Below are 135,326 nucleotides of genomic sequence, written 5' to 3' on the forward strand. Positions count from 1 at the left end.
CAGCCTGCATCAGTCCATGGCAGATGGTGGGGCTGTGTTTCCACCCCTGGGGCAGTCGGTTCCAGGTGTACTGCACGCCTCTCCAGGTGAAAGCAAACTGGGGCCTGCACTCTGCTGCCAGAGGAATGGAGAAAAATGCATTGGCAATGTCAATGGTGGCGTACCACTTTGCTGCCTTGGACTCCAGCTCGTACTGGAGTTCCAGCATGTCCGGCACGGCAGCGGTCAGCGGTGGAGTCACTTCATTCAATGCATGATAGTCCACAGTCAATCTCCATTCTCCGTCAGACTTGCGCAGAGGCCAGAGGGGGCTGTTGAAGGGTGAGTGGGTTTTGCTGACCACCCCTTGGCCCTCCAGCTCACGGATCATCTTGTGGATGGGGATCACGGCATCTCGATTTGTCCTGTACTGCCGGTGGTGCACTGTGGAGGTGGCAATTGGCACTTGCTGCTCCTTCACCTTCAGGAGGCCCACTACAGATGGGTTCTCTGACAGTCCAAGCAAGGTGTTCAATTGCTTAATGTTTTCTGCCACTACAGCAGCTATTCCAAAAGCCCACCTGAGTCCCTTTGGGTCTTTGTAATAGCCATTCCTCAGGAAGTCTATGCCTAGAATACACGGTGCCTCTGGGCCAGTCACAATTGGATGCTTCTGCCACTCCTTCCCAGTCAGGCTCACCTCAGCCTCCAGCAAAGTCAATTCCTGTGATCCCCCTGTCACCCCAGCAATAGAAACAGGCTCTTCCCCCACATGTTCTGATGGTATTAGGGTGACCTGTGAACCAGTGTCAACTAATGCCCTATGTTTTTGTGGCTCTGATGTGCCAGGCCATTGGATCCACACCGTCCAAAAGACGCGGTTTTCCCGTGCCTCTCCCTGGCTAGAGGCAGGGCCCCTCTAGCACTGGTTATTATTTCCTTCCTGGGCATACATGTTGGAGATTCCCTCAAGGGGATCTGACAAATCATCCTCCCTTTTGTAATACCCTGCATCTTGGTTATGGGAAGTTGAGGCTACCTTCACTTCAGTGGAGCTCCCTTGGTTAGTGTTTCCCTCCCTGAGTTGACGCACCTGCGCTGCCAGGGCAGAAGTGAGTTTCCCATCCCACCTCCTCATGTCTTCCCCGTGGTCACGCAGAAAGAACCACAGGTCAGCTCGTGGGGTGTATCCTCTCTTCCTAGCTGGGGGACGTTGGGCTCTAACTCTGGGATCTGTGACTCGCACTGGTGCTGCATTGACCTTCTTCATCTCCTCCCTCATCTCTCTCATCTCCTCTTTGAGTTCCCTAATCACAGCAGAGACTTGAGCCTGCACACTTGTACCCATAAGGTCCCAGACCCGCAGTAACCACGTTGTAAAAGCCTCACGGCCCCTTCGCACAATGTCTTTACACAGATTACGGAGACTCTCGTATGACAGGGACTCTGTGATGATCTCAACCTCTGGCTCCCCTGCTGGTTGTGAGGGCCCTGCTTTCTGATCCTTATTATTCAGGTGCTTTGTTTTCACCTTAGACTTTCTAGTTTCCACGGGGGCAGCTACTGCTGGCTGTGAGTGCCCTTGCAGTTCAGCTGGAGCTTGGAGAGATGTAACATTTGTGGGTTCCACTGCTGCACCATCAGGTTCTCCCTCTTTAAGGCAGGGGGAGAATTTCTAAAGAGCTGGGGAAAGGTACTCCTTCAGCATTTGGCCCATCTCCTTCACTAGAAACCCCACCCACTCTGGATGGTTCCTTTCTGAGGTGAGCTCTGGGGCAGAATCAGGCTCAGGGGCAACATCCTTAGTCTCTAGGGCAGAATCCTTAGTCTCTAGGGCAGAATCCTTAGTCTCTGGGGGAGAATCCTTAGTCTCTGGGGCAGAGTCCTTACTCTCTGGGGCAGAGCCAGGCTCTAGGGCAGGGCCAGGCTCTGGGGCAGAATCCCTATTTCTTGGGGGATGTATCAGGGTTGTCATCCAAGTCAATCTCCCCTCATCTCGGAATGTTAAATAGAACAGGTGTACAAGGCCTATTAGCAATGTCAGCCACTGTATGATATCATTTCCACTTAGAAGAGATTTGAACCCCTCAAAAGCTGGTGGAGCAGACCCAAAAAACTGTGTAAGGGGTTGGGACAAAATTTTTCCTGGTGTCATATCCTCACAGTATGTACCATTATTAAAGTAACCCCAAAAACATACAGTTAGAGTGTGATAGCCCTGAATCCATGTGCCCACCTTCCAGAGGAAGTTAAAAATCCAGGAATTTCTCACGTTATCAGCCCACAAAAGGAACTGGATAATAGTTACAGCAGCCTGAGTTATAGGACCCATGTTCAAGTAAGGGATTGCAAATGGGAGAGATAAAGCTGCGGCTACATGGAGCCCAAACCACGGTAAGCTGGACAACATGATGCCACCTAACACAAAACTGAGGTAACTCAAGAGCTGTTATTCCTTTTTCACCCTTTTCTCTCAATGCCCTCGGGCCCCACGTTGGGTGGCCAAAATCTGTCCTGGTTTGAAAGACAGGTGTTTGCTAAAGAAAGCAGAAGCTTCCCTTTGGACTGAAAAAAAAATGTGATTCTTCCGATTATTATAATTTTGGAATTAAGAGAGCTCTCAGGCAAAGATATGGGGGTAGGAATAACAGTTCTTTACTAGTATAACTAACACGACAAACAAGAACAGCAGCTATGAAATTACCCACAAACAGAACAGTAACTCAGTCCCAGTGTTTTTTGGCTGCAGGCACCTTTTCCCTGAGCTGCAGTTCCCGGTGCTGGGGGCAGGCAGGTCCCACAGAGCTGCAGGAGGGCTGGGGGTGATGGCAGAGCTGTCCCAGGGGGAGAGAGAGAGATGGAGAGAGCCCTCCACTCACGGTGTGGGTCCCAGTGCTCAGCAGAGTGCTGGATGGTGGTAGTTCACAGCGAGAAGGCAGCAGGGCAGGGTGCGATAGTGGTTTCCCAACGCTGGGATGGCAGGGATGGGACAGAGGCGGCGATCGTCCTTCTTGTCCGAACTCCGCGGGGGAAAAATGGGCCGGGGCCCAGGCTTCCTCTTCCTCTTCTGGCTGTTTGAATCTCGCGGGGGTTCCCCCCTTCCCTCCCCTCCCCTCCCCCTTGTCACCAGGGCCCAGTCAACAGGTATCTTAGCATGACAATGGGGAAAATTCCACAGAGGGAAAAGGGAGAGAACCAACCCCCAACAATTGCCAATCCTAATGCTAAAATCAATTTGCCCTCAGGTACTTTAAATTTCATTTTTCCCTCTCTGAACTCAATTGCTGTTCTAAATTTTCAAGGAGATCCCTGCCTAATAGGGACTTAGGTGAATTTGGTAGATAGAGAAATGGATGTATTCCCATCCTTTTCCCAATTTTGTATTCTAACTGTTTTAAGAAAAAGGCATTCTCTGATTGGCCTGTGGATCCCATTACCTGAATATGTTTTTCACTTTTAGGCATTAAAGCTTCATTTAAAACCAAAAATATGACCCCTGTATCTATTAAGAATTCAACTTCTTTGTCATTCCCTAGCTGTATCTTAAGCATCGGGTCTGTTAGGGAGATATCTGCTGATCCCCATCACTCACTGTTATCTACTGCTGCAACAACATTTTCCTGTGTAGTGTTTGGTAAATCTGGGCACTGGCATTTCCAGTGCCAGTGCTTTCTTAGAGTAAACAAACTGATTTGGCCCTAACCTCCCTTGGGATTGATTTCAGCCTACTCTACTGTTTCCACCTTTACCTCTGCCTCTGCCTCATCCCCATCCCTGACCATGTTCTCCTCTTTGATGTCGCTCTAAAGCTGTCACTTGTTCCTGTGAGTTTTTCCTTCTCTTGCTTGTCTCAGTTATTATATACTCTCCATGTTTCTTCCATGATTGCTTCTAATGTTTTATTATATAGCTCTTTTAATCTCTGTGTTTTCTGTCTGATGTCTGGGCTGGACTGTCCTAGCATCAAGGAGACTAACTACTGCTTTCCCATTTCTAAAATCATGATCAAGGGTTATAAACTTTCACATTGCTGCTCAGAGCCTATCTACAAAGTTGATAGGAGGCTCTTGCTGTTCCTGTTTAAAATTATTAATTAATGCCAAATCTACTGCTTTCAGAATGGCAACCTCTAATCCAAATTTTACTAACTCCCTGTATCTGGTTAGTGAGGCATATTTGCCTGGATTGTTTGGATCGCACATAGGATTACTCAGAAGGGAGTAGCATGTCCACAATATCCTGTAGGGCTTCACTAGCAATTTGTCCCTGCACATGTGCTTTAGCTTTTTTTAATCACTAATTCTTGATCAGTTTCTGCTAATTCTGTCAGCATTAAATTGATATCACCCCAGTCTGAGTGCTAGTTCTTGACTATGAAATAATTTTGCCACTTTACTGGGGTCCTCCGCAAAATTTTAAAGGTCTTCTCTCTGATGATTCAAATCACTAGTGGAAAAAGGTAGCTTTGCTCTTATGCATCTACACTGGCATCTGATATAGCATCTGCATTTTCAGTAGGGTCTGTAATGGTATCTTGATCTGCAATGGTGCCTCTATAGTGATATCCTCCTCTGCAATGGAGTCTTCCGTGGTGTGTTGGTTTGGCACAACTTGGTTTATGATAGCAGCGGGGAGCCACAGGGGTAGCTTCTGTGAGAAGCTGCGAGAATCTTCCACCATGTCTCTTGGGGGTTGGTTCTTTCCCTTTTCCCTCTGTGGAATTTTCCCCATTGTCATGCTAAGATACCTGTTGACTGGGCCCTGGTGGCAAGGGGGAGGGGAGGGGAGAGAAGAGGGAAACCCTGCGAGATTCAAACAGCCAGAAGAGGAAACGGAAGGCTCTGGCTTGGCCCATTTCCCCCGCGGAGTTCGGACGAGAAGGACGATCGCCGCCTCTGTCCCATCCCTGCCATCCCAGCGCTGGGAGCCACCTCACTGCTGTGGGACCCTGCCCTGCTGCCTTCTCGCTGTAACCTGCCACCATCCAGCACTCTGCTGAGCACTGGGACCCACACTGTGAGCGGAGGGCTCTCTCCATCTCTCTCTCTCCCCCTGGGACAGCTCTGCCATCACCCCCAGCCCTCCTGCGGCTCTGTGGGACCTGCCCGCCCCCAGCACCGGGAACTGCAGCTCAGGGAAAAGGTGCCTGCAGCCAAAAAACACTGGGACTGAGTTACTGTTCTGTTTGTGGGTAATTTCATAGCTGTTGTTGTTCTTGTTTGTCTTGTTAGATATACTAGTAAAGAACTGTTATTCCTATCCCCATATCTTTGCCTGAGAGCTCCCTTAATTTCAAAATCATAATAATCTGTAGGAAGGAAGGATCACATTTTTCAGTTCAAAGGGGGGCTTCTGCTTTCCTTAGCAAACACCTGTCTTTCAAACCAGGACAATGTCTAACAGAGCCAATCTCTGACGGTTCTGAAGATGGACATGCTGCTGGCCCAACTCGAGAGGTTGGCAACGCCTCTGTGGTGACGTATTCGAGAAGAAAATCAAAACAGCATGCATACTGTTTTTTATTCTGGGGTGGCGAGGTGCCGCCACCGTGGGCCATTCCTGGAGCAGTGTGCAGCAATACACTGCAGCCACAGTCATCTCAGTGTGATCAGTGGAGAGCCTTGCCCATCTGGCCACGCCTAGCCAACTGTGCTGCAGGCAAAAAGGTCAGGAGCAGCAGCAGCAGCTTCCCCTTCCCAGTATGAATGGGAGGAGAGGCATTCAGAGGCATTCAGTGCTATGGCAGCAGGGCCACACGGCCAGCATCAAAAGTGTGATGAGCAATTCCCTGACGTGGAACCTAGACGAGATCAACTTCTTGGCACTGTGGGATCCTGCAGGAATCTTTGAATTAGTGGAACTTGTTGACAATGGTACCTACAAGCAGCAGTTTTTCTTCTAGTTAGAGAAGAGGAGGAAGTGAAGACTCATGAGGGAAAACAACACGGCAGCGCCAAGGTCAGTGGTAAAGAAAGAGGAGGAGGAGGTGCTTCAAGTGACATAGCCAAGATTCCTCTATAAGCCGTAGTGAGTCCTATGGTCAAACAAACTGTCCCTTGTAATGCATGAAGTCCACGGGGGATGAAGAGATCCATTCGCAGCCTGTGGGAAAAGTGCTCACACCAGAGTGGGTGGATGTCAGAAAAACCTGTGATCTAGTGGGAGACCTGAACAGAGAGAGAGGGTCCCTGATTCCAGAGATAGAGAGAGAGGGCCATTGCTTCCAAACTAGAGCAGCCTATCCTTAAAAGACTGCACTCTGTAGATGAGTGACTTGTGCCACAACAGTTTTGGGATGACTGTTTGCCCGTGGGAGGGACCTCATGGCATAGCAGAGCAAAGACTTCTCTCCCTGAAGGAACAGAAAAGGACCTTGAGTGATGAACTGACCAAAACCCCCATGTCATGTCTCCCTGCATTGTTGGTGGGAAGGACAGAGGAGCTGGGGAGGGGGAAAAGGTGCTTTAAGCACATATTATTATCATCCCTTGACTCTGCTAATAATAAATTCATTTTATACCTTTAAATTTTAATTTGTTTTGCCCTCAGAGTATTTCTTTCTCCCAATCCTTAACTCATGAGTCTGTCATTCATCTTTTTCCTTCTCCTTTGCCCAATTGTAGCAGGAGAGGGTAAACTAATTACTCTTGTGGGTATCCTGTGTTTGGCGAGTGTCAAACCATGACATATGGCAACTTAACCTTTATTACTACCTGCAGCTGCAATGTTATCTGCAGTGAGCTTTTTGACATAACAAATGCTACATATAGGATCCATATGCAGATAGCATTGCAGATCCTGTCACGTGTTGATATCATTGCACAATTCTGTGGAGACAGCAACATTATTACAGATGTACACCTATAGCACACCAGGGCTCAGCACTGCTCAGACCAAATATACACAATACCACACCATGCATGGTGCATGCTCCCCTCCACACCCACATGTTCTCCTCCTCTTTAGTGCATGAGAGACATCAGCCAGTAGGGGACACTGCTGCGGGGGAAGGATGCAAAAGCACTCGCTGCCCAGGGAGATGCTAAGGGCACAAAGCACCTCAGCCTGGGCAGAAGGCTTCAGGGCTTTATACAGTCCACCAGGACTGTGTGGGGCTTCAGCCAGACTTTTCTTCTGGTAGCTGGCAGGAGGAGACACCATGGATCACAGTGGAGAGGAGAGACCCAGCAATGCTCCTCCAGCCTGCAGCAGCTCCAGCTGAAATGATCACTAGAAGACACTCACAATCCATACTGCATTTGTTGAACATGGCCCAAAAAATCCACTCATTGCCTCTGACATTCAAGCAGCTTCAACATGGGCCTGACTACAGCCTTCCCTTACTCTCTTGCAGAAGAGAATAAGAAACCACCAACAACTGCAGTGGAGCCAGTGCTTGTATCTCCAGACCCCACTGGAGAACACATTCTGCACTTGCTTTTTGTAGTGACACCACTGCTTTAGCCATGGGAGAATTGATGTGAGCCAGGCAATATATAAAACAGAAAAAACAGGGGCAAGTCAGGCTTATCTGTTTCTGTTATCTTTCTGTTACTAAATCCCCTAACATTGCCAGGATAAATAAAACACTCTAACACTGCCTTTTCAGTGTTAGCAAGAAAGGAGTTACTTTATCCTTAGTCCAGAGGTGTGTGTATGTCCTACAAAATTCCATCATCCATACAGACATTGATACAAAACTTTTTCACTTATTTATACTTTGTTAACAACCAAAGAAATTAATGTTCATTGGTTCTAAGTTACAAAACTCTCATAATTAGTATTTTATCTCCTATTGGCTGTTGAATTCTTGCTTCTTATGCTAATTAGTCCATATTTTTAGTCTTTTTAGTATCTTTTTCCTCCAGTAGGGACTTTCCAACATATATACTGAGTCTTTGTTAGTCCTTTATCTTCCGGTTTCAGCAAAAGGTCATTGTAGTCCATAAATTCTGCATTCTAGATGTCCAGCTTCAACAATGTATCTCTCCCCCAGGCTTTTTTTCATTGAAACATATCAGAGTTAGTTTAGCAAAACCTAAAGTTTCAGTAATTTTCCCAAGCTGTATTCCCATAAAAGGAGCATATGACAACTTTACTAAATACTGGCTAAAAGTGATTTAAGACTAATACACTAGTTATAAATAACATACTGATTACAATAATTTTTAGAATAATTAGAAGTTAATTAAAATTGTAAATTTAAAAATTAGAAAGGTTATACAATTTCCAACAATTGGGTCTAGGAAATGGCATAGCCAAAAGGTGGCATAGCCATCAGATGTATCTGACTGTAAAAATGAAAGGTAAAAAGAAGCAAAAAGGCCTGGGCAATCAGAGGTTCAAGTTAAAATGGCACCTCCTGTCTCAGTCCCCAAAGGCCCTGACCATGTTTTCTTTGTTTGGACAAGGAAGAATAAAAAAAAAAATTAAAAGAGGGCAAAGAATATTATTAGGTTAATATTATTAATATTAATTATAATTGATATTAATATTAATTATTATTATTATATTCCAGGATTAAGTAACTCATGTCTTTCAGACAGACACAGATGACATTGCAATTACTGTTGTAAATGTAGGTATCACTTCAGACTCCATTTCTTCTGCAGATACCATTATAGATTAAGATTCCATGGAAGAGAGAAATGCTTCTGCAGATGATTACCCCAATGCAGTTACCATTACACAAACCATTTGTAACTTGTATCTAAGCTCCATCTTCCAGCAACCAGGCATGTTGTGTGACCATCTGCAAAGGCTGAAAACATTCCTCCTACCTGACTTCCACAGTAGAATGGTGGACACTCCTTTGAGAGCAAAGGCTGCAACTCCAATGCACCATCTATCCTGGCTACTGCCAGTGCCTCCATCGAGACAGAGCTGCCAAATGGAGAAGCTGCAGTGTGGATCTCTCATTGCAGGAAGTGAATAGATCTTTTGCTAGTCTATGGACAGGCAGCAGACCTACCTGCAAAAAGTGTGCCCAGGTGGAGGACCACCTGTGGAAAATGGTTGAGAAAGGTTAGAGGCAGTGAGAAGGCTGCACAGTGTCAGGAAGGCTGAGAAAGAGTTCTTTCCCAGGAAGGAGAGAGTCTTCTGGTTGCAAGCGCAGTTTGCAGTAGGCCCACAGCCAAAGCCAAACAGCAAGAGACTCCTCTCGTGACACACAGAATGGAAGAGGACCAAGAGAACACACACAGAAGGGAGTAGGGCCGGTGTGGAAGAATGGAAACTTGGAATGGCAAAGACCTGCAGGAAGAACAGTCTTCCCCCAAAGCCACAGGTGCTCTTGCAGAACCTTTCCAGAAGACAGAGGGACCCTTGCATCTTGCACCTTTCACTGATCTGCCGGAAAGACTCAGCAGGAAAGGCATTGAAGATGAGTAAGGCAGGCCCATCTACTCCCCATATAAAAACCAGTAAGGCAACATAATCTGCTCCCCATATAGCAATCAGCACAATTAAGAAGAGGGTAACAGTAGGAGGAGACTCTCTTCTGAGAGGTATGGAGGCACTATTTACTGCTGCACTCTCTAGATTATGCTGCTTACCATGGACTCGTATCAGAGATGTCACTGAGAGACTACCATGCCTTGCACATTCCACCATTACCTGTTGATGTAGTTTCATGTGGGTGTGAGTGATACAGTCAAGAGCAGTCTGAGCAGCATCAAGAAGGATTACAGAGCCCTGGGAGCAGCAGTAACTGCTGACTCTGGAGCACACAGGTAGTTTTTTCATCAATATTCCCAATCAAAGGGAAGGTGTTTGAAAGGGACAGTCAAATCTGGGGAATCAAAAAATGGTTACAGGACTGGTACCACAGCCAGGGGTTTGGCTACTTGCTTTGAACATACATCAGACTTGCTTTGAACAACCTGGTCTATTGGGGGCAGATGGAGTCCATCTGTCAGAAAAGGCAAAAAGCATCTTCACTCACAGGGTTGCCAAGCTGGAGAAGAGGGCTTTGAACTACAGTTGCTGGGGGAGAAGAGCCTCAGTCCATCCCATTTCTATCACAGACAGCAAGCAATGTTCTGAGCCTCGGCATTCAGGTCCAGATGGGCCTGCATCCAGATACAAGGGCTTCTCTAGCATCGTGGGCATAGAGTCATTTTATTACCACCTCAGCCCCTTCTCAGAAGCTGTGGTCAATGCTTCTGCCCATTTCCTCTCCAGAAGCCAATGGAATTATTTTCCACAAGCACTCCTGCAAATCCTAAGGGGGAAACAGAGTTGAGCAGCAGAATAAGCAGGATCCAGTGCAGACTTCAGTGTGCTATGACCATTTGCTGCTAGGGCAATGCCTGCTGATCCTTGTTGACATTTTGCAAGGAGAGATGATGATGTGGCACTGCAGCCAAAGCAAGGGCTGTGCGAAAAGGACAGGAGATGGGTTTGGCTGCTCAGGAAACCACAGCTCCTGTCCCACAGCTGTGGGTGCTGATAGAGGGCTGGGCAGCCCCTTGCTAGCATTGTCCCAGAGCACTGTCTGGTCCATGAGCAGGAGGAGGTAGAGCAGCAGGGAGCAAATGCTGGAAGATCTGCAGGTGAGTTATAGTGTTCACAGGGGCCTGGTTGCTCATGGAAGACACATCTGTGCACAGGAAGCTCCTTTCACATGATTCATGCTCCTACCCTCCAAATCCAGCAGAGGGCTCAGCTGGTGTTGGGTAGCAGCATATTGAGGGAGTTTCTTCCAGCACACGATTTGTCTGGGTTGAGCTGGGTATGGGTACTCTGAAACACAAACACTGCAGGGGCACAGCTTTTACAGTGGTGAAGGCAGCAGTGCTGCCCCAGTGGAGACGGCATTGCTGTGAAGAGGCAAATTAGTCAGGTTCTCCCCACTATGGAAGAGAACCAGGAGAGCAAAAGGGGCAAAATGTCATCTGCTGACCTCCGAGGACAAGATGGCAGTAGGTATGGGATTCATCCCTCCCTTCCACCATCCCAGGGAGGAGCTGCAGAGCTCAGAGGGTGCCAGAGGGTCTGGCAGAGGATGCCAGTTTTGCTGCAAATGGTGCTTGCGCAGGAAGAAAAGCAATGTGTAGGTGCATGCTTGCTTGCACCCACACCCCTCCGTTCTCCCCCTCCAGGCCATGCAGGTCCTTGCCCTGACCCTGGTCACTCTCCTGGTCCTGCTGCCCCCAGCCCAGCCCTGCCCTTCAGAGATGAACAAGGTCAAGGATCTCCTGGAGGTGAACTGCACTGGGCTGGCTCTCAGCGCAGTGCCCTCAGACCTGCCTGCGGACACAGGCATCCTGCTGCTCAGCAACAATCGCCTGGAGTCCCTCTCCACTGCTGCCTTTCTGCCCCTCACCCAGCTTCAGGACATCGACCTGGCCAACAATGGGCTGGTGGCTCTGCACACGGGGGCCAGGCTGCCATTCCTGAAGGAGCTGACCCTCTCCCACAATGCCCTGGTGGCCCTACCTGTCCTGGAGGGCCTCCCCGCACTCACCCACCTGGCTGTGGCCCACAACAGCCTGGACACACTGGCCCCAGGAGCTTTCCGCACAGTGCCGCAGCTGCAGAACCTGGACTTGCGAGGCAACAAGATGCAGCAGCTGCCCCAGGAGGCCTTTGCAGGGCTGAGGGCACTCAGGGAGTTGGATCTCTCAGATAACTGCCTGAAGGCACTACCCAAGGAGTTGCTGCAGGACCTGCAAAAGTTGGAGACTCTCTGGCTCTCAGGAAACCAGCTGCAGACCCTGCCCACTGACTTTTTCCCAAAGGGGCACCTCTTCATGTATGTTTTCCTCACTGAGAACCCATGGCATTGCAACTGTGACCTGCACTACCTCCAGACCTGGATCCAGAAGAATGCTGACATTGTTTATTGGCCAGAGAGGGGCCTGGAGGAAACAAAGGTGGAGGTTGCACCTGAGAAGGTTGTGTGCCACAGCCCTGCTGAGCATAGGCAGAAGCCCATCATTCACTTCAAGCTTAACTGCAGCATCATGGAGGATGCAGATGAGGAAGGAGGGAATGAATACAATTATGAGGAAGAAACAACAACAGAGAAAGCTACCATGACCACCTTCCCCCTACATCCATTCATCCCCAAAGAGCACACTACCACGCCCTTTGCTGTTACCTCATCTTGCCTTCCTACCTTCACTACCACAAGATCTCCCCTCACCCGACCTTCCTTCAGTACCCCTCGTACCTCCACCCTTTCCCCAAGCACTTTGTTTGTGATGCTGGCAAGCATCAGAGCTCTCAGCACCATCACTCCTGTACCAGCCAGTCCCACCATGACACCCACACAGACCCCCAGCACTGCCACTGTTCTCACTGCTGCTACCACCATCACCCTGCACAGACCTGCCACCCCTGACAATGCCACCTCTCTGCCAATGACTATGAGCAGCAGCTCTTCTAGCACCAGTGGCCATCCACAAACCATCCTTGCTGCCAGCACTATCCGTGGCAGTCTCATGGGGTCCGCTGGCACATTTCCCACCAGTTCCATGGCACTGCCTTCTACTGCCATGCTAGAGGCCTCTTCCATTGTCAGATCTCCATCTCTTCCTCTGATGTTGGCTGACACCATGCTTTCCACTCATGCTGCAGCACTACCACCTCCCCTGGACACCACACACTTCACCCAGCCTGCATATTCTCCACTACCTGCTCCTCTTCCCCTCTGCCCATGCTCCATCTCAGGACGGGCTGTACCTGTGCTGCGTTTTCAGGCCAGTGGGGAGGGTCCACAGTGGGGACAGTGGGTGCTGAGGCACTGCTGCCTGTTGCACTGGGTGCTCTACCTGGCTTCCTCAGCTCTGCTAATCCTGACCATGCTGGCTCTAGCAGGTTGGCTGCCATGGATGTGTCTGGTGGGACAACCTTCCAGGCACCAGTCTCTGCAGACCCAAGAGGTGTGGTATCCACTGCTGGAATGGAGGGAGTCAACAGGAAACCCTATGATGCAACTCAGCAGCTTCAAAATCCCCCTCCAGCGACCCACATTCTGTACAATCAAGGAAGTGGAGTTGTGCCCTGAAGTTACCTACTGCACAATTAAAGATCTGGGGATACAGCACAGTCCTCCTGCAAGTTACTCCTTCTGCACCACAAAGGAGTTGTGGGTTCACCACAGTCCTCTGCACACATCAGTCAAGCCTTTCTCCAGGAAGCTGATGGTCACAGACTTTGGCTTCCTGAGGACCCCATCTGCTTACAGCCTGGACAGGGGTGTCAAGGCCATTGGTGATGTCAGAGTGAAATATATGGGTAACACCATGTGAATGTTTCTGTACACTCAGAGAAAGAGATCAAGAGTTGTGGCTCTGCTTTTTATGCTTTGTTTTACAAGGGAAAGATCTAATTCCCTAGGGGGAAGTCATTCAGCTCCTTCCTCTAGTATTCTCAAGCAGCCTGAGGTTTCCAGAGCTAAAATAATTGCTTGGGTGCTTGGCGGAAGGAAGATAAAGTCCTAAACTGGTGAGAGATAGTTTGGGACTGCCACTACCTAGTTTTGGGGTGAATGAGGGCAAGCAGAACTTGTGCTCTGTTGCAACTGCTTCTGTTCAAATTATGCACACAAAGATGTGATACACTTTCCACTCAGTGCCAGGCTCTTAATCACATAATAAATATTCTGTGCCTGAACTTAAAAGGGGTGCTGGTTTGATTTCATTGGACCTACCACAATCCTGGCAGGGCACAGCGAATGAGAAATTTGTCTTCAGTATTTGTAATAGTGAAGGCAGGGAAGAAAAGACCATGGAATCCCAGAATCCTAGAATATCCTGAGTTGGCAGTGATCCCTAAGGATCAAGTCTAATTCCTGGCCCTGCACAGACACCACAACAATCCCACCTTGTGCCTGAGAGCATTGTCTAAATGCTCCTGGAGCTCTGGCAGTCTTGGATCTGTGACCATTCACTGAGGACATTGTTCAGTGCCCGACCACCCTCTGAGGGAAGAACTTTTTCCTAATATTGATCTATTGGGATGCCCCCATGACACAACTCCAGCTGTCCCTGGGTTCCTGACCCAGGCCCCAGAGAGCAGAGATCAGAGCTGGCCCTCTGCCTCCTCTCAGGGGAGGTCCCCACCATGAGGTCTCCCCTCGATGCCCTCCAGACTGAATACATCAAGTGTCCTCAACTGCTATTCATACTCTTCTTCTCTAGACTCTTCCCCATCTCTGTGGCCTCCTTTGGATACTCTTTAACAGCTTTAGATCCTTCTTGTATTCTGGCATTCAAAACAGCACACTTATACTCGTTTCTGACTTTGGCCCCAAATATGTGATTCTTCCCTGTGCTACTGAATCACACAGGAGAAGCATCCCATTGGCAGGTAATAAGGAAAGTGCAACTGTTGATGCCTCTGCATGATCCATTATGGGATGGTCGGATATGGAGGAGTAGCATGGGAGGCTATGAAGGGCAATGGATGTAAGGGATACACTAGGACAAAGCACACTGGAGCTGGCCAAACTTTGTGACCACCTGTCTAGATGTCACTCAAACATTTTGGGAGGTATGAGAAGGAAGCAGTAGTCATCACTGGTGAGGGTCGAATAGCTCACCCCAGAACTGGTGCATAAATGCAGCAGCTGGATCCTGTGAATCACTTTTCCAGCCTGAAATACAGTTCCAGTTCTAATTGCCCCAAATGTCAAACTGTTTGTGAGTCAGAGTGGCCTTCTGCCAGCTTAACTACTAGGTCCACAGGTGGGAATGTGTGCCTGTGCTTGGTCAACATGAGCATGTCTGCTGGTGAAGGTCTGGTGTGCAAGTGTGTCCATGGACTGACACTGCATTTGTAGGAGGCACTTGTCTGTTTGTTGGTGTTGTCCTCTAACCACACCATCCTCTCTATCCCTGTTTCCTGGGACAATGAGGCCAGTACCTCCGGTGCTGGCACAGTCTGAAGGCCCCAACAGTGGGGCACGGACATCTGGGAAGCAGAGTGGTGGAAAAAGATCTTTGTATCTTGGTGGACTGAAAGGTGAAGAAGGTCCAGCAGTGCACCTGGCAGCAAAGGGAGGACAACAAAAACATGTACTGGGTTAACAGAGATGGGGACAGCAGGCCAAGGAAAGTGATTATCTCCTTCTCCCAGATCTCTTTAGACTACAGTTTTTTGCTGCCTCCCACACATCTGAAGCCACCCAGTTCCCCCCCCACAGGCACTACTGGTACCCCAGTATTTCTCAGAATCCCATTACCTTTGCCTCTCCTTGCAACTCCTCTCTGGAATTCACACAACAAGCACTCCAGGTCACTCCAGGAATCCAAGACCTCTCAAGAGCACCTAGAAACCCCAAAGTCCCCAGGATTCCCTATTCTACCCCACCATCAACCTCCATAAATACTGGCACCCCCAGGACTCTATTCCCTTAGGATCCCCTATGCACCCCAAGATCCCTCTCAGTCCTGAGACAAACACATACACCCTTGTGCCCAGTGAACACAGGTACACAAAGCCCCAGTGCCCAGCACCACCCACCCAGAACACGCAGGTCATTGGTCTCCTGCTCTCCTCCTCTTCCTTGTGAGAAGCAACTGGATGTCTGGGTTCCCCACCAGAAACAAGACCCAGACACACAGTTCAGGAAGCACTTTTATTCTACCCAGGTGTGGAGGGAAACTGGGGGTTTCCAAGCTCCCAGTGAAGGGTTCAGACAAGGGGACTGAGTATTCCTGGAGGCACAGGACTACACTGTGGGGAATCTTTATGTTCCACAGGTTCACAACAGTCTAGGTCATGTATCCTGAGAGTGAAGAGTTGCTGGAAACCACAGAAGGAACCCACTCTGGGGGAGGGATCTGGACACTTTAGTCCCGTAGAGGTATCTATGGATGCTACCTGGGTATCCCAGCATGGGGTGCAGAGAGTATACCCTAAGCTTTATTGGGAGTGTCTGTTGATCTCAAGGGGTTCTTAAGGGAGCTGGGGGCACGCAAGGCAGGGGGCACAGTGAGAACACAGGCTTGTAGGTCAGTATAGGCATGTGGCAATGAGCCTCGGGTGATCCAGCGCCGGGTACCCGGCTGATAGGCATGGATCAAGTGCGTGTCCTGGCAGGTGTCATGACTGTACCCTCCCAGTACAAGCAGTTCCCCTCCCAGCACAGCTGCACCCCCAACTACATGTGCACGGGGGAGGGGGCTGAGGAGAACCCATATGTTCTGCTTGGGGCTGTAAACCTCAAAGGTCAGCTGGTCCCTGTAGCCAGTCTGCCCAGCCCGCTGACACAGGCCCCCAGCTACATAGAGCTGCCCACCTGCCTCCTCCATGATGTGGCCAGCTCGCTGGCCATTCATGGGGGCCAGGAAAGTGACAGGTGCACCTGGGACATAGCGGAGCAAGGATGCCTGACACTGGTATGCTTCATCACACCCACCCGACACGTAGAGCTCACCATCCAGGGCACACGCCGCATGCCCACACAGAGCCATTGGCAGGGGCTGGCACCGCCTAGGCAAGGAGAGAGGGAGAGGTGAAGGACAGGTTAAGCAGGACTGTCCTGCAGTGACTGACTACCTAGAGATTCCCTGGTGAGCCATGGCTTCATTGACCACTCAGCAGGCAACACTTGCCAACACCCAACAAGCCCCAGTGGACAGCATCAGCTGACACTGAATGAATGCCCCAGGGGCGTCACCATTCAGCACTTTGTAATTGCCACACCATTGGTCAACCACAGTGGGGTCCCTCAATGGGCAACATTGGCCATCACCCCATGAGTATTCTGCCTATGAGAGGAATCAAACTACTTTTCTCATTGGTGAACACACTACTGGCCAAAAACTCATTTGCCACCCAGGCAACACTGGTCAACACCCAGTCCCCCAGGGACATGGTTGTTCAATACCCAGTAGACCTCTCTCAAATACTACTGTAGGTCCATCCTCCACTGGAGGCTTAGTGACCTCAGCACTCAGTGGGCACCATAGCCAAAACAAGGAGCTCTGAGAGAAAAGGGAAACTAGGCAGCTGCCAGAGCAACCTCACCTCCAGGTGTCATTGGCCAGGTCATAGCACTCCACAGTATCTGTGCAGTAGAGCTCCCCTGAGCTGCCCCCCAGGGCATAGATGAAATCACCAAGTGCCACAGCAGCAAAGTAGCTCCGTCCACATGTCATACTGGCCAGACGCTCCCAGGAATCATCCATAGGCTGGTACCTGGGTTTGAGAGGTAAAGGATCAAGAGACTACCTGTTACCTACAACACCATGAGCTGATGTTGGCACCACTGAGGGCAGCAACCCACCTACAACTTGCCAGTCCCATAATGTCTTGAGGTCACATGGTCACCTTACATGGGAATATCCCCTCCTTATGGACAATATCAAACCCATAATGTCCTGGGGCATCTCCAGATAGAAGCCTCCTGCTCCTACTCCCAAAGAGCCTGTAACACCCTGGAGTGGGAGGGCACCTCTGAGTCCTACACCCAACCTTCCCTGAATGTCTTGGGGCCACTTGACCAGCTGCAATGCCACAATGTCTTGGATCCATAGGGCAGGTCTAGCTCTACCAATACCTCCCACAATGCCCTGGTACCACATGACAACTCTAAGTCCTCTGTAGCTCTCACCTGTAGACACTGGCTAGGGTGTCATGGACCCCGTAGTAGTGCTTTCCACCCAGGATGTAGAGGTTGTTGCCCACCACAGTTACAGCATGACGGAAACGTGGGCCATCAGGAAAGTGTCCCAGTGCCCGCCACTCAACCTGCTTCACTAGCCCCACAGCACTGAGGTAGCGGTCTGCAAACCAGAGGTGTCTGCTGGGCTTCCGGGCAGCCAGGTTGTCCTTTACTTTGTCTCCACCACAAACTACCAACACCTCTTGCAAGGAACGTACCCGACACGGCAGCTGGGCCATGGGGGTGAAACTTGCTATCATGAGCTCACGGAGGATCTTTGGGTCAGCTACCCCTACAGTCACAGATGGGACCTTCTTCAGCTCCAGGCTGGACATGAGGGCAAAGCGAACAGATGACAGGATCTCTTTGGCTAGATCTTCCTGGCCATCTCCATTGGCCATAAGCCACCGTGATGCTGCTTCCAAGGCTTCCAGTTCGTGGAGGACATTGAGACCATCAGAGCGGAGGAGGCGGATGAGAAGGTGTGCAGGAAGATCCAGGAAAGCCGGTGTAACCACCACACAGGGGAAGGTGGCCAAGATGTAGTTCTCTGCTACATGGACCACCTCATCCAACCCATAGGCCACAGCAAAGGCCAGCACGTCAGGGACAGTTTCTGGGGTCAGGCCATGGGTGAAAACATCCAGGCAGAGAGTGAGAAGGCCCCAGGCCTGGTAGCGCAGGGAGGTCTCAGCTGCCTCCAAGACCACGGGCCATGGCCCTGCTACAGCTCCTGTATAGGCAAAGGAGAGGAGGAGACGCAGCTCGGCTGGGGACAGCCCTGTGACCAGAGGATCGGCAGGGTCATGGGTGGCCTCCCGCATGGGGCAGGTGAAAAGGGCCCGGAAGAAGTCACAGGAGCAGCTCAGGGCCAGTCGTTGAACTAGGAGGAAGGAGGAATAAAGGTGGGAGGCAGCAGGGGACCCTTGCACTGTGCAGCTGCCAGAACCCAGGTATCCTGGCCCTGTGCCCATCAAAGCCCCAGCTCTGCCAAAGGGAGCAGCCAGGCAGGCACTTCTAGAACCTGATCCCCACCTGGAGCTGCAGTCTTATCATCCCCACCAGAGGACTTGGCTGTCCCAGAGTGCCCTGTCCCACTCCTCAGCCCCTCATAGGAGACCCCCACTTCCTGCCCACCTGGGATGACCTCGTTCCCTGCCTGGAGCTGGAGGTCACAGCCCACACCATTGGCATGGAGCTGCTCCATAGCTCTTAGCGTCTCCCACTGCTCCTCCAGGGGCTTAGGACCTTCTTCCTGGTGGTCAATCTCCAGACGCAGGGTGCAGGCAGCCACCAGCCGGGGGGCACCCAGGGCCCGGGCAGTCTCCTCCACCTCTTTTGCCCGGCCATGGGGCACAATTCCCCCATAGGCAAAAGTAAGCACAGCCCGCCAGCCCCATAGTGTGGTCCCAGGTGGCAGGGGGACATGGGGTGGAGGATCTTGGCGGAGTTGTCTGGTCCTGCCCTCCAGGAAGCGGCGGAAGAAGGAGCTGATGGAGGCCAGGACCACAGCATGGGCCATGTCACCCTCTGGGCCCACGGCCACATCCACCAGCTGTCCTGTGGTGCGGAGGTGCTCAGCCATGGCCAGGAAGTGTCCAGCATGAGCCCCATCCCACAGGTTCCACTGGTCTGGGGCTGGCCCCTCTGCAACCCACATCTTGCCTGTGGAAATACGTGAAGCAGGGTGTCAGGGTGCTGTCTCCAAAACTGGCACCTCTTGCCCATGGCTGGAGTATTGGCTGGGGACATGGGGTCTTGCTACTGGTACTGCCACATAGCAAAGCCACTAGGTCCACCACCAAAGCTTCTACCCCACAGCCAGGGTCACCAGGCTCTGCTACTGCTCCATTACTGAATTTGATGCTTCTTGGCAAAACTACAGCTCCATAGGTGAGAACAACAGCCCATTTCACTGACCCATAGCTAAGCCTGATCTCACCTGTCTCATGTCTGAACACTTAGCATGAAGCTACTGACCCACAGCCAACAATGCTACCCCACAGTCAGTGCCCCACAGTGGCTCAGGCCACTGCCACCACTCAGTCCTACAGGACCTTCAGTGCTATAGCACACACAACCACACCCTTCCTCAGCCATTGCCCCATAGCTGAAACTACTGATGGTCCAAGAGCAACCAAGCAGCAGGTCCCCAGCAAAGCACCTGTCACACCTGCTCAGTGTGTGGCAGTGCCTGCTGTACACTGCCTGTTGTGTGTCATGCTGTCACACACTGTGATGCATTATCTTGCTAGTTGTCTGCTATGTTGCATATCATACTCCCCTGCACCTCGTACTGTCAAGGTGTGCTGACCCTCATGACGTTTCCACCCCCTGCCCCCACTTGTTGCTCGCTGCTTGTGCAGTGTCGCTTGTCCTTGCTCAGGCCATGCACTTTGCAGCCCCAGTGAAGTGCTCGCTGTATGCCATGCCCTTGCATTACTGTGTGGCCTGTTGTGCTGTGCCGTGTACTTGTCCCCCTTACCGCCTGCTGCTGCTCTGCAGAACTCCTGTGACCCCCTAGGAATGTGCCTGGGTAATTATAGACCAGACAGAACACGTGGCCCCAGCCAGGAGCTGAGAGAGGCTCAGGCAGAGGGAGGTGCAAGGCCCCAGAGTCCCCAGGCTGGGACAGTGGATTCTATGAGGACAGGCAGCAGCGCCAGCTGAAGATGACAGGAGCTTCTGTAAGCCCATGCTACCCTAGGCAGATCCTGCCAGGGATCCCTGGCCCTTCAGGCCCCTCTCTAAACCTTGTTCTTCTCCAGAGCCCAAGGTGAAGCAGAGCCCCTTCCCAAACCCTCGGGTAGGAGACACAGTCACCTGCACCCCCACTCCCATTAGGGGGTGATAGGTCTACCACCACCTGCTGTGCTACTAAGCGGCAGCCCAGCCTGACTCCTAAACAGCTGGGGGTCTCAGCTACAGAAGCACATGGAGACACCAGCCCCTTGGCCCACCCTCAAGTGTCCCCAGGACCACCCCACAAACACCCAGGATCCCACCAGCCCACATAGTGCACATACAAGAGCAACAGAGCCTGCCATGGCTGTGTCCAGGTACCACCGTCCCTCCCTCTGCTGTCCTCTGGTGCCCCAGTCTCCTCATCTTGTCCCCTCTCCTCACACCCCACATTTCCCTGTCCCATGCACCAGCACTCAGCAAGCCCACATTCCCTATCTCTGTAACTCATGCACCCATCTGCTAATGTCCCATCTCTACCACACTGTTCCCACATGTCCAGTTGAATTGTGTCTCCAAAGATGTTTTCACATCCTCTCTAAGTCTGTTTTTCAGCACTTACCTGTGTGAGAATTTTTTTCTGACTAGTTAAAATTTCCCTATATTGTTATTTCCCATCTTTCACTTGCACACCTGAGCCTGCACTTTCTGTAGTCACTAAGTTGTGTAAAAGTGCTATTAGATCAAATCTTGACCTTTTCTCCAGGCAAAATGATCCAATTTTCACCTCTCTTTGTGCATCCTGTGACTCCATGCTCTCCCACCTCCTTCGTGGACTTACAGGACACACTTGTTTGTTCATAGAAAATTCAAGCAGACTATAAACAACCTGCTCCAGTTCTCAGCTGGCATTCAGGGGTCCCTTCCAGCCTCAGGTATTCCTCAATTTCAACCCTGAAGTGCTTAGCTCTAGACTTCCTGAAATGCTTTTTGGAGAAAAACCCCAGGCTCCCAAACACCTTGTGAGCAATGCATGACTTCTTCCCTACCCCACCCTCCCCATCTTCAGCTCAAAGCCAAGCACTTCCTCAGAAGCTTTGGCTCCAGACCCTCACTGTGCAGTGTAATCCCACTCTTTGTCAAGAAGCCCCACAGGGCCCACTCAACTGCAAGAACCTCACTGAAGCTACAGCGCAGTGCTCCCACTTGCACACACAACACCAAGACATGGAGGCAAAGTAATTTGTGCACAAAAATCGCAGCCAGACCAGAAGATGCTGCTTCCCCTTCAGCAGCTCCAGCTTTCTGCAACTCAGCCCAAATTCCAGAAAACAGCCGCGTGACGCCACAATGTTGTGACAACTGCTGATTGGACCAAACCTTTATTACACAACATCCTAAGTACATGCAATTTGGAAATTTGGAAGCCAGCTCAGAGGGGGGAAAGGTGACATTTACAGCTTGGGAGGTCCCATCAGCCTCCAGCCCTCCTTGTTACCGATCTTCATGAGAGCTGCAGTGATTCCGAACCCCAGACATGCTGTGGTGCCAGTGAGGTAACTGTGAGCTGAAGAAAACACATCAAACCAGAAAAGACCCATTAAGGCACAAGTCCTTCGCAACAGATCTTGATAGACTGCCATTTTTCATAAGTCCTTTGACCATCAGCAACATTATCCGGCCAGAGGAATTGGAAAAGTGGCCTTTTTATAAAATTGAGTTTTCATGCTTATGGCTTGCAATTTGAAATACCAATTTTAGTAATCCACTGCCTCATCCCATTAAGTGGGCAATCTTATACGGTTCATTTGAATAACAAAAATAACAATCAGTCCTTTGAACTGTCATCAGCTCAGTAACTAGGACAAGTAAAGATTAATTCTACTTCACCACAATTACAACTTAAATAAATCCTACACTTTTTTAGGTTTGAGAATGAATGTCTACAGAAAACAGAGCTATGTCAGTATCTGCAGGAGCTGATTAAGCCTTACAAGCTGTGGAAGCAACAGCAGCAGGACCACAGCTTGTCCCTCAGACTATGTGAAGAATGCACAAGGCAGATATTAGATTGATTGTAATTGCTGTCTAAAATAAATCACATTTACTGCCAAGGAAACATGGATTTCCACAAGTATATTTTCCCTATCGTGCAATTTTAAGGTATAACTGGTAGCTCTTACCAGCAGTACTGAGTCAGCTCTCCTTTTATTCTGTATACTACTCCATGTTCCCTCTGGTGTCCCCCCTCCTGCAGCCTATTTACTTCAGCATGCCCATACAATGTCAATGAAACTGGCATGAATAGAGGCTCAAATGAATTGTTACTAAAAAAGCCTGACATCAATATTCTTTAATATTTTTCCCCAACAGAAAAGTTTCTAATACCAGCAAGGGCACAATTCAAAGCAGGCATTGTCCACAGTTACCTCTCACTCCCAAGACAGTTCCTGCTGCACAGCCACCTATGAAATAGTTCAAAGGATCCTCTGGTTCTTCCCGAACTTGGGCACTGAGACAGGTACTTAAGCCAAACACAGCTCCCAGTGTGGCTATAAATAATAAGTAAAAAAAAAACCAACAAAATCCTCAAGGATCAGAGAATTCACACTGAACACAATTTAAATATTCGCAGTGACTACAATGGCAACCGAAGCAAGATCCATTTCCCAGGGACATCCTATCCCAGCTGCTACAGTGAGACTCAGCATTCACCCAGTCCCATCCAGCTTCCCTGGGTTTTTCCTCCTGCACCACACAGAACCTGCTCAGCTGTGAGCTGGAGCCTCAGAGCGCCCCACACCCACTGCTGCAAAGAGCACTGCATCCTGCCGGGGTATCGCCCCACAGCCCTTCCCGATAGGGCGATGGGGGACCCCTGACAGCTGGGGGTGCTGGAGGGGAGCAGTGCTGTGTGTGCAACCACCTCCCCAGCTCTGCCTGGACTCTGCACTGTAACTCAGCCCTCAAGTGCCTGTGAAGTGACCTCAAAGCACCAGGCAGAACAACCCCAAGGGCTCTTCTCCCTCTGTCACTGCTAGTCCTGGCACCTTCCTCCTCTGGCTACCAGGAGTTCACAATGATTACTGGATAGTAGAAAAATGAATTGAGTTTGTAAATTATTCTTGTTTGTAAACTGACTTTGAAATTGAATTAAGACTTTGAAATAAAAAACTTTAAGTACAAGCATCCTGTTCACTGAATTACACACTTCATTCCATCAGACCCTACACTGATACAATCACAAACTCTGGCAAAGAACTGTACCAAGAAAAGCTGGGTTTGTATCTAATACAAACTCTTGATCATGAAATGTGAAACTGTCTACCAGGCACCATCTTCAGATTTCAATTAATCCTTCCTAGGAACAATAAAAATGTCCAGGATAAAAATTTTCAAGCCCTATATAAAACCAGCAGCTCCCATTACAAACCTATTCAGAAAATGAATTATGCTGATGCCAAAATCAACTGAAAAGAGCACTGAAGAAACCCCCAGACCTAGGACTGCATTTCAACTTTCCTGCACTCCCTGGAGCAAGGCATCTGTAGGTAAAATGCACAGTTTGAGGCCATGAGGTGTGGCCCTTGAATGGCAGACAGGACAAATCCTTCCTCAGGTATGAAACTGGTAAGAGGGCCCAATATGCCTGTTTAGGATTAAGCGATTTATTGAAATCATAGTTTAATGATCCAGTCCTTTCATAACAATCTCAGCTCATTAGAGGATATACCAGATTCTGCTTTAGAGTTGAACTATTCAAAAATGCAAACCTGGACTGACTGTGGCCCAGTTCAGAACACCAGCACTTGGGGAGAGGTAGAGGTGGCACAAGCCATTTAATTAGACTGAAAAAGCAAAAGTCTGCTAATAGAAAAACTGCACTTGACAAGAAATAGAGGGAGCTTCAATCATGCAGCCCCTTCAGCTTCCCTGCTCCTCTCTTCAGCATCCACTTTCTCTTCCAAAGACAATTCAATACAACTACATGGTTTCTCCTTGTCTATACAACACAATGGGAAAAACCCCACGTTTATTTTCCTTCTGCCACCAAAACCATTGCACTGTTCTTTAGCAAATGCAGTTTATTAAATACAATGCCTAAATATAAGTAAATATAAGTAAAAACCTAAATTTGTTTACATATGTTGCTGCCCTCGAACTGAGTATTCTACAAATACAAAAAGAAACCCCTATGTACCTGTTACTCCAGACTGCAAAAAGTATGCTACCTGACCTGCAAATCAAGGATATGTCTTTCCATTTCAGTGTTCTAGCTCTTGGCTAACAACGACCCAGGGCCGGTGGAGAGAACCACCGAAACCGTGCAGGGGCAGAGGTAAGGACAAAAGCGAGGGCGCAGCCACAGCGGGCAGAGGCGAGGCCAGCGCTCCTGCGGGGTGCGGGAGTCCCACCCTACAGTTACACTGCCAAGGGGCCCAGCCCTTACCCATCGTGACACTGTCCGCCGCCGCCGTCTGCAACGCGGCCAGAGCCGAGCCGGGCCGCAGCAGGATGATGCGGTACGCCGCCCCGACCAGGCCTGCAACACAGCACTGCTCGTTATTGCCCGGGCCCGGGCCCCACTCCGCCGCCCCCCTGTCTGACCCCTTCCCCCGGTGCCCACCCGCGGCCGCGCCCACGCGCGTGGCGAGCCAGGTGCGCTGCGGACACTGCTCGCCCTCAGGGCCGTCCCAATAGCCCGCCATGGCGACAAGGGCACAACCGAGGTATCGCGAGAGGACGGCGCGGCCCCGCCTCACGAAGGGGCGAGCCCAGGAATTGCTCCCCAGGCACGCGCGTGGCCAGCGCGGCGGCCCCGCCCCCGCGCCGCCTGCGGGGAGCCGGGACCCGCGATGCGGGACCGCGCCGGCTCCGCACCCGCCGCTGCCCGAGCCCACCCGCCCCGTCGCTGTCCTACGGGATTTCTGCCTCCTGGTCCCAGCTGCCCAACCGCGGCTTTCAGGCTTTTTACCTAAACTCGGAGCTCTGACCCTGCCCTTTATCTTTGCTGGCTGCTTGCGGGGCGGGGAGAGCGGTGTGGTTTTGTTTTGTTCTGGAGGTTTTGCATTTTTATGGGGGAAGGCGTAGTTTCTTTGTTTGGGGACCGGCTTTGTGGTTTTTTTTGTATTTTTTTTTGTGGAAGCATCTACAACTCTCAATAGCGCTTTGAAATATTTTTAATGAATTTTCAAAGATTGTTTTAATTTTTCTGTGTCTAGACTGCTGTATGGCCCTGTTTCCTTCTGAAATAATAAAGATGCTTTGACACAGGCTATAAGGATGCTGTATACATTGATTTTTCTAGTTGTTAATAGTACTCTAATAAAAAGACAGCTCTCTACTGTGCCTTCTCAGTGCTGCATGGAAAATCACACTCTGAAAAGCCGATGTCCATAAAGGAGACAGATGAGTCCTGCAACTTTATTCAAATAAAGGGAGAGAGTCCACTGGGACACACGCCCCCACCGGGTTTTCTCTCTCTCGGTTTCAGAGGGCTCACTCTCCTTTTATCCTAAACTCCTGGCCGCACATTGCCCTCTTCCTTTCCCCATTGGCTGAGGCACTAGGAAGGTACAGCCTTCCCGAACCACCTACCACCTATTCCCCTTTGAACCTGGCGTTTTACCCCGACGTTCAGAAGTTCAGCTTTGTGCAGAGTCCCTCACTTGCCTGTTTCAGGAGTCAGGTTGTCTGGGCCCAGTAACAAACCTGCTGCTTGAAGTTAGAGGAGACATTATGACCCATTTCAAAGACGTTAACACCCATACCTTCACCTATGGAATTGGTTTGTAAAGACACCAGCACATTCTATCAGTCCTTCCTCTTACTGCTCAGTTTGACTTAACAAACCCTAGGTTATTACTAACGTTTTTAAACAACCTGGCACGGTATACAGATTAACATTTGAAACACCCCCATCCAACTTTTCAACATCTGGCTGCTGAACCAGGTGCAGCAAGCAAATACAGAGAAACAGAATACAGTAAGTACAGAGAATAAAGTAGACAATGACTGTTCATATAAGCCCCACTGATCATTAGAGGTCCTTCTAGATGAACCATGGCTACTGAAAGCTGAAGTCTCCCATCCTTTTCCTCCTGCTGAGAAGTCCAAATCTCCAGAGCTCTAGTGACCTTGCCCCGAGTGTGATGGGTCCACCTGTGCTCCGCTGTCCTGGCTGCTGTCTCTGTAGTCCTGGTTGGATGTTTTGAACACCAAAGTCCAAAGGCAGCGTCTGTGCTAAATGGGCTTCCTGTCAAAGAGATTTCATGAGACACAGAATCCTGACCACACACTGGTTTAAATACACATCTTCACCTCCCCACTAAATTGAAAATTAATTCAAAGGGTGAAAGGAATGAGATGTCTTTACAAATAAACTGTGGCCCTGCTGGTAGATAAATCCAAGTACTGAGAGGAAAGAAGCACCTCAGCAAACTGTACCCAGTACCCTTGGAAAGGAGTATAGCCCCAGGTCACTCCCCCACCTTGCAATATCCTCTGTAGTCTGGCTATTAACTTTACCCAGGCTCCCCTCAGTAGTTCATTTTGCTAAAACAGAAAGACCCAAGACAATTCATCTTGAGTAAGGCTTCTGCCAATCCTGGAGACCCACACTGACTCTCCTAATGGAGTTGTTTTAACATTTGCAGGGGTCAAAGCTCCTGGCATCTACAGTTTACTGCTTTTGTAAATCAATTCTCCCTTCCTTCTTCTACTCCATCACCTTTAATTATCTCCAACTCCTCTGGTGGAAAAGACAGCACAACTGCCCCCCCTCCCCCAGCAGCTGAGTCATAGGGAGTAAAGGGAGATTCCAATTCCTTTTCCGGGCCTGAGAGAGCTAAAGCTAGGGCATTGGCCAACCTTTCTTTTAATTTTCTTGCAATACTCTATTAATTCTAATAGTCACAGCCCGCCTTCAGCCCTGGGTAACAGCTCCTCCAAGTTTCCCTGGACCCCCTCTGGGCCAATACACTGAAAACCTTCAGAATATGCCACAAACATTCAACCTTTCTGTCAATCACCTGTGCCTTCCTTTCAGACACTCCAAGCCCCCCTCCAGCCAGAAAACCACAGTGGCTTCCCCTACCATCTCCTCCCATTCTCCCAGTAGAAGTAAGTATTTCATATACTGCAATAACCTAATTCCTAGGGATGGAGTAAATTTGCTTACTATCTTGCCCAAATAATCTTGTTCCCACTTGAAGGCAAAATACTGTTTATTATGCTCTGTAAGTGGGCATCCCCAGAAAGCATATTTTAAATCAAGTCCTGAACAGTAGCAGTACCAGGAGAGAACCTGGCTCAAGATGGTATAAGGATCTGGGACGGCAGAATGCCTGGGTTTCATTATTTATTCTTAGGTCCTGCACCATAACTGGCAGGATAGGAGTATTACAGGGTGTTATACATGGCTCTGTATACCTGGCATACCTAGCATCTATCACTGTATGGGAGTGTTATACATGACTTCAAAAGATCTGCCTTTAACAGGCACTGAGCAACAGGCTGCAACCCCTTCCTTCCTTCCCTTGGAAAGAGGGTATTGCTTTTTAGATACCAGCTGTCCAGATTACCGCTAGAGTGATCTGAGGATAGGGAGAGACTCTATATCCAGATTTCCACATTCCACTGGGACTATGCACACTTCTAGGTTCACTTTAGTATAAGCTTTATCAGCACAACAGCACTAGCCTCTCTGTCACTTCTCAGGTCAGTAACTTGCATTCCCCAGCTCAGTCATCAAATTCCCTCCTGGCAAACACAGTTACAACTAGGGACAAACAGAAACTCCTGTATTTCAAACCCATCTCCCACATTCAGCAACAGCAACTAAATAAAACGTACCTGCTCATCTTTCCCACTTATCAAAAGAAGACTCGGACAACTGTCCCCACTTTGGCATAAAATTCAAAGCGGACAGAGAGGCTCCCATGTCACTAGGAAACTTATTCATCCAGTAAGGGCTCCAGTATGGAATCCCCCAGTGCAATAGGAGATCCTGTCCTGACACCCTTAACAAACCATTTCTAATGTTCTCTTTTTTTTTTTTTTTTTTTTACAAAAGACACATTTATTCCATATCAACCACTGTCCTGGTGGCCACCCCCTTCCCTTTAGTCCTGGGTCTCCCTTCACACTTTTTCCCATTGGGGTTTGCAAAAATTGTGACACTATCCGTGCCCGTACCTTTCTTTACCTTTTCCTCATCCCTTCTTTCATATCTTTTATATACCTGATGTGCCTTTTTAATCAATTCCTGCAAGAGCCCACTCTGCCACCTCTCTAGCCCATGCTCCTGCTGCCTATGGGCTCTCAGCCTCCCACAGTCTCTGAACTCTCTGCAAAATCACGCATCTCCCTGGCGATCCAAACAAAATCCCTTTTTGTATCAAGCCAAACTTTGGTGATACACTGTCTCTTACACCAAAGCCTGGTCCTTGTCCTGCCAGTGTCCAGACACCCCTGCAGCACACCTGTCCAGGCCTGGAGGCTGCTCTGCCAGCACCACAAGCTCTGTAAAGCACCAGGTACTGGCACAGCTCAGCTGATGGGCAAATGGAGGTTGGGGGGAACAGCAGCCTGGCTGCCCCACAGCCTTGGCTCAGTCCCACACCTTCTCCACAGGCTCCCAGCCCAAGCTGCTGGTCCTGCACTCTTGCTCCCAGCCTGGGCACTCCATAGAGAAACCCCCCTTAAGTCGTGAGTAGTAAGCAGGCAAATGCAAATCCTTCACCGTGGCTCCATAATGACCTGGCTCCATAATGACCGGGGGGTGTAGGAACAATACCTCTATGTTTTCCCTGTCCTCGAAGCAAGGAATACAAAAGACTTGAAGCTGGCCCTGTATTAGACTGCAGATTTTGGAGATAAGGTAGAGAACCTATCGTCCTCACTGTCTCTTTTCTTATCATATTTTTCTGTTTTCCTTAACCATATTCCTTCACACTCTTCTTCAACCAATCATATTTCAAACCAACACCATCCCTGTTGCCAAGATCCTTCCCTGGTTCTCCTTATTGCCTCCTCCTGGCATCCATGTCCTTATTTGCCTCTGGGAGAATATGCAAACCATCCCAACCTTATTCCAAAGGAACCTCTGGAGGTATTTTGAGCTCATCAGCCCTAGAGTTGAGACCCTTCCACAACTTTCCTTTACTGCCCCTTCTGGGCATCCTGCCACATTTTACTCCTTGAAGCTCTCAGTGTACTCACTGGTGAGATTTCCAGTGGTCCTTTCCTGTGGAGTATTTATGGACCTCCCCAGTCCCTCTGTGGGTCTCAGGTACCCAACCAATTGCCCGATGCCAGCCAGGGCTGAAGGGAGCTGGTGATCTAAAACTGAGTGATGCACACCTCCAGCTCCTTTTTCCGCATGCCAGACCTGGACATTAGAAGGAACCTGGACATGTTCCCATTTTGTATGAAACATCATGCTATGAAAAGCCAATGTCCATAAAGGAGACACAGGAGTCCTTCAACTTTATTTGAATAAAGGCAGAGAGTCCACTGGGGCATGCACCCACAGCATTTTCTTCAGGTTTCAGAGGGCACACTCTCCTTTTATCCTACACTCCTGGCCGCACATTGCCCTCTTCCTTTCCCCATTGGCTGAGGCACTAGGAAGGTACAGCCTTCCCCAACCACCTACCACCTATTCCCCTTTGAACCTGGTGTTTTACCCCGACGTTCAGAAGTTCAGCTTTGTGCAGAGTCCCTCACTTGCCTGTTTCAGGAGTCAGGTTGTCTGGGCTCAGTAACAAACCTGCTGCTTGAAGTTAGAAGAGACATTATGACCCATCTCAAAGACATACCTTCACCCATGGAATTGTTTGTAAAGACACTAGAATGCATCTTCCATATCAGTGACATCCCTTCAAGCAAAGCTCTTTCAGCTGTTTTCTTGACTCTTGAAATAACTCCAAGATCTGAGTCAAGTCTATAAGTGTATTGTGGTTAGCTCAAGCTTTGTCACCTCCCTACCTCTTTTCCCTGTATGCGAGGAGCATTATTAAATACTTGATTTCTGCATTTTCCAGGATGCTGAGTCCCCCACAGTACCTCTTCTCTGCAATAGGACCCCAAAGCAGCTGGAGTTGGATGCTACTGCTTCATTATCCAAAGGAATTTTTTGTAGCACTGTATCCCCCGTAAAGTCAGGGGTTCACGAGCCCTAGCAGCAGGGAAAGGAGAAGGGGCATGGCCAGGGTTTGGCAGTTGCACTGGGCTGTATCACACCAGAGACGTACTGTGGTGTGCCCAAAATGCAACAGGAAATTTGCCTCCATTCTAGAGCTGTCAGCGCCAGGAGCTGGTGTGAGTTGCATTCACAACAGAGGGCCTTCTATTGTCCTTTGGTTTGGGCACATAGTCCTCTGCGTGCCAGAGCTTGCTGTTCTTGCACACAGAACCAATGCCACCATCAGGCACTCCCTGGTGCTTTAATACAGGAAGCATTTTTTAGAACAGCTTTTTAGAAGGAGCTTTGCCCCTTCTCCAAAGCTCTTCCTAAGCACATCGGATGAATAGCTGTGTGACCCTTCCAGGCAGCAGGACAGAGTAAACACTCACGTGCAGGGCAGCGTACGCTGCAAATGCTCTCTCCCCAATATAAACATACAGAAGCCACTGAATTTTGCACAGGGCAACACTCTACCATTAAGCAACACCATTACTCTACACAATTAACAAATAGCTTTCTGGGATCCAAGCATTTGTAGAAAGTCTTCTAAGGCTGTATCCCATGTAGTACTCATAATGCTTCTTCCACTGACAAGAGAGGTGGGACAGAGAATTCACATCTCTTCTGCTCTGCAGCAGGTACAACACCTCCAGATGCAAGACTAAGCACCCTGGTGTGTACAGCTTTCAACTTGCCTCATGGATAGATTGCACTTAACCTTGCCACACTGCTGGTAGGGTTTATTTAGCAGATACATATCCTTGGGCTGCAGACCCTCCCCAGGCAGTCAACGTGGTTCAGAGAGCTGCTGCAATAGGAGGGAACAGTTACCTTACTATAAACAGGCAACTTCCAGGGAAAGCAACACTTAATTAATGTAACATTACACTTAAAACAGTAATTTGGTTCCAGATATTTTTACTGCTGATAAACAAAACTGCTGCTACAGAATACTAGTACCCTTAAACAGGGGGAGGGGCTTGCCATCATATTACAAGCTGCAGATAACTGGCATTCCTTCTATCTCCAAAACCTTTTCAGAAATGGCAGAACCATCCAACAGCAAACTGCATTCAAGACATTTCCCCATCCTTCCCTCTTGGGAGCATTTTTGTAGGGCCTTATCCAATAGATCTCCTGTCCGCAGCAGAAGTTGTGCTCTGAATTCTCTGGAACAGCAATTTATCATGTCTGCTAAATGGACTACAGACAGCAAGATGCTTTTCAGAGGACAGTGTACAGTCAGCACATGGATGCTCAGGTACATGTTACCAGCAGTAGACACCCTGCAGTGGGGGCTCAATGACACCTCCTGCTCTCTGGAACAGGAGGAGGAAATCAAACATCACCATTTGGCTTTCCAGTTTCATTAGAAGCTGAAGGTAAGCTACCAGAATTTGATCAGGAGTGATTCATTTAAAATAACCCCACATTTAATTCACAGATATCCCTGGAAAAGGCATTCACTGTCCACCCATGTAAACAGAATTACCAGTGCTCCCAGTGACAAATTCAGCTTTTGTATCTTTACAAAAGGAAGAGTTTTGGAAAGAAGTCCTTGAAAGGAGGTAGCCAAAAGGGAGCTCTGAATACTATCTTCAAATGAGACTTCTACTTACAGAAATTATCTGTAAGTATTTCTTAATGAGATACCTGTACTTTCACCTAGCAGAAAAGAATAAAGACTGACTTTGTCTGATTTAGCAATTCTCTCTCGCACCTGTGTTGGTCTGTCCTGATTTCACAGGAGGGAAAAAAAACCCCAAATCTTCTCAAAAAATTAAAACATCTTTATAACATCCTGTCTGAAAATCTGTTACCCACATGATGGACCAGAGTTCAATTTAAGCCAGCCAGTGCACAGAAAGACCACGTAACACCGGGAGAAAAAGTGCACAGTGAAAAGTCAGTTTAATGAAATCTCGTATGACAAATTATGGCAATTATAACGAGAATTCCTAAAACCAGGGAATATTATGGGAAAGATGGTAAATTTTGAAATATGTAACATGTTTCTAGAAAGTAAATAAACCATTTTCTACACTCACTGTGAGAACAAGAGACCAGTTGAACTGCAGAATGGGACATATTAAGAACAGTCATTTGAGGGCAGTAATACCCAAGCAATGGCATCAACTGATACTTCAGGGAACAGAGAAGACCATTACAAAGTTGGAGGGTTTTTACTCCTGCAGGCTTCTAACAATCTGGTCACCTCCCACCCTAGTTCTAGGGCAGGATGGCTGAAGACGCATTTATTTTGATAATTTCTTGCCCTGTCTTCTCTAAAGCAATGTATCATGCCCTGGGAACTGACTACAGAAAGATGTTGTGTTACAACATTCTCTTACCTTAATGTTTGCATTTCTAGTGGGTGTCTTTTTTTTTTTTTTTTATTTGACGGATAAGAGGCTAACTTCTGGTTTCAGTGACATCACCATTCTAGCAACATTTTCATAGAAACATAGAGCATGTTGAGTTGGAAGGGACCCATCAGGATCATCAAGTCCAGCTCCTGGCCCTACACAGGGCACACCAACAATCCCACCCTATGACTGAGAGCACTGTCCAAATGCTTCTTGAACTCAGGCTTGGTGCCATGACCACTGCCCTGAGAAGCCTGTTCCAGTTCTAAAGTCACCCTCTGGGTGAACAACTTCCTGATACCCAAGGTAAACCTCCCCTGACTCAGCTTCACGCTGTTTCCTCAAGCTCTGTCATTGGTCACAGAGTGTAGAGACTGATACTTGCCCCTCACGAGGAAGCTGAAGACTGCATTGAGGTCTCCCCTCAGTCTCTCTCTCCAGGCTGAACAAACCAAGTGCCCGCAGCAGCTCCTCATACAACTTCCCCTTAGACCCTTCCCCATCCTTGTGGCCCTTTGGACACTCTCTATTAGCTTAAGGCCTTTGTTATGCTGTGGTGCCCAAAACTGTCCCCAGAACTCAAGGTGAGGCTTCTGCAGTGCAGAGCAGAGATAATCTCCTCCCTTGCCTGGCTGTGCCTGATATTTCCCCAGGACATATCTGGCCCTCCTGGTTGCCACAGTACACTGTTGAGTCATCTGCAAGCACTTTCGACTTTACTATACTCTTCAGTATATTTTTTGCCACTTGGAAACCTGAAAGGCTGTGCCTGTGTTGGGTCAGCAGCCACACAGGCTATACACAGGAATTATCAACACCACACAAAAGTTCACAGGAGGCCTCAGGGGAAAGATGGAGCAGAAGTGAGATCAAGGGGAAGATTACTGCAAGGCAGCAAAGCTGGTCACCATTACCCTCCTCTCGAACAGCCACTGCTCAGTACAGGAAACACAATGCAGGGCTCAAGGTGTTTTGTTTGCCTGCTTGTTAACACAGGTTTTAATGTAATTCCCATGTACATTTTGATATGACAGTCTTACATACAGCTTTTGAGACACATGGGCATCATCTGTTTTTGCCTGTCACTGGCTTAATAAGGCTTAAAGCAGAAAGCTAAATTAGGGTTTTGCTTTGGCCTAACTGTATCTTGCTGGGCAGGGCCTGAACTCAATCCGTTGTCAATTCTGTTGGGATGCACAGCAACACAATTCTGCCTTCACTATAAACATTTATGCAAAGCTTCTGGCCAAAAATAAAATCTCTATCAGTAAATAGTTGCCAAATTTTTTAAAAAGCTGTAGGTGATGTACTACCGAACCCCAAAGCAAGCATGCTTATTCAATTTTTCTGAATCCTCATGCACCATCAATTCATTTTAGGTAAAACACTTCAAAGTAAGCTCAACATGGACCCCAAAGAGCCTGGGACCAGGAAATAAAGCCTATTTTCCCAGAAGTGGGCCATGATGGCCAAGACACTTTATTAATTTTCCTTATGAACAAGCTGCTGACAATAAACAGCTTTATGGTGCAAAGGTATTTGAAAAGAATAGTTTAAATCTGAGTATCTCAACAATGTAAAATGATTCCAGATCCAAAAATACAGATCACTTACTTGGAAGTCCCCAGAACCTTGTGATGCAGAAACAATCATGTGGTGGGTACTAAGGAACATGCCATGTTCCTGTTGAAGCATGGCAAGAGTAGGGGGTGCAGCAACAGGTCTGTTCATTGGTAAAAACCCCCATAACTCTAAGGAGGGAAAAAGAAAACCAAAATTCAAGAAGGCATGAGCAGACAATCCAGAGAATCAAGATGCAGTGGCACAGCTTATCATCAGCCCTTTTCAATTGCCAGAAAAGTAATCACAGGTGTTCTTTCAACTGGATATCAGGAAAAGTAAAAGCACCCTCTGTCCCAACAGCATCAGCCTTCAGTGAGGTCTTCAGTGATGGTTAACAGAAAACAGTGGTAGACATGTTCTCAACTGCCAGTGAAAAGTGTGTTTAGTTAAAATAGAGGTAATAAGGACTGTTTTGCTATTTGAATACTCAATTTTGAAGTTAACCTGGGTTTCTGTTTTCAATTAATGCTACATCAAATGCTTCTTCCCTTTTCATTTTCTTTTAGGTGGTGCATTTTAGATCCTTATCCTACAAAGGAGCAAGCATGCAAGTCAGAAATTATCTATCAGCAAACTACTTATAAAGGAGATGGAAAAATTTGGGGAATTTATAGTGAAAGTAACTTGGTGACTACCAAATTCCAACCTTGCTAGAATAGAACTTACCATATATTTCAATAAGAAAATAAAACTCAGTTTTCACACAAAAGGCTAAAATTATTAAAAAACACCCAAATTAAAAAAAAGTGAGTTATGGTTGCAGTAGGAGTACTTCAGAATTACACACAGAAAAACACATTGTTGCTTTTATTTGTGGTGGAACAGAATACAATAACCTTCAGCCCAAACTAGTCAAGGCTGGCAGTATTATCTTCTTCATGCTGCAAGACTTTAGGAAACAGAACAGGGACAGGAAGGGTTAGAAGTCAAATTTTCTATTTAAGGCCATTAATTCAGCAGGATTTTAAAAAATGTCCTCAACTTTAAGCATGAAGAGTTGCACTGACTTCAGTAAGATTATTCACATACAGTTAAGTCAGGCAGGTGCGTAAATGGCTTGTTGAATCAAGCCATTAAATGAGAGCTGCTTTATTATACAGATTTATTTTAATGGCTGGCAGAGCTCATTATATGAGCCCATTTTATTCTTCCAAGGGCTAACAGCTGCTTTGTCATTAACTTTTTTGAAGGTTTAACCTGTATGCCTCCTGCAGAAACAAAGTTTTCTAAGAAATTATATGCAACATCTATTATATATAGTGGCTTAACTCTCCCTTAAATAGCAACAGAAAAGAACAGTACAAAACAATAGTTTCACTTTTTCAACACACAAGAACATCTTATTGAAAAATGAAAATAAAAGAAGTCTCACCACAATATAAATCCCCCAAAAATAATAATGAAATGGGAAGAAAAAAGGAGTTAGCAAAACGTCCTTCAGACTTTAAAGTCTCTTATTATCATGTTAAAAAAGCTTTTCTGGTGAACCACAATGTTTTGTTTCTTTCTGTTTAAAACCACTAGACAGCAAACAATAGCATCCACATCCATAATCTATGTTGGGATTAAAAATTAAAAGGTAAAAACATAACCTGCCCCATCTGCAGTCCAAAAAAAAAAAAAAAACCCCAAAAAACAAAAACTAACAAAAAAAACCAAACCAAAACAAAAAAAAAAAAAAAAAACAAAAAAAAAAACAAACAAAAAAACCCCACAAAACAAAAATAGCCACAAAGGAACCCAAAAGGGCAGCCAGTGAGCATAGGAGCTGGTGAGGACTGGGTTTCCCTGCATAAAGGAGAACAGGGGTTATAAAAGCAGAATTTGAGCTGGAACCGTGTCAGAAAGTTCTATCTTGGAGACCTGCAAGACATGAACTACTGAAGAAACAGTCAAAAGGTTCCAATGAAAAGCTGTGACAAGCTGTAATGTGCCATTTTAATTACAAGGAAGAGGAGAAATGGTTGGGGGTGGTTGCATTTTGTGTTTTTGTTGTTTTGGGGTTGGATTTTTATTTTTTTTTTGCTCATCAATATGATGAGCTTTTAATGTCCCAAACCACATTCAGGTAGTTTCCAAGTCTGCTTTTTTTTTGTGTGGAATCTACTGATCCAGACCAAAAACCCAAACAAACAGAATAGAGATGCACAGTCTTAAGTCCTGGAGCTTTCAACACTGCCTGAAATAATCGCTGGCCTGGGGTATCCGGAGATGCCTGCAAGATGGTGTTCATAGCAGCCTTGCAAGCAGATCAGCTAACATCTGCTATGTGCTACCAACGTTCTGCCCATCACCTTCATCATTAGGACCTGAAACAATAAAAGTAGTTCTTGGTCATAAGAAAGATCTTGTGTTTCTTGCCTTACAGTAAGAGACCCATCCCAAGCATCCTACAGAAGTCTCATATCCAGGTGTTCAATGAGAGATGAGAACTACAGAATTCCTCCTCCCCTGCCCTGCATATGCCTTCTCCAGACTAAGACCTGTCTACTGTAGAATTTTATGTTCTTGACTAATTGGTTCAGGAATCCCAGCAGCATCCCTAGAAATCCCTAAAAACCCAGTTTCCAACCTCTTCAATCTTCCCACTGCTTTTGTTCATATTCATTCCTCCTTTTTTGCCTTTCTGTGAACCAGGATGGAGGTCTGTCAAAGGCTGGATGTTCTCAGCCTCAAGAAAGCAAAGCACAGATGGCTTCCAAGTTGAGAGCACAAAAGGAAGCCTTCCTTAAACTGAAGACTAGTTTTTTTTTCATAAATTATGGCCTCCTCATGCACAAAATCCATTACACTCCTTCCATGCCCCTTTGTAAACCTGCTTTCCAAACAGCTTTCCACTGAAAGGTCAGTCTGGATGCTGTCTACTGATCTCAGGTTGTTGGAGGTTGGTTTTTTCTTTTTTTTCCCCCCCTCTCTATCTGGAATTTTTTCCCATTGGCATGCCAAGATGGCTAGTGACAAAGGGAGGGGAAGACTTCCTGTCCCTTTCTTGGAGTTTCTCTTGCAGGGCCGGGGTAAGGGGGGGGAGGCAGAAGAGGGAGAATACCCTGAAGAACAGAGGGCAGGTAAAGGAGAGTGTGGGCAGCTGCTCGCTCTCCCCCTCATTTGGCTCAGTAAAGGATGGTCACTGGAAAACCTCACTGCTGCCTTTCCTCGGCTGTGGGACCCCACACTCCCCTGCTCAGACACCCTCCTGCTTCAGCCTGCCACCTCAAAGCATCTTACTGGAACACCAGGACTGACACTGGTCCCAAAGATCCATGAGCAGAGCCTCTCCTCCATCCTTCCCATCCAGGACACAGCCTCCATCACCCCCAGCACCCCTGCAGCCACACGGGATCACCGCATCTCCCCCTGCTCACCGGGAGCTGGCCAGTGCTGCCTGCCAGCTGGGATGGGACCTGCACCACAGGGGAAAGGTGTCCACAATCAAAAGAACTGTTACTGGGTTCCTGTTCTGTTTGGTGTTAATTTCATAGTTGTTGTTGTTTTGTTTGCCTTGATATATATATATATATATACATACATATATGTATGTATCAGTAAAGAACTGTTATTCCTATCCCCACATATTTGCCTGAGACACCCTTAATTCCAAAATTATAATAATTTTGAGGGAGGGGGGTCTACATTCTCCATTTCAAAGAGAGGTTCCTGCCTTTCTTATCAAACACCTGTCTTTCAAACCAGGACACAGGTTTTAGGTGCAACTCCTGGCCATGATGAAAGCAAAAATGAAACTCAGAACTACCCTTAGAAAGCCTGTAAATGATAAAAAGCACAGATAACCTCTGCTAAACTGTGGCATGTAACTCAGAGGCAGCAGAGGGGCCTTTTACCAGTTCGGAGAAGAATCATGAAGTAGTTGCATTCAAAAAGAAAGTCTGTGCAATAGTCCTACTCCATAGACATATGTGAAGAGCACAGTTCTGCCTTAAGAAATGACACAGGAAGATGCATGGGAAACAGGAAACACAACACTGTCTTCCTTACCACTTCCAACTGATCCTGAAGGTGCAATGACATCATCATCATCACTGTCTTCCTCATTTGACTGCGTTACCTCTGGCTCAGGTGCTACATTCTTGATTTCTTGCTCTTGTTCCACTCTACTGCGCAAGGCCAAGATCCGATGGTGTAATGCAGCATACAACTGCCCTGTATCTTTAGAGCTTGCCTGCATTTTTTAATATTCAGAAAGAAGAAAAAGGTACATAGAATTATAACACAAAATACTGCTGACATAATACATGCCAGTCATGCCATATTTCACAATATACTTTTCGGTTTTCTCATAAAGTGTTTTTCAAACCGGTTACAATGGGCTGTGGTACACACAGCAGGACATTAGGTATACAGAACTCTGGTGGTGAGAGTATATTCCTCTGCTTAGTTCCAACTTTCTCTGGCTAACATACCCAGTACTTCTTGATCTCACATAGCCTTCTTCACACAGGAATCACACAGCTTTCCTGAAACCTCCCAAAAGCTCATATTAAAAAGACCTTCAATTAAAATCTTGCATGCTTTTGCCAGCCTGTCAATAATTCAACTTCACACATTAGTTAATTGTAATCAAGCCAATTGTTTTATGAGGCACTTGCATAAAATTTCAATATGAGATATAATGAGAAAACTCAATGGACAGGCAGGCAATTGTTCATTTTTTTTTTTAAACAGTCTCTGTTTCAGAGGGAAGCATTTTTGACAACTTGTCGAAATCTTTCGTAAAAAATAGTTTCCATCCGTCCCATCTGACACTTGAATCTGTCATCTCTGTGCCTGCAAAATTCCCCTGCAATGAGCTGTAATAAAGAAATAATTCCAAACAAGATACTTTTTATCAATACTAAAATCAAGAGTGAATAACCTGATGACAGATTAACTCAAAACTTTCAAATCTAGTATGGAGAAAATATTATCCAATAATTTCACTTTTCTTTATCAATGCATATTTGGTACCATTAAGTTCCATTCTGGGACTCCAGATCTCAGCCCCACAAACCTAATGTCACAGGGAATGCTGACCATTTGTTGATGCTCTCAATTTCTGATCCCTAGAAACACTAATTCTTTTGCAACATCTTGTGTAGCATCAGCATAAATCAAAATAACATGTTCAGACCTCTCCAAATCTGTAAGTGCTTTAGCAGGCATTAGAGAATGACCTTTCTTCCTTGCTGACTGTATGATCAGATCCCGAGTGTTTTAGTAATTCTGATCGGGACTGCCGTTCCCCATTTAGCAAGCACAGAAATCACTTTCACTGTCCTTTACTGCTTTAATACACATCAAAATACTAAACAAAATAATATTCAATAGAAAATAAAAGTTAAAATGTGTATCCTTTAAGTACTAATATGATGTTCTTGACAGTTTTAGTGTTTCCTTTTCAGCAGGCACCTATCATCCTCCTTCACTGCAGACAGTGACAGTTTTCCTGTGCTGAAAGTTCCAGTAGATCTAATTTGGTTAAACTACTGCATAAGATCCATGAAATAATGACCATTTTTCCTGTATCAGAAAACAATCTGCATTAAACACTATAAACTATAGTTAGAGTCTCAGTATGTGTGGAACAGATCCCATGACTCCATAGGCAATGCTTTGGATAACCTGGCTTCCCAGGGCAGCCTTTGATGCGGTGTTGGTTCACAACTAGCAAGACTTGTTAGACAAGCAAATCTGCCAAGTGCCTTGTCTTTGGGGCAGGGCTGATGTTAAGACAGTGCAGGGTGCAAAGAAAAATGATAATGCTACCTCAACTACAGTTGAAGTAAGTATTTATTAAAATGGTTAAGACATAAACAAAAATAGTACTCACTGATATAAGAAAAACTTTAACTCCTTGGTCCTCTGTATCCATGGCAGTGATCCGGATACTCTTCTCACTGGCTTTATCGATCTGCATCTGAGCCCAGAGCTTGGTATTTAAGATTAACCTGAGACTCCCCTGAGTCCTCATCACTAAAGCCAAGTTACAAGATCAATTAGGTGGAAAACAGACACATAAGGAAGCTCAAAATAGTCAAGACAGTTTTTATTGTATAAAGGTTTCTGTCCTCCTACAAATAAGCCCCTCTTTGGTTTTTGTCACAACTGTAAATGAGAAGAATATAGGTTTGTGCTGGTTTTGGCTAGAGTAGAGTTACCTTTCTTCCCAGTCACTGGTATGGAGCTGTGTTTTAGGTTTGTGCTGAACATATGGTTGATAATAGACATGTTTTTGTTATTGCAGAACAGTGCTTGCACAGAGCCAAGGCCTTTTCTGCTTTTTATAATACTACACTGACAAGGAGTATGCGGGAGGTTAGGGGCAGGCACAGCTGGGACAGGTGACCCAAGAGTTTCTAGACTATATAACACCATGCTCAGGATATAAAGCAGGGGGAAGAAGAGAAAGGGAGGATATCTGGAGTGATGGTGTTTGTCCTCCCAAGTCACCATTATGTGTGATGGGACCCTGCTGTACTGGAGATGGGTGAACACCTGCTTGCCCATGGGAAACAATTAATTCATTTCTTGTTTTGCTTTGTTTGCATGCACTGTTTCTGCTTTCTTTACTGACCTGTCTTTTATCTTAACCCATGAGTTTTTTAACTTTCATATACTTCCAATTCTCTCCCTGATCCTGCTGGAGGGGGAGTGCAAAATGCTACAAGGGGCATGGCTGCTGGCTGGGCCTAAACTGTAACAAGGCTATTAAAGATTATGAGCAATGTCTAAAGCTATTTAGTCTGAAGCCTTATATGTTAATACATTAAAATTCAGTAGTTGTATTTGAGCAGATAACCTTAGGCTAATGCACATTCCTGCCAGCCTGAACAATCATGCACTATTCAAACAGACTTCCCCCACTACAAGCAACCCGTCCAATATAGCCAGAGTTGAAAGATCTTACCATAAATTTCTAGGCAAATATTCTAGTTACTAAACATGGTTTGCTTTTATGATGGGAAAAACTGGAACATCTGCCACAATAGAAGGGTATGAAGATACTCTCTTTGGAGGCAATATTCACTAACTGAAGCAAAAGAAAAGGTCCAAACTGCTTCTGCATTACTGGAGCTAAGACAAACTAAAGTGAATGTTGCTATGTGTCAAGAAAGAGCCTTGTGAAAATAGCATGACTGTCATTCAGTATCTCATTTCTCTTGGTTCCCCTTACCCAGTCGAGACTGTAATGTTCCATCATCTGTTGAGGCCATATCATTGAGTCTCAGGAGTCCTCGACCTCTTTCCACCCAAGACTGAGAGTTTTTATCAAATACAAACAGCTTGCACTGAATCTGTAACAGAAAACATCTCTATTGCATAGTGGCTGATTGAAGTAATCATGAAGTAATCTCAGTCACCTACATTTGGTTAAACAAATATACAGATTTCACACTGGAATTTTTAATTGTTTATAGCTGTGTAAACCAAAACAGTCATCCTTTATTTTGCAATAAATTTCTCAAAATATGCTGTCTGTTTTCATCAGGTTTTATTAAAAGAAGCTATATATTCTTAAAGAATAAGAAGGCTTAAAATCAAAACAAGTAATTTTCAGGTAAGGTATTAATTTTCACAAAATAAACCTAAGGTCATAAGAGATTGCTTTATATCAGTCAATTCTTTTAAAAGCCTTAGGTACACATTGCACCAGTGAAGGTGGTACTTGTTGCTGGGAAGACCCAGCAAATTCAATGAAAGCAAAGCAAAATTCTTCCCGTAAGGAAGCAAAGGATGAACAAAGACACTAGCTCATTACCAAGTCATTATCAAAGCCTGAACCACACAAAGTCTTTAATAAATGAAGTATTTTTACTGCCTCCCTGCAGGATTCATAGGTTATAAAACTCAAAAGGTGTATGTATTTTTTTCAACAGTAGGAATACTCCTTCTTGACCTACAAGCTCCCTTTTTCTTCCACGCCAAACATATTTACTCTATATCGCTCTCTCTAATCCAACTTCTTTGTTACTGCTGAGGTTTTATACCCCAAACCAACACCCCCTCAAGTTCCTCACAGATGAGCATGCACTAAGTGGAAAAGATACTTCCATTTACATTCCCCCATTTACCATCTTCTTCACCCCAAAACATCTAGCTCTATGTGTTTATGCAATATTAACATAGTTCTGCCAGTACAAAATCTCATTTGGAAGTTAATGCATTATATCTCACAAGAAAAATAATAATTAAAGTTAGGCAAGAGATCCATTAAATTACAGCATATTCAGGCAAGTCAGTCCTCTATTAAGTATACAACTGCCAAAAGTTGTGGTTTTCCTAAGTGAAACAGGATTCTTATCTCTTCAGTGTCTTGATCAATTATGTGAAGCCTCCAGACATTTCTGAACTACAGAGAAAGAGAGACGTACCAGAAGACCCATTTAAAGACCATTTATGTCTGGTAAAAACAAGTCCAAGAATATAAACATTACAGAGCTTCATTTTGTAAGGTAATACAAGTGTAACTGATAGGCATTAGATACAGACAGTGTAAAACTGTTTGTGCCAGAATAGAGCATGCTGTCTGTAAGAATAAAGAAAGCTATTCCTGAAAATAACACAGTTCAAACTCTGAGAAACAAAGTACCTCAAGGAAAAAAGACACACTATCACTGAAAGATAAAGAGATGGAAAAAAAATAAACGTACCACTTAATTTTAAATTAAAACCCTTTTTCTTAAGGATATACTGGATTTTGTAAGTATATTTAAGTTAATGAATAACCACAATGTTAAATATATCATTATTAAAATCAGGAGTTTAAGTCATGACTAAATATCCTTCTACAAAATTACTAATTCAATTAAGTAGCTCAAACAAATTCCTGAGTGATATAGTGATATAGTTTCTATTTTGCAAGAAACTAGACTGTTGGCATAAACAGTCCATTCCAAGTTTTAGAAAATCTTCAGTAGTACAATGATTAAAGAACTTAAAAATATTTAATTAATTTAAATTTTCTTCAAATAATTGTTTCTTAGAAAACAGAAGCTTCTGTGTGATGGATTCAGGAAAGTATGCTTAAGATACACCTGAATGACTCATACAGAAAAATTCATTCAGAAAGAGGAAATTGAAAAACTATGGACAACAAGCTAATAAATAAGGATCTGATATAAAGTTTGCATTTTAACACAAGAAAATACATTAGAGATATAGAAGAAGGCTGAGTTAGGGAATCAGATGGTGTGCATTCACTAGACATCCATATGAAATCCCACAAACTCAAAGCTCCTCTACTCTGTTTCTTACCTGTAACACGTTACTTTCAGCTTCTTCCCCAGTAATCACTTCTACCTTCGCTAATAAACACTTCCTTGCTGTTGCTTTAGTATAGGCTGCTGCAGACTCTGCCAGTGATTCTGAAATATTATTAGCTGAACAACATTGTGAGAGTCTGAGAATGATTAGCATAAAATTTTAAAACATGTACAAAGGTCTCACACAAGCACACCAGAATTTTGAGACTTTTGAAAAGTACAGAAGACAGACCTTAATAGAACATGTAAAAAATGATTGAAATTTAAAGCAGAAATGAACGCTTGTCTTTTAATACTTGCTTTACATGCATACAGGACAAAAGAGAAGTTCTCAAGAAGTTTTTTTCCCTACACACAATAGTTCAAAACCTTTGCATGGACACCTGCTTATCTGTAGATTCTCCAGCAGTACTTATACTCTTGCCAGCCATACAGCTGTGCCTACACATGGACAATTTATTTTTGTGCCTACACAAGTGCAATTTATTTTCCACTTTCATTTGGGCTTGAAAGCAGTTTACTGAAGAAAACCCAAGTTCCCAGAATTTCAGTATTATCTTGACAATTTGAAGTCACAGAATCCAGCAAACAATTCTAAGTTCAAACAACATGTGGAGCACCCACTCAATGCAATACACGTTTGACTCAGAAATTGTAATTTGAAATATAACAGAATTGTTAAAAAAATGTTTGGCACATTTCTTCTATGTTCTCTACCAAGTCCTACAACTAGCTCTGTTAATTCCTTCTAATTTTATTCTGTTGAAGATAATCCCACTACCACAGAATGACAATGAAAAAAACAGTGCAGCCTATACATGCTTAATATTAGAGGATCTACACCATCCAGAAATTTCCACACCCAGCCTGTATCTTTGGTTTACAGGAGACAGTAAAGGCAACATAATAATCCTATGTTTTTGAAAAGTAACAGGATATTGAAAAATACAACCATTTAAAAAATTATTAACTACCATTCCTAATACAATACTTTTTTTTTCACCTTTTTCTGGCGTGGCCTCCTGAGAAGATGATTCAGACCCAGACTCTGTAGCAGCATTCTCCTTATTACTCTCTGTACTACCTTCATTTGATTTTGGTGGACTCTATCACAAAAATAAGAGGAGGTAAACAGAAGAGAGAAATACATGCTAATTCTGCAGAACAGGGCTAGTAACCAAGTACTGAGGGCACCTCCAGTATTTATACACTGTAGGGCCAAAAAAAAAAGAATCTCATGGATAATAGTTTCACAGTTAAAGCTATCCTACTACCTCAGCAAGGAACTGAATGGAGTGTGAACTAAAAACCAGTTCAAATTTTCTTCCCTTAAACTGATATCAAATTCCAATCCTTATTCTGAGGCTTTTTTACTTGCTTTATTCAACACAGCAAGTCAATTTCATCTACAGCTACTCATGGCATAACTGACTCAACTCCTGCTTCATTAGGTCTCAGCATTAAATGTTTCCATTTTGTTCCAGCACAGGGATAAAAACAACAGCAGGAAACAGTGAAGTACTAGGATGCGTTCCTTAGGTTGGTACATCATAAACAGCATTTCCAGAATCACACCTCAGTCCTGAGGCATCTGCTCTACTGCTAGGCTTGAAATCCTATCCAGGGGGGACTCACACAACTGCACTGCTCTCAATTTTGAGGCTAAATATAAAATTCCCTCTAATACTTATACTCCAATAGCCACTTAAAGCAACAAGCTGTGCCATAAAATGCACAAGACTCAACATGCACTACAGAGAGAGCACTGAATCTCCTCACACTGAGAGAGTTTGGCAGGGAAATCCTGGAGAGTATGGCTGGACAGACAGCTCATAATGAACTTCCCCTGCTGCAAAGTAAGTTACCTTCAAGGGAAACCACTGAATAAAAAACCCCATACTCAAGTGACAAGCATAATTAAAGGCTCTCAAAGTTCCAGAGTGAGAATCCGTAACAAATTGATCACAAAATTACAACATATATGCAGTGGATACTTACTAGGACTCGCTCACTCATGTTCTGTCCAAAAACAAACTTGTTGCCAGATGCATCTGCACTGTTTCTAGAGTTCTCTACACTGAATAAAAAACCCAATAAATAAGACAAGTTTTACATGATGGAAAATAATACCTCTAATTTTCTACTAATAAAATTTCTCAAAGTGAGTGATTGTCACTGGCTTTAAAAAAGTAAGCACTGGTAGACACAAACATAGGTAAAAATTAATTCAATTTAACATGAAAGAACATTCTAGCTTTACAGAATAAGAATTTTCTCAGAATGCCAACAAATTATTTTGCCTCTGTAAAAATCTTCCCCTTCAGATAACTAATAACATACAAAGGAATGCTGAATGCTAAGTGAGGGCTTACTGTCTAATCATGTAACATACTTTTTTTTAAACAGTATTCTACATGCACAGACTTGAACAACTACACATTTTTCATCAATTCCCTCAGAAAGGGCAAGAACTGAAAACAAAAGCACTTCCAGTATCGTAACTGAAGCAAAGGTAGCAGGGACAAGTAATGCCTTCTATCAGACTAGCTGCTATACCACAGCCTCTTGAAGAAGTTTCACAATCAAATCTCAGCTTTTACTTCCTCCTTTCATTAGTACTTTTATTAACAGATTTTAAATCCTATTTAGAAAGGACAAGAGTTTTATTCTTTTACAGACTCCAAAGACTTAACAAGTCACTGTTTCTGTCCCTTTCCATCAGGCATACCTTTCTAAGAAACCAGCTTGCTCACAAAATGAACATACAAAAGGCAGACTGTTCTGAATCAAGCCTATGTGCATTCCACCAAGTTTGGAAAATAAGGACTCACATCTACGTGATTAAAGTGAAACCAAACAAACTTTTAAACTGTACATGTAGAATTTCTACTTCTGATTAAGGAGATTCCTAGAACAAAGGAGATCCTCAGTGGAAGACAGCTTTACCTACCAAGGGAATTAAATACCACAGTTTTGAGCTCGAAATGTTGAGAGGGAATGCAATGCGGCCTACCAGTATCTGCCACACCACCCACCACATTTACACTTTTAAAAGAATTGACAGTGCTACACAAAGGAAGGAGCTTTCTTTTACAAGTTGATTACCATAATGCTTTGCCATCTCAGCTGAAAACCAGAGCCAACTCCCCTTAGACACTATTTTTTGTAAGACAAGTGCAAAACCAGGTTTCTGGCAATTGATCCACCATGAATAAATCCTCCCAAAGTAAAGACTCAAATGAGATGACAGTAGATGTCATATGAGTTGAAAAATATGAAAAAAATATTCCAGTACTTGAAGGCCACATATTAGTAGTTACTGTCTGCCAAATCTGATTGAACAAATCTGACTCTGTCTATTGGAAAGACATTGATCTGGCATCAGGAGAGCAAAGGTGTTCTCTACGTCTCCAGTGCTGAGAAGTTCAGCATCAGAAGTTTATCGATTGCAAAACTGCCTACGGCCTCCTGCATGAACACCAACATGGTGAATCTTAAAAATGCCAAATGTAAGGACAAAGAAAGCATGTATTGGTGCTTCTCCTACAATTATTTCATTGCCTCAATCTGAATTTCAGCTTATTCCAGGAGCAGAGACTCTGCTTCATCACTCTTGGTGGGAATTCCCCTCACACTTATCCAGTTATTACTAGAATTCACAGCTCTGTATCTCCTGTTTTCTCACTCTGTACGCTACTTCATTTTTTGATCACTACTAAGCTACCATTTTCAGAGCTGTATCACTACCTTAGACTCAAGTGAAGGTTGTCAGCTCAGAGCTCATCACCACAGAAGATAGAATTCGCAGTTTTCTCCTGGCTGCCTCACTTTACCTATGCATCACATATCTTCTGACACTGTCACCTCATCAGAAGTTCTCTCAAAAAACCTCCCACAGTTAGGCTCCTACTTATTCATACAGGCCTCTGTGAAAAGCTTGATATCATGAAAAAATTTTAACTATTCTTCCTTTTATCCATATCACATACAAAACCTACTGAACAACACAAATCAATAGAGATCTTCATGAGATTGTACAAGTAGTTCAAATTCAGTCCATCAGTGTTTCTAATCATTCATGAGAAGACTTCTCATGTCACGCTTGTTGGTTTTCTGAAGAGGTTTCAGTGAGGATGTGGTCAAATAAATAGTATCAAATGCATCTCCCTTGATGAGATAATTGAGGATTCCCCCAGACCTGAAGACTGCCATCTCATTCTTGAGAAGTCTGGATCCCCACTGACCCAGTCTAAGCCCTGCATCCAGTAAAGAGCAGAAACATAAAAAATTTTCAATAATGAGTAAGGAAAACTCTTCTATCGGTTTCTCTGTAGTCTCACCTGGAACTGATGTACTGCAGAAAATAGTTTGTTGCAGAAGGTATATCTGCTGTCAGAAGGCCAGCATTTTGCACATCAGCAGTTTCATCACTTTCATCTCCTAGCTAGACAAAGAACAAATATTTATCAATAATTTTAATCAAGTATATATAGTATATACATCAATAACTTGAATCAAGTATATATAAATTTTAATAACTGACCACAAATTTTTCAACTCATTCTTCCTAAAGACAACGTTTCATCCACAAATGCTTTCTACAATAAAACAAGGTAAGTCTGTGTCCCAATATCACACTTTCTTTTATTACACTAGGAAACCTGAGCAAACCTGTTTTCAACAGGAAGTACTAACAGTCCAACTCAGTTATTCTATGTGCAAGTTGGAGCCCAGGCTTAGCCTATTTTTCCATCTTTCTGTGAAGTCTTGGTTTCATGGGAGCATTTTAGGACCACGTTTCAACTTCATTCTAACCCAAAAGATAAGAGAAAATGCTACATTCTATTGAGCTTTAGCCATTACTCATTATTGCAGTAGATGTACTTGTTCTTGAAAAAGCTTCTCATGCTATTTAACAGAATTCATTTATTAAATGTCCAGAAAACTAGTTTTATTAAACAGTCAACTCCATTGAGGTCATAGCTTTTAATTTTACATGCATACATGTAAACGGTTTTAACCCTTTCATACAGTAGCTTCACAGTACTTCATAAACTCTTGACTAAGAGAACAAATGTGTGTTTACCTTAACTCTATCTCTTAAATTTTGCCCAAAAACAAATGCTTGCTGCGCATTTAGTTCAGCCTTCTCACAGCTGTCATCATCTGATGTATTGTTGGACTCCTTTTTCTGACATTCTGCTGCCTAAAGAAATGGAAAAATGTAGCCTAAGAAGTTGAGTTTCTTTAAATAAAAAGACTTTATGACAAGGTGTGTCACACACTCATTTACATTGACAAACCATTAACACTTCCAGATCTACAGAGCATGTTTTGCATTTAAATGTCTCCCGTTGTTAAGTGTTTTTCTTAGCAAATCACAGAACAGTTAAGCTTCAGAGGAAATTCTAACAATCACTTGTGTCCAAACCGTGTTCAAAGCAGCATCAACTTCAAACTTATATTAGGCTGCCCAAGATCTCATATCAAGTTTCAAAAAATCCACAGGAGAGTTTTACCTTTTAGTAGTCTGGTTCAATGTTCAACTACACTAAGTATGATAGCCATGTCCTAAAACCTGTCTGGAATCCCCTTTACTCCACCCCTGCAGCTTCTCATCTGTTTGACAAACGGTTCCTAATTCCATTCTAATCTTACCTCCACCTACCACGTGAGAGCTGAGGGGAACAATCCAATTTTCCTGCCCTAGTCCAAGCAGAACATACTCAGCTCTTTCATTCTCTCATCACACATCTTGTGCTCTAGCCACTAGTCCCCTTTTTAAGTGTCTTTCATGTACTGTCAAGCCCCAAATTATACTGCATTCCTGATACCATCCACCAGTGGCACAAAAAGAGAAAGACCACTTTCCTGCTTTCCACAAGTGGCTTCATTACTTCTCCCTGCACATGCTGTGGTAGCATTTCTCCTGATTATTCCTGTTCTAAGTTCTTGTTCCACTACAACTGAGAGCCTTGCACTTACAGACCCCCAAAGTAGTGTTGGAAAGCAATTGCAACCTGCATGGGAATCACTCCCTCCTGCTTCTGTCCTAACTTCCTACCGCATCACTTTTGACACTGACAGGAAGACCCAACACACTATATGCACACACAAAGCCTCAGACGTGACCCACATACAGCAGTTGCCCCTCAGCAAAGCACACTTCCATCAGCATCAACAGCACCATAAGCAGAAAAAAAGCCCCAAAATCACAGGAAGTCTGAGCATGTTATGAAGAAAACCATACAGTTACTATGGGAAGAATATTAGGGGATACCACCTGCTCCACTGGCGAGGACACTCTGGGGGAAGATGCTTGTCTAGGGAACCCATTACTAGCCTTTATGGCTAGCCAATAGTGGTAGTTTTCCCTTTTCAATCTCTCTTCCTCCAAAAAAAAAGTAACTGTCACCCTTAGAAGCAATACAATCAGCTACAGATCTGCTAATAAATTCTGTATGCGAGAACCTGTCTCAACACTTTTCATGTAGTATCAGGATCTCCAAGACTTGTCTGCACAGCTGCTTTCTAGCCAGACCCTCTTCAGTCCTTATGACACACAGGTTCTCTCACTTCAGGTACAGAATTTGCATTTGCTGACCATCAGGTATTTTTCCAACCTGCTGAGATCCTGCTGAACAGCCCCTACCTTCCAACATATTGACCATTTTCCCTTCCCACAGTGCAGTAGTATCCACAAACTTAACAAGATTTATTCCACCCTGCCAGGCTGTTTGTGTATATGTTGAACAGTCCTAAGAAATGCCTCTAGTGACTGACACTTGTCAGACTTCCAACCACTGGCTGCTGCCCTCAAAGCTCACTGCTTCAGCCAATTTTTCACTCACTTTAAATTCCACCCAAACAGTACACCTCTCTCCATAGTGGCTATGACAACGATACTTCAGACCATACAAAGATCTTGCCTGAAGTCAAAATCAACAAGTTCTCTGCAAAGCAAATAATCTTAGATTATAAAAAACCCATCAGGTTGGTCTCTGTTTTATCTGCCCTGGCTGTTCTCAATTCCTTTAAGGTGCCTCATATCCTAGGTCTCCTTCACCACAAAGAGGGAGGAAGGAGCTGAGCAATTTCTACTTTCCTGAAACCTCTTTCTTGCCATTCACGGAAATGTGTGCCATGCTTTCTTCCCCAGTAATTGGGATCCACAACTCTCTGAGGACAGGTAGTGGTCTCACACTAGCACCCCTCAGCTCCCTGTCCTGAGTTCATTTTCTTCCCAGTACAACACTGTATTTTGGATCCAGGATGAGAATAATCTTAATCACACACTAATACTTTGGTTGTGGCTCTGTTGTGCTTACCCCAAGTCAAGGACTTCTCAGTCTTTCATGCTGTGCTAGGAAGGAGCTGCACAAGAAGCTGGAGGGAAGCACAGCCAGGACAGCTGTAAACTGTCCAGAGGGATACTCTGCACCACAAAACATCCTGCCCAGTGTGTAAACTGGGGGAGCTGCTGGTGAGGGGCTGACCGTTGCTGGGACACAGGTTGGACACAGATCAGCAGGTGCTGAGCACCTATACTGGGCATCACTTCTTTTCCTTATGTTTTGTTTATCTGTACCTCTCTCCTTTTCATTAAAATTGTTATTATTATACTTTACTCTGTTTCAACACTTAAATAACTGTTCTTATTTCAATCCACTAGCTTTACTTTATCCTGATTCTTCTCCCCATCCCACCTGAGTGGAGGGAGTGAACAAGTGGCATCATGGTACTTAGTTGCCCACTTGGGTTAAACCATGACTCTCCCTCCACACCCATGGGTACATCCTGTTCGTCCCATGGACCTGCATATGTTCAACTGCTTAAAACAGTCCTTAAGCAAATTTATTGTAATAATTCACTCCCTCAAACTTCCCCTCAAAAAAGAGGCTTGGCAGACCTGACAGCACACCTCTTCAGTAGAAAACAAGAGAAAGGCATTGAGTGCCTCAGACATTTTTTCATTTTTTTCATCACTAGGCTCCCTTCAACATTTTGCCGAAGACCTACAATTTTCCTTCATTTTACCTTTGCTGCCAATACCAGTGGAAGCCTTGCTTGCAGCTTTTAATTCCCTGTCAATTCCAACTCCAAACAAATTTAGGCTTTCCCAGTTCTCCCACACATCCAGGCAATGCTTCTATATACTTCTCAGGTGTCTTGAAAGCTCGGGTGGCTTTCATGAGTTATATGCACACTTTCTGGATTTCAGGAGCTCCCACTCCATATGTGCTGGCCTCCTGCCACATTGACACAATTTCATGCACTTTGGGATAAATTATTCATTCTCTAAGATGGTTGTCCATGGAGGCAATTAGCTCTCATGAACTCTACTGTCCTTCAAAATGCTACCAACCAGCTCAATGAACAACCTGAAGCCTTCTCTCCTGAAGTCTGAATCTTTATTCTGCTGCTTATTAGGTGACTCAGGATCTCAATCTCATCGATGTTGCAATGACAGCTACTTCTCAACCTTTGCATTTCTAGCCAGTTCTTTGCTGTGAATAGCAGGTACAGCTAAATACCTCCCACGTCAACTTACCCAGCATATACAAATACTCCCATCAACTTATTTCTAAAATCTCCAGGAGCATTCTGTAGGACTTCTACCAGGACAGGTTGTCATTTTATCATGTGTCCAAGTACTAAAGTACTCCTTCAGAAAGAAGGCTTGTATTAGTGAAGCTTCTAGTTCTTCAAGGGTGATAGTTGCTTTCTCTACTTATTCAGTCCAAGTCTGGTGAAGGCTCACTTTAATCTTCCTCTTGTTGGCTTCCCCTCTGATCTTAACCTATAAACCCTTGACCAATTCAGTGCCTTGTCAAAACAAAGCCTCTGCCTTTGAACAGCTTCTTTTAGCACAGTGGAACCTGTGGGAATTGCAAGTACAGAGAGCTCCCAGAGTTCCTGTGCATACAGGCTCAGATATAGAGATGGATACAATGTTTAACCTAAGACCTAGGAGAAGGCTTGGAGAACCAGAACACTGAAAGTGAAGCAGATATAAAACAAGAATGTAAGTTTGCAATTTAAGTAGAAATATGTTTTAAGCAAACAGAGATATGTATTATGTAAGCAAAGCAATATGTTAAGTAAGAGCGTAAAAAAATGAAAGTTCAGCAATAGAACCTGCTATAAAGTCAATTAGAAGCTTAAGATGTATCAACGTAGGTTTGTGAAGTGTTACATGATTGGTTAAAGCATTGCAGCAAAGCCGCAAAAAGGATTTATTATGGTTGGTGTAAAAAGATGCTATCAAGTTTCATAGAAGTATGTGATTGGCTAAAAAACTAATACAAGATTAGTTGTAACTTAGATTGTAACTTAATTGTAACTAAGAATTAGATGGCTTCTGATATTATGGCATTAAACATAACACATTTAATGTCTCACCCTTTTTTGAGACTCACACCATGAGGCAATAAATCATCCTTTATAAAGTCTCTCAGTTGCCCTGTCTCTTGTGATTTTGACCTCCCAGTAAATGATGCTTCACGGTGCAAGGAGCGATCAATCTTATTGAGCAATTGGGAAACTCCAGATGCCTAATTTAGAGGCTTCAGGAATGAAGCAGAAAATCCACAGATTTAATGGCACCTGAAACAAAGGAGGAACAGACTCTATTGGGTGTTGAAAGGAAACAGAAAACAGCCTGCTGGTCATCCCTGACTTGAGTCCATCTAGAAAAGACCTGTGATGAGATTACAGGTGAGCTTTGAGGAACATGGGGCAAGAAATGTCCAGGGAACAGAGAGACATTTATATTCATTTCAAAGCTCTGATAAGAACTAATTCTTGTGCCATGCCTAAGCAATATTAAAAGACCTTTAATGCTGGGTACAGAAAAATTTTGCAGACACAGACCTTACGTCTGCTTTTACCATGTCTCTTTGGGACTCCATTTCAGTAAGACTCTATGATGCAACTACCCATAGGGAGTTTATGGCTGTTAAACTGCTGCCCATAAGTCCTATACTTGTTGACATTTTCAGTAAACAACCTAGTCTGCCTGCCATGCATCCTTTAGCTTCTCTCCCCAATCAGTCTCAGTCTTCTGGATTCTGCTGTTCCTGTAGCTGCCGCCTTTACTGCATCTCTGTTACTTTTAGATGCCTCAAAAACAGCTAATGAAGAGGAAAGTGAAAAGAAAATTGAAAACTATAAATCTTTATGGGTATTCAACAGCAAGACAGTGATTCTACTTCTGAAGAGGAGACAGATTTAAAACTAGAGAACGAGTTGTTTTTCTCCTGATCCCAGAGACCCCCAGCTCCTGTAAAATTAAAAGAGTCTCCAAAATACACCTTAAAGTTGGCAGATTGGGCTGATATCAAGCATAAAGCCATCAAAGAAGGTGACCTTGAATTAGCACATGAGCAACTTTATATTTGCCAGTAAGGTGCAGGAGACAGAATGCAAACCCCAGATGGGACCCTGGGTCACATGATGAAAACAAAGACTTAAGAAAAGCTATTAAAGACATTGGTCTGGGCTTGCCTTAAACAATTGCTGAAAAGTGTTTATAATAATTGATTTAACATCTTTTGATTGCCGTTGTTTCATCCATGACTTTAATGGATTCACAGTGCGTTTTGTAAGACTTAAAATGGCAAAGACTTCTTGAAAAATTAATAGAAAAATATGCAGGAGGTCCCAATGCAGCTCTTACAGTTGTACATTTAGCTGGGGACCCTCCACATGACAGAGCTGAAGATCAGGCAGCTGATTTACCCAGAGCAGTGCTCGATGATATTAAAGATGCAGCACGTAAAGCTCTCTTGCAAGTTCAGCCAGCTGGGAGCCCTTAAGGAGTTTATACTCAAATAAGGCAAGGGGTATCAGTGCCTTTTACAACTTTTATAGATTGCCTAACACAAGTGATAGATCAGCGTGACAATGCCATGGCACATCTGCACGTACTCTGTATTCTTGCGTTTGCAGATGCTAATGATGAGTGTAAATGGATTATCCAAGCCTTGCCGCACTTACAGCCAGATCCGCCTCAAATGACAGAAGCCTGCAGTAAAATCTATAAGCCACAGCATATTGCTACATTACAAACAGATACCTTTGGAGGGAGACTTGAGAGAGCTTTTGCTGCACAAGCAGAAGATACTGACCAAAGACTAGTTAAACCCCTCTCTGCCCTACATTTAATACCTCAGCGGAATAGTGCTCTGGCACTGATGCAAGCTGAAACCATTAAAGGATTATGTTACCGGTATGGAAAGCCTGAACACTTAAAAAAAAAACAACTGTCCAGAGCCTGCAGAAAGCTGTTGTCGAGAAACTCAAAAATGAGTGTGTAGCACCACTGTGTGACAACACAGATAGCAACAACTCAGCAACCCAAGAATTTTCCAATGTTAACAGAATGCCAGACAGAAATATCCTCAAGCAATGACCTTACATTACATGGACAACTTGTTAATTGCAGCACAACACAAAAAGAGATGGAGGAAACTCATGACTGTGTTATTACAGTTCAGACTGTTGGACTATAAATTTCTACATCAAAAATACAAGCAACCTCACCATGGAAGTATTTGGGATGGCTAATATTAAAACAGTCCATTAAGCCACAAAAAATACAACTTCATACTAGTGTTACCACTTTACAAGATATACAGCAACTTTTGCGAGAAGTCAATTGGATTAGACCTGTTTTGGGAATTACTAATGATGAACTTGCACCACTTTTTGATTTCTGAAGAGGATACTGCAATATTAAAGCTCCTAGAACTTTTACAGCTGAAGCTGAAAATGCTCTTGCAAAAAATCACTGAAGCTCTTCAACAAAGACAAGCACACAGAGGTATTTTTTCCAAATATTTTTTTATGGATATTAGGAGAACAATTGCAGCTATAGTCTCATTTTTCAATGGGACATTTCTGAAAAAGACCCTTTGCAGATAACAGAGTGGATTTTTTTGCCTTACAGGTCCCCAAAGACAAATTTTACAACATTAGAAATGATTATTCAGATCATAATTAGAGCTAGAGCAAGACTGCTAACTATAGCAGGCCAAGAGTTCGCAGTGCTTTATTTTCCCTTGAAAAAAATATTTTGATTAGGCTTTACAAAATTCAGAAGACTTACAAATTGCATTGCTAGATTATTCAGGAGTTTGTTCTATCCATTTTCCGAGTAATTACAGATTCTGCTTATGTTGCTAATATTGTTAAAAGAATAGAATAATCAGTTTTAAAAGTTGTTGGTAACTATAATCTGTATCGTTATCTTTCATGTCTTTACAGAATTGTACAACAGAGAACTAACAAGTATTTTGTCTCCCATATTAGAGCACATTCCTCCCTTCCAGGATTCTTGGCAGAAAAACTCAAGAGCAGAAAAACTGACAATGACTGTTACAAGTACTTTGCCTAACATTTCTGATGAGCTAAATTAAGTCATGTCTTTTTTTATCAAAATACACAAGCACTTATGTGAATGCTTCGCAACTCCAAGGATCAAGCAAAAGCAATTATAAATGCCTGCCCTGATTGTCAACTTGTGCAACCTCCTATGTCCACAGGAGTTGTCAACCCATGAGGGTTGCAAAGTCTGCAATTATGGCAAACGGATATTACCAAATATCCATCTTTTGGGAAATTTAAAAATATCTGTGTACCAGTAGACACTTTTTCAGGTGCAGTTTTTGCCTCCTTTCACACAGGAGAAACAGCTCATCATGCCTGTCAACATTTTTTTACAAGCATTTGCTTCGTTAGGAGTACCTCAGGAAATCAAACCAGACAATGGTCCTGCATATATATCTGAAAAATTAGCCACTTTTTTAATGTATTTGGATGTTTGTCACACTTCTGGTATTCCCTAGTCTCCCATGAGTCAAGTTATTATTGAAAGAACACATCACACTCTGAAATCTCTACTAGATAAACAGAGAAGGGGACTAAACCTGGCAAATCCCCAGATGCAGTTAAATAAAGCTTCATATGTTTTTAATTTTTTAACAGTTCCTTTGCAGAGCCAAATACGCCAGTTTTAAGGCGTTTTTCTAATAGAACAAAGGCAAAGTTGAAAGAAAATCCTTTAGCTTTGATTAGAAACCCAGAAACAGGACAAATTGAGGGTCTGTTTTCTCTAATAACCTGGGTAAAGGGCATGCTTGTGTTTCCACAGGAACAGTACCTAAGTAGATTCCAGCAAAGAATGTGAAGCCATATCATGTGCAAAAACATGCCGACAACTCCACGAGCAGAGAAATAAGCACACAGATGTGAGAAACACAGAGACTGCAGTTAATGACTGACATCAGTCAAAAATTCTATCTGCAAAAATTGTGAACCTTGGGTTTTATGTCAATGTAAAAAGTGTGGGGATCACTGGTATCGTGGAGCTTATTTAGCAAAACCCTGGTGTATATCATGTTATATTTTTGAGTCACAATCAAGGTAGTCACTGAATTTTTGGTTGTAGTGGGTCACAAAGAAAGAAACAGCCCCTGTATCTCCACTTTTAGAGAGGAACACAGAAAAGAATTTTTGAAAGAATCAGGAAATATTAAAATTTGAAAAGTTGAATGCAAATGAAATTACTTAGTGCCTTATCTTTGGTCTGCACCAGAGCAAGTATGGGAATAAATAAAAAAGGAATGTGCTAGAAGATTTGCTAGAGATAAGAGAGAAGCATGAAACTAAATCAAATATTAGGCTTACACTTTTTTATTGTTGTGCTTGCTTTGAACAGTGCGACCTGGCCCATTAATCAGCCCCAAACAAATGTTTGCATGACTTTAGCAAATGCATCAGGCTTGGACACTATGCGTTTAGCCACCACAACTCCAGAAAATCCCTTCTCCACTTGTTTAGTGGGACTGCCTGCGGACGCATGGCCAATAAAAGATAAGATCATTGATGCTTTAGGAAGTAAAAGTGCTAGCTGTATGCAGGATTGGGATCACACCACTGTAGATGCCTAGATTTAAGTGGACAGAAGACCTTCCCCAGGCATCCTCAGAAGACAGACAGATCTCCTTGGCTCAGTAAAAATGGATTTTTCTATTAAATTCATCTATACAGGGAAAGAGTCATTGCTGATCAAAAATGTTCCTTCCCATCACCAAGCGTATAGAAACCAGAATTCTTGGTGTAACTATACTTCCCCAATATTTGCATGGTCTGTTGACACACCTTTACAGTTGTCACAAGGGATGCTTTTATTTGTGGCAATAGAGCTTGTCCTGCCATTTTATCACACATCATAGGTGGTCCATGTAGCTTAGGGAGGCTTACTTTGCTAACAGAGTATAAAAATAATCACTGAAAATAGAGGCAGAGGAAAAAGGTTTGTTCATCAGTATGAACCAGAACATAAAGCAGACTTTGAACCTTGGGGTTTTTGATAAAGACTTTCAATATCTGTACTTTTACCTCAACTTGCCTCTGCAGTAGCATTAAAGCAATCGGATAGATGGGGTTGTTGGCTAAATAAGCAAACCAATGCTACTTCTTTTGCATTGAATTGTCTGTTAGCTGATGTCAAAGATGTGAGACACGCAACTTTCCAAAACAGAGCTGCAATTGATTTTCTCTTATTAGCACATGAACACAGGTGTGAAGACTGTAATGGAATGTGTTGTATGAATATACCTGATAATTTGGAATCCATCCAGAAAAGCATACATCAGTTAAAAGGAGTGTCCAAAATGAAGGCTAACAATGGATCTTTGTTAGATTACTTGTTTAATGGATGGAATTTCACACCTTGGTTTAACGAACTTCTAAAATTGGGTCTATATATATTGCTTGTCATAACAGCTGTATTGATAATGGTGCCTTGTCTGCTTCAATGTACGCAGCAAATGATTGACAAAGCTATCAAAGGAGTATTCCTGGTTCAAGAGAAAGGGGGAGATGTGGGAATTGCAAGTACAGAGAGCTCCCAGGGCCTGGTGCATACAGGCTCAGATATAGAGATGGATACAATGCTTGACCTAAGACCTTGGAGAAGGCTTGGAGGACCAGAACACTGAAAGTGAAGCAGACATAAAACAAAAATGTGAATTTGTAATTTAAGTAGAAGTATGTTTTAAGCAAACAGAGATATGTATTACGTAAGCAAAGCAATATGTTAAGAGCATAAAAAAATGTAAAGTTCAGCAATAGAACCTGCTATAAAGTCTGCTATAAACACCTTTAATGTCTTACCCTTCTATGAGGCTGACGCCATGAGGCAATAAACCATCCTTTAAAAAGTCTCTCAGTTGCCCTGTCTCTCATGATTTTGATCTCCCAATAGGAACTCATCCCTGTCTTTCCTGCTTTATTTCCTAAAAAGCCCTTAGGTATCTAATTCAGTACCCCAGTTGCCCAAGTGAACGTCCTGTAACCATGATCCCAATGAGGTTACAGAACCATCACTGAACAAAGATATACAATCCCTTCTGTTAATGTGTCATGCAGGGTGTTGTTGCCTCCATGTGCCAGCCATAGCACTTCCTGCACATTATCACAGAGGTCAAAAAAAAGCAGTAGAAAAACAACACTAGGTCCAAGGTTCACAAATCCCATTTTATGTCTAAGGGACAACCTAGCTGTAACCTTTGCAGTACCTAGCTGTATCATTTGCCTTCAGATTCTAATTCTGGCATTTCAAAGGCATTGTTTTTCTGCTTGCAATTAGAATTGGGCCAACATTGATTGCTGGAAGAAGTAATTCACCACTGAATGATACATAGGGTAAAGAAGCATTCTTTTGGACACAAGGAAAAATCATTAGCCTAGGATTTCCTTAACATGTTCTCTTCCTTCTGGATAAGGATCAGCATCTCCCTGCTACTAGAAAGGCTGAGGGTTGTCAAATTCCCTTGCATACCTGATGACTTTCAGCCACCAGACTCTCCTACCAGTTGAGGAAGGTTGGATCAAAAGCTGCAGCTTGTACCCATCTGAGAAAAATGTTGCTTAGGGCTCCTATAGTTTCTTAGGGATTTTAAAGACAGAGACAAGAGAGGTAGAAATTGCCACAGAGCTGCTCAGGGTATGACAACCATTAGACTGAGAACATTCCCACTCTGCTGTCTTGTATAAGCATAAGACAAACACATCAACAAAAAATCTTTTGAGAGTAAAGTAAGACCATAACTCACATCGGCTCTAAAAAAGGCAGACCATGCCCATGTAATACTACAAATAACATACTTGCTCTCACAAGGAAGCTCTTTCTCTGTGGTACATCAAATCTATGCCACACATCTGCACATACAATTACCCATATGAAACAATTACAGAAATAATCTTTCACTCTCACCAAGCCATCTAATATTTTCAAGAGAGTCCAGCATTTCACACAACTATTGCAAATCAAATAACTTCTAGCTGGGCTAGAAAGCTTCAAGGAGACAAAAGTGACTATGAATGGCAGAAGAATAAAATATCTCACCACAACCCTTGGTAAAATTGCAAATGTTCAGTTATGAAGCTTTATACCATTTATACTGAGCTTCCAGAAATCCTTAGCAACCAGATACAAGAGATTTCCTCCACCAGAAAACTTTCTCCAAGGTCAGTTGATTAAAGAAAACTTAAGAGTTAACATTTGGATGTTAAAAGCAGATAAAGGGTGTCCCTAATGACACACACAGCTGGGTTACAAGATACACAGTTTTCATACTGGTACACACATTCAATTTATTTATCAATACTTAGTTGTGGCAGTAGCTTTTCACTGAACCTTGAAAAGCCATTCACACTGCAAGTGTTTCTGTTTGCATCTTCAGGATTAAGACTTGAATTTCAAGTGAACTGTTCCATACTCTTGTCTTATCAACATCATTTCTAGGCTCAATATGGCAACAAAAAGCAAACAACTGCTTAATGAAGCTACAAAAAAAACTCAACCAAACTCAAAATCCCCAAACATCTTCCTCAGACTATCAGTCAAGACCTTCAGATGCTAATGGGTTAGTTCAGAATCCGCAGGGAAGGAAAGGACTGGACACACTACCAAGAACTGGAAGTAAATATTTCATTGCTTTTCTTTCATGATAGCCAATAAACAATTTCCGATGCACTTATTCTTTTGCTCTAGACGAAGCTTTTCAGCCCCTCATTACCTGCACGGTCCACTTCCTGTAGGCAATTCTTTTGCTGCTACAAGCTTTTTACTCTGTTCAGAGACTATTTACATCTGTCACCTTGAGTCTCCTCCTTGTCACTCACCTTGTCTTCAGAGTCTGAACTTTTCAGTGTTGCATCACTTGGTGATTCTGATGTGGCTGCAGAACCTGAAGGGATATTTACTCCATTGGTGCCACTGCTGAGAACTGCAACAAAGAAAAAAAATACACAAACTCTCTAAATATTTCAACTGTCATAAAAGTTTTCTTATGCAAATTGCATGTTGTTTTCTTGTTTAAGTCCATTAAACATTGCAATGTAAACTAAAAAGTTCCCCAGTATTTTGCAAGAGACAAGAGGACCACAATTCAGCAATTCTTAGCAGAATCAAAATTCCGAATGCAGAAAACCAAGCCAGCAAATTAATCTATAAAAATATTGTAAGGACTTCAATATGTATAGCTACAAGCAACCATCCTGCTCCAATCTAATACTGTTCACAGCCAGCAGGGCTTGTCTTCAGACTGATATACCTGCTCATATACTGAACTCCCACTGAAAATTTTTACCCCAATACTAAGTCCTCTGCAAAGTCCAATCTGTGTCAGGAGGCACATCAAGAAATCAAGCTAGAAATGTTTGGTTCTTTGCTAGATTCTGCATTACCTGGAGTTACTCCTGTTTCTGTTCAACTAAACTTCCACATAACAAATGGCATCAGACTGAGGAAATATGGGGTTTGGGAGACAGGGACACTTTAAACAGGTTTTGCATGAATTTCCACGCTTTAGTCATGCCTATTTCCATCAGTTATATCAAATTCCATAATTCCGTAACACAATAAACATTATATGAATTACCAAACTTAAGAATTAAATTTCTATGTTCAGAATTAAAACTGAACTTCAAAGTCACAACTCCAAAATGGTCCCCAAGTCCAGAGGTACCTCTCACTGACTTAGGTACTTTACTGTTGATCAATTGCTAGTAATTGCTTGTTACACCATGGTCTCTGTTATTTGAGATTGATTGCTATACCACACTCTTAACAGTCTTTTATTCCAAAACTCAAGGATGGACTACTACAAAGTTAGAGGCCTTGCAACATCAGACAGTCATCCTACACCAGACCTGAAGGTTCCACTACTTTATTCCTCATGTAATACAGATACACTTACCATTTAAAATGTTTCTTTTCTTAAAGGAGAACACTAGAAAAACCAAGGTAGGTGTTCAGTAAAACCAAACAGTTGGGGGTTGGTTCTCTCCCTTTTCCCTCTGTGGAATTTTCTCCATTGTCATGCTAAGATACCTCTTGACTGGGCCCTGGTGACAAGGTGGGGGGGGGGGGGAATGAGAGGGAAGAGGAAAACCCCACGAGATTCAAACAGCCAGAAGAGGAAGCGGAAGGCCAGGCCTTGGCCCATTTCCCCCGCAGAGTTCGGACAAGAAGGATGATCGCCGCGTCTGCTCCTCTGCCCCATCCCAGCATCAGGGATCATCCTCACTGCTGTTGGACCCTGCCCTGCTGCCTTCTCGCTGTGAACTACCACCATCCAGCACTCTGCTGAGCACTGGGACCCACACCGTGAGTGGAGGGCTCTCTCCATCTCTCTCTCTCCCCCTGGGACAGCGCTGCCATCACCCCCAGCCCTCCTGCAGCTCTGTGGGACCTGCCTGCCCCCAGCACCGGGAACTGCAGCTCAGGGAAAAGGTGCCTGCAGCCAAAAAACACTGGGACTGAGTTACTGTTCTGTTTGTGGCTAATTTCATAGCTGCTGTTGTTCTTGTTTGTCGTGTTAGATATACTAGTAAAGAACTGTTATTCCTACCCCCATATCTTTGCCTGAGAGCTCTCTTAATTCCAAAATTATAATAATCGGAAGAATCACATTTTTTTTTCAGTCCAAAGGGAAGCTTCTGCTTTCTTTAGCAAACACCTGTCTTTCAAACCAGGACAGATTTTGGCCACCCAACGTGGGGCCCAAGGGCATTGAGAGAAAAGGGTGAAAAAGGAATAACAGCTCTTGAGTTACCTCAGTTTTGTGTTAGGTGGCATCATGTTGTCCAGCTTACCGTGGTTTGGGCTCCATGTGGCCACAGCTTTATCTCTCCCATTTGCAATCCCTTACTTGAACATGGGTCCTATAACTCAGGCTGCTGTAACTATTATCCAGTTCATTTTGTGAGCTGATAACGTGAGAAATTCCTGGATTTTTAACTTCCTCTGGAAGGTGGGCACATGGATTCAGGGCTATCACACTCTAACTGTATGTTTTTGGGGTTACTTTAATAATGGTACATACTGTGAGGATATGACACCAGGAAAAATTTTGTCCCAACCCCTTACACAGTTTTTTGGGTCTGCTCCACCAGCTTTTGAGAGGTTCAAATCTCTTCTAAGCAGTAATGATATCATACAGTGGCTGACATTGCTAATAGGCCTTGTAAACCTGTTCTATTTAACATTCCGAGATGAGGGGAGATTGACTTGGATGACAACCCTGATACATCCCCCAAGAAATAGGGATTCTGCCCCAGAGCCTGGTTTTGCCCCAGAGACTAAGGATTCTGCCCCAGAGCCTGACCCTGCCCCTGCCCCAGAGACTAAGGATTCTGCCCTAGAGACTAAGGATTCTGCCCCAGAGCCTGACCCTGCCCCAGAGCTCACCTCAGAAAGGAACCATCCAGAGTGGGTGGGGTTTCTAGTGAAGGAGATGGGCCAAATGCTGAAGGAGTACCTTTCCCCAGCTCTTGAGAAACTCTCCCTCTGCCTTAAAGTGGGAGAACCTGATGGTGCAGCAGTGGAACCCACAAATGTTACATCTCTCCAGGCTCCAGCTGAACTGCAAGGGCACTCACAGCCAGCAGTAGTTGCTCCCGTGGAAACTAGAAAGTCTAAGGTGAAAACAAAGCACCTGGATAATAAGGATCAGAAAGCAGGGCCCTCACAACCAGCACGGGAGCCAGAGGTTGAGATCGTCACAGAGTCCCTGTCATACGAGAGTCTCCGTAATCTGTGTAAAGACGTTGTGCGAAGGGGCCGTGAGGCTTTTACAACGTGGTTACTGCGGGTCTGGGACCTTATGGGTACAGGTGTGCAGCTGGATGGTACTGAGGCAAGGAATTTGGGACCCCTGACCCAGGACTCAGGTGTGGCTCACATATTCGTAAGGGAACCAGGCCCCCTTTCCCTCTGGGAGTGGCTTTTAATGAGTGTAAGAGAGAGATTTGTCCATAGAGAGAGAATGCAGGAGCACCACCATAGAACGCGCTGGAAGACCGCTGAGGAGGGGATCCAACAGCTGCGAGAAGTGGCAGTACTGGAGATACTCTTTGGGAGGGGTGGACAACATGACAATGACCCCGACAAGGTCAGGTGCACAGGGCAGATGTTGTGGAATCTGGCACACCTGGGGCCATCTCAATACACCACATTCATTGCAGCCATTAATGCTGACACCAACCACGAGACAGTGGGTTCTGTTGCCAATAGGCTCAGGAATTTTGAGAGTATAATGAATGGCCCAATGCAGGCTCAGGTCTCTGCCGTGATTAGGGAACTCAGAGAGGAGTTCAAGGAGGAGATAAGAGGGGTGAGGGAGGAGATGAGGAAGGTCAATGCAGCACCAGTGCGAGTCACAGATGCCAGAGTTAGAGCCCAACGACCCCCAGCTAAGGAGAGAGGATACACCCCACGAGCTGACCTGTGGTTCTTTCTGCATGACCATGGGGAAGACATGAGGAGGTGGGATGGGAAACCCACTTCTGCCCTGGCAGATTGACTACATCACACTGCCTCAGACACGCCAAGGCAAGCGCTACGTGCTGACCATGGTGGAAGCCACCACTGGATGGTTGGAGACCTACCCTGTGCCTCATGCCACTGCCCGCAACACCATCCTGGGCCTGGAAAAACAAGTCCTTTGGAGACATGGTACCCCTGAGAGAATTGAGTCAGACAATGGGACTCATTTCAAGAACAGCCTCATAAGCACCTGGGCCAGAGAACACGGCATCGAGTGGGTGTACCACATTCCTTATCTCGCACCAGCGGCTGGGAAAGTGGAACGGTGCAATGGGCTGCTTAAAACCACCTTGAAGGCACTGGGTGGGGGGACTTTCAAGAACTGGGAGATGAATCTACCAAAGGCCACATGGTTAGTGAACACCTGAGGTTCCACTAATCGAGCAGGCCCTGCCCAGTCTGAGCCCTTGAGAACACCAGATGGGGACAAGGTTCCAGTGGTGCACATGAGAGGTATGCTAGGAAAAACTGTTTGGGTGAACTCTGCCTCCAGCAAAGACAATCCAATTCGTGGGGTGGTTTTTGCTCAAGGGCCAGGTTGTACCTGGAGGGTGATGCAAAGGGATGGAAAGACCCGATGCATACCCCAAGGAGACCTTGTTTTACGGTGAACTACCTACAATACTGTGCCTGTATCTGTAACTGTAAGGATGTCTATAATTTGAAGATTTTAATTTGATTTAGCATGATGGTAGGGGAAAATTCAGGGTGGATAATGTTGGGGGTTGGTTCTCTCCCTTTTCCCTCTGTGGAATTTTCCCTATTGTCATGCTAAGATACCTGCTGACTGGGCCCTGGTGACAAGGGGGAGGGGAAGGGAGGGAAGGGGGGAACCCCCATGAGATTCAAACAGCCAGAAGAGGAAGCGGAAGGCTGGGCCTTGGCCCATTTCCCCCGCAGAGTTCAGACGAGAAGGACGATCGCCTCCTCTCCCCCCTGCCATCCCAGCGTCAGGAAACCACTATCGGACCCTGCCCTGCTGCCTTCTCGCTGTGAACTACCACCATCCAGCACTCTGCTGAGCACTGGGACCCACACCGTGAGTGGAGGGCTCTCTCCATCTCTCTCTCCATCTCTCTCTCCCCCTGGGACAGCGCTGCCATCACCCCCAGCCCTCCTGCAGCTCTGCGGGACCTGCCCGCCCCCAGCACCGGGAACTGCAGCTCAGGGAAAAGGTGCCTGCAGCCATAAAGGACTGGGACTGAGTTACTGTTCTGTTTGTGGGCAATTTCATAGCTGTTGTTGTTCTTGTTTGTCTTGTTAGATATACTAGTAAAGAACTGTTATTCCTACCCCCATATCTTTGCCTGAGAGCTCTCTTAATTCCAAAATTATAATAATCGGAAGAATCACATTTTTTTTTTTCAGTCCAAAGGGAAGCTTCTGCTTTCCTTAGCAAACACCTGTCTTTCAAACCAGGACACAAACCATCACACTAAATGAATTCAAATTTCTTGTTCGCTTTCCACTGTGTTTAGAATACAAAAGCAATATTTACCCATCTGTGAGAAAGATTTTGGCTGTGGTGCCTGTAATACTGCTGGACGGAGAACACTTCGCTGCTGTTCCTTCGGTTTCTGGCTAGGGAGACCTGCAAGTGCAAAGTTTTGTCAACAAGTATAAAGCTTTAAAGTTGGAAAATTCAACTTCATCTAATCTTCTCTAACTACCTCCAACAGAACACACAATGAAAAAACAGACACTAGAAAAGCTTCTAGTCATTTTTTTTCCATCCCTCCTTACTCAGCCTCAAAAGAGTGTTAGTCGAAATAGGAAGACTATTTCCTAGCCCAAAAAGACACTTAAAAATATATTGTCCATCTTATCCAGGAAAGCATAGAACAAAAGTTTACTACTGACCCAGAAATAAAAGTGCCAATATGTAAGCAAAATGAACAGTACACTAGTAATCCTATTTATACACTGATATTTTATCCAACTACACATTCAAAGTCTTTTTTTCTCCTTCTAACAAAGTAACTTCCAGATTTATTAATAAAAACTTTTTTACCCATACAACCAAACATATTGGTAGTGTAATAGTTGTGTTATGCCATTTAACAACCTTTTGGCTTTTTGAATTAACCTGGCCTCTTTGGTTGCTATAGTAAGTTGCAGAGCATTACAACTCTAGTTCTGCTAAGATTCAAAAAGCTAATTGATCTTTAACAAACTAATAAAAAAACAAACATTGTAACATCAACTGTAGAAGGTTATGGCAAGCCCAGAAGGTTCAGTTTTCTTCACTGAAAAAAGTCAAGATGAACTCTTGATCCAAAAAAAATACTGCAACAGAACTCACTCATAGCAACTAGCTCCATTTCAGGTTACATATATTCAAAGGGCATGACATCAGATTATAAAGCTGTCCTAAGTTGTAAAGTTCAAAAGCTCAAAACAGCTTGTTCCTTTCTTAAATTTACCACTCTTCCTGCAAGTGAAATGAAGTTTCCATATAGTTATGTACTAACAACTTTCATTCCCTAAATACTTTTGGGTTTGAGTTTTTTCCGCCCTCAAATTCCTAAGAAGCTGTAGTACTAATATCTTTCTGATAGTGGCTGGGTCTACATCAGCAAACTGGAAACTCAGTCATAGCCAACCTGTGGTGCAGAACAGACATGATCAAGGACCTGCCACCCACATTGCCACCAAAAGCCAGGGAGAGAAGAAGTGGGCACTCTGACACTTCCAACTGCCCTGACCTGATTGCAGACTGAACAATCAGTAATAGCTGGGACTTGCTCAAGGCACTCCTGGAACACCCTTTTTCTTACAGTTTACTACCAAAGGAATCCAATGCACTGTCTGTAGGATTGCTCCAAGCACTAGCAAAAGCTTGCTAAGGAGCAACAGCTGGGAGATGCACTTCAGACATGCACAGCTGATCCAATGCAAAAACAGACACATCCATACACTTTACACAGTGGATATGGGCACAACCACCCTAGAGAAGACAAGATTTTTTTCTGTAGACACATAGATATTGACACCTTCTATTTACAATAGCTGATTGATGAAACTACTAACTAAATAAAATGCTTGAGCTGGTTTCTTTGTACTGTTGCAGTAACCAATGAACTCACCTGCACTAGGTGCCTGACCATGGATAAGTATTGGTGGCTTCAGCCGGAATCCACTGCTCTTTTCCTCTGAAAGTGAAATACAAAATTACAAGGACAAAGCTGTAACATATAAAAAATATCCATTCAGTCAAAAATTCCTCATGTTTTCCCCATTGTAACGACCCACAAGTTCTTTAAAAATGCAAAGTTATTAGATAACCAAAGAACAGACTCTTCTTCTGAAACAAATATCAATTTCCAGTGATCATCACAGCAAATATATATCACATACAAACTCATGATGCCACAAGGAAAAAGTTCAATTTTTTTTTTAAGAAACAGGAAAAATACTATTTTCACCAGAGAAATGGGGTTCTTTCTGTGAAGGACTGAATATAGATAATAAAGGCTTAAGTGAGAATCAAACTATAGAAAGAACAATCAAAATTATGACTGAACATGACAGCTGCCAACAACTACCTAACTGCTAATTATCATAAATTAAGTTAAACTTAATTGCTTAATGTTAGTTTCTTGCAATAAAAAGTTTTTACTCATGCTTTTGTAATATGAAGGTAAAAGAAATTCCTTTGCTCACACTCACTACAGTTATGGTTTTTAAATTAAGTACCAAAATAAAAAAAAAATACAAATCTACAGCTATTAAAAATCAAGCTCTTAAGAACTTACAATGAGTAATTCTACTTTTTTTGTTTTAGGGGCTTGATATCTGTACTCAGAATAAGACAATTCAGCATCTTACAGCCTCACCATGCTTGGTTATGAGCATACAATACTGATGTGCACACAGCAATACCAACACAACCAAACCAGAACTAACAAAATCAGTATTTCTGTCAACACCAGTCTCACAGGTCATAGCTGAACACAATCATGACCATACCTTATGCTTGTTTTGCTTTCCAATACAAAAGAACAGTTTTCCAAAATAGATAAATGAGAATTTCCCAAAGGTTTTACTGTGAGGCTAGCAAAAGAAGGTCAGACTACAGTATTCTACCATCACTTCCAACACATTTACTTTTGATACTATTTTAATTACCTCCAGCAAGGGTGAAGTCAAACAATGAAGTAAGCAAGAGAACAGATCTAAGATCAGAACCATCATCACTTTTATTCTCACAGATAGGGTCTTACTTCTGAAGTATCAGAGTACTTTGCATCACAACGAATTAACAACAGTTCAAGAAAAAAGGAGAAAAATGAGGAAGCTCACCTGGCTCTGAATCAGAATTGCCTGTAGAGGGTTCACAGAAGCTTGATGGCATAAAGACATTGTTCTTTGTTACTACAGTCATGGAAAAAAAGAAAAAAAAAAGGGAAGTTCTGTATATTGTTCTTTATTATAAACCTGTTCCCATACTTCAAACTGAAAGTTACTTTTCTAGTAATTTGTTTTATTCTGGTTTTATTTTTTCTAAACTAAAATAGTATTACAGCTGAAGTAGCAAACAAGCCATTGTCCATAAAATCCTCTCAGTGTCTCCTGAAACAGAGAAAAAACAAATTTCATTTTTTTTCTGAATCCTGTATAAATACAGGATTCCCAATCTGAATTGTATCTGAATTAGGAATTAGAAATGGTGTTAGAATATATAATAGCATTGCAAAACGTATAATGCCATTTCAAAAGGCCCCTGCAGAGAGAGCAGAAAGGTGTGTAATGCCTGCTAGAGAGTAAGAGTGAAAGTCTGGGCTCTGATGGACCACAATGTCTGCACCAAGAGGCAACTTAGGTGTGAAGTACCCTTCAAAGAAAACGAAACTCCTACAGAAACAGAGGACAACATATCAGAGTACTGTCAGATGTCATCATCTCAGCAGCACAATAGTCAACAAAATGGAAAAAAATGTTTGAAAAAACAAGCAAAGGACAGCGTTTCTTTTCCACCCTTTGCTGGGACCTGAGGAAGCAAGCAATAGGGAGCTTGGTTGATACCCTCTCCAGCAGTTCTAGTTATATAAAAATCACAATCCATTTTATGAAATAGGACAATCAGAGAAAGAGACAGATTTCACCAACAGATCTTTTTGCATGAAGAAGCATAACAGTATTTATTGGCTCTTACAGCTTTTATAAGGCTGTAGAAAAAGCTTAAGTATGTTGAAAAGAGAGATTACGTTCATCTCTGAACACCACTGTATTAAGATGTGGCATTTGTCTTTAAGAATTAAGTCTTAAATATTTTTTCATATTTCCTTTAATTCCACCTTCTCTCTTTTTATTATTGTCTGCCTTAAGCTTAAACATGACAGTTTTCACGTAAGAAAAATTTCCCTATTCTTGAGAGAAACATAATCCCACAAGAAAAAAAGCAAGGCAGGAAAGTAAAAGACTTTCTGGAAACCAAAGCCATTGAAAAATGTCAACAATATTCAAAGAGATCTTTATGGAAGTTGCAATTCAAATCCAAGTTGTCACTGACAACACACATCAGAACAGAACAAAGGCATCAGGGAATAAATTACCACATCCTCTCAAAATGCATTATCCAAGCAGAGGCTTGAGAAAGGATTCGGACTCCTAGAACATCCAGTATTTAACCATGAAAGAGTTTAATCAATGGTTTTCCTCCACTTCTTAACAGATGTTAGCAGAGAGATTCTAATCTTATAAAACAAAGACATTGTGGAATAGAAGTGTTAGAGATTATAGGGAACCTGGGTACACACATACTGTTATTCTAACAAAAAATCTACAAAACCCCGTATTCATTATTTTTGTGCATTCCTTTACCAAGAGTGGTTGGCAAGCAGACAGCAGCAACGCTGGTCACTCAATTCACATGACGGCATCTGAAGACCCACTGAGCTGCACACCAGAAAACTGGGATCTGAAAGAGAAGGGCTTCTTCCCCTGACTAGCACTGGTGCATGAATTTAGAATGCTGTGCCCATAAAGTATCAGCAACTACATTTTGGATTCCATACTAGATTATTTCTTTAAAATTAAAAACAGAACAACTAGGCTTTCACCTTTTAGTCACATCTCCAGAATGTGCTGCATATGAGAGGAATTTCTTTTTACTGTTCTCTCCCTCAAGGTTTTTCATCTTCTTTATTTCAACTTAAGATGGTAGAATAAGTAGCAGTCTTGAAATCTGCCTCAGATACTGACATATCTTAACTAAAATAACCACTGACCAAAGCTAAAACCTTCATATGATCTGTGAGGAGAGACAGCACAAATCAAGACTGTTACAGGTAAGTGAACAAATCTCCAACATGACCATTCCTGTGCAAGTGAACTGCATGAATTTATCCCAGTGATTTCACTGCCCTGACTGTGCACACACAGGCTGTGGTCATTCTCTCCTGTGTACATCAGGTGCTTAAGAAATGCACTGAATCATCCCCGTTTTAAAAGGAATGGGAGAAAAGGACTAAAATGAGAGCTGACACTTGAAAAAAATTTCCCTGACAGCAGAGTAAATAAGAAAAAAGTAGCACTTGAAATCTGGAAAGAAGCAACCTGACCACAACAAATGAGGAAGGTTTCTGGTTAATTCTGTAATTTAACAGCACAAGAGTAAAAGCTAAAACCACAAACACACATAAAATTACAGATAGAAAACGTTTTAAAAAACTATCAAGCCCTTTGGGCTTCACCAAATTTGCCAACGTGCTTGCTGTAGTCTTAACTCAAAGCACAGCAGACAGTAAAAAGACTGCTTACATGACTAGAAGGAAAACCATCCCTCATATATAATACTGTAGCAACATTTACCTGACTGAGGAGGGAACTGAGTCAAAGATGAAGTTCTCTCACGTTTTACAGGTGGACAGTAGCTTCCATCCTCCCGATCAGATTCTGTATTCAAAAAAAATTATTAGAGAAAATGTGAAACATCCAAACAAGAGACACACCCATGGCTTTTGATTTTACAATAAAATTTCTTACCATCTCCATCTTCTGGACTTGTTCCATCAGCAGACCTCTGAAATCAGATTACACTGATCAAACAAAGATCACATACTGAACATTTCAGTCTCTTCAGTTTGATGTAGACATTTTAAGCATAACCTAGGAGATTTTTTTTTCTTTATTGTCAATGATACACACTCAGTGCAAATAATCCTCTGTTACTTATATGTGGGCATATGAGTTTCACACAGATACTATCAAATACAATTAATACAAAATAGTTCATTTACAAGTAAGATTCCTGAAAGTTCAGAGCCCAAGCACTATAATCTTTAGGGACGGTATAACAATTAATACAATTGTATTTTCTATATACTGAAAATTTGAAAAGGACAGTTTCAAAAATTGATTTCATTTTTAAAATATAAAGTTTTAAGCTCAACATAAACACACCCATTATTTGGGAGTTCATTCCAAAGCACTTTACCTAGTTACTTTAAGTGACATTAGTTCTTTCAACAAAATTATAGCATTGAAGGAATGGCTTTCAAGGCATACTCTATAAACCAGTAAAACAATATTTTTATTGGATTAACAAGGATAGTCCCCTAACATCTTCCACAGTACCAAGAACAAAACAGGAAGCATCATATATCAGAGATATTCAAAAAGTCTTTGAACAAAGGCTTTGCATATTTTCTGAGGATTTCTATGGCTCTTTCCTACTATTTCTCTGCCAGTTCTTCAACTGCCCTTGCTCCTTTAAAAAATAACCCCATGACAGACTCCTTTCACTATGGAAGGTGATCAGGGCTGCATCAGTATCTTCATCTTATTACAAAACATCTTAGAATCATCAAATTGCTTAGGTTAGCAAGAAACTTTAAGATCAAAAAGTCTAAGATCCCTCAGAACTGCTATGCCCAACGCTAAAACATGTCCGCAAGTGTCACAACCACGCATCTCACAAATCTCTGCAGGGATGATGGCTCCACCACTGCCATGGGCAGCCTGTTCCAGGGCTGCACAAGCCTTTTGTGGAACACGCTTTTCATAATATCCAATCTAAATGTTCAACTTGAGGCGCAACTTGAGGCCATTTCCTCTTGTCCTAGACCTCGTTACCTGGAAGAACAGACCAACCCCCACCTTGGCTACACCATCTTTTCAGATAGCTCTGACATATTGGACCATCTACCTAGTCCAAGATTACTATCCTTTCATCCTACTCCTCCCCCAGGACATGCGGAAAGACACCTCCCCTTCACTCAGTCTCCCTTCAGACTGGCTGATAAATGGAGGAATGGCAGCTCATGCCCAGAGCCCACTGACACCCCAAAACTCCTTCCTTACCATGATTCGGCCCACTTGGGCACTGTGGGCATGCAGACACACAGAAGGACTGCTCACATCTGCATAGGACTGACATCTGAGGCACACCTTGGGTGTAAGGATCCCAGAGAGTACAAAACTTTCTATTTAGCACCGCATACATTTAGACCCCAGATAATACTGGACTACCAGTACTCCATCAAACGCTAATAAAAACCCACTTACACTGAACTTTGTCTATGAAATTACCTTTAAGGGCCTTTCTGTTTTGTTTTATGTTCACAGAAAAGTATAGCTACTTCACTAGCACCCTAGTTGAGTACTTTTGAAACCTTTAGCATTGGGAATAAGAAGCTACTAACAGTTCTGGAACACAACTCCCTGCATTCACACACACCTATCAGCCCAGCCACATTAATTCTGCATTTGATGATCCATGGCTCTTCCCACACAATTAGCCAAGTAGTCCATGGTACTACCGGGTCTTATTACTCACTGCCCTTGCCAATACACAATACTTTCCCAAAAGATGAGGCTAAAATGGAAAATCATGATACCATGTATTTCAGCAACCAGCATCTGAACTCAGAAAAGATTTCGTTTTGCACTTAAAGTGTTGTCACATATATAAGCAACTTTTTCCACTTTTATCAAAAATCCTAAAAGCAAAAAGAAAATACCTGGTAAAAACTTGCATGAGTGGAACTGCAGATCTCTACATGTAAAAATCCTTAAAAATAAACAAGTGATTTCCACCTGAATGCCAAAAACTTAAAATGTTATTAACATATGCTTCATTCTCAATGCTCAAGTAACACATACAAAGTCAAACCTATATAGCACAAGCTTCAAAACATCCTATCACTGTAATTTCATAACTGACAAGCACAACTAAGTACCATCGCCATGTTCAGTGGGCAACAGGTATCAATATCCAAAACCAACTCTGCACCCTACTGAAGGCAAAGCAGAACAGAGAATCTGCTCAGAGTTACCTCCATGCTTCCTGGCCCATGAGTTCTGGGAGATTTAAGCTATGTACCTTTGGACAAAGAGATGTCAGGTAGATTCCATGGGGGTGGGGGTACACAGATCTACTGTATTAACATAAGCTTTACTTTCCTATGAAGCCACAGGTAAAGCAAGTTACTACTGCAGCCAGAATTGCATACCAGTGCTGCTTCTACCCAGAGGAAGCTAGGTAGATGAGACAAAAAACACAGGTATATATGCATGGCAAGCCTGACAGACTGGAAAAACAGCAAGTTACATTTAATGACAATGAACTGCAGTCCAGCCTCTCCATTTATGCTTCTCCTCAACCTACTCAGTCTGTACTTTACAGCAACACCTGCTGTACACAGGTACCCCACACAACAGAAACAAAAGGCAGGACAATCTCATCCTGAAGAAACCACTAAGCTGATTAAATTTATCTCCATTCAGTTGTTTGGACTTAGACACTGATGAGACACAAACTGGTAACAGCAAAATCCAACCTAGAATTTTCTCATTTAAGAGCAGAAGCTACTTTTCACATATTCCCTCTGACCTCGGCTTCCAGAAATCCAGCCAGAGAATAGTTACATTTATGCATAAATAGAGGCTCCTACAATTATGACACATTTCTGTATAAGGAAATTAGCTGCATAAAGGCTATCAACTGCTTCTTAAAAGTCTAAGTCACAGTAATTAACTAAATACAAACATTAATTCCTCACACAATTTTTGCATCAAGCTAAGAGAAGAACTTCCAAACGTCAACAAATTTGTCAGTTTTTGCTTATTCACACTAATAAGCAGGAAGAGGGACAGGAAGGGAGAATGTGGGTAAGGCAGAAAAGGTCAATAAAATTCAGGGAAAGCTCTAGGAGTATACTTTAGTGTTTATCTTTGAAAACACATTTTAAGATGCAAAAAGTCATATATAAAGGACTTCAGAGCATAATAATATAAGTCTTCAGTCGAGACACTCTGCACATACACAGGCATTATTGAACTGCCATGATTTTAAAAGCTGTTCCAGAACCTCTCAGCAGTCTTGCTGGAACAGCCACATGTTGTGGGAAGCTGGTGTGCATCAGCAAAAAGTTAGGACATAACCATCAGCTCTGCAAGGGGCTGTACCTATGGCCACACTAAATTCAAGTCATATCAAAAATAACTGTCAATATGTGTACAAACAGGTAGTATCTTTTTCTGTCTTAACTCATCCATCTTCCCAGACCCTAGGAAGACAGCATGAAAACTGCCACTTCAACAAACCAGTTCAAGTACTCTTAAAATGCATGAACATTGTCTAGATTTCAAGATAAGGGATGGTTTTACTGTAAGACACTGGAATAATTTGAAGAGTGCTTGCCAGTGCATGCCGGTTATATGCCCATACTGAGTACCATACAGTTTGGTATATTTCATTGAATAGAATCAGGAAGAACACTGAAACAGCTATTCTGTACAGCCACTAATTTCTGCATATGATCCCTAACAGAATTTGTGAGTTTTAAATTTCTTTCAGAACTGGGTTAATTGGGGTAAGATTTTCTGCTCTCTAAGAACAGAACTAAGATAACCACTTGGTGCTGTGCTCCTGAAAGTCTGGTTAATACCATTCTCTTGGACAGTTCTAGTATCACTGCAATTTCAAATGACAGAAAACTGAGACAAAAGTCTGTGATTATGTTTGATAGGAAAGATGTGTGACTACCTCTTTACAAACCAATTCCATAGGTGAAGGTATGGGTGTTAACGTCTTTGAAATGGGTCATAATGTCTCCTCTAACTTCAAGCAGCAGGTTTGTTACTGAGCCCATGTAATAAAAACAACATAAAAATTGTTCATTAAAATAAAAGGACTACCAAGAGTTCAATAAAATAACAAAGAATAGAACCGGATCTGAGAGGGCACAAGTCATGCACCCTTAGTCCACAAGAATGTCTTGATTAGTTTGAGCTGAGTTAATTAACCATACTTAAGTATCCATTGTTCAACGTGTAAAAAGGATCTACTGATAAGGCAGAGGTCCTGCCGGGAAGAGAAGTCTTCTTCATTCCAACGACCACCGGAGGGCAAAGTACGACCCCTATCAACAGGCAGCGCCAGCGCAGACCCGACTGCAAAAGGGACACGTACACCAGAAACAAGGGGTATAAAACTCAAAGGACTGAGAGAGGAAAGTGCGCGCCGTTGGTGGAGCGCTAACTCCCGGCCGCCCAGAGCTGCTTTTGCTTGTTACCGCTTGCTTAATAAATTCCACTGCTTGGTGGACAATTGGCTCTGAGTCAGTGTGTGTGACAAACACTTACAACACCCAGACAGCCTGACTCCTGAAACAGGCAAGTGAGGGACTCTGCACAAAGCTGAACTTCTGAACGTCGGGGTAAAACGCCAGGTTCAAAGGGGAATAGGTGGTAGGTGGTTCGGGAAGGCTGTACCTTCCTAGTGCCTCAGCCAATGGGGAAAGGAAGAGGGCAACTGCAGCCGGGAGTTTAGGATAAAAGGAGAGTGAGCCCTCTGAAACCGAGAGAGAGAAAACCCGGTGGGGGCGTGTGTCCCAGTGGACTCTCTCCCTTTATGTGAATAAAGTTGCAGGACTCATCTGTCTCATTTATGGACATCGGCTTTTCAGAATGTGATTTTCCGCACATGTTTACCAGCTATATTTTAAAACATTAACCCTTAAACTGCAACCTTCAGAAAAAAACCTGAAAGATTTCTGCAGGTAATTAAGCAACAATCTGAACATTGAGAGGTGCTTAACCCACAGCTATTAGCACCTTGCAATGACAGTCCATTCAGTACTGGGTTTACTTGAAATGGCCAATTCTTGGACAAAAAAAACCCAAACCAATCACTGCAAGAAAAGGGTGCAGGTGTTAGCTGAAGCAGCCTTAACAAACATCTAGCAAAGAACACATGCCTAGGGTGTAATGCCATAATGAACAGTGACATTCACCTGCACCAAGAAAACATAGTCCATCAACCAGAAAGATTAGGATTACTTAGAGTTGTTCTGAAAGACTGTATGGTAGCAGTCATTTAGTCATCCAATCTTTCAGGAAATATTTTGCTACATCACCAGTACAAAAATCAAATTATGAGCACTGACAGCTTTTCCACAAAATACTGATTTCCTCCCCCACTCCAAACACCCAAATTCAAAACTCCATGATGCTTGGTACCTTTAATCTGTTAAATACCTTAGGGGCTGACATGATATATCTAGTGGAAGCAGTATTAGCAGCTCTCTTCATCAAGTTGCAGCATTATGGCCATAGAGGGAACAAAGAGTTCTCTAACTGCTTGAAGCAAACCCCTCAAATATAGACCTGCCTTCTCACTTATTTAGAAGGGCTCTTACCCTTAGCAAACACAGTTCACACCTCAAATTTTAAAATACTTGCTGTGTCCTCTACAGTTACACTACTAAAGAGACTCACAAATTTAATTTCTTCTAATTGGAACGAAGGTTTAGAGAGGACTAAACACTTGAGATATCAAAGAACCAGACAGACTGATTTGCACTACCTACAGTTAACAATAATTGATTCCACCTAGTGGAAGGGACTTTTTCCTCTAATCCCCTCAGCAGCAGAAGTACTTGGTAGGTTGGCACTTACCCCTGCCAGTTCTTGTTGAATAGGAGCAAGCTGGGTTTCAGAAGCAGGACTCAGGGTAGCACTGACTGAGGCCACAGCAGGAACAGGGTGCTCAGAGTCGCACTCACCAGCTGGTTCTATGTGACCCAGACCATGGTAAGGGGGCTCAACCTCTCCCTGGGGGTCCTCGCCTGAATCCGACAAACCTTTTTGCTCTGCAGGGGACTGTGAGCAGAAAAGACAACGTCCCTTCAATGCAAGGCTGCAACATGAGAGACTGGTGGTCCTAGTGAGAGGATCCATTTTAAATTTCACTGTTTTCACAGTATGGCAGAAGGAGCTGTTTGTTGCTGATGCACCAATTAAAAGACAAACTCTGTAACAGAACTTGCTGACAGAATTAGCTCCTCTTCCCTTCGAAAAACCTCAGCTGGAACAAATGAACTCTTGAAAGTTACCCAAAATCATCTATGTCCTCAGCAAAGAGGATTTTGGCAGCTACAGTCTTGTTGGGGGTTAACCCCTCCCCTCTCTCAAGTACTAAAGGACAGCCGATAGCTTTTGCCTGCAGATTCAGATATAACAATTAGACAATTACTGTAAATAAGAGTCCTTCACTGCCTCTTCAGCCAATTTTTGAAGGAGGTGAGTTGTTTATGAAATTCTCATAGAAATTAACCAATATTCACACAAGACACAGGATCCCTTCATATTCACATGAAGTGGCGGAAAAGCAACACCAATGCTTTCATAAAGTAGTAAGTTTCAGTCTATTTCAAGGAGGGAGGTGACAGGATAACTAGTGTACCTTAATGAGATTTAGTATTTGCTGAAATTCTGCCACAGACTTTTCATTCCTTCATATGCTTTAACTGCTGCACATCCCTACTTGTACAACAAAAGCTAGCATATTCTGTACACATCTGAATAATGAAAAAAGTTTAAAAGGCTTTGAGCACAAAAAACTGTATTGTGATTAAGGACTAAGTTATAGTCCATGGATAACATGCAAGCCAAGGATGTGCTCCCACTTGCAATCTGTGGGTTGAGCTTCCCTGCATCTTATAGTGAAGTATCTGAAGAATTAAGCAGTAAGGGAAAGATGGCACTCAAAAGCACACAACCTTGGCTTGCTCCCAGATAACACTCGGTAGAATAAAGAGCTCATCATTGCCCAGGTACGAGCAAGAAAGTAAGCAAAAGCCTCAAAAATAAACAGTAGTACTTAACATTTCAAGAGCCAAGTTCTTCAAGTAACACTTGTCCTGTAATGGTAACAAAAACCAGCAATACATTAAATTTTATCATGCAAGTAATTACTATAATTAAGGCTCAAAATAGTCAAAATATGTTTATGGGGATAATACTGTGGATGTAAGGTACAAGTTCAGGATGACAGGTTTTTGTACTGTCGAAGTTATCTAACATTTTAATATTTAGCTGTTAATAACAGACCCAAACACGAACTTAAAACCCCACAGAATGAGAAGAGTTAAAGACACATTTTTTTTACCTAACATTAAATAAAATCTAGCAGTCTAGCAACCTATCCTTATCTTTTCATCTGGGGAGAACAGTAGGAAAAGGCTACCTGGAACTGGCCATAGCACTTAAAATATATGTAAAAAAACAGAGCTTTACCAGAAAATTACACTGACTTCTAGGTACAGTTCAGAAAATACAGTTCACCTAATAATGAAGAGGAGGCAAGAATATTCAATAAACACTTGTGCTAAGCACTTAAAATTGGAAATGACAAAATACTTTGCAAGTAATTCATATTGAAACAGTTTAGAATATCCTAAAGTAGGCTAAATAAACATTAAATAGAGGTTAATATTCGATATTAAATACTTTAAATACTTGGTGTCAAGCATTTAAAAAAGTGGAACTAAGAATAAATCTCATTTCTATCCTAAGCAAGACTGGAATATCTGCTTCAAGACCCACACAAGAAACATACAGAATTTTTGCAAATCAGCACTTCTATGAAGAAAAACCTGAATCCAAGATAAGAATTTCATGGCCAATATACGAATACATAAAAATATATAGAATAATATAAGAAAAAATATATTAATCAAAAACTACTGTAGGTTTCAGAATTTTGCGAATAGTATGTGGTTTAAGTCATTGAAGACAAGACCAACAAAGGACTCAAAGATTCATCAAACCAGAACTGCTTCAGGCAGAGGTTTGTACAGCTGTTCTCAAATAAGCATATCCAAAGGAAACTACAAACTCTTAAAATTAAATTAAAATTTTAATCCTTAGTCATGTATACTACTGAAAGTGTTTCCTAGACTCTTAGCTTTGTGAATTCTGATCTAAGCTCTTTCTGGAAGTTCTTTGGAGCTGGTTAACAGCTAGCTCACTCTCTTCCTTTTTGCTCAAATATTTTGTATGAGAAATGTGTCCCGCTTTGAGCTTCCTCTTCTCCAGAGAAAATATTTCTTATAAAATACAGTTCTAGGGAGATCTTGACAGAAACCCGTTTCTGTCTCTTAAACACTATGGCAAAGATCAAGGGAAAGATTAATAATGTTAGGAAGCCACCTACACAAATTCACCTTGCTCAGCCAGCTCAAAAAACTTCTATTTTATTAAAACTAAAAATAACTCACCCAGACTAAATACATCTAAGTCTATTTGGAGATCTGACTTCTTCTGCATTGCAGAAAATAAGGAGAGACATGAAGGATTACTTAAAAACTAAGACTGACATAATACTATAGCCACCAAATATTGGGAAGGAAATAATATTATTTTCCAATAAAGACTGGCACAAGCACTCTTGGACCAGCTTTTCCGCCCAATTCTAAGTTGAGTTACTTGCAACTCCTTTCCTCATTCTCCTCGCTCTAGCACCTCTAACCAATAGCCCAAAAAGATTACTTTCAGAGTATGTTTTCACATTTTTTACCTGCTTAGAGCCAAGGCCAACTCCTGCCTATATGCCCAACAGCCTTTCACTTTATCAGGCTCTCTATATTCCTCCACGCTTTTTCTTGCACAACTGTCTCTCCAAATACCTTCATGGCTGTTCTTTTAAGTACACCAATATATTCACAATTATGAACTCTTAAGCATGATTTAACTGCTTAAGTAAACTATGGACTTGCAATACAGTTCCACTGGGTATCCTAATGAAACCTCTTGACAGCCTTGCTAAAAATGCTGAGACAGACTGGGAAAGGGAATGCTTTGCCTCTCCATACACAAATTACATCATTCACAGTTCTCTCTGCCACTATCCTAAACCTGTAAGCCATGGCCACAGCATGAAGAACCTTTTCTAATAATTTGCTTCCCCCAGACACCAAATCCCAAGCACTTCCAAATAACACTGCATCAAAGCAGGACTTCAACTAACCCCTACTTTACATATTAAAATAAATAAGTATTTTTTTTAAAATTAACTCATTATTTTGATCTCCAAGCTACCTGGGAATGCCATCTTCTAATCCCCTACATGACTTTCACAACTCCATACCTAGTTTTAAAACTCCACAGTTAAGACCATGATGACAGCTAGAACAATTTAAGAACACAACCTCTTATTCGCTCCAGAACCTTAGCATTTAGGACCCAGTTGCCCCTTAAAATCTTTGTACTGCTTCAGGTACAGAACATGACCCAAGTATCACATAATTCACTTTCTTTCAGAGTCAATCTTAAAAGAACACCCACTATCAATTCACATACGGAAAGCAGGACACTGATCAAAACTAATTATACAACAAACTAGAAATAAAGTGCTCTTTTCTATATTCTGCCAATACCCCAACACAGCTGGTGGGGGGAAGAGGACAAGGCACAAGCTTCATCATAAACACTGGCGTTTTCAAGCACAAAATTTTTTTTAAATCCGAGTGGAGACTCTGCCTTTTCCTATACTTGTGAGTAGGGAGGCCATAATGATCCTATACTATGACAATCAGTAATGACCAGATTACCACAGTTCACACTTGCAGAATAAATGACACTACTTTAAAAACATTTTTTGACAAAGCGTTTCTTTACACTACTACGGATTAAATTTGTTTGAGCTAACATATTTGCTTAGAAAAACATGTCAATCCAAAAACGACAATACTTTCACCTCAGAAATGCACGTTAAAAATTAACTTCAGAAAATTACTTAAAGTAACCTGTGGCGAGAAACTTGTCATCAAATGATTTTATGGTAGAAGTTAAAATCAGTTTCAGAGCAGAAATACCCCACAAAGAAATGTCTAATATTAAGCACTAATATAAGTTGTATCCATTCCATTTAAATATTTAATTCAGAAAGTGATATGAAAAGCACAGCTTAGAAAACAAGTTATCTGGATAGATAACCAAGTAACAGATATACTCTATGCCTAATACAGTGAGGTTCAGACCCCATACTGCTTTCAGATCTCAACAATATGCTGCTTAAGCTGCTGCAATTTTCAGCGGGTCTCAGCACTAGAAACTCTGCTTGTCAGAAACACGAATAGCAGTGCTGCTATTCAGATATTTGCAAGATTATATTTCACACATTAGGAAAATAGTTCTCAAATAGTTAAGGAGACAAAAATCATGAAAATGCAGACTCACTCATATTTAGTAACTACCAACTTGACATCCACCATTAATTGACATCTAAATTGAAAACAAGGACAGACTAATCCTGTCTTTAACTGCAAAAGAAAATTTTACTTTCCATAAGGAGGTTTGAGTTAAGCGGCAGCAGTATTAACACTATGCACTTTTTGTCCCCTCTAAATAAACATGTCAAATTGCAAGTTCTAAGTCTATGCATCCTTAGCTGGAAGATGCAGTTAAAAAACTAGTTCCCAGACTCGTATGAATTTGGTCCTAGAATATGCTGAATGTTTTCCAATTTCTAGTAGAGAAAAAGATCAGAAAACCACAGAACTGCTCAGGTTGGAAAACTCCTTCAAGATCAGAGTCCAGCCATTCCCTCAGCACTGCCAAGTCCTTCTCATGTCCCCAGGTGCCACATCCACAGAGCTTTACAATTCCTGCAGGGGTGGGGACTCCACCATTGTCCTGGGCAGCTGTGCCAGGGCTGAACAGTCCTTTCAGTGAAGAAATTCCCAATATCCAACCTAAACCACCCCAGCGCAACTTGAGGTAATTTCCTCTCATCCTGTCCCTTGTTCCCTGCTAGCAGAGCCAACCTGGCTCCACCTTCCCGGCAGGGAGGTGTAGAGAGTGAGAAGGTCTCCCCTGAGCCTCCTTTCCTCCAGGCTGAGCCCGCCCCCACAGCTGCTCCTTGTCAGCCTTGTGCTCCAGCCCCTTCCCCAGTTCTGCTGCCCTTCTCCGGACATGCTCCAGCCCTTCAGTGATTTTCTTGTCATGAGGGGCCTAAAGCTGAACCCGGGATTTGAAATGCCTCAGCGGTGCCCAGCACAGGGGACAGTCACTGCCCTCGTGCTGCTGGCCACATTGTGGTTGGTACTGGCCAGGTGACATTGCCCTTCTTGGAGACCTGGGCACACCTGGGCTTATGTTCAGCTGCTGCTGACCAGGACCACCAGGTCCTTCTCCACCAGGCAGCTTTCCAGCCACTCTGCCCCAAGCCTCAAAAGTTTCACGGTGTTGATATAACCCAAATGTCAGACACCTTCCAAGCACAAGCTTAAGTCAAGATTTCTAACAAAAGAACATGGTTTAACTTAATACTAGACACTACTGTTAGTTCCAGAAAAGTCAGTAAAACCACTGAATTCTATCAACCCAGCTGCAATACTAACAGGATCTGTAGATGCTGCGATGAAATAATTCTGCTCAGGATGTCCAGGTGCATGTGGAAAGAACACTAGGCAAACATAAACAACCATCACAGATAACTAAATACACAATGCAATGATTTTTCTCCCCCTCAGCTTACTGTCAGACTGCTGTGTCAGCACTAAAAAGCCTTCACTAACACTTTTGCTTACAGAAAAATTACTTGACTAGACAGACATTTATCTAAATTAAAATTGTAATTTACATTGAGAAATTACATATTCAAGTACTGTGTTGTTTGACAACTATTTCAAAGTTACTTTTGCATTTTCTTCAAAGCATTGCTCTATGAAAAACTTCACAGTTTATTAAAGTTAACAGGCAAATCCTGTAAAGATAGTCTTTTGCGGGAGGCAATGAACTTAACCAAGCACCTTTTACAGAAACAGTAACGAAGTTTACCCTTCTTGGGAACATTTAGCTATTAAGTCTTTCTGTAAACATACTGAGTAACCCGAGGCATTTTTCAGTAATTAAATTGATTGAAACTGGCCTGAATGCTAGGTTCTGATATATAGAGAATAGATTAAGTGGCTGTTACTTTGGGCTCACAGCATCATGTTCTGACTGTACTACTATTGTATCCACACTACCAAAAACAACTACTGGCACGAGCAACAAGCTCTTAATTTAATCAAACTGCAAGAAGCACAGCACTGTTGCTTCTACAAATCCTTCTCTGCAGCATCAAATAAACCACAATAAAAACTATCAAAATTATTAATCACTCCCCCTTCCCCTTTAAAAATAAATCTTCCATCGCTACGCAATACACTGTTTAGCACAAGCATTTATGTCTGTCACTACTTTGAAAATTGGCAACTGACAGATGGTACTACTAGACTCTCAGATTTGTTTTAAGGAACAGGCCCTATTCCCCACCCAAGCCAGACTTATTCCATGTCCAAATCAACAGTGACTGGCCCCCACGACAGCACCACCACCACCTGGCATTTAGATAAATTTCTAGCTTATCTCAACTCCTGTGCCTTCAAGATGCGAAGGAACCCACAGACCCTCCACTCAACAAAGCCAGACTTTCTGTCTATGCCAAGGCAGAGGTGGTCCTGAATACAGCTACCTGCTCAGCCCCATTTCAGCATCCTCAGAGGCAGCTGGGCAGATTAAATCACAGATCTCCCTTCCTAGATCCTCTCTGCCAGCCCCAAAATACATTATGCCTTTAATTAATATGTTTTTACAAGTATTTTGTTGAGACCTATGACAGTGCAACAGCTCTGCCTCATAGCCCAATGCAGGAGCTTGCACAGCTTAATGCTCAAGGCATGCATGCAGCGTGCAGGCCAACGGAGAAGGAACATGAGAGTACAAGAACTGTTATCTCGGCATGTAAGGACCAGGCCAGCAAAAAAGGACACAGGACCTGTCACTCTGCCTGGATTGCACACTGCTATGATCACAGCAAGGGTAAAGGACACCTGCAGAGAACACTCACCATGACCCAACTCAGAAGGGACTTCAGAAGAGTCTAAGAAACAGCGGGTGATTGGGAGCTGTTTCCTAAAAGGAAACATGATCAAAACTGGTATGGCAAACACTACCACTCCCCTCATCCCAACACATATGTAAACAGTCGCTGTAAAAAATGTAGTTAAAAGAATGTCTTGAAAGTACTTACACTCTGGCAGATTTAACTTGATTAGCTAATACTAGAAGGACAGCAGACTTAAATCCTTTCCAAGCTGAGAAAGGTTTCTGTTGGGGGTTGGTTCTTGCCCTTTTCCCTCTGTGGAATTTTCCCCATTGTCATGCTAAGATACCTGTTGACTAGGCCCTGGTGGCAAGGGGGAGGGGAGAGAAGAGGAAAACCCCACGAAATTCAAACAGCCAGAAGAGGAGAAAGGCTCTGGCTCGGCCCATTTCCCCCGCTGAGTTCGGACGAGAAGGACGATCGCCGCCTCTGTCCCATCCCTGCCATCCCAACATCGGGAGCCATCCTCACTGCTGTCAGACCCTGCACTGCTGCCTTCTTGCTGTAACCTGCCACCATCCAGCACTCTGCTGATCACCGGGACCCACACCGTGAGTGGAGGGCTCTCTCCATCTCTCTCTCCCCCTGGGACAGCGCTGCCATCACCCCCAGCCCTCCTGCAGCTCTGCGGGACCCGCCCGCCCCCAGCACCGGGAACTGCAGCTCAGGGAAAAGGTGCCTGCAGCCAAAAAACACTGGGACTGAGTTACTGTTCTGTTTGTGGGTAATTTCATAGCTGTTGTTGTTCTTGTTTGTCTTGTTAGATATACTAGTAAAGAACTGTTATTCCTATCCCCATATCTTTGCCTGAGAGCTCCCTTAATTTCAACATCATAATAATTTGTAGGAAGGAAGGATCACATTTTTCAGTTCAAAGGGGGGCTTCTGCTTTTCTTAGCAAACACCTGTCTTTCAAACTAGGACAGTTGCAAGCTCCTGCTGAGGAATATGCCTACTGAACCTGTGAGAAAGCTTGAGTCTGGTACTAGTTCCAAACCAAAGAAAAGCTATCAACTGAAAAGTGGTTCAGAATTTCAATTCAAGTGTTTCTGACTCCACAGATGATAAAACAAAGTGATCCTACAGAAAGTATTATACACTTCTCTGGGTTCCCACCGTCTTCAACAGCAACAAGACTAAAAGTACCTTGTAAAAACCTTTTACCAAGTAAAAACCTTGTTTTTTTCCACCCCCATAAATACCTTAATAAGTTTAACTATTAACCAGACAGAATTATACCATATTGAGATGAGGGAATAGAATTACCATTTCCCAAGGTAACTCGACACTTCCCAGCATACTAACCAAAGACATGAGAGACATTTAAATACACTGAGGTGAAAAGCATAATCTAGACGAGTTTTCTTTGCTTTATCTTAACCTTATTATCAGAAAAACAAATTTTGTAGCTTTGTCATGTAACTCAAGTGTCAGCACTCTTCTGCCACATGTTCAACGTACACCTTTACCATATTCTTTCTTCCACATTGGTGCATCTTCTGTGTGAAGAGCTACCTGTATTGTGAAACCACCATACATCTTCCCATTTTTAGCCCTTCAGTACCTGCTTACCCTATTCCCCTTAATGATGTTAATACCCTATTAGCTATCTTCACTCTCACAACACTATAGACAAAGGGCAGATCACCATGGAAGAAAGCAATCAGGGCTAAGAATAAAAGAAAAAAGAAAAACACCAATATCTCCTTACCTTCTGTGCTTTATCCTTCTGAAATACAAAGACGGGTGGAGCAATGGCAGGTTTTTCTGTAAAAAGAGAAATCATTGGGGTATTTTCCAACCACATTCATATTGACTATTATGAAAATGTTAGGTTCTATGATGCTTTTACCAATAACGAATCCATAAGCCAGTTAAAACTCAGTTACACATATTGTTTCTACCAGTTCCTAGTAATAGATATTCATAAGGACTCGATCTTCAAAAGTAAGGAGTGTTTTAAGGCAAACAACACAACTAATATCTGAAAGCTATTTGCATTTTCCCTCCAGATCACTTTCAAGCTAGTACTTGTACCATACTTTGGTACATCAGAAGGAAATGCCCTTTGCTGCAGCAGTTCACTAGCTGAACAGATGCTTTTTCTTCCCCATTGTCACGCATTAATGAAAAGGAAGTTTGTGGTACATCCCTTTTTTAAAGGTCACCTAACACTGACATTTGATCACACTTGAATTTAATTATAATTAAATACTTTAAAAAGGTCCTAAATCAATATTAGCAGGTCTAAAATTCAAACCTGATACATTACATATTACAGAGGAACCAGTCTTTTTTGCATAATTTAAGAGCACATGTGCTTTCCTCTTAAAGCTCTGAATCAAATATTAGCAGGATGCTATTTTCTAAATACACACATCAGCATCTAGTCTACAAGACTAGAATTAATGTCTAGGAGTGTATATTTTCATTGTCCTTTGTGAGATTTCACAACTACTTCAGTGTCCTGAATAACAAAAATATACATATACAGGGGGAGTGTGTGTGATAAAGCAGAGGTGAGAATTCCTAAGAGCTCAACAAACTGAGTCACCTTGTGTGTGAGTTACATTTGAAGATGCTGCACACACACTATGCAGTCAGCATCCCTCCTGTATGTTTGCAGGGCTAAAGTTGAGTACAGTATTTCAGTCTGGAAAATGGGATTTCGGAAGAGCTAGATTTGCAAAGAAATTAGCCAGAAAGTTCCATCTTTGCAATTATCCAATCTTATAAGCAAGTCTAGACATATATGAAAACTAAAAATTTTTAAATTTTCAGAGCTTGAAAGGCTGGCATTAAAAAAAAGGAGATATAAAGCTATCAAGATTAATTACCTTGCACAAAAACAAAACAAAACAAAACAAAAAAAAAAAAAAAAAAAAACCAACCCAGTGTCCCAAAAGCTTCCATAAACCAGTTGCAGCATCAATAATGTCCTTGGACCACCATATAAGGAAAAAGGGATGAAACTGCCCATTTGGGAACTGCTAGTGTTAGATCAGTTTGGCTGAAAAAGTGAAACTTTAGTTGACGAACACAAAATTATGAAAATTATTACCAGCACTATGCATTTTAATTGTGAGGATAGAAGAGCCTCTTTCTACTTTTCTGCAGACCTAAGCCAAAGGAACAATCCAGCAAAACCAAAAAAACACTGCAAGCCTGAACATGCAAGACTGGCATAACATGTTCTACAAAAGACAAAATTAATCAAGAAATTAAGCTATTTATGACATCACATTTTACCTGTTCTTTTGTTCCCTTTATTTCTTAAGTTCATCTACCCATTAAATACTGCTGATTTTTTAAAAAGTTTATTAGTAAGAGCAACGCAGGCAATCTATTTCAGAAGTGAAAACAATACAGACCCTTAAATGTAATACCTGTCCCAAAACCCAGAGTGTGTTGAAACAAGCTAGGGATCCTTTTTCATTCCCTTGGCCTCAGTATAACCTGCCTGTGGAAAGCTTCACTGAGGCAATGGCCAAGCTTTTAATCCTTGACTTCAACGTGACATTTATTTCTTAATAAATTCTTAATACCATGTAGCATAATTTACTGCTCATTAGTGTTACTGCTACAGCAGCATGCCCTCTGCCAAACCAATCAACAGGGAGATCTACCAGAATGTGGGACTTGATTGTCATGCACACCTTACAAGAGACTCCTGCACCAAATTCTGAAATACCAAGGAGAACTGAGCAAAAAAAAATACTTGTCTGTCTAATAAATTGCATAATAAAGGATTGAAGTACTGAGAGAAGAAAGCAAAGAAAAACAGATCAAACAACAATGTACAGTGCCAAGAAAAGCATGGGACAGCTGAAAAAAGATGGAATGGGTAGCCAGAGAAATTGATGCGAAGTAACACAACAAAACTGGAAGTGGAGTTCAGTGATTGAAAACTCAGCACTCACGAAAAAAGAAGACAGATGTCAAGAACAGCAGAAAGCTCACAGGAAAAAAAAAAAAGAGATTAAAGAACAAAGAAGAGGGAAAAAAACTCCAACAACTTGAGATTTTGTGCCTAGCTATGGTAAATGAGAATGGCAAAAGGATCTAATAAAGCAAACTGTGACCAAGCCTGCTAGTCAACCTGATAAAGGGAACACCAGTGCAAGGTTTGATAGTCTTTGTCCACTGAAGGACCAGTCATCCAGTACTCAAGGTCCAAGAATCTCACCACTGCTGCTGACCGAGAGACCAACTGACAGGGTCAGGAATGACATAGAGGCAATAGGGACTCACAGCTAACAATTGCACCAGTGCTTACTCAGGAACAGACACAAGGAATACTTGTTCATTGCGTCCTTTCTGAAGTCTGCAACAAGACCACAGTGCTGGAAGCAACTACCTAATTCTAGCCCAGGGCAAGAAGGCATCACTAGATTACCTAATTTGACCACCTTCATTAAATACTGCATGTTTTTCTAAGCCTTATTTAAATTTTGGGTAATCATTTTCACTGAAGGCATCAAAGCAAAGTATTAGTGCCCTCAGTCATCAATTTCTGCACTTGGTAAAAAATTCTAGTGTCAAGTTCCCCATGCAAACGTCCAGCTCCAGCTTTTGGTTCCTATTTCTAGTTATGTTTTTAAATGCATTTACATAGAGCTCTCTATAGCATTTAATGTTTTTTGTACAAAAGCACTTACACATACCATGCTTCCATAAACTGAAGAACCGACATACCAGGTTTTATTTTTGAAGATCAAAAATGCAGATGTCAGGTAGTTCGAACTTCAGTTTTTTCCAGCTGGTCCAAAACAAGAATTCCACTGTTATTTGTACTACCCAGCCTCTGGGCCAGACAGTCATGTTCTCAAGCATGCTTTTGTTACACCAGGCTGTCTGAAGGATGACCTATGGTACAATGGATCTGCCAGGTCCAATAAACTGTCAGCAACTTAAAAAGAAAATAAAGCTTAATATATGCAGGAAAACCCCTTAACATTTAAACTTCAGGTAGAATGCACGTAAGAGTAAGAGAACATGAGAACTTCACCAAGAGATAAGCAGTCAGAGCACACAGTTCTTAAAAACTGAGGATTAGACTTGGGTTTTTTCCTTCAGAGAAGAAGACAGAAACATGGCAAAACAAAATCTAGAGAAATGTCAATTTTCTAACCAAGTCAGCCTTATTAAAGGTGTTCAAATAAAGTCCAACCATATTATAAGAAGGAAAGCAAGATTTTCAGTAATTAGCATCAGAGACAGTACCTCACCAATCTCAATATCTGGAACTATACAAACCTGAATGGTTATAGGCTGTCAAAGCAAATTGTATCCACAACTGAAAACCAAGCGAATCCACATAACTCCTTCCTGCAGTTTATTCACTTTACAGATATTTCAACCTGCATGAGTAACTACAAAAATCTCAAGAGCTGGATTTCATAGGCTAAATTTATTTAACCTATTTTACCATCAAGTCATTAGCTACTAATAAATGCCCAGTGTGCTATACTCTTAAACCTGCTGAGCTTTCTTCACAAGCTGTGGAAATCAGAATGCAGAAACAGAAATATTACCTCCACAGCTCATGCAGAGCTATCATCTTCAAGTCATATATACTATTTACTATGAGATTTTTCACTTAGATGTGTGACCACTAATAGGTGTGGAAAACTCTCCCATGTCGGCCACATTTCCCACAGCTAGACAAACGTGGCCACAAGGTGTCAGATCTTTATTGCAGCATGAAATGACTCACTCAAAGGCAACAGGAAAAGCTTTTGTAGATACACTGGTGATAAGAGAAAGGATGGGGAAAACATGCACCCTCTCCAGCAGGAAACAGGAGAGCTGAGGTACTCAACGTTTTTGACTATCTTCACCAAGAAGTGCTCCAAACACTCCACCCAAGTTACAAAAGAGGAAAGCAGCAGGGACTGGCAGAATGAAGGACCACCTGCCATAGGAAAACTGGTTTGAGACCATCTAAGGAAGCTGAAGGTACACAAGTCCATGGGAACTGATGAAATACATCCATGAGTCCTAAGGGAACCATCAGAGGAAGTGGCTAAGCCACTCTCCATTCACTGAGAAGTCATGGCCATCTGAGGAAGTTCCCAGTGACTGGAAAAGGGGAAACCTAATCACCATTTAGAAAAAGGGAGAAAAAAGGCAGACTTGGGGCACTACAGCTGGCCAGCCTCACTTCTGTGCCTGGCAAGACTGTGGAGCAGACCCTCCTGGAAACACGCTGAGGCACATGGAAAATAAGGCAGCGATTGGTGAGAGCCAACATGACTTCACTTAGAACAAATCACACCTGACAAATTTGGTTCTATGTTTGTGTTACAGTGCTGGTGGACAAGGGAAGAGCAACTGAGTCTACCCTAGACTTAAGCAAAACATTTGACACTGTCCCACAGGACAGCCTTGTCTCTAAACTAGACAGATGTACCACTCCCTGGACAAGGAGTTTGCTGGTGGCTGCGCTCAGAGCTGCAGTCAATAGCTCAATGTCCAAGCGGAAACCAAGTCTGGGACCAGCACTGCTTAGTATCTCTGCTGGTGACATGAACAGTGGGATTGAGGGCACCCACAAAGTCTGCCAATGACACCAAGATGTGCTGGAGGGAAGGAATGCCATCTGGACAGGCTGGCGAGTTGGGACTGTGCAAACTTTATGAACTTCTACAAGGCCAAGTGCAACTCCTGCGCGTGTCAGGGCAATCCCAAGAATAAACAGAGGCTGAGGAGAGAATGGATTGAGAAGGACAGGATTGAAGGTGCAGGTGGATAAGAAGATCAACATGCCCCAGCCACAGGCACTGTTACACAGAAAAACCCCCCACCTCCCCCTCCCAGCCCTGGGCTGAGTCCCCAGTGTGGGCAGCAGGGGAGGGGGGATTCTGCCCCTCTGCCCCACTAAGCTGAGATCCCACCTGCAGAGCTGCCTCCAGCCCTGGGGAACAGCATCAGGAGGGCATGGAGCTGCTGGAGCCAGTCCAGAGGAGGCCACGGAGATGCTCCAAGGGCTGGAGCCCCTCTGCTCTGGGGACAGGCTGGGAGAGCTGGGGGTGCTCACCTGCTGGGATGGAGAAAAAAAAGGGTGTGGAGAGACCTCAGAGCCTGTTCCAGTGCATAAAGGGGCTCCACAGGAGAGGGACTCTGGACAAGGAGGAACGCCTTCAAACTAACAGAGGGTAAATTTAAATGAGATATTAGGAAAAAAATCTTCCCTGGGAGGGTGGTGAGGCCCTGGCACAGGTTCCTTCATGGACTTGTGAATGTCATCCCTGGCAACATTCAAGGCCAGGCTGGATGGGGCTTGAAGCAATCTGGTCCAGTGGAAGGTGTTCCTGAATACTGGAGGGGGTGGGGCAGGTAGAGGTCTTCAAAGGTCTCCTCCAACTGAAAGCATGGGTTCTTATGAAAATAGAAAGAAACACATGCAGGAGTGTGTATCTCTGTAGAGTTCTCAGGCTCACACAGGAGTGTGTATCTCTGTAGAGTTCTCAGGCTCACACAGGAGTGTGTATCTCTGTAGAGTTCTCAGGCTCACACAGGAGTGTGTATCTCTGTAGAGTTCTCAGGCTCACACAGGAGTGTGTATCTCTGTAGAGTTCTCAGGCTCACACAGTATATCTCATGGCACAGCAGTGACAAGGGCCAGAAAAGCAGTCACCTTCTTAATTGCTGAGCCCATTGTGCTTCTGCCATAACGATACAGCAGAAATCAGGTTGGAGATCTCTCGTCCAAACTCCTCCTTCAAGTAAGGTTAGTTATAATGTCAGGCCAGGTTAATCAGGTTGTCCAGCCTGGTCTTAACATCCAAGGATAGAGGCTGAGCAGCCTCTCAGGGTAACCTCTTGTCTACTGCTTGACCATCCCTATGGTGAAAAAACCTACCACCACCACCACAAAAACCCAACCTTTCTCCTATTTCCAGTCTGAACATCTCATTCCACCTCTCATCTTTTGTCTGTCCTTTCAACATACCACTCTGATGGGCCTGGGACTGTCTTTCTAATTGCCTCCTCACAGACTCTGATAAGCTCCAGATGCATCTCTCTAAAGACTTCTTTCCTCTAGGCTGAACACATCCAGTCTCCTCACAGGACATGCAACCAAATATCTTGGTGATTCATGTTAATCATTAAATTTTAGAAGGAACCATGTCATGAAAACAACTTTCAAGACCTCACCAGATCTGCTATAGCCACATTAAGAAAAAATTATTTTTAAAGCTAAGAACCACAATGTTTCAAACACTCAAAATTGACTCCAAATTACATTGGGAAATGGAATAGCAACTGATTACACGGAAAAGTACATGAGACAGGGAAAAAGAAACAACCTAGAGTGCAACTTCTTGGCAAGCAAGTCCTTGCTTCGATTTCAAGAAGCAGTCTTGACACCAGAAGTATACAAGTTGGGAATGGCTACTCCAACTCTTTGAAATTACTCTTTTGTAACTCATTGTAATACCTGGCTTGAGAGAAAAAGTGTACCTGTGAACAATGAATGACTGTTAAAAAGAAGTGCAATTAGGCTGTTAACTGACTGAAAATACTCAAGAATGGGAACTTATGACTTGTGAAACATCTAAGTCAAGAAAATAAAGTTCAAAGTTAGGTTTAATTATGCTTATAGAACATTGCAGGCCACAAAAAAAAAAAACTTTCTTGGGGATTTTTTCACTATTTACATTACAAAGAGCAGAATAATCATGCTAAATGTAACATAGGAGGAGATACAGACAATTTGTGGCACTATAAAATTCAAAAGGTGTTGATAACAAGGTAAGATTCTCTCTCAATAGCTAACAATAGACTCAAAGCAAAAAGCAAGCTGCCACTAAGAGCTTATCTGCAGAAAGACCTCTGAAAGTAAAACCCAGCCATACTTCATGTCAGAAAGAACAGAAACACAACTGAAACACAAGATAATTCATGGCCAAACTTCACAAGCAATGTCACAATGAATAGAACTGACATGGGGAGGAGATACTTCTGCAAATGTTACAAGTCAGAAAAAAATAAAAGTAGCTTATTTTCACATAATAGGAAAAAAGCCATGAGGCAAGCCAATTACTTTGCAATGTAGATAAAATCAAGTAAATAATTCAAAAAAGTGTAAACAAGAGGTACTAAAGCATTTAGATAGCTCTGTCTTGTCAATTAAAAAGTTCCTTATGGTATCTTGACGTGAATTATGAGGACATGTCAATCAGCCTAACTTCACACTCACAAATTCATCTGAAGTCATGGGGTGGGGGTGTTGCAATCTTGTTTCTAGAATTTGCAGTCAGTGGTGAATGCCACATTTTCCCTCAAAGTAACAGCAGACCTTCCTCTGTCCAAAAGCTACCATGAGACAAGAATAAACAATCAGGGCAACCACCCAACCTCTCCTCCCCCACCATGGAAACAGCACAGAAGCACTGTCAGCATCCTACAAGTCTGGTAAAGAAATGATACTGATTTGTCTGAAAGGAACTACAGTTTGCTCATCTTTTGTTCATTTCATAAAATCATAGAACACAGTGAATTGGAAGGGATTAATTAGGAACATTGAGTCCAACTCCTGGCCCTACACAGGGCACACCAACAATCCCACCCTATGACTGAGAGCACTGTCCAAATGCTTCTTGAACTCAGGCTTGGTGCCATGACCACTGCCCTGAGAAGCCTGTTCCAGTTCTAAAGTCACCCTCTGGGTGAACAACTTCCTGATACCCAAGGTAAACCTCCCCTGACTCAGCTTCACGCTGTTTCCTCAAGCTCTGTCATTGGTCACAGAGTGTAGAGACTGATACTTGCCCCTCACGAGGAAGCTGAAGACTGCATTGAGGTCTCCCCTCAGTCTCTCTCTCTCCAGGCTGAACAAACCAAGTGCCCGCAGCAGCTCCTCATACAACTTCCCCTTAGACCCTTCCCCATCCTTGTGGCCCTTCTTTGGACATTCTCTATTAGCTTAATTCCTTTGTTATGCTGTGGTGCCCAAAACTCCTCAGAACTCAAGGTGAGGCTTCTGCAGTGCAGAGCAGAGGCACAATCCCCTCCCTCGCCCAGTTGGCCTGATGCCCCCCAAGACAGACGTGGTTGGCCCTCCTGGTTCCAGGGCACTGCTGACTCAGATCCCACTTGCCATTGACCAGAACCCCCAGGTCCCTTCCTCCACCACTCCAGCCTCTAATTAACTTAAGGCAGCTACATACAGTAAACCTGTTATGATTGTGAACTGTATGCTCAGCTTTTTCATAAAGCCAAGTAAGTTGTAGACACCTCCTGAAAGGGAAATGCGAACACACCCATCAATTTTCAGCCCTGAGAAAAATTTGTATCACCTTTCAGCCACTGAAAACAATTCCCCCCACAAGAGGATCCTGCTGTCTTAAAAGTGCAGCTTCAGCAATAAGGTATATAGAAACAAATTACTAGCTGTATATTAGCTGCAAATTAATGAGAAAAGCATTCAGATTCCCATAAATATATAGGACTAATATATAGGACTTCCTAATATATAGGAAGGTGCTATTTCTCTCTTTAGTATTCTAGCTGGATTATCTTAAAACTGACACTTCACATATGTGGCAGTGAAGTAACAAAGACTTCAAAGAAAGTTTTAAGAACATTCAGTAACTACTTGATACATCAGTACCAATAACAATCATGCTTACCAGTCTAAAATCCTGGCTTGCAATAATCACCCTCACAATGACAATCCCCAAAAACTTTATCACAATATCACTAAATCTTTGCAGCAAAATCGATCAAACTTCACAGAGCTACAGAGAAGTTACTCTCTCCTCCTCTTCATTAGGTCCACGTTTGTCAGCTCACCTCCCACCAGGACAGGCAATGCCAAGACCAGAATCTGTTCCAAGAAAATTTCATAGTACAAATTTCTTTGGAAAGTGGCAGTACGACTACCTCATCTTTTAGCACCCTTCTAGGCAGCAGAGGACCCCCTTCTCCTGTCAAGATACAGTTGGTCATCACTCCAATATTGAGAGGCAGGGGAGCAGTTTCACCTACTTACTAGAAACAAATGAAAGACAAGTGGAAGAAAAAGATTTGAGGAACAATATGAATGAAAAAAATGAAGTAATTATTAGAGGAAATGCTTGTAGCTTTGAAGAAATGCATCACAGAAAGATCATCCATTAAAATAGTTCAAAATTGCAAAGGACATTGGTAAAATGGTTACTTGAAGGCAGTACTGACAGCTCAGCAGTGATTTAAGACATTCAATAGTCTAAGAGAGACGTGAGAACCTAGAAGGTAAAGATAACTAATATACTATTGGAAACAGAAACACCAACCAATGAATTGGAGGATAGGTGTCATGGTAAAAAATACAGGTTAAAAGAGCTTTGTATTAGTAAGATAAGAAGAGACAGGCAGCATGAAACTCAGCACTTTTCAAGGACAGGAAAATGTTAACAAACAGGTAAAAATCTTGAATGCCACCTGCATTAACAGACAGAAAATGCTACTGCTTAAACAGACCAAGCAAAAATAGTCTTCAAGAATGACTGAAGCCTCTTTCTAGATACTTGTGCCTACTTTGTGCCAAAGAATAATTAGCTTCACACCTCACAACAAAGTATGATTGAGACAGCACTGTTGTACAGATCAATCAAGATTAAGCAACACTAAGAACTTTGCTGGAATCACACTTTTTTGTGAACATGGAGCTATCAAATGCTATAAATAACAGAAGACCAATATGAAGTAGAAAGTCAAAGAACTATCACTACAAAAAGAGTTACTTCACATACTTAGATGAAATTATCTGGGCACAAGAAAGTAAAGCATTCACCTAAACATTGGAAAAATAAAACTAACTCATGTGTTTAAGAACAAGAAAACAGTCACCTGAGAAGATCCTTGCCATGACACAGACTGCAAATAAGCCCATTAGAAAGATTACAGAATTCTCCAAGTTTCAGCAGAAAGATGTGAATTCGGGGAAGTGCATGTATCTTCACTGTTACACAAAGAACACACACCTCAAAAATGAGCCTTGGGGGAACAAAACTAGCAACAGCCACTATTAGAATGAGGAGACAACAGTTCCAAAGCAAGCTGATCTTGCTCCATCTGAGGAAAGATTGTATCACATTCTTATTGCAAGAAGAAACAGAACAGTATCAGATAAAAGTGACAACACTGCAAAGACAGGCGAATATAAACTAAAGACATTCACAGGTGAGGTAAGTCTCTGGAGGCAGGAAAGGGTTATAAGTATAAGAATGGGATCACATTCCCCCTCCCCTGCCATCCTGGACCATCTATAAGACTCTGCAGAAAAACAGAAATAGAGATAGAAATACACGACAAATCACAATCAAAAGATGGAATAAATATTGGTAAACTGTTGAGCTTAATGTTCCCCAGCAGAAAGGGGAATTAAAGTGAGGAGCTTGCATGACTTAAGATAGCTATTGTCAAGCTTCTGGTTCTAGGAGAACAAAAGAACCCATCAAAATTTATTTTCAGGACATTATAATGGTAGTACATAAATTAAATATTGACACTAAGTTTCTCACAAATAGTCATTACAGATTTGGGTACCACTATTCTTGAGACCACTTATCATGCCTCCTTGGGTGCTGACAACTCATCTTGACTCTGGAAGCCAACAACCTAAGGATTTGTTAGCTTAAGTGCAATGATATTGCTAGCTGCTTGAATGCTTCATCTTCAAAGGCTGCACCTATAAGATTTATTTGCTTCCCATTGTTTAACACTAAGAACAGTAACTGCCACTGATACAGAGTTCAAAAGTAAGAAACAGACCTGAAAGAAGAGGCCTCAAACACATTTTCATTCACCTCCCTCTGGGCATATCTTTCCCTCTTCCATTAACTGAGAATAATGATGAGAAACAACAGAGACAGTAGGGCAAACTGGCTTTTGCCGAAACATAGAGACATTTGTCATTCCCAAAGGCAAAATATAGATATTCACTGCCACTTAAAACACCACCACACACCTTAGGACAGAACACCCAAATACTGCAGTATTGCAGCCCAGGTTTTCCTAATGCTCTTCAGAAAAAAAAAAAATGAAGCCACTTTACCAGCGGACCTCTGATGCTTTCAGCTAAAAAAAATACAATGCATTTATTATGATACCCCGCTTTGTTCTACACAGCCCTGCAATTAATCCTTTAACTAAAAACATTATTAACATGAGTGCAAGCAAATGAAATATTTACAGTGGTGCGATAACTTAAAAAGCAACTGGAAAAGGCGGGGCACAAAGCTGCCGGGGCCGAAACGCAGAGCTCGCTGCTATGTTCCAGGGCCCGTGCCCAGCGCCAGGCTCGCTGTCCGCGTCCAGGGAGGACCGACCCGCCGGCAGCACCGGCCCCGGGAGTTGCCACATCACGAGCCCGAAGCCACCGACCCGTGGGAGGCATCTAAGGACGCAGGCCCCAGCCTGGCTTCGTCCGCCCCCGCCTCGCGGACAGCGCGGTGGCCCGGCCAAGGCGCTCCTTTTGTCCGGCCGACTCTCCCCACTGGGACCGGGACGGCCGCGGGGAGGTGGCGCTCCTGGACGCGCCCCTCAACTCGGACCGCAGAGCCAGAGCAGAGCAGGGCAGGGCAGGCCCACGGCAGCGCAGGACCGCCAAGGGCCAGGGTAGCGACACCAGAAACTTCCCCCCCTACCTTCGTTGGCCAGGTCCGCCATTTTACTTCCTCAGCCGCGCCCACAATGCATCGCGCGGCCGGACGGTACCGCTTACCGCGGGTCGCACGCGCCGCGCACGCCCCGATTTACGGCCGCTCCGGGACGGCGCCGCGCGTGCGCGGTGGGCAGGGCCGTCCCTGGCGGACGCGTGGGGTCCGTCGGTGCCCAGTCGGTTGCCGGTGGGTTTCCAGTGGGTTCCGCAGCTCCGAGAGGGCGGTCTGGGCAGCGTTCCCGTGCGCTCGATTGTTCCCTGTGGCCCGCGAATCGTGTATACCGTGGCGGCCGCGGGTCCCCGTCCCGTGTGTGGTCTTGCCCTCCGCGCCTCCTCCCGTGGCTGCGGAGCCCCCGCGGGCAGGCCATGAGCTGCTCCTGGTGCCACGTCCTGCATTCATAGTGCCGCTGCCCGGGCCGGTCATGGGGCAGCAACCCCCGTGCAGCACGTGCTCTGGGACATGACTCCTTTGGGATGCTGTCAGCCTGAACATTTCACTCATCAAAAATCCTGTTGGAATCAAGTCCAACTCCTGGCCTTGCAGAGGACAGCCCAACAGTCCCACCCTGGTCCTGAGAGCACTGTCTAAATGCTCCTTGAGCTCTGGCAGCCTTGGGTGTGTGACCACTGCCATGGGGAGCCTGGTCAGTGCCTGACCACCCTCTGGGAGAGCTTTTGCCTAATATCCAACCTAAACCTCCTATGACACAGCTTCATACCATTCACTTTGGTCGTGCATCATACCTTGCCAAGCCCTTTCTCCAGACTAAAGGCTCAAACTCTTCAGTTTTTGTGAGGCTGCTTCTCCATCTCATCTGTATTTGTCATTCTTTGTTGACATCTAGCTCTACAGAAGTCCACACTGCTCAAAATGTAGGTGCACCAGAGTGTTAGATGGTCACAGAGGGTCAGTCCAAAGAGTACAGTAGGTAACCATGCTAGTCCTCTCATTCTCTTGATACTGCCCCGTATTTTGTTGGCTGCTTTGTTCAGTGCACTAGAGCTCCCCTGACTGCATGGTCTCAGTTTCTATGCATTAGTCAACAGCAGCTGGCACAGGAGGTAGAAACGGAGCAATTCATGATTATCATCTTACCCCTAATGACTGCTTCAAGGCTTATTTAACAGCAGCATGCCTGGTGCCCATCATTTGACTATATCCCTCACAAGCTATCATACTAGCATAAGGTAAAATTCAAGGGCTGGGCTCCTGATTCCTTTTGCAGGTACCATGCATTGAAACCATCTGGTTTGCCTACTAGGAGAATTGTCCATCAGGAATATAACAACAGAACTGACAAAACCTGGTAAGAACAAATGGCTCTAATATGGAAAAAACAATAATCACAGAATGGGTTGGGTTCCAAGGAACCTTAAAGCCACATCTCTCAGCAACCTGTACCAGGGCTTCACCAGTCTACCAGCCAAGAATTTCTTTCCAATATCCCACCTAATCCTGCCCTCTGGCAGTGGGAAGTCATTCCCACTTCTCCTGTCATTCTAGACTCCTGTCCAAAGTTCCTCTCCAGCTCTCTCGGAGCCCCTTTAGGCACTGCAAGGGGCTCTCAGGTCTCTCCACAGCCTTGTCTTCTCCAGGTGAGCACCCCCAGCTCTCCCAGCCTGTCCCCAGAGCAGAGGGGCTCCAGCCCTTGGAGCATCTCTGTGTTCTCCTCTGGACTGGCTCCAGCAGCTCCACACTCTCCTGATGCTGTTCCCCAGGGCTGGGGGCAGCTCTCCAAGTAGGGTCTCACATCAGAGGGGCAGAATCCCCCCCTCCCCTGCTGCCCACGCTGAGGGCTCAGCCCAGCACAGGGGGGGTTTTTGTGTGCCAGTGCCCATGGCCAGGGCAGGTTGAGCTTCTTATCCACCTGCACCCACAAGTCCTTCTCCCTAGGCCTTTTCTCAATCCATCCTCCCTTCAGCTTGTGTTTATGCTTGGGATTGCCAGAGTGTGCAGGAGTTTGCCTTGTAGGAGATCGTAAGTCCCACCTCTTCACCCTCTCCAGGTCCTTCTGGATGGTATCCCTTCCTTCCAGCATGTTGACCACACCACACAGGATACCTATTTTTAAGTACAGAATGCCTATCTGTAAATAAATGTTCATCTTCATTCCATATGATGGAATACTTCAGTAGATCAGGCAGTACTCTTGGGAGTTTTATGATTGCTAGTGCAAGCTGCATTATCAGTTGAATTTGCAAGACAATGGGCACAAGGAATCCAGGTGTTTTCTAGAGCATATTAGGGACAAATTCTTACCACACTTGCTAGATAGGCCATCTAGTTTAGCAGGATACCCAGCTGTATCTGGTACTCATCACCAAGAGAGGAATGTGGGAACATGATAATCAAGGGTCATGTTGGGTGTAACAACCATGAAATTGTGGCGTTCAAGGTTCTGAGGGGAGTGACAAAGAGAAATGTTAGACTGCAGCCCCTTCAAGAGAATGACTTTGGGTTATTCAAGTGAAGTGAGATTCTATGAGAGTTAGCTCTGAAGAACAAAGGAGCTCAAAAGAACTGGCAGTTTGTTAAGGACTTCTTCCAAGCACAAGTTTGTCCCAGCAATCAGAGGAGTAAGTAAATGTGTTGGGAGACAAACTTGGTAAACATAGAATTTGTGAATGAACACAAAAAAACTGTACACAGGATGGAAGCAAGTGCAAAATAGGAATACTTCTTCAGCATGCAGAGATGGTATTAGGATAGCCAAAGGCCAACTAGAGTTGACACTGCCGAGGGACTTCAAAAGCTTTCCTGATCTTACTTTCCACTAAGGAAGTCCCCCAGGTCTCTGAGCTTTGAGACAGGATTCAGAGACAGGATCAAAAAAAAAAAAAATCTCTTGAGAACTCTCAGCCCATATGAGTCCAAGGGATCTAGTGGGCTGTGTGGAGGGGGCTGAAAGCTGGCTGGTGTTACTGAACAGACACATTCCATTAGCTTTAAAGGGTCCTGGAGATCAGTGAAGACCACATCTACATTCCAGGGGGCACTTTAAGCAGGTGGAGGCTCTGTTTAACCTCTCACTCTCCAGTGACCAAGGAAGAAGAAAAATACTACTAAGAGTGTTGCTTTTCACCTGAGATTTCCTCTCATGCTTCCCTGGCTTAAATACACTTGCCACTAGTCAATAAGCTACATGGTTCTGAACAAGTCATCCTCGTTTTCCCTGAGGGTAGAGCTCCAGCCATGGTATCCACAGATATCTGGAGCTGCAGCATTTTTCATTTGATCCCAGTTGACTTAAAGCTGATTTTAGCATATGCTCTGATCATGACCTGAGACTTTGAATAGCTTTGTGTGATTTTTTTACTTTGTGTATGTCCACTGGGAGCTTACAGCACTGGACATTAGTGCTGGCAGCTGCATGATGTCCTGAGTCTGTGTGTTCTAGACCTTGCTGTATCTTTTCCCTGGAGAACATTTAGTGCAGATGATTTGCAGAGAATTTAGCCAAAAGAATTAGCATGTTTCTATTCACACAGAAATTGTAATTTTCAGGGATCTACAACATGGCTGACTTAGCTCCAGTCTTTATGGAATTTAAATTCGTTTCCCAAAGCAGACATGTCCTGCAAACTGAGCCAAACACTAGTCTTGAAAAATGAGTCAGAGTAATTACTTATGTCTAAAAAACAATAATTACATTTTTACTTTAAGTACTTATTCTGATACAGATATTCATTACAAAAAAAATCACTTTAGAGCATTAAAACATATGAAACCTATAAGAATCTGTGAACATGCTTTTATCATGAAAATGTTGTGCAACTTTCATTATAGAAATTACTGTCCTGCACTTCTCTAATGCACATGTGGTACCAGTATAGTCAGTGATGTGACCCATTTAAGGGGAGTTCTTTAGAAAGAATGTACCTCAGAAAGTTACACTACACTTAACAACCAGCAGGTCACAGTGTGTTCTCTATTCATGTTCTAATTAGAGACCATACCTCTCAGAATACTTAATGTAAGAGAGGAAAATTAACAGTTTTATCCTAACAGGATAAAACAGTGTTAGGAGGTTTCTGATTCTGATTTAATTTACCTTCAAGTAAATCTGTAGTAATACCAGGATAAATGTGATTCTAGCAATTTATTATTTCTATAAAAAGTAAACTCCACCCACACCAACTTCACAGTTCTTATGACTTTTAGAAATTAATTACAAGAGTTATCTGTACCCTATGAGCTTGTCAACTTGCTGATATAACTAGAATCTATTTTGGGTGCATGCCATTAAGATACTATAAATGCCATACTTTCTGATTAGTACTATTGTTAGGTCAGTATTTCTAAAGGGACATGGCCTAAAAGTTACTATGACTTTGACAAATTAAATATTTTTCCATATCTGAGGTCTCAAAAAAAATTATAAACAAAAAACTCCCACAAAGGCAAAGGCAGAAAGCCACCACCTCACAAAGAAAATCCCAGCCAAAACCAACCACTCTGTTTGAAGACTTTCTACTTCTGAGACTGTCATTTGAATGGATTCAGACCCTGAAGCATTCACATATGCTATGCATAGCATTCATATACTATGTTCCATAGCATGACAGTGGCATTTTGATCCATAGTCATAAGCATTCATCAGCAAGAGAAGAAACAGAGGTTCCAGCGTGAAGACAGCACTACAGGTAATCACTGTCTCATTTCTAGCTCTATTGCTCTGTCAGTGTCCTGGACAAGAACTTTCGTTTCTAGATGCTCACACCATGTAGGTCAGGTAATATACTACCTAGTCTGCTTCTGATGGCGGACCTGGATCAAGCAGAAAGTTGTACCTGAGGCCTCCAGAGGCCCATTCTGCCCACACCTCTATGATTTTCAGCAGTACAATAAGTATTATTAATTGGGAAATATATTCAGGGCTCTGTATGAGTTCTTCTGGAGTTTAATCAGTTGAAACCTATTTTTTAAACTTGTTTCTGAACTGATGAAGTTATTTCTCAAATAACTTATTCCTTACAGCATGGGGGAGCTGGCAAGGACAACCAACCTGAAGAGGAATACGGCTTCCTTTTTCAACAGCAGCATGGATTTATGTCACAATCAACTGACCGATGTCACATGCTTTCCCAGCTGCCAGACCATTTCTGTGGGATTACAGATCCACAGTGCCGCTCCCTCTTGTGGCAGCTCACACCTCCTGTGACATCATGACCCTAAGCCAGGAACTGCTATATTAATGAGGCTGACTGAGCAGTGGCCAAGCCCCTTGTTTTCAAACACTTATTTGCTGGAAATTGCAACAATAAAGAAAACACATCTGTTAACCTGTTTTCAGGCAACATGCATTGTGAAGGCAGTGGTTCATCCCTGGAAACTACTAGCTGCGTGTAACCTGAACCCTAAAGTAATCGGTGTGAGGCTGACCACACACCCCATGTCTGAGGGTCTTTAACAATATGACGGTGATGTTGGTTACCACCATTAATGTTTTCAGAGGTTCTAACTCAGTAGGTGTTTTCTTATGAAGCGTCTATTTCCTCTTTTGTGAGGACTCAAAATCCTAAATTTTTCTCCAAGGAAAGAGAGCCATCAATCTTCCTCCAAGTGTAAGGAAAGAGATCATCTTGTGACAGTTTTGAGGAACCAACCAGCTACAGAGCGTACACCTTGTCTTTTCTCTGGCATCTGGTGCAGTTTCAGAAGGTTTTCAGGTTACTGAATTCAGTTCCTTCTAGTACCCTCATCTGCAAGGATTTACAGTTATTTCAGTGGGAAGATTCACAGGGTAAAATACTTGCTAAAGTGGAATGATCAGTATGTCCTGTGAGTGAATTGATTCAAGAGTGAAGCTACTCACATGCTCAACACACTCCAGAACTCAGTCTGGCTTTATAAAAATAAGGGGCTATTTAGCATTTCCAGATCTTAAAACAGCATGGGCCAAGGCACTACTGACACAACGGGGAAGGTTTTTTTCTGTTAAATGCTTTACATCTAACCAACAGCCCACCTGAGTGAAACTCCAGAATTCGAATGATGTCCCTGGTGCACAGCTCTGCTCATCCAGGCATCACTTAAGGGCTGCTCAAAAGAGCAGCCTGGTATCCTTATGCCATGGCATAGCCCTTCTCCCCGGCTGTGGTGGGATCTCCAGCGCCCACTAGATGGTGATCTGGTAGAACAAGAAGGAGGCTTAGGAGTCCCTGAGCGCAAAGAAATGGGGATTGTTCAATATGAGGGACTGAAGGAATTGGTCAAAACACAAGACCTGTGGGCAAAGGGCTAAAAACACTGTGGACGGGTCATTAAAGCTACTTTCCTATGTTTTTTCTCATAGGAAGCAAGCTGGGTTTTTACAAGTTGTGGCTTGCTTCTCGCAAAGTGCATGGGTGCAAGAGCAACTAAGTCCACTCACAAATACAAAGAAATGCCTTAGAAGCATTCATAGTCTGAAGTTAACTTCTCTAATTAACTTGCGATGTCAGTGCTGCTCCCGAGCTGTGATTCTCCAGGCACACTGGCCCAGGACTCTAGATCCTGAAAGCATAAGCAAAGCTGTCAGTAATTAGGGCTATTCAGGGTCTGAACTAAAAAGTTTAGAAATCTCATTCACATCACATCTATATTGACATTCACATCACATCTACAATTCACATCTCATTCTACATTGCTGGGAGACCCTGGAAGTTTGAGCCTGTTCTTGGCACAACCTAAGAGCTGCAATGCAAACAGCATCTTCCTCTACAGACATCACAGTGTGCAAAAAGGGGACATGCACTCCCATTCCCTGGCAGGACTTGGGAACGTTTTTTTGCTAGGACTTTGTTTTCTTGAAGTGCTTTCTCAAGCTGGTGGAACAGTACTGGTATATGGACTGTGGTGGTATATTCACTGAGGTGATGAGTCTCCATCCTTGGAGAGTTTCAAATTTAGCTGGATCAAATTTGACTGAATAACCTGATCTAACTTTGCAGACAGCTTAGTTTCAAGCAGCAACTTAAAGTACAAAATATCTTGCCCTACCTATACCTTTCTATGCTTTAGTGATATATTTGATTTCTTTCACTTTTTCTCTGAAATGAGCTGTGTAGGTTGAAGGAGTAGGATCAATATGGAAAAACACATAAGACCACATTTGTAGGGTTTGATCTTAGTGCATGCACATAGCACCAAAATCCAGAGACTAGCAGCTTCTATTTACTGGAATATTCCTCCTTCTGGATATAATCACTAGATGGCGAAGCAAGCACTTGATTTTTCACAATTTCTTTTTGAAAAATTGTACTTCGTGGTTTTGGCTATGTTATACAGCTCACTGTGTTCTCTGCTCTCTGTTTAGCATCTGAATGGGTACCTGCTTTAGTACTTTGTGTTGTAGCACCCAATCTCAGGATTTCAGCCTATTGACATTTAAAGTAGGATCTGCACAAAACCACAGAAGAAAGACCCCAAATCTGGAGGTGTATAGTCATAGAATGACAGACAGGTTGGAGTTAATAGGGAGTTTAAAACTCATTTCATTCCATCCCATGCCACAGAGAGTTTCCATTAGACCACGTTTCTGCAAGCCCTATTCCATCTGGACTTGAACACTTCCAGAGATGGGACAGACACAGATTCTCTGGGCAACCAGTGCCAGGGCCTCATCACTCTCACATGGAAGAACTTCCTCCTAATGACTCAGCATCATCTAAATATCTTCTCTTTTAGTTTAAAATCATTCCCCCTTCTATTATCACTATCTGTCTGTGTAAAAAGTCACTCCCCTTCTTATAAGTTCCCTTTAAGCACTGAAAGGCTGCAGTTTGAGGTCACGCCAGAGCCTTCTCTTCTGAGAAGGTTATGAGGCAGCCAGTTTATTTCAGCTTGAGCTGGTGCCTCCAAGGAGGGACCCTGAACAGCACAACCCCTGGACCTTTATCTGCTCACAGTCTGTGCACCTGACCTTCATATATTCTTCATATGCTCTGCACACGCTTCTTGGTCCAATGGCAATTTATGATCTGGGGTCTTCTAACACTTCATTGGATTCTTTCTCCATGTCTCCATGTGGGCAGACCATTAACTGCTTTTCTCTTCCAGCTTGGGGTAACCTTGGGGCCCTCCATGGTCTCAGCTCTTACGTGAAGATCTCCAGATCTCTGTCTCCTCCCCTACTCAGATGGTCATGTTATATGGAGTTCATTTACAGCTCACCTCAAAGCCAAGCTTTGAGCAGGACCCACTTATGCTAAACTGTAAGCGAGTTACAATGCAACTTCAACCTACACAATTTCTAATATTCTATAAGTAAACTTACTTTAATTCTCAACAAATCACATATCTCTGGCTGTGGACTGCAGCCAATTTCTTAGCCACCTATCCTGGTTTCAGACACCAAAGGGTTAATTTTTTGCAGTAGCCAAGGGGTGATGTGGCTAAGGTCCAGATGTTATTTGACACAAAAGGGACACTCTCTCTGTCTTGTCCAGGGAGAAGGGGTTCTTTCCAGCTGAGAAAACATAGTGGACAGAATGGCCTAGTGTTTTTTTTTTTTGGGGGGGGGGGGCTTTCCATGTAAATAATTTATTTTTCTTGTACCTTTTGTTATTAATATTGTTGCTGTTAATGTTAGTTTTCTTATCTCATTGCTGTTTCCAGTAAATTGTTCTTATCTCAACCCATGATCTTTGTCTTTTGAGACTCCAGTTGGAGGGGGTGGTGGGGAAGCAACACATGGTGTTAGCAGGAGAACTAAACTGGAGAGTACCATTCTTAAACCACAACACCACCAAATAGTCCACTGTTCAAAACCATGTCTCCCCAATTAGGAGATAAGGATGCCACGTGGGACCATGTCACAGGCTTTACAGAAGTCTAGGTACATAAAATTGACCATCTTCCCTTGTCAATTGTTGCAGTAACTCCATCATAGAAGGCTACCAAAGTGGTCAGGCATGACTTGCCCTTGGTGAAGCTGTGCTGGCTGTCTTGGCACAACTCCTTGTCTTGCACGTGCCTTAATATTGCTTCCATTACGATCTGCTCCTGTCCCTCCTTTGTCACGGATCAAAGATGTGTCTAAGACCTGCCATATTTTGGTCTGCTGTGTAGTTTATAGACACATAATGTAGAAGAAGACCGTATTATTAGTTAGTAAGACTTTAACCTTCAGAAATGTATCAGTTGCCTGGTAGGGGATTCAACCTATGAAAGGGGAATAATATATAATAAAGCCATTATTGGCATGGAGGTCTTATCATGGGCTGTTATGACTTCATCTTACACACTGGCCTCTCATAAGATGATGTTGAAACTGGCCACTTCTGAGGAGGAGATCTAAAATGTGGTCCTGGGGTGGAGCGAAGACAAGATGCACACTGTTTTCATCCAGGGGACACCCTGAAGGTGAGCTGCCCTCCTTTCCCTCCTGCTTGGGAGTCATGCTCCATCTCCTTCTCCTGTTCAGCATCTTCTCTAGAATCCAGGGCTGGTATGTATTAATTGCTAGTGTGACTAATAAAATTAATTTGCTTTGCAATTCTGAGTGTGTCTTGAGTTTTTTGTGCATATTGCTGTTAATGTTAGTTTTCTTATCTCATTGCTGTTTCCAGAAAATTGTTCTTATCTCAACCCTCTTATCTCAACAAGTCCTCCCAAACTTGTGACACCTTCCCAGGCACAGAGGTGATGCTCACTGGTATGTAGTTCCACGGGCCAGAACAGAGTTAATGTTCTTGCAGTAGCCATGAGGGCTCAGAGCCTGGAGCTGTGTGGGCGTGCCCAGGTTGTTATTCTGTACTATCCACATCACATCAGGGAAGGTGGGGTGGAAGTGAGGGATTGTCATTTCTGAGAAGGAAGGGGGAAAAAGATGCATGTGATGGGCCCAGGAGTAATTTTCTTCATTGTCTCAGAACCATGCAGCACCTTCTAAGTTGATTGGTTCATCAGTGAGCATTTTTTCTGAATGTAAATCAACCTCTTTTTGTATACTTTTGTTATTTAAATTGTTGTTGTTGCTGTTCATTTTCTTATCACATTACTGTTTCCAGTAAATTGCTCTCTCTCTCTGACTTTTGTTTCTCTCTTATGGGAGAGGGTGAAAAGAGGGTATCAGATGTGTAAAGCAGAATTTCCAGCTGGGCTTAAAAGCATGACACCTTTTTGAAAATAGGATTAATGTTTTCCTTTTTCCAATCACTGAGACTTCACCTGACCACCATTTTCAAATAGGATGGAGACTGGCTTGGTAGCTACATCAACCCTCAGGACCTTGGGATGCATCCAATCAGACTTCTTAGGCTTGTGCCTATTCAGTTCCATCAAGTGGTCTCAGACCTGCTCTTTGCTGACAGTGGAAAGGATGTTGTCCCCCAGCCTTCACCTGGAGGTTCAGCAACTTGGAAGAGGCAGGAAGTCCAATGGCCAGTGGAGTCTGAGGCAAGGTTGTGCATAGGTTCAGGTATGTGCAAGTTGTGCAGCAGGAGAATGACTTATACCAAAATGATTAAACAGACAGGTTTGCTGATACACCTCGAAACAATTAATATTTTGGGTCTCTTAAGTCTTTACCTTCTTTATGTTTTTTAAGATCCTTCAGCAGACTGGAACATAACAAAAGCAGCTGAGGCCTGTCTTAGCTTCAATCTAGTACTTGAAAAATACCATCAACATCAATTTGGAAAATTGGAATTACAGACTGTGGACATTTAAAACTGTGGTGCATATTAAGGAGTAAATACAAGTTTTGGGGGTTGATTGTCATGTGCCTCATAATCAGTGTCTGTCCCAAAGGCTGTTGCTAGTTGGGGTTATCCAGTATGACTTTTGCCACAGCAAGTCTGTGATTAGTCAGTTAAAATATTTTCATATGAAATCACTGAGTATTGAATTCCATCTTTTATTCTAAATGACACTTTCCTAGACTTGAGATGTCAGAGAAACATCTGAAGCAAGCGGAGCATGAGGCACACAGATGAAAACATCTGGCTAAGAATGGGGATCTGCATATTCAGCTACGGCTCCATCTCAGGAACAGTGTTTGGTCCTCTGACCATGCTGAGCAGGGCACTTACTACACCTTTGTCAACAAGGGCACTAGACCTATGTTTGCCATGAATTAGAGCAACCCTGACCCCTCTCAGGACCCTCCCTGAGTAGCACAGGCTTCCCACATGTTTTTACTTCTCCAGAATGAATTCAAACACACTCCTTCCTGGTTAACACCATGGTGGGCTTAGCCTGTGGAGGCATTAGGCATGGACACAGCAACTTTCTGCTCAGCCAAAGTCACAGGCTACACACATGCTCTCACACCAGGGATTATGAAGGGTCAGGGTGCTGGAAATGCTGATGTCAGGGTGTGAGAGAGAATCCCAAGGTACCAGGATGGCAGCATGCCCACCCTAAATTCTCAAATCAATGTTCTTTATGGTCACTGGAGAAGGCAAGTGCAGAGGGCCTAGATAACTTTTCAGAAGTCTACGTTGACACTGCTCCTGCCACCACTTACACCACCACATCTTATCTTCAGGAAGATTATAGGAGGCACTGTGCAAGAGATGTCACACTGGAGGTGCAATGCAGGGACATCAGCATGTCAGAGCTGTACAGGAAAGGAATATGATCAGTAGTGAAAATCCTGTAATGACACAGACAAGCAACAACACCAGCCTCACTAAACAAATTAGGACCAGCTCCAGCTCCCTGCCCTTAAAACTTTACTCTGGGGACAAGCAGAGTAAAGGCATAGCAGCAACAAACCACCTGGAATAATGCAGGCACCTTGCACCACTCAGGGTAGATGGCACCAAATATTCCTGGCCAGTTTACACCCTGTGCCCCTGTACTGGAAACTTAAGAACCAGCAACGCTGCATTTGCCACCTCTGCCAGAAAACAGCACATTACAGTGATCTAAACTGGACAATCCTCTGCAACTTGCCCTTGAAGAGGGGTCTGCCACTGTAAGCAGAGGGGTCATTGCAGAAAATTCCCTCAGAACCAAAGAGCTCTTTAGCTCCACTGAAGCTTCCAAAAGGTTCTAAAAGATGAAATAGGCTTCCCTAGGGGAGGAGCTGCAGGGTTAGACAGCAGAGCTTTTTGCATTCCTGTCTCAGACTAAGAGTGGGGGGAGTGATTGTAACCATAAAGACTGATTCTCCAGCAAAAGTACCTTGATCTCTGCAGCTGAGTAAATATCACAAATACCCACATAGTTGCATGATTTGCATATCAGTGCCCACAGCAGCAGCACTCCATGCTCCCATTGCTGGGGAGTGATACATGGATGGGGGTGCCACTTCCCATGCTGGACATGAATGATCATCTGTTTCCTTCTACATCATGCTTGCTAGGTGCCATCTCAGATTAAAGGAAGATGACTTACCCTTTTTCCAAGCTAAGTGCTCGTGTGCGAACTGGAAATGATAAAGTGCTAGGGTGGACAATAGAAGTTTTCAGATGTGAGATTTGTGCAGAGCAGGCAACTGTCTCTGTACAACAAAAAGTTTCCTGAAATATGAAAACATTAATTTTGATGTAAACAAAACTCAAAGAGAACACTTATGCTGCTCCTTTTTAATTAAAAAAAAGCTTTCAGCACTTTGAAGTTTGATGTAAACACATTCCAAATGTACTATCATCCTCCTTCCTCAACCTTGCCAAACAGCCTTACATAGACTTTCACAGCAACAGTGTACAAATCCAGTATCAGTCTCCAGTAGTGAAACTTTTCGCGTTTCAAAGCAGAATAAGTGAGCATCTTCTACAAAGATTATTCTGATTATTGTTGCCATTCCACTGACCAGGTCCATCACGTTCCAAGCAGATCACAGGCACATCAAGTGTGTTTATGACAGCTGGCCCATGCTACTGATACTTATTTATCTCTAGAGCCAGAAAGGAAATGTTTCAAGTGGCAAATTAGGCATGTAAGATGCAGGGCAGTGGTAGACCTTCCTCAGGTACTGTTCTTCTCTGCAAAGCAGCATTACTGACTACATTGTACCTCACTGGCCTAAAATAATTAGAAATACAAAACTGCTGAATGATTGAGCCATCCCTATCCTGCTAATAGTGTGATCCTGATGGAGGTAAGTAGGAAGGCTGCAAACTACAAGGCCAAACATAATAGTGAAGGCAGGCTATGAAAACTGCAGAGTAACATGCGCCAGACTGGCTCATTGGCTTTCACCCACAGTCAGGTCTGTGGAACCTGGTTCCTCCAAATTGGCAGAGAAGCAATTGTGTGTAAAATCTCTCTATGAGAAGCCAGTGTCCACAAAGGAGACAGAGGAGTCCTGCAACTTATTTCAAATAGAAAGGGAGAGAGTCCACTGGGGCATATCCCCATGGGCTCTCTCTCTCGGTTTTGGATGGCACAGCCTCCTTTTATCCTAAACTCCCTCTTCCTTTCCCCATTGGCTGAGGCACTAGGAAGGTACAGCCTTCCCGAACCACCTACCACCTATTCTCCTTTGAACCTGGCGTTTTACCCCGACGTTCAGAAGTTCAGCTTTGTGCAGAGTTTCTCACTTGCCTGTTTCGGGAGTCATGCTGTCTGGGCTCAGTAACAAACCTGCTGCCTGAAGTTAGAAGAGACATTATGACCCATTTCAAATTAACCCATCGAATTGTTTGTAAAGACATTAGCACACAAATATTCCCTATCAAGGCCTCCTGGCTCTTGTTTATGTCCTGCCGCTGCAGCCCGGCAGCAGCCCAGACGCCACTGCCCAGCATTTCCCTGAGCCCTACGAGTGCCTGCTCCAGCCGTGCCGCCCTTCACAGAGCGCCGAGGATAGCGCGGACCCCGCAGCGTGCAGCCAGCCCTGACCCCATCTCCCGGCCCTGGGCAGCGGCCCCGTGCTGGGGCCGGAACGGGACCTCGTTCGCTGGGGCCAGCGCAAATCACGGGCACAAAGAAAGAATAAGAAACGAGCTGTGGATGTGATGCTTGGCTAACCCCTCCTCTCCAAAGACTTTCTTTCAATCTTCAAAAGCTCCGTGCCTGGCGTTACTGTGCAGTTGGAAGTGGGCAGAGCCTGTCATTCGACCTGAGCAGGCAGAGCTTGGGTCCTGAGCCGATCTGAGCTACCCCCTTCCCCTGAGCCCTCTACAAGCTTTACTCCAGGTCTACAGTTTGAAGGTATGGTGAGCACCCTGTAAAGGTAATACTCTGCTCAATTTTGCATGAAGACTTTGTTAATCATACAGGAGATCCCAAATCTGGGTAGGATTCCCGATCCAGGGAAGCATTACCGATGTTAAGGGACTTGAAAGGATCAGAAATACTCTTTCTTATTTCTGGTTTTCAGAGATTTAGTGCATTTCCCACCATCACAGGAAGAGGAGAAGAGGTATCTCTAATATAATTTGTCCTTACAGATTTTACATTAATCAAGTGTTTGTGAACAGATGTTCATACACTTCTGACCTTCAAGAAGCAGCTTTGCTCTTGGGTTGTAAAGGAGCTGAACTGCTTTAGGCAGTATATTAGCTATGTCACTGCTTTCTGGCAATCTTTTACACATTCTCTGACAGCTATGCAAAATATGTACTTTAACCAGAACTCAGTAGGTAATTTTTTTTTGTTCTAGATGCCTGGCTGGTTAGACTGAGAAAGCACCACTCCTTTAAATTTCATTCTCTTTTCTGACACCACATTTTAAATTATTTTACCTGGAAAGTGCTAACAGACCTCCTCCATCAACTGGTTTCTGAGATAATGTTTTAAACAGGATGAAACATATGCATATAAAACCTCATCCAAGAGAAGCATGTAATGGAATTGAAGCCTTACTAAATAACCTTGTTACTGCTTATCTAAATAAAACCCCTCAGAGAACACTTCTTTCCTAAGGCTGGTTTCCCTTGTTGTCAGTACTTAAGCATGTTTCTGCTACAAGGTGGATGACTGGCCTTCCCCCATCCCCGCCGGGATTGGGATCGTTTAGGAGCCGCTTGCTCTGCATTTCCTCTTCCCTGCTGTGATCAGAGGCAACGGGTGGCTTGTGGCATTAGCAAATGAGACACTCCATGGTATAGAAGTGTTAGAGGGGAGAGTCTGGGTAATATTATATGTTAATAACTAATTCTTTATTTGCTGGTTTTGTATAATTTAATTGCATAGTCTTGCAAGGGAACCAGTAATAGTACATTCACAGTGTGAAGCATAGTTTCTAGGATTTACAGCTGTGTAATTCCCATGCGATTCATTCCCATTGGTTAGCACTGGCTATACACTGATGACCTGAGTGACATTGTAGCACAATGCTTTTCTGGCCAGACACTTGCATACTTACCTCTTCACAGGGAACTAAATGAACCTGCTGTGAACACAGCTGCAGAACCAGAAGGTAAGAGTGTGTTTGCGTGTGGAAAAGCACTAGGAAGAGGGGCAAATAAGTCAAAGTGAGAGCACACAAAGGCTTTCAGACCTTCAGCTGGGATTCCCGAATTCTTGAAAGGCTGGCATTCGTCACTTTATCATTCATGTCTTTAAGTAAGAAGAGTCTGTAAGTTTGACCAATATTACACGAGGTAGCAGGGTTTGAGTTAACTTGGGATGAGGAGATGTCCACAGCTGATCACTTAGCAGAGGTGCAAAGAGTGCAAGCATTGGGGAACAGGGTTTTTGTGCTCAGCATAGCAAGAGCTGAAGGAGAGATCCGTTCTCTTGGTCCCCACGCTGGAGTCTTACCCTTCATGTTGCACTGCATTGACTGTCAGCAGTGCTAAAAAAATATTTCAAAGCAGAGCAAAGTATGCAAGATGCTGTTCCAGAGGCACTTCTTATCACAGTGCTAAAAGAGGGCTGAACAGATAGTGCAGGTCTCCTGGCAAATGTACACAATTCATGGGACCAAAGCAGAGCAGCAGCCTGGCTAGCAGATAAACACATGGCTGGTTTTCTTCCCAGGTTCTTCAGCATGGTGTGCTGTGATGAGGAAGAGTGGAATTTTCCATCTGGTTAATCAGACTTTACGTGCCATGCTGCTGTCTCCCCACCATGGCTGCTTGCAGATGCCCATTTAGCTGCAGGCTATGAACGGTGAGATTTCTCAGGGGCTTCTCCTAGGTCAGGAATAATCATTGGAAAAGTAGATCAGCGAGCTCACATAGGAGGTGGCCTGATAAGCTGGGAACATGCCTTCCCTTTGGCTCAGTTTCTGTAATGAGCTGTGAGATAACTTGTCTTGCCTCTGTTGACAGCATACAGCCAGCACAGCATCACTCCAAGCTTTTCTAAGCAAGGACTTGAGCCCCACATGCCTGCCTGAGCTCAGCCTAACACCTACTGGCATCTGGGGCCACCTCATGACCCATCTGCTTCATGATCCATGAGAGGGAATTTGGAAAGGAGGCTTGGTTGGAGGCAGGAGTGATCCCATATACTGTGACTGCCTGTGCATGACTGTTCTGTGTGCTGGCACAGGACAGCCAACTTGAAGCACACTTCCCGTGTATGGAAAACTTCCAAATACAGCCTGGTACCATCCATGCATGCTGCCTGCATGGGCCAGGGAGATCCAGGCACCAGATCTGTGCAGTCTCACTGGGTGAAGTTTGCTCAACAAACCCTTCTGTACCACCAAAGGGGGCAAACCAATCCCTGACACACCAGCTCAGGAGAACTGTTTGAAGAGGCAGCCATGCTTGCCCCTGCAATACTTCAAAGATGCAGCAGAAAGGGAAAACCTTATGAAGCTGAACCTGTTCAACTATTAATTTGAAACAGGACAAGATACAAATATAGGCAGATAGCTATATATGCCTTTGGTATAAGATACCATTTGAGAACAAAGGCAGTTTGGCAAGCAGATGCAGGTAGTATCACCTGCAGTCTGAAAGAGGAGATTCTGTATCTTTCTGATACAGCTTCCAGGAGATGCTTCACAGTGGGGAAGATTTGGAGATTCCTGCTGGGAACCTCTGGGTTCTCCACTCTGAGGCCTTACAGCAGGGCTCTACTCCAAGGTGAACAGATGTCTGGAAAAAATTAGGAGCCTAATGAAAGAGCCCAAGAAACATGACAGAAGAGTGTCATTAACAGAGTGGGAATAATGTCTCTGAAGAAGAGGGAAGTAGAGTGTGCTTTTTCTACAGAAAACTTGAGAGAATATAATACAAAGTCCATAAGGAATGGTTGAAAGAAGATGGTTTTAGGGGATTCTGTAATTCAGTGAAGGAAAGCCAATGGTGTCAATTTCCTCCAGAGCTGTCTGCATTCTCTGAAGTCTTGTGGTTTTTAATTCTTCTCCTTCCAGAAAGCCATTGAATAACAGGGTAGACTCCCAATGGAAACCAAATTGCAAAATCACACCCCAGAAATCATCATAACACTTCAGACTGTAGTTTAAGATCTCACTTGGAAGGACAGGAAGAGGAGTCATGTGAATTCATGCTGAGGGAAGTGGTGATTTGAGGGGGCATCTGGAAAAAACTTGGAGGTTCTGCTGTCCCAGTATGCACCTTGGCACCTTGACTAAGATTCTCATACTGCAGATCTCATTTGCATTTTAGTCTCTAAGACTGCCTGCAGGTGCTGTATGTACAAGTGTTTGCTTATCCATGGTGATTAAACTACAGCCTCTTGGTGTGTCAATGTCAGCATTACCATTAGCATTAGTAGGTTCAGTTCAGCTCTTCTACAGCAGCAGCTGACTGCTTCTTCATAGTGATTATGCATAATTTCCAGGGTCAGGTAGATCCAGGCTTACATAATTTGTCTGAAACTGTGGTGAATTCATAACCAGCAGAAGAAAGTAATACAGGCTCAAAAATTTCTTTAAAATAGTATATTCTACTTGAAAGAAAATTAATTAACACAGGGCTATTCCTGTCCTGAAAAAGGAGGTCAGATTAGATGATCACACTTGGTCCCTTTTGTCCTTGTAATACATATACAAATACACAGCATTTGGTGCTGTTGGAGAAGAGCAAAATACCAATGGTAATACCATATGGAGAACGGCAAAGAAAATGGGCCAATAAATCTGGACAATATATCATCAGAGCAGCAGAATTGAAGCCTTTCCATCTTGTTTTCCCAGCTCAGAGAAGGCAGACAGCCCATAGCAGTATCAGACCAAGCTACTTGAAATAACAGAAAGGTTTTGTGACATCCTCTGTTTTGTACAACTTATTAATAGAGGGTGCCCAAATGAAAGTCACATGCTGTTGTTGCAAAATCATGCAAGCTATTCCCCTGAAATAATTAATTGCCAGTTCAGACATTTCAGTCTATTGACATGGAACAGGGTATACATGAAGGTGCTCTATTGCAGTCTTAGCCATGGAAACAAGCCTCACTAAGAACAAATAATTGTGTCCACTATTGTTCAGAAGACTGTTGTTGCTGCTGCCGGTGATTTTTTGGTTTTTTTTTTTAATTGCTTGACTACATAAAAAATGCCTTCAAACACTATAGTGTACCCTAAATGTGGCTCCTCTCAACACAGCTGCTCTTCCAGTTTTGGTCTTCCCGCTACCATGGCTGCCTTATGGGATATCATCACTCTATACTGAAGATTCTTGGGTTACCAGGGACCTTCTAACATCACTCAAGCCAGAAACTGTTCCAGAGTGATTGCTTCCAACCCAATAACCTTTGCTTCCTAAGAACCCAACTCATATTCTTAGGTGCGATTCCCTTCTCCCTAACCATTCCTTGTTACCTCATCATCATCCACCTGTGGTGGCAGGGAGGCTGGGGAGTTAGGGAAGAGCAGCAGAAAAGTGCTGCTGAGGAAGGAAAGGAGCAGTAAAAAGACAAAATGCGAAAACTACAAAAGTGAATAACCCAGGCTCACTAGAGATAAGCCTGGGGGCAGCATGCCGATGTTAGAGAGATGGTGTGCTAGTGAGGTCCTTCAGTCTGTCACCTCCATGCTTGGGGAAGGGATTGAGATTGATGTGGCAGCAAAGAAGTAAGGGTTATTGATGGGTTAGAAACCATGGAATTGTCTCAGAATGGTCATGTAGGAATTAGGGCTTCTCCCTCCAAAAAGGTGGTGGGATCAATAGGCCAACTTAAGTGCACCTACACCAATACCCACAGCATGGAAACAAACAGAAGGAGCTGGAAGCTATGGTGCACCTGGAAAACTATGATATAGTTGCCATTGCAGAGACACGGTGGAATAACTTGCATGACTGGACTGCTGCAATGGGTGGCTGTAGACTTCTCAGAAGGGATAGGCAAGGAAGGGGAAGTGTTGTGGTAAACCTGTGTGAGAGAGTGGTTTGACTGCCTCAAGTTTAATGATAGCAAAGGGGTCCAGGAAGTCTGAACATTCTTCAAGAAGGAAATCTTCAAGGCACATGAACAGGCTGTCCCCATGTGCAGAAAGACGAGACAGTAGGGAAGAGACTGGCCTGACTGAACAGAGAAATTTGGCTGGAACTCAGGGAGAAAAAGAGCATTTATCACCTCTGGAAAAAGGAGCAGGGAACTCAAGGGGACTATGAGGATGTTGGGAGGTTATGTAGGGAGAAAGTTAGAAGGACCTAAGGTCAGCTAGAAGGTAATCTGTCCACTGCTATGAGAGATAACAAAAAGTTTTCTAAAGATACATCAGCAACAGGAAGGCCAAGGAGAATCTCCATCCCTTATTGGATGTGATGAGAAACACTGACATAAAAGTTGAGGAAGAGGCTGAAGTACTTAATGCCATCTTTGCCTCAGTCTTAAATAGCAAGAACCTCAGGGTACCCAGTCCCCTGAACTGGAAGACAGAGATGGGGAGCAGAATCAAGACCCTGTATCTCAAGAGGGAAAGGCCAGTGACCTGCTATGCCACTTAGACCAGCACAAGTCCAAAGGTACAGCAGGAGGTGGTGAAAAAGCTCACCAAACCACATCTCATATGTTTTACCAGCACTTCCTAGTTAGCCAGAGAGGTCCTGGGTCACAGGAAGTCAGCAAATGTGAGGAACGTGTACAAGAAAAATTGGAAGGAGGATTCAGGGAACTACAGGCCAGTCAGTGCCGGAAAAGATCATGAAGCAGATCATGTTAAGCTGTCACATGCCATATGTAGGACAACCAGGGATTAAGGCCAAGCCAGCGTGGGTAAAGCATGTCCTGTTTTACCTCCTTCTATGACAAGGTGACCTGCTTAGTGGATGACAGAAAATCTGTGCATGTTGTACACCTCAACCTTAGTAAAGCTTTTGACACTGTTTTCTACTATATTCCGTAGAAACTGTCTGCTCATGGCTTGGACAGGTGTGCTCTTTGATGGGTAAAAGCTGTCTGGGCATCTGAACCAAGAGAGTGGCGGTAAATGGAGTGACATCCAGCTGGGACCAGTGGTGTTCCCCAGGGCTTAGGTTTGGGCTCAATCCTATTTAAGGTTTTCATTGATGATCTGGACAAAGGGATTAAGGACACCCTTTCATTTCACAGATGACACCAAGCTGGGTGGGATGTTCATCTGCAGGAGGGCAGGAATGCTCTGCAAAGGCAGTTTGACAGGCTGGATCAAAGGGCCAACCCCTGCCCTTGGGTCACAAGGACCCCACAGACCAATCCACGTTTGGGGCAGAGTGGCTGGAAAACTGCCAGAAGTGAAGGACCTGAGGGTGCTGGTCAATAGTGGCTGAACATGAGCCTAGGAGTGCCCAAGTGGCCAAGAAGGCTAATGGCTCCTGGCCTGTACCAGCCCTACTGTGGCCAGCAGGACCAGGGCAGTGACTGTCCCACTGTTCTAGGCACTGGTGAGGCCTGGGTTCAGTTTTTGGCCCTTCACCCCAAGAAAGACATTGAAGGGCTGGAGCAAGTCCAGAGAAGGGAATGGTGCAGGGGAAGGGTCTGGAGCACAAGGCTGATGAGGAGCAGCTGAGGGAGCTGGGGGGTGCTCAGCTTGGAGAAAAGGAGGCTCAGGGTGATCCCCTCATTCTCTACATCTCCCTGACAGGAAAGTGGAGCCAGATAGGGGTTGGGCTCTCCTCCCAGGGAACAAGGGACAGGACAGTAGCAAATGGCCTCAAGTTGCACCAGGTGAGACTGGAAAAATTTCTTCACTGAAAGGGCTGTTCAGCCCTGGTACAGCTGCCCAGGGCAGTGGTGGAATCTCCACCCCTGCAGGGATTTAAAGGCCATGTGGATGTGGCACTTGGGGGCATGGGTTAGTAGTAGGCTTGGCAATGCTGGGGGAATGGCTGAACTTGATGATCTCAGAGGGCGTTTTCAAACTGAAGGATACCATGGAGACCGTGGGAAAAAAAAAACAAACCAAACACCTAAGGTTTGATCCTCACTACTTGAAAACATGACAAAGAAGGAATGGAGTGACATCAGACAAAGCAGGAGATAAAGGGATGAGGTCAGATGGCATTCATGTCACTCTATTGTGGGTATTCAGCTAATCTGCCGGTCTGAAATGCCTCTTCCTGGGCAGATAGCAGTTTTCAGAAATAATGGTCAGGAGAAAGGGACAGTCTTCGTATTTACACTGCTTTCTCCTGCCTCTGTGGCAAGACACATCCACCTTGTGGTGTATTTAAGTCTATTCTTCTACATAGCAGGAAATTCTCTTATTGGAGGATTTTGCCTGAGTTTCAAGAAGAAATTATACATTTTTAAGGGAAACTCATCGGAGTTGTGCTGCCTGTCATTCTAGTAGAATGTATTTAATAGTGCTTCAAAGAGTGTTCAAAGATAGGCCCTGAGAAATGCTTACCTATTGTGAATTCACTTGTGAGGTTGCATTGTCTGTCTCTCCATAGAGCAGCCAAAGCAACTGGGCACATGTAGAATTCAGCTGTCCAAACTTATAAGTGAGTGCAAGAAAACTTACTAGTGTAATAAAGAGAAATCTCATATAGGTGTAAGGAGTTAAGTAATAGTTAAAATGCCAATAACACATAGAGAAGGCACCTCTGATATGTTGCATTTACAACTGATATACTGCAGAAGCAGAAAGTGATTTCCCAGCCACTGTGACAAAGAACATAAATTCTGTGCTGATATTCAGCCATGCGGATGATGACTGTTGGCATTTTCACTGAAACTCCACTCTGCACAGAAACTGCAACAGTGCAGTAGAGAGAGCTGCTAAACCTGGGAGCCTGAGAACCAGGGAGGTCAATTGTGGAATAGAAATAACAGCCAACCGCAGGCTGCAAGAGGCAGAGCAGAGATGTGAAGAAAGGAGAGAGGCAGCCTGCTCATGGAAAGGAAGAAAAGACATTAAAAGACAGTACCATGTTGGCATTGGAATTGAGTCTGTACAGCATAAGCAGTGGAAGTAAGCTGCAGTCCCAAGTCATGGCTAAAACACAACATCCATTAGAATAAATGTACAAATACAATAAGGCAAGTGAAAATAAAAAGGTTTTTAGAAAAAACTTGTTTGTGACATGAAAACTGAATCAAGTCTCAAGTAGGTCAGAGAGAACAACTGCTAGTTTGTAGTGCAGCAGACAAGCACAGGGCTGGGAGGAAGAGTCAGAGGTGGATTAGGGCAGGGAAGAAAATCAAAATTTTTCCTCTCACCCCTCTTGTTGTGCTGTGGGAATCAGGTGAGTTTCCACCACAGAACATCTCAGGATGGGAGCAGGGGATTTATTTTTCAGTGGCAGTGGCAGTGCAATTTCTCAAACTGTTTGAGGAAAATGGTGTTTTTGAAAAGTCAGGCATCAGAGTAACCATTATCAGAATCTGCAATTTACACTGGCTGTGCCTGTATGGTGATTTACAGGGATAGCTAAAAGACTAAAGTACATAACAAGTCACACAAACTCCCAATGCAGAGCTCCTCCTAGGAGTGTGTAGCACAAGTTCCCAGTGCACCTGGAAGAAGCAGGGAGCATAAGCTGGGATTCAAAACAGCTAAAATGTCTCAGTCGCAAATACCCTCAGCAGAGCCAAGAAGAAAATGAGGGCACTTTAGAATGACAGAAACTTCAGAAATTCACAAACTTTGTCTCCTTCATCACTTGAAACTACCCAGACAAAATTTGAGGGTAATAATTTTTGTCACTGGATATACGGTTTTTTAGCTTCACCATCTTTGTTTTGTTGTCCCATCAGAAATTCTAACCAAATGTCCTGGCAGGTTCTGTTAGTGAGAATAGCATCATATGATCTTTCTCTTTTAGCTCTCGGGGCCCTGTTCTCCTTGGCCCTTGCTCCTTCCTCCAGGCTGCATCCAGGAAAAGCACCATAGCAGCTTGGCTACATGGGGACGCTGCAGAGCACGAGACCTGTACTCAATAAAAAATGAAGTAAAAAAATTATGAGAGGCACTCACATGAAGAAAAACTACAGCTTAGGTAGGAGTAGATTTACATCAGTCTGATCCAAACCAAAACATTTCTTTGCATTTCTGAATTTTCCTGAGCTTCATGTGTGGTAAGAGTTGAAATTTTGTCTTTTTGTTGAAAAATAGGGCAAACTTGGATGTTGAGATATTGGCATTTCCCATAGGAAGGAAATTCCATTATTTGAGTAGCTCTGTGAAACACGAAGGAAGTTCATTTGCAGAAAGTCTGCTAACTTGTAATGAAGGTCGCAGCTGCATAATTAGACTCCGTTCCCAGGGCCAGTGAAAAATGCAGGAGACAATATTAATACCAACCCCCAAATTAAGGTTACTGTAACAAGGAGAACAAGACAATAGAATTGCAAAATCCAGGGAAGGGAGGGCTGAAGGATTGCTTAACACACAAAGAAATCACATCTTTCCCCAGGACAATTAGCAGCAAGGAATATCCCAGTGGCTTTTTACACTCCAGCAGAAAGTATCCATGTCCATATCCAGAACAGGTTTAGGTATGGATGGTCCATATCTATCCTCCCAGTCGCCACATGTTCAGTTGACAGGGCTGACACACTTACCTGCCATTCACTACACCATGGTCCTGAAGGGCTTTTTTCCAGCAGTTCAGAGAAATCAAGCACTTTCATAAGACTGATATGCAAAATTCTTTCTGGAAGCCATGAAAGCCACGGGACTGTGGATACAACCATCTGCTTGGGTTTTGTATCCCAGCCCCACAGTCTCAATGCCTCCTCCTGGTTGTGCATCCAAAATGGACACTAACTGCATTCTAGCAGAGACTCACTAAGGAGCTTTGCCTTACCTTTACATTATGAGTCAACCTTTAGCCCAATTTTATGTGTTTTGCTCATTAAAGATCCAGTAGAAATCAGTCTTTTTTAAAAAGTAGAGATGATAAAGAAGGAGTTGTTCTGCTGGACCTGCAAAGCTCTCCCTTAGACACATAAGCCCTTTGTAAAATTTTGTCTCAAAGAGTCATTTGCTGAGAACTTCACTTGTTTAGGACTTGGGTCTTTCCAATTTGGGCAGAGATACTGATACTGTCTGGATTTATACCTTTTTTCTTTTATATATTTTCTGTATTATTTACACATTTATTTGTAGCTTCGTAGTCTATTATTGTAACCTAGCTTCAGTATATTCCTAGGCAGAAAGACAAAACAAATTCCAGGACCCCTATGCTATCTTGGTTCTCCTTAGAAACCAGCATTGAAACCAGGTCTTCGAGACATATTTACATACACAGGGCCTGGTTCTTATCTGAAGGAGGAGGATATATGAGGAGGATTTAGAAGGTGCTACACGTAGGGGGCATTACTTCACGGAATGTACTTCTAAATGGGGGCTCTTATCAGATATGTTAATTTGCAGAATCTATGAAAATTGTACATGGGTCACATGAGGCAAGCATCTTCAGCGTTTTCCACCTAATGGACCGTGCATCTAAGGATCTTTATATAAAGGTACCCTTTTTTATCACCCTAACTGTCTGGCTCGTATTTCTAGGACTAGAGAAAATGGTATCAATACAGACTGAGGATGTATTTAAAGAAGGAAAGGGTGCAAAACTGCCATGTCCCTATGTAACATTTTCACTCTACTTGTGGAATTATCATAAATAATTTTAAAAGGTGGTTTGTGGAGGAAATTTCCAGAGACCTGATTTTGGAAAATTATTCCAGGCTGTTTCCCATCAAGCCCTTCCTTTATCTTCAAGCAGCTGTGCAAGGACAGCATCAGAACACTCTCTGTAAGGTGACTCCATAACATGAGGTGCAGTTGTCATGTCTTTTCTCATTGCCTCTCTCAAGGTGACATTGTGAGTTTCCTTTTTACCCATTGTTGAAAACTTGGAGCATCATGTGGCCTCTGATGTGGATGATTAAGTGTGCCTGGCACTCAGAATGAAGAAAGACTTGGGGGAGTTAGCTGACCGTGGGGTTTGTTTCCCATGGATTGCTCTACCCTGAAAAGGCTGCCTGGGCATCAGGCAGAGCCATCCTGAGGGAGCAGAGCTCTTCACCTCCTCCATAGCTTCAGGCTGCTGCTCTGTGTCCTATTTAATAACTTAAAGTTCCCTGGAAATTGCCATTGGTACAAATTGAAATATGGAAAAAGTTGCCAAAGGAGAAGGTTTAAGTCACTTGTCACTGCAAGTTTATGGCTAAAAAAGGCCTATGGGTGCTAACCAGGGGATTAAAAACCAGGGTAGGAATTAGCAGAGATTCTAGGAGCCAAGCTGAACTTCAGGCATAGGAGGTGGAAAGGACAACCATTCACTGTTAGCCAAACACTGCTGCCTGAGGTGGAATCAGGGAATAGACCAGCATTTGAGGGGTGGCCAAGTGCGTGGCTGCTGTCATTCTCTGGGTAGCACCAGAAATGCACTTGTCCAGGGTAGGAGTGCTCTGCTACACGTCATCAGCCCCCAGCAGTACCAACAGTGCTGTCAGGGGCCCTTCTGCAGGAGCAGCTTCTGGCTAAGCCACAGGAGAAGCAGGGGCATAAGGAATAGGAGAGGTCCTTTCCCTGGGACTGCCCCAGCAATGGCTAATGTAGAACAGGAGAAGAAGCAAAGAAGATTAACCAAGTACCAGGCTGGGCCACCACCATCTGTGTCCCTTCACCCCTGAGGCTGGACTGGCTCTCAGCCACATTTCTGCAAGAGATTTTTGGTGCAGGCAGAACACAACTATTCCCCCAAACCAGAAACATTACTTTTGGAATAAAAATATTTTCTTGGGTAGCCCATTGCAATATGTGTTTTTCTGGAAAGATGACTGAAACTTTGCAGAGCACAGTACTTGAATTTACACTCCCCAGCTGACACTTGAATGACCTGAGATGTTGAACCTTCAATAAGCAGATTAGGATCATTAGTTCCATGTGAGCCATGGAACTGTGTGATGACAAAGCAATTTATTGGGTTGAGAGAGTGTGTCCTTGTCTCCTAATGCAGTGATGGCTTGTGTCTGGAGCAAGTTTAAACAAGGGAGAATGACAGAGAGAGTCATGACTCCAAATGGCTCATTGAGTGAAGTCCCATCTAATCACCATCCTGATTTATGGTTGCACTCAAGTTCTTTTCAAACCTAAACAATTCTATGATCAATTCTATGATTCTATGATCAATGTCTGAAAAAGCCAGTTGGTGCTAGAAGCTGCTTTCTGTAACCTGGGCTGAAGAGGTCCAGTTCTCCTCTTCCTACAGAACCAATAAGGACACAGGATTTGGGAGGATTTAATTTCCAGGGTCATCTATAAAACGAGCGCGACTCTTTGGCTTTGGCCTGCTCCTGGCTGGATGATTTCAAACTCTGTGGCAAGCTCCAGCCGCAGGTGCAACGTATCGGCGTTGGTATGCCAAAGCCAGAGCACACAGCAAAACCCCTACACTGGGGTCACCTGAATTAAGGAGAAGGCTACTTTGTCTAAACAACTATGTCCATTGTGAGTCATGTATCTGGTAGGGCTAGAAACAGAGGTGCTGTTCTAACTTGGGTGCTGTGGCTTGATTTTTGGATACAATTTTTCACTCTGCCACATTCAGAGGCCAGCATAGGCTGTGTGCTGCTCACACCTGTAACCTGACTTGTGGTTTTGACACAGTGCATTGATCAAATTTTGAAATGTGGGACTTTTATCTAAGAAACTGCATCAGGAATCAATATTTAAGAAATCAGTGAGCAGTGGAAGCTTTTCCTGATTCCTTGGAAGCAGAGTCTGTCTCCTGTACTGTATTTCCTTTGCATGCTCAGTGTGAACTGATTCCTCCATATGATGTGACTAATACATCAAAGGCAAACTGCAGCAATTTGGCTGAGGCAAATTTCTGTTACGTGTCTATCCCCTAAGGCTGATCTAGACAAACCACAGGGGTGTGTCTGGACCTCAGAGGTCCTGTGCACACAGACTGGACCAGTGAAGGACCTACCTGTCCAGTACTCAGCTGTTGCTGCTTGATTGACTTATGCATGTAGCCTCCCTTGTGCAAGTAACCCTTGTAAGGGGCAGGAATGGAAGTGGGATGAGATTTGATTCTCACTTAACTGCTTCCCTGCTTTCTGTTACTGCTAACTCCCCTTGAATCTTGTGTGAGGAGGCAGAAGAAAGTGCCAGCGGGTTTCACTGGTACTGTGAAACCCAGTAAGGGCTCTGTGCAATCTCCTGGTGACAGGTGCTTTCTGTACTCTGGTCTGGTGCAATCATCAAAGATTTTTTCTGTCTCCTCCTACATGCCACTCCCCCACCCCTTTCTGCCATGAATCCTGAGCATATACAGTCTTCCTTTCCTCTCTCAGGAGGTATTGCTCAGAGCTCTCTGCTAATACTGTACCTTTCTAGGGAGAAAATCCTGCTTCCTGCCTTTGAAAGAATTAAAGAACGAAACAACACGGAATAATCCCACAAGAAGAAAACTACTTGCTTCCCTCTGTGCTTGACAACCTGCACTGATTCCAGGTGAGTGGTTTTATCAGTGAATCTGAATGTGTGAATAAGAGTGATGCCAGTACCAGGGGTGAAGTAGGGCAGGAGATTTCCTTGGGCATATGCATGAGAAAGTGGCAGGGATAGCTGTCATCTGCTTTAGGACAGGGGGCTGCCCAATGGGGGTTGCTCAAAAATGGGACTCTATGTCTTGGGCTGGGGTTAAATGTCTGGTGGGAAGCTTGAGTGGGACAACCTTATCACAGGACCTTGGCATGAGTAGGGAGCATTGCAGAGAGTGGCACTTGTCTTTCCAGTATTGGACTTAGGCCCCAATCCCATAGTTCAGCTGGTGATCACTGTCATTTTAGAGCTCAGCTGGGTTGAAATTCCTGCCTATTTCAGATTCCTCTCCCTTTAGCTGATGGTCTCTCACAGAGATGGGTCAGTGGCTAGGCCATGAGCAGATCTGTTCTCCTTTCTCGGTCCATTGTTGTGGTAGGAATTGTATGGGAGGGAGCTGGCTGACAGGTATCAAGAAACAAAAATGCCCTATTGAGCAGAAAGCCCTTCCAGGGGCTGCTATAGCAACACAGAGATGGCTGAGCTGGGCTTGTGAATGGAAATTTTCAACATAGGCTCTTTGGCTGCACTGTTTTCAGCTTGTACTTCCCTTCCCAAGGCCAAGCAATGGGCCAGGCTGCAAAGGGTCTAATAGCATGCAGGATGAGGATGTGTCCAGCCAAGGGGGGGGGGGGGGGGGGGGGGGGCTATGAACCCTGTAAGGATAGAGATCCTGGCCCTCAGGACTGAAAAAAAACTTCCAGGCAATAGTACAACGGCTGGATTTAATGCTCCTGATCACAGGCACTGAGCTACTGATAGGAGGGAGCTCAGGTGGGAGTGGAGACAACTACGCCTTTGCCATCCTTGCAAAGACAATCCCCACAAAGCACCTGTTTTACTCAGCTGGCACTTGTGGGACTGTAGCTTCCCACTCTGGAGTGCCCATGGTCTTCCCAAAAGCAAGTAGAACTTGAGAGCTGCTAACAGCAACTTTCAGACCCACTGAGCAGAGTGACATGTCCCTTCCTTGCAATCACTGAGCCTCCCCCCCACCACCATGTGAGGATGGGCTATTTAACTCCTCTCCCTTGGTGAGCCAGCACCAGAAGTCCACCTCAGAAAGACTGGCACAGCTTTTTCAGTTACTCCTTGCCTTGCTCTTCTGTATCTGCCTAACTGTGCATAAGTCTTTCCAACACCTCTCCTTCTGCAGAGATTTCTCCTCCCACTTTGGGTGCTTTCTTGCTGCCACCTGCAGAGACTTCCCTCACTGAAAATTCTGCTGGTTTTGATGTTGAACATAAAGTAGAGTTTCCTTGGAGACAAGAGAAGCAGTGGGCTCCAAGTGCTCATTATTTCACAGTCTGTCTGGCCTTCAGCAATGAAAACTAAAAAGGGGTTTGTGTTAGCAGAGGGAAGAGGGAGCCTGGGGCAACGGTCATTGAGGGGACACCTGACATGCTTTTCCAGTGTCATTCCTTTAGCAGCATGGCTTGACCGAGTTCCACATGCCATGCCTGTGGCAGGGTGTGATGGTACATGCTGTACCAAACGCTGCTGTCTTGGGATTATATTGCCTCTCTTCCACCAGCCCCTGGAGGCTGGTAAACCTGGGAGGTTTGCAATGGGCATTTCTAATTTGGCTGACTTCTACCAGTCCCAGGAGTAAAACTGGCTAATTAGATTAACCTCTTTTTCTGTTCTTCAACACAGACATTAGTGTAGAATGTCCCAATAGTGGGACAATGGTGTAAAGCAGCTGCATTTCAGTCACTGTTTCCCATCCATTTGTTCTGAGTACTGGCAACTGAGCCTGTCCCAGCCAAGAGCCTGAACCCGCTGAAGAATGGAGTTCTCTGCTGTGCTGGACACACAGATTTTTGCCTCTCTTGGGGCAGGTTATTTGATCATCAGCTAATATCTCTTTGACACATTAGCAGTTGGAAAGCTGTGCCAGTGTGTTGCATGAAGGCATTGGAAGCAGGCATGTGATGACTGCTGTGCTCTGCCTCATTAGAGAGCAGAGCACAGGGCAAGAAGGCAGACACAGTCTTCATCTGAAATTTTTGTTACATTGTCCAGTCTCACACACCATGGCAAGAGTGCCCTGTAATTCCAAGTCCTCCCAGTGGTCAGGACCTTCCCCTTTCCCAGAGGAGTATATCACAGTGGATCCACTTGATTGATGGCTCCCCCTCTGCTAAGACATTCCTGGGTCCTCACAATCTGTCCAAGAGTCACAAATGGCACTTGGCTGTTTCAAGGAAACAGCATTTTCTTGTTTGTTTTTCAGTGCAGTGAAGAAGTGCAGTGCAGGGGTCAGAGGATGAGAGAAGAGTGAAGAACCGACCATGTCCCTGTGCTAATTATAAATGTTAATTGCCTCCAGGACACTGCCATGGACAGGATGTGTCAGTGCTGTCTGAAGTCCCATAAAGCTTTGTCTCGCAGCACATCAGCAGAAGGAAGATCACAGCATTGCTGAGGTTGGCAGGGACCCCTAAACATTATTTAGTGCAATCCCCCTGCCCAAAGCAGAGTCAGTCACAGTTGGTTGCTCAGGACTGTGTACAGACAGCTTTTGAATATCTCCAAGAATGGAGAACATCCCGCTAGCCTCTCTGGGCAATCTGCCCCAGTGTTCAGTCTGTCTTGCAGTGACAAAGACCCTCTTAATGCTTAAGAACAATTTTCTGGTACTTCTATTCATGTCTGCCACCTCTCATGGTCACTGTGCAACACTGAGAAGGGTCTGGCACTGAATTCTTCACACCCTCCCTGCAGCTGTATATTGATAAGACCTACCCCAAGCCCTCTCTCTTCCAGGCTGAGCAGTCCCAGATCTCCCAGGCTTTCCTTATGGGAGATGCCCCAGTCCCACCATCATCTCTGCAGTCCTTCAGTGGACTCTCTTCCCTGTATCCATACTGGGAAACCCAGACCTGGACACAGCACGCCATCTGTGGCCTCACCAGTGCTGAGTCAGAGGAGAGGGATTACCTCTCAACCTGCTGGCACAAGAACAGCAGAGTTTCTGGACTCTAGTGCTGGTCCCATCTGGGATGTCTTGGGAGTTCTGCAGTCCCAGGGGTGATGTACCAGATGCAGACCCTAATAAACTGTTATTAGGGGTTTGATGATGAGTTTTGTCTGGACCATGTAAAGTAGTCAGATACATTTCTTCATCCACCACATTATTCTGACCATTACCTGGACAAAGCCAGGCCAGAGGTCTCTGCAATCCACCCCTATGCTCAGAACACTTGCTGTTCTGTGACCTCAGAGCTGTTCCATGTCTCTGGCATGAGGGCAGAGCTGTGCCCAGGCATGAGTGTAGATCTGTTTTTAGTTTACATGCTGTGTAGATCTGCATATGCAGATACAACCTATCTCCTCCAGCTTCCTCCAGATCCTGCTTCAAGATGCAGCTCTAGTGCCACAGCTCTGGCCTCTGCAGAGTGCCAACACTGCCCAGTGACTGGCACCACACCGATGAGGCTCTGCAGGGCTACCCCAGCATCATGGAACAGGTAGACTGAGAGTCTACCTGCCTGCCCAGTGGACAGACTGTATTCATGACCAATGCCTTTCTGAGGAAAGTCTGCCCTTCACCTCTGCTGATAGCCTGAAACATGCATGGCTCAGGAGCAGCTTGCTTGCAGGTTCCCACAGATACAAACTGTCTTAATACAGACAGTATAAAACTTTGCACTACATGAAGAATATTTTATAAACACTTACAGTCTGCCTCTTGATGTCTGAATAACTGAATGCAGGAACATTTCAGTGACTACAAGTTTATAACAGTCAAACTTGGCTGGGTTTTTCTGAAGCTGAGCCTGCATAAGAAATAAAGTAAGTAATTGAAGAATTTCACATCAGCTTTCCTAGAATCTGAGTAAAAATTTCTTCAGAAAGCAACTTGAAATTTGCCCAGATGATTTCATTTTTTTCTGTTGTTGTGATGTAGCAATATTTAAGATGTGTATATGGGTTTCTAAATGCCAAAACATCTAAACAGTTTCAAGTATTTAATGATGAAATGTGAAAGCTGTATCATTCCCACAAGTGATGTGGGCAGGTCTTGTCATTTTCACTTTATCACAAGACAAAGTCTGAGATTACTCTTGCCCTAGATTTCAATCATGGCATTGTACCAACTACTAGGAGGAAGATTAACTCTGTCCCAGCTGCCACTCATCCTCTCAGGGATGGAATATTTTCTTCTTTGTCCCTTAATGTCTTGCAAATAATTCCTAGTACTTTCTTCTGTCAGTCTGTGCTTTTCTGTGGTCTTTCGTTTCTTTGTGAGTCACTGGAATTAAGAGGTTTTCTTTCTGTGTTTACCGCTTTTCATTTATGCATAGAGCAGATCATTCTTCCTGTCACTTGTGAGCAGATGAATAGCTCAGCCCTCCACACACTTTCTTTTTGGACTTCACAACTGAAATCTCTGTTGGCAGCCTGTCACCACAAGTGATGATGAAAAGGAGCTCTCCCCTTCATTCCCTTTCATATCTATTGCTTTAAAAACCTTTCATAAATGATCCTTGACAAAAGTTTTCAAAAACCCTCACTGATCTGACACTGCAGCCATATCCTTACTGATGTGGGTGTTCCTTTAACTAGCTGCATTTGAAGACTGCTTTTTACTTCTGCTGTCTCTAGTTCTCCATTTAAACAAGCTGGTCTTTTCTCTGGGAGAGGGGCATGGCCAAAATATGGGAGTCTGTGTGTCTTTACAGAACCTGTAGTCAAAGATTACATTCAAGATACTATTTCAAGAAGTTTCTCTGCCATGTACAATATTTTACTCTCAGATTTTAAGTGTCGAACTTTGTGGGACCAAAACTAAACAATTTGTGACAAGAGGATGAAAACCTGACCTGATGCTCCCACTTTTCGCCCTCCAGCACTGAGAGTGTGCCACGGCTATCTCCAATCTCCCTTCAACCAGAATTTTAATACCTTCTATCTTTAAAATGTGCTCACAAGAAGCTGCATACTGGATGCTTTTCTGATGTTGGCTTTTCTGATGTCGACTGCTTTAACAATGACAAAAGATAAAGAGGAAAGATGTTCTTCAATGTCCAGTACAAGTTGGAACAGATGCACCTCAGTTGATTCAGAGATTCTCTTTCTCTTTCAGAGATTGCTCTTTGTAAGTCCTCAAGCTCTATTGCATTCCTTCTGCCATGTTGGAAATCTCCTTGGGTAGATGGAGAGATAACCATAGAAAAATCTGTGAAGAGCAGGACAAAATGTAGTGTACCAGTCATCCTTCCTCATTTTTCTCTTTCACCAACATCTGATACCTCTAAAATTACGTGAAACCTCACTGCCAAGAACTAGGCATTAGTTTTGCAACACTGAAATTTCTTGCAAAATATCTCGTGCTCCCTGCTCGAGCCTTGAAGTTACCTCCAAAAATGCTCTCTCAAATACCTCCGTGTTTCTGGCAGAGTGGAGACTGGTGAAGCAGCCACAGACAAAGCAACCTTCAGTGAGAGAGCACTTCAGTGAAGAGCCACCTTCTTCCTCACAAGAAGGAAAATCCAAGCCATTGTCAAGAGAATTTTTGTGACTTACTGCAGCAGTCTGAGAACTTCCTGCTGATGCAATAGAGAATATTTGCATAATTCCAGACCAGCAACACAGAGAGAATGTGCTGTGGAGGGGGCTGCTCTGCTGCAAAATATGCAGATAGAGAAAGGGAGCAAGTCAGCAAGAGGGTGAGGACACCAAAGCAAGATCTGCTGGTGAGTTCCTTCTGTGCAATAACTTTTGCTCTAAGAAGGCAGCTGAACACATGGTGCAACATTGTATATAATGATTAAACTTGTACTTTCCCATATCAAAACAGAATTTTTTTATAATTAATAGATATTTTGATAATTAATAGAAATTTTGAAAGAAATTTTGGATAAAAATACATTTTTCAGTGCATGGAGATGGGGAGACATCTGGAGAAAATATTGAGTGACTCCTTTTGTATCTGTGGATTCTGCTCCCACCTCCCCTCTACAGGAAATTGTGCCATTGCTGTGGTATGGTCCAGCTCTAAGAAAGGCATGATTTGAAGGATGGGGAGCCCAGTTTTCCCTACTCAACATAGGTCTCCTCAGGTCACCACAGCAAATGAGAAGTCTTGTTTGTTTGTAGAAAGTCTGTGGTGGGTGATTTTAGAGCCATCCGTGTGACTTTTGACTTCACTAAACTATTTGGAGCTTTCCACATCAGAATAAGGCAGTACTTCACATTACCAATGTGTGCTGGGTTGTTTGATGAAGAGTGAGTAGTTTGGGAGCAAGAAAAAGTGTCTGGGGTTTGAAAGTTTCTCTGGTGGTTCTTCTTTTGGAAGTGATTGCCTCAGGTAGCAATCTGCTCTACTGTAGGAAGCCACATGGCATCCCTTCTGACTGGGAAGCAAGCCAATGTTATTCTAACTCACAAGAAAGGTGTAAGGGAAGACACAAAGAACTACACAAAGGCCTGTGAGTCTAATCTCAGTTTTTAGAAAAATTATGGAGAAGGTCCTACTGAATACTACTGAAAAACATTTGAAGAATAATGCAATCTTCAACATGGGTTCACAGAGGAAAAGTCCTCTTTAACCAGTCTGATTTCTTTCTATGATGAGGTCACACCCCAAGCTGATAAAGGGAAGGTGCTGCATGCAGTTTTCCCAGCTTTTAGTGAGGTTTTTGATACTGTCCCTCACTGCATCCTTCTGGACATTTGTCCAGCTGTAGGAGGGGCAAGTTGATGGAGTGCAGTGTGAAGTGCCAGCTGGATGGCGGGGCTTGAATTGTTGTAGTGAAACGGGCTGTGTCTGGCTGGTGAGTGGTCACTGGAGGTGTCCTTGGGACTGAATACTGGGGCCAGTACTGTTCAGTATTTTTATCCATGATCTAGATGCAGGAATTGAATATCCCATTAGCAAGCTTGATGATAATATCAAACTGGGAGGTGCTGTTGACTTTCTTGAGGAACAAGAGGCCTCAAAGGATAATGTTGATTGAATTGGAGCATTGGGCTATCTCAGGCATGAAATAGAAGTAGTCCAAGTGCTATTTTCTGTGGCTGGGAGGGAGTAACACTGAGTACAAGTCTAAACTGGGAGAAGAGTGGCTGAAGAGCAGAGAGGGATCTCGGGATTCAGATTGGCCGCAGGCTCAGAAGGAGTGAGCAGTGTGCCCAGGCATCTGAGATGGCAAATTGCATGCTGGAGACATCACACATAGCATGACCAGCAGGTCCAGAGAGGGGATTATCCCATAGCAGTCTGCATTGCTGCAGCCTCACATGGAGCACTGGAGGTCTGGGCCCCAACACTGAAGAAGGATATGAAAATCCTCAAACATGTCCAGAGGAAAGGAAATGCACATGAACTTTCTGGTGAAGAGCTGGAAGGCATGTCCTACAATGAGCAGCTGAGTGCTCTGGGCTTGTCTCCTTCAGAGAAATGGAGGTTGGGAAGGACTGCTTTCTGCAGCTTCCTCAGGAGGGAAGGTGAAGAGGGAGGTACTGGACTGTTCTCTCTGAGATCCAGGGGCAGCACAACTGCAATGGTCCACAGTTGTGCCAGGGGACGATCAGACTGGACATTAGGAAGCATTTGAATGCCCAAGCAACAAGACAAGAGTAATGGCCTGAAACTAAATCACAAAAAGTTCTACCTTGGCATGAGGTAGCACTTCTTTACATTGAGGGTGGCAGAGGACTGGAACAGCTGCCCAGGAAGGTCATGGAGTCTCCCTCTGGAGACATTCAAACCCACCAAGGTGTGTTCCCGTGTCACTTGTTTTGGGTCATTTGTTCAACTCTACATCTGGAAGGCTATAAATGATACAAGTTTATTGTGGGAGATAAGGGGATAGAATTTATAGTTTCTAAACCTACTGTCAGGTTCAGGAGGCACACAGTCTCAATGAACTGAAAGATTGCACTTCATTTTTCTCATGTGTAGCTGTGAAAAGCAGGACTGGCAGTGATGAAAGAAGTTGACGAAGACAGGCAAAGTTTTCACAGTCTAGTGTACATTGTCTCCATCAACATACAAAAGTGAGGTAGTATAGTAAGGAATGGAATGCTTGATCAAGCTGGAATGAGTGGATTAAAATCCATGGAATGGATTTTGCTGATTCAAAAGCTGGGGTGACCGCAGCAGCACTGCAAGGTTCCTGCAGCAACTAGCCATCATCTTTGCCAGTGGCCTTTGTGCAGCTTAGCCTTGGGAGGGCTTAGAGTGACTTGGCTGGGCCACCTCAGGTGTGTCTTCTGTTCTGAACTTCATGAAGGCATTAGCATCTGTGCAAACAAACCTTCTCTCAGAAAGAGGTTTTTCCCCACCTTCTGTCCGCTGACTTTGCAACCTTGCACCACAAAGCAGTTCCTCTTTAAGGCAGTATCTTCAGTTCATGATAGGCATTTATCTAGGTCCAGATGGAGGATACTAGGTGTGTAATTTATAGAGAATATAGTCTCTATTTGTGAGAGTTTCTTTGATTTAAATTTAGGATTACAAATGGACTAGCTCTTATTTGACTTGCAACACCAAAGATGGTCATCCAGCACTTACTGATGTGCTAAGGTGACTTTGTTCTTCTTTGGTTTCATTTAGGTTTGTATTCCAAAATGTTTCCTTTGCAAACTCCTGGGAACAAGAATAATTTTCAGACCTTCCATCTGCCAAAGCACAGTGACAGAAGGAAAATGGCACCTGCATAGTCAGGCAATAATCTTCCTCATTATGTGAACAGTTGGGTGGCTGGTGCCTTCTAGCACTCTAGAGCGGATGGATTTGCCTGTGTAGTCTCCTTGTTTGGTTGGTTTTTTTTCTGAGTAATATGGAAATATCAGTAAAAACTAAACAGATAAAGTACAGTAGACTGTCCAGCCTTGCAGCCGATTGGTAATGGAGCAGAATTGGTTCTTTATTTCTCTGTAGAGTAGGTTTGATTTGTCAGTATTTATGAAGACAGAACATCAGCTTAATCCTATCAATGGCGTTTGACAAGAGATAGTACTTGAAAGTTCTGTTTTGTTTCAAAGGAAAGTCATAAACAAATAAATATAAAGTAACTAAAGTCCTCAGGCTCCATTGAGGGCAAGGAGGTAATGTTCCTTTCTACAGAAACAGCCAGTGCCATTAGCTGTCATAGAGAAAGTTGTTGTGGT

At 43.8% G+C, this 135,326-nt stretch overlaps 4 protein-coding genes across 7 annotated transcripts; 1 reads left to right on the plus strand and 3 right to left on the minus strand.

The window, feature by feature from the left end:
* The first annotated feature begins 10,483 nt into the window (after positions 1-10,483).
* Positions 10,484-13,600, plus strand: LOC134054405 (platelet glycoprotein Ib alpha chain-like). The gene is made up of 2 exons (XM_062510145.1): positions 10,484-10,532; positions 11,082-13,600. The coding sequence occupies exons 1-2, from the start codon at positions 10,515-10,517 to the stop codon at positions 13,233-13,235; spliced, it is 2,172 nt and encodes a 723-aa protein (XP_062366129.1). The 5' UTR covers positions 10,484-10,514; the 3' UTR covers positions 13,236-13,600.
* A 1,981-nt stretch (positions 13,601-15,581) lies between these two features.
* Positions 15,582-19,381, minus strand: KLHL33 (kelch like family member 33). Its single transcript, XM_062510039.1, has 4 exons — positions 18,734-19,381; positions 17,546-18,479; positions 16,960-17,130; positions 15,582-16,422 (listed from the first exon to the last, which is right to left on the minus strand). The coding sequence occupies exons 1-4, from the start codon at positions 19,254-19,256 to the stop codon at positions 15,846-15,848; spliced, it is 2,205 nt and encodes a 734-aa protein (XP_062366023.1). The 5' UTR covers positions 19,257-19,381; the 3' UTR covers positions 15,582-15,845.
* Positions 19,382-21,629: 2,248 nt separating this feature from the next.
* NDUFA11 (NADH:ubiquinone oxidoreductase subunit A11) lies at positions 21,630-25,142 on the minus strand. Its single transcript, XM_062510180.1, has 4 exons — positions 24,906-25,142; positions 24,729-24,821; positions 22,708-22,830; positions 21,630-21,845 (listed from the first exon to the last, which is right to left on the minus strand). The coding sequence occupies exons 1-4, from the start codon at positions 24,985-24,987 to the stop codon at positions 21,733-21,735; spliced, it is 411 nt and encodes a 136-aa protein (XP_062366164.1). The 5' UTR covers positions 24,988-25,142; the 3' UTR covers positions 21,630-21,732.
* An 11,233-nt stretch (positions 25,143-36,375) lies between these two features.
* Positions 36,376-98,434, minus strand: RANBP3 (RAN binding protein 3). Of its 4 annotated transcripts, none has more exons than XM_062510177.1 (18): positions 98,408-98,434; positions 86,482-86,537; positions 77,516-77,719; positions 71,600-71,636; positions 71,426-71,509; positions 68,915-68,986; positions 67,699-67,764; positions 66,111-66,203; positions 60,907-61,010; positions 48,800-48,919; positions 48,054-48,157; positions 45,712-45,790; positions 44,717-44,819; positions 43,706-43,815; positions 41,625-41,745; positions 40,281-40,423; positions 38,450-38,633; positions 36,376-36,765 (listed from the first exon to the last, which is right to left on the minus strand). In XM_062510177.1, exons 1-18 carry the CDS (start codon positions 98,427-98,429, stop codon positions 36,722-36,724), a joined length of 1,746 nt encoding a protein of 581 aa, XP_062366161.1. In that variant the 5' UTR covers positions 98,430-98,434; the 3' UTR covers positions 36,376-36,721. The 4 variants fall into 4 exon arrangements, with proteins under 4 accessions (XP_062366161.1, XP_062366160.1, XP_062366162.1 ...); XM_062510176.1 differs by having other exon boundaries at positions 43,706-43,830; XM_062510178.1 differs by lacking the exon at positions 48,800-48,919 and having other exon boundaries at positions 43,706-43,830.
* Between the last annotated feature and the right edge of the window lie 36,892 nt (positions 98,435-135,326).

The sequence above is a fragment of the Cinclus cinclus genome, chromosome 28 (assembly GCF_963662255.1).
Source record: "Cinclus cinclus chromosome 28, bCinCin1.1, whole genome shotgun sequence".
NCBI lineage: Eukaryota > Metazoa > Chordata > Aves > Passeriformes > Cinclidae > Cinclus > Cinclus cinclus.

Excerpts from the sequence above, each read along its gene's own strand:
- RANBP3 (XM_062510176.1), bottom strand. The coding sequence starts at position 98,429 with ATGGCGGACCTGGCCAACGAAG. Across the intron at positions 66,204-67,698 it reads TGGTCAGGCACCTAGTGCAG|GTCTCCCTAGCCAGAAACCG; the intron begins GTGAGTTCATTG and ends TTGCACTTGCAG. Across the intron at positions 48,158-48,799 it reads ATTTAAGAGATAGAGTTAAG|CTAGGAGATGAAAGTGATGA; the intron begins GTAAACACACAT and ends TTCTTTGTCTAG.
- NDUFA11 (XM_062510180.1), bottom strand. The coding sequence starts at position 24,987 with ATGGCGGGCTATTGGGACGGCCCTGAGGGCGAGCAGTGTCCGCAGCGC. Across the intron at positions 22,831-24,728 it reads GGCGGACAGTGTCACGATGG|CCACACTGGGAGCTGTGTTT; the intron begins GTAAGGGCTGGG and ends TATTATTTATAG. Across the intron at positions 21,846-22,707 it reads AACTGTCTTGGGAGTGAGAG|CTCACAGTTACCTCACTGGC; the intron begins GTAACTGTGGAC and ends TGTTTTCTTCAG.
- KLHL33 (XM_062510039.1), bottom strand. The coding sequence starts at position 19,256 with ATGTGGGTTGCAGAGGGGCCAGCCCCAGACCAGTGGAACCTGTGGGAT. Across the intron at positions 17,131-17,545 it reads ACCCTAGCCAGTGTCTACAG|GTACCAGCCTATGGATGATT; the intron begins GTGAGAGCTACA and ends TCTCAAACCCAG. Across the intron at positions 16,423-16,959 it reads CTGGCCAATGACACCTGGAG|GCGGTGCCAGCCCCTGCCAA; the intron begins GTGAGGTTGCTC and ends CTCCTTGCCTAG.